Below are 124,853 nucleotides of genomic sequence, written 5' to 3' on the forward strand. Positions count from 1 at the left end.
TGGTAAATGTCTATAAATATAATCCAGATAAGCAAAAATGCTTTGGAGAGATCCTCAATAATTTTTAATAGGATAAAGATACTGAAAACAAAAATTTGAGAACCACTGGTCTAGAGGCATAAAAGACCCTACCTATATTCGGAACCCTCTTACTTGGACCCAAACTCTGACCTTCTGAGTGGATGGAGATCTATAGAAGCCAATTGCTTCCCTGCCATTAGGTGCCTTATTTTGCCCCAGCTTCAAACCTAAACTAAAAGGATATAGGCTTCAGGGCTACCCTTAATAAGGAAGGAGGTTAAAACTAGCTAGTCTATAAGGTCTTCACAGTTCTACTATTCCATATATTTATATCATCATATAAAGAATGTAAAATATATTTATATGATTTTATTTTATATAAATGTTCAGATAAAAAATATACATGTACTGTGTATATTTGTATGTGTATCTGTGTATGTATGTGAATTGTCAGAAAATCACCCAGTGTCCAGCATCCTGGAATTTCAGAAAACTGATAACATGATCCCTCCCAGAAAAATCTTAAGTAATGTGACTTATCCCATCATATGCAATAATCTACTTATAGATAAAAGGAAATACGTTTAATGATTCAGGTTTGCTATATGCCTTTGTCCTTTTTTGATCATAAGCAACTTCATCCTAATAAAAAGATTTTTTTTAATGTAATTCTTGAAAGCAAGTTCCTATTTCACACAAGTGCACCCCCTTCTGAATTCTGTGGGAAAATACATCTTTCAAAAATAAAATGTGACATTAAAAAAAATCATTGTGTTAATTCTCAGGGCTAGTGTTGAACCAGGATTATTTCTACTGAGGCAAAATATTGAAAAACTAGCAAAATAAAATCACTGGAAAGTCTTTAATGTCCAAAAGGGCAGCAGTTTCTAATATAAGTGGTAACTGAAACTAATATATAGACAGCAGAGACTACTGGAGGATTCTTTAAAAATATTCTCATTCTTGCAGAAATTGAAAAAGCAAATTACTTTAGATATCCATTGTAGTCCACATAATATTAAACTGAATATTTGGACAAAAAGGCAGATATGTGAAATGGAAAGAATACTACATTTATAATCAAAGGTCCCGAATTCAAATATTGATTCTGATGTTTACTATCTGTGTACCCTTGAACAAGTCACTTTATCTCTCTGAATCTCAGCTTCTTCATCTGTAGTTTAAAAAAAAAGGGATGTTGTATTAGGATTAGATGACCTCCATTCTAGGTAATGTTATCCATATGATTGTAAGTTCTCATTTCAGAAGAATATGGAGAAATATGGCTAAGGGTAAAGGCAATGTAGCTTTTATTGTCTTTATAGAGAAAGGGAAGACATGTTGGAAAGAAAAGAGTACACAAATAAATATGATAAACACATTTAAAACAAGTTCAGTGGAAAAATTTAGGATTATAAATTCAAAACGTTGAATTGTCTGTGTAACTTGTTAACCTTCAGGCTGCTGTCCATGGTATTCTGGGATTTTATAGATTTATAAATTCACAAAGTTGAATTGTTTGTGTATTTTATTAATTGTACAAATTGCTGTCCATGGCAGGCTCCTTGCTCTGGGATTCTGTTCCAAACACCCTAGAAATGAATCTATGACTTTGGACGGCCTGACCAATTTATAGGACATTTGTCATAGTAACATAGATGTGAATTGAAAGGAAGTTTAGTAGCCATCAAGTCCAACTCCCTCGTTGTATAGATGAAACTAAAGCAGAGAATTTGCCCAAATTCACAAAAATAATGTAATAGATGTGGGGTTTGAATCAGATCTTCCTAATTCCAAGTTCAATGTTTTATCTACTACATTACACTGCTGATATAACAACTTGCCCTGCATTATGAAAGTTTGTAACAAATCATGTCATAATGAGATTATGGGAGATAGGAGATGGTATAGTGGAGTAAATAGAGCTGGCCTCCAAGTCAAGAAGAAATGGATTTAACTCTTCCTTCTGGACTTACTAACCTTGTGGTCCTGGAGTAATCGCTTACTCTCTCAGTGTCCCCAAGCAACCTCTGAGACTAAAAATTGTAGAAGTATTCATCTTTGGTAGATACAGTTTATTCCCTAGAGACCTACCTACACCTATAAAATCCAGACTCCTTCACTGTCTTATACCTTAAGATTATTATGGCAACTTTTTGGGAGTAAGAATCAGAGAGGTGAGAGAATGGAAAGAGAGAGCCCAGTTAGAAGAAACAGAATTTTAGAATAGTCCAGTCAAGAGGTAATGAAGGCCAGAAGTAGGGTGATAGAGCCCTGGGAACACCTATTAATTTCTACCTTAGTTGGCAATTTCCTGCAATTCAACTCTTAGAATTTTCAACATGGATTCTCAACTGTTGCCTTCAGAGGTCTTAGTAGCAATAATAACTTATTAGTATTCATGCTCTATTCTTCCTCATTATGAATTTAGGAACATATGATGTACTTCTCAACATGACCATAGAGGTCATTTGAGTATGTTTCATTATTTATTCAACAATGATTAAACACTCTACAATGTGCAATGTATTAGTTGGAGGGAGAGGGGAGGGAAGAAAATAGCTATAAATAAGACACAGTGCCTCCACTAAAGAATATACTCCCTTGTGGAATTTGCTACTCTTTTATGATCATAGATTCTGTATTTCTAACACTATTTAAAATTTGAAGGAGAGCTCTTCTATTTGTTGTATCTTGATTTTTTAAAAAAATAACTTCATATGGTTTTTTTTTTTGCATCATCACATCCCCCCCCCCATTTCTGCTGCTAGAATTGTAGTATGTTTGTATGCATGCACAGGTACACACACACACACACACACACACACACTTCCCTTAATGAAATCACATCTCTATTTAATACCTTCTCTGAACTCAGTACCCTAATGTATATTTGCCACTGGCAGATTGGGCTCCCAGAAAGTGCAACTGATAGCACTGAGTGGCTATCCTCACAATAGTTCATGAATCCCCATCTGATGCAACCCCCAATATTAATCAGATGAAATCAATTGGCTTTTGTAAAAGTACAAGTATTGAAGGATCAGAAATTACAAAAAATTTCCCCCAAATTGGGACATGCATCCCTTGTGCACAGAGTCTCTGAGAAAAATGGGCCCAATCTTAATGTACAAACATTAAGCAGGTGCATAGATAACACGTCTAGCCATCCCAACACTTGACCCTACAAGTCCTTTTGTCTTGTTTTGGAGTTCTTATATTCACAAGTTTCCTCTCTGGGACAGTTTCCCACTAGGTTCTTGGGATCAGTGTCATTTTAGACTCTATAGGTAGCATTTCTCTCATAGGATGTTATGATCCCTAAAGCTTCTGCCATCTTTGGGATATTATCTTTCCATTTCTTACTAATGCTTCTAACATGGTTTTTCCTGCAACTGAGTCCAATTGCTGATGGGCTATTTGATGGCTCCAGTGGATTTCCCATTGCCAGCAATTTCTGTGGTAGACTTGAACTCACTGGTCACCTAAGCATCCCCATCTCAGGATAGTCATTCCCCTAAGATTATGAAATAATACACACAACAGAAACAGAAACATCATGGCACACATGGCAGCCAAGGGACAGCAAAGTGATCAAACTTCCTTCCCCTATCTCACAACTCACAATGTACTTCTCAGTGCATATAAGCCTAGTCTCACCTAAGTCATCAGTAATTTGTGATTTGAAAGCAATTAGAAGGTAGGTTTGTTTTTAACCATCCCTAGCCTCTCAGATACTAATGGATAGAAGTGATTCTCCAAAGTTTTATGTGATGGATTGGAAGCAGAAAGGGAATAGCTCTACTAGCTTAGTCTATATAATCCCCCTGGATAGGCAAATCTGAGCATGCTCTTGACACTGGACCTTCATTGGACTTTCCTTAACCTTGACTGAGGCAATGAGTTGTAGTTCTCTACATTTTCCAGCCTTTTCTGATTTTTAACAAATGCCTTTAATAAATGTAATGCTATCTATTCTCTGTCTCTCTGTCTTTCTGTCTCTCTCTCTCTCTCCAATCCTACTATTGAAAAGGAACCCTATTAATAGCTCCCTGTGGAAATAATGATATACTCCATAACAATAACATCCTTTTAAGAAGCTTACAGGATCAGAATCTTTGAAAAACTGTATCTAGTAGAATATTAATATAAATATAAAGCAAAGAGTAGTATCACAAAGTATGCAGCCAGATAAAATTCACTAAGATAAGTATATACATATTTGTGTTTACAATTTTTACTCAATCCCTCCAAAGTAAAATAAGGGAAATTTTAATCAGCTTCAGGAACATTTGAGTTAAAAAACATTTGAGAACAATCAATTTTTCCTTTTCTTCTCCAATTCTCTTGTTTCAAGATAATTCTAAAACTAGATATAATTAGTGGTGGTGATGATGATGATGACATGATAATGAGAGCATAAGTTTCCATAACACTTTAAGGTTTGCAAAATACTTCATCTGCACTCTCTCTCACCCCATCCTCATAACAGCCCTGAAGTAGGTGCCATTATTATCCCCATTTATTCCCATGCCAGACAAGGAACTCTTCATTCAACATAAAGGAATTATGGTTTATGAAGAAAAATTTAGGTCTAAATAAGAAAAATAAAAATGATAATAACTGACATTTCTCTAAGGCTTTAACATTTAGAAAGCACTTAATATATATTATCTCTTTTGAGTTTCATAAGAATCCTGTGAACTAGGTTCTTTAGATATTATTACTTCATTTTACATATGAGAGAATTGAGTCTCAGAGATCAATTGACTAGCTTGTCATCATATAATGGAGAAGTGTCAGAGGCAAGATCAGCACCCAAGTTTTCCTGATTTCAAGGTTAAACAAAGAACTATATAAAGAGGTGAAAGGAGGAAAGAAGTAGGACTCTGGTCATTCAAATAAGCATTTATTAAGCATCTATGATGTGTCAGGTGGCGTAGTATATCTGCCTATAAGGAGCTGTTGGTCAAATGTAAGCCACAACATGGCTACCTCCAAGCTTCAGTCTGGTATAATCATATTCATAGAAATGGGAAATAATCTCTTTGGTTAAAAGTAATATTTCTTGACCAGTAGGAAGATTTCAAAAAGGCCTGGAGAGACTTACATGAACTGATGCTGAGTGAAATGAGCAGGACCAGGAGATCATTATATACCTCAACAACAATACTATATGATGATCAATTCTGATGGACCTGGCCATCCTCAGCAATGAGATGAACCAAATCAGCTCCAATAGAGCAGTAATGAATTGAACCCAGCTATCCCAGCGAAATAACTCTGGGAGATGACTAAGAACCATTACATAGAATTCCCAATCCCTATATTTTTGTCCGCCTGCATTTTTTATTTCCTTCACAGGCTAATTGTACAATATTTCAAACTCCTATTCTTTTTATACAGCAAAATAACTGTTAGGACATGTGTGTTTACATTGTATTTAATTTATACTTTAACATACTTAACATGTATTGGTCAACCTGCCATGGGGGAGGGGATGGAGGGAAAGAGGAGAAAAATTGGAACAAAAGGTTTGGCAATTGTCAGTGCTATAAAATTACCCACGCATATAAACTTGTATATAAAAAGCTATATTTTAAAAAAAGTAATGTTTCTATTACCTTCAGTAATAGGAATAATAACTGCTACAGATTTCCCTGTCCTCGTTACAACTAGTCCCCTAATATGAAACAAAAATATATCGAATATAACTTTTTAAAGTTTGCACATGGATTATATTATCTTTTGGATCTCAGAACACTATGAGATAATACTCCAAATATTATTATTTCCCTTTTGCAGATGAGGAAAATAACCTTCTACGGCATTAGTTACTCAGAGGCAGAATTTGAATCTAGATCTTTCTCAATAAGTCAGGGTGCATTTATTAGTCAATTACTGGGACCACAGAAAGAATGAATATATAATAGAAACATCACACTTGCATTCAAGAACCTGTTTTAAATTTTACAAAATGTCAATTTTTCCACCACAATATTGTTTTGCTTCTGAAATTGGAAGCAATCGATGTAAATAAAAACAGTTCTTGTAACTTCCACCAGATGGCCGTAGAACACAAATCATATAGAAACCTAAGGGATGCAGACACATGCTAAGCATGATCCTGCTAATGGTCCTCATTGCAAAACTGTTTAGCTCATTAATTCACTTTAAAAAAAAACTTTTAAAAGTTTCCTTTCCCTCATTATATCTAGCCCTCTAATTTGAAACAAAATAATAATATTAACAATATTATTATATTATATATATTTTCTAAACTAATTAAACTAAATTAAACCCTCATTAATTAAATTAATTAATTAAACTAATTCTTGATTGAACCATGCTGGATCTTTGTGATTACTATTTGCTTTTCTAGATATAAGGAGGGAATGAATAAATGTAACTTCAAATTTCTCTGGATGATTCCTAAAGTCTGCCAGTAATAAGATATTTCTATTGCACTGTCATTTGCCTTTTCTTCTGAAGATCCTTCATGACAAGGGGCTTGGGCAAAGGGATTGATCAGTCAGGAAAAAAACAAAAAACAAAAAAAGTGATGAGCAAGACTGGAAAAAGATGGAGAAGGATGGAAGAACTAACATGACTGACTAGGGCCATTCATATATGAATTGCAGGATCTGTTTGGAGCTAATCTGAGGTAGGTAACAATCTCCCTTGTACTTGTGGGGTATCAGAACATCTCAATGGAACTTTGTTCTTCTCATTCTGACCCAGGTCACTACGTTGTGGAGTTTGTCACCAAATGATGGCAAGTTGGGGTTCAATCATGTGAAGAATTCATAATGGCCATTCTCTTTGGCAAAAGGTAGATTTATTTCGGGAAATAGGTTACAGACAAAATGAAGGGATACAATAGACACTGGAAAGATCAGATATGAAATAGAGTTGGGAAAACATATGAAAAACAAGTTCCTCAGTGGAACTAACTCACAATTACCTAGTAGAAAGGGAGTACCCCTCCACACACACACAAACAAGGTTGGGGTATACTTTAGCTGGAATAAATCCTGAAAGGGACTTAATACCCTAAAAGAGTTAGTAAGCTGTAAGGAAAAGTGGGGTTAGGAAGCATAGAAGAGTTAAGGGAGATACCACATGATGTAGGGAGAGAGGAAGGGGAAAAAACACTACAAGGCAGAGAGCCCACACCACCTGACCCAAAGAAAAGTAGCAGCAAAGCCACGGGCCACAAATTGTTTTATAGGGAAAATTTAGCCTCAGGTTCTTAAGGTAACTTGGATTTCTAACTGGATTACCTTTAGAGGTGGGACTAAGGAACTAAACTGATCTCCATTATCTGAACCTTCTTTCTGCTTGCCTAAGAGATTAATTTTTATCAATTCCTCTACTAACCACACCTAACATTGAAGATTTCTTCAGATTGATCCATAGAATCTGAGGAGTCTGTATTTATATATAGAGGGAGGTCTCACAACTAAGTCAATAACAATAATCAATGAACCCCAAAATCTGCTCCCAGGCAACAAGAACCACTTCTACTAGTGACAGTGAGTTTTTGTTTCCATCACAGTAGAAAGGATTCTATACTAGTCACTAAACTGTTTATGCTCTTTGAACCAAAGAATGGTCAATATACTTCCAATGAGTTCAATGACAGAAAGGTCTTATAGAAAACAAATTGTGAAGAAATGATTATTTCTTTGTTATATTAATAACTAATTAATGAATAAGGACCAAGATTTCCCCCTTTTTTTACTTCCTCATCCAGAAATCAACTGGTATGAGAAATCTTGGGCAAAGACTTATTCAGGCTAAGATATAATCAAAATTAAGCAAGTGGGTGGATTCCTGCTCATTGTGTTTATTCAGACAGGCCTAGGAAAATGGGAATTCTCCCTACAATCAGTCAGGTGATATGGAAATTCATGTGTTTGACCAACATTTGTGTGCTCAGTGTTATAAAGCCAAGACCCTCATTGTAATATAGCCCACCTCTCATTGTAATATTCATTATCTCTTATTACTTGTTAACCCATCAGAGTCAATTGCTACCTTCAGAAACATCTTTCCTTCTAAGGATATATAAGAACTGAATGGGTTTCATCAGGAGTCTTTGGCATTCACTAGTGTCACTGACCTCTTGTATTTATAAAATACTAGCATTATTAATAAAATGATAGCCCAGAAACTATAAATCTTGAATTTTTTAAACATTTGAGTTCATAGCAGCACTCTCTATGGTAGCAAAAAACCAAACAAACCTGGAAAAATAAAATAGGTGTCCAACAATTAGGAAGTGGCTGGACAATTTAAAATATCTCCATTACATACACACACACGCACATGATATATGTATATATCTGCATGTTATCTACAGGTATCTACACATATATATGTTATAACATCAGTGCACCATTCTTCCAATTTTAGCTATTGCTCAAACTTCATGTTTAATCAATCAATATGGCTTTTTGATTCTTCTTCTGTATTACCCCTCATCTCTTACCTGCATTATTAGAGTAGTCTAATTGAAAGCAGTACAATATATTGCAAAGAGCATTGCATTTGGAGTCAGTGGAATTGGACAGTTCTACTCCTTACTAGGAGAGCTTTAACCTATAACTTCATCTCTACTAGTTTCAGTCCCTTCGTCTGAGATAAGCCTGGGGCAGAAGCTAGAATGCTAAACTTGAAGTCAAATTCTGTTTCACAAAGTCATGCAACAATAGGCAATCTACTCCATCTTTATCAATGTCATTTTCCCTATCTGTAAAGTGGGAATGATAATAATGCCAGAGAATCAAATGAGTTCTATTTTATTCTTCCTGACCCCGTCTGAGGGTTTTTTGGCAAAGATACCAGAGTGTTTTTTTTTTTTTCCCAGATCGTTTTACAGATAAGGAAACTGAGGCAAACAGTGTTAAGTGACTTACCCAAGGATCCCATGACTAGTAAGTATTTGGGACCAGTTCTTCCTGACTCCAGTCTTCGCTGTACCTGTACCACCTAGCTGCCCCTTTACGCATGTAAAGCAAACTGTAAACCTTAAAGTGGTACATGAATAGTAGCCATTATAAGAAGCAGTGTCATGCAGAATTCAGAGAAATGTAGGAAGACTTATATGAAGTTAGACTGTTAAGAAAGCAAAACTAAAAGAATATTTATATCCATATAACCACCTGGTGGGGCTAGTAAGCAAGGGGAATGAAGCTGTCGATCACCTCAGAGCTGAGGACTTATCTGCATATCAGAGGGACTCATCCAAATCTCTTCTGTGTAGGCAGGGTTTCCTTAGCAACTCAGACAGACCATGGTCTTCCTTTCATGCTCAGAAGAAACTGTACCTTCCAGGGGAAGGAGAAAATAGCTCCCTATTTATTTCTCTTATTCCCTCTGCCACTGGGTTTTACTGACTCAAGTTAACAAGGGGCATCTTCCTGGAAATGTTTTTTACTCTCTAACAAGGTACTCATTAAAACGCCCTAATAAACTCTCCATTCGATTAAATGTATGACTCTGAATCACAGCCCACCCAACTTGAGCCAGTTGGCATTGGCTTTTTACAAGTTGAATTTATAAAACTGAAAAAAATCACAAAAATTTTAAAAAATTAATGAAAAAATACATTAAAAATTATAAAAATAATTTAGATTTCCATCCTTTCCAAGTTATGCATAATAATCAAGCAGAGTAAGATTCACTGTATGAGAGGAAAATTTTAAAATGTAATGAATAAGTAAATAAAATAAAGTAATAAATAAATCTTCAAATAGTGGGCTTACACTGGAAACTAGAAAAGTGATAAGCAGCTTTATATAAGAGGAGTAAAGGATGGATACCAGCTCCCAGATACCAGATCTTTTAGGGGGAACAGAGAAAGAAAGGACAACACCCAAGGGAATGGTTCTCACCCTGGCAGCTGCATATCTCAGTCCCTGCTCTTTCTCCTGGTAGCCAGCTGCCAAGATCAGTTCCAGCTCTTTGGTCCTCAATCTGGGCACCTCTTGCTGCCCACCATGACCCATCCATCAGGCAGGTCCTTGTGCCTTATCATTAGGCTCCTCTCAGGTACCTGCTAGATTACAATGAGTTCCTGCCTTTTCTTCACAATGGACCCTTAGATTGTGTGTGTGGGTGTATAATCATATATGCATAATATACATATATACATATATAGACAGATATAGACAGATATGAAATGATTCAATTCCATCCCTTAAGGTGTTTTGTTTTGGTTTTTTTTAGGCAATTGGGGTTAAACAATTCAAGTTCACCCAGCTACTAAGTGTCTGAGGTCACATTTGAACTAGGTCCTCCAGGTCTAGTTATCCATCCAATAATCTATCTAGCTGTCCCCCTCCCCTAAGTTTTTCAGACCAAAGCCTAGAGCTACGAACATACATAAAGAATAACCACACACACAAAAAAAAACAGTAAAATGATAAACTTTAATGAAATAATCTCAACTCTGGAGAAATGACTTTAGTAAATTGGGACTACAGATATAGAATGTGCTTTTTGTTTGTTTGTTATAAAGGATGACGCAATGAAAGTAGGCTTAAAAGAAAAGTATGAACTATGATATAAAAACAAAAGACAGAAATAAAATTTTAAAATAAAAATCATTAGTATATTGCAAATATACTTTTTTTTGTTGTTGTTTTGTCTGGAAATTTCACCACTCCTGCTTCATGCAGGACAAAAAGAAAAGAATAAAATGAACACTCTTTGGGGAGAACATGTGTCCTGATAAGTAAAATAAACTTGTATAGACTCTCTGTGGAGAAGCCGATTAGTGACTCATTTCTACGGTGCTAAAAAGATTTAAGAGATATAATTTTTGGCTAATTTAATCATCTTACTAGTAATGCCAGATCACATTTTGCTAGAATTTTGCATTTTCCATTAAGAACTCTCTAAAGTAAGTAGCATAAATGTTATACTCTTTTTTTTTTAATAGATGTAGAAACTGAGGCTCTATGAAATGGTATGACACTGACTGTACCATAGCTAACAAGTAGAATCACTGGGACTGATACTCAGGATTTCTGACAGAGAGCCCAGAGTTCAGTTCTTGATAACATATGGCCAGTTCTGTCTTGGTACTAAAAATCTGTGTTGAACTGCCTGCCACTCAGCTTTGGATTCATGTGAATTACTGGGTTTGAGTGTGTGGGATTGAATGAATCACTTATCTCAAGTGCCCATACCAGCTGTGTTGGAAACTTCTAAGGTAATCTAAATTTAGTTCACAACAGGCTAACAGACTAGAAAAGAGACATGAATTTTAAAAATAAAACACTTAATCAGAGGTAAAAGGTACATGAAAATACTCTCAGCACATACAGTCCAAAGATTATAATTATAAAAATAGCCAGCATTTATGTGGGATATGGAAGAAACAGGGTACAAATTGGTTAAAACCTGTTGTAAACAGGAATTCATTATGTAAGAACAAACACTGGCTTTTTCTCCTTCCTTGAGAAAGAAAGCACAGGGATGGGAGACCAATTTTTTAAAAACAAGAAGTATATAGATTTTAAGGATATTTGTTAAGTATGAAACCCCTACTCTGATTATCAGATAAATCCAGGGACTAGACATTTGCCCCAGTGTCCCTCCCACTCCACTCCAGCCAGTAGTCGAGAAACAGAATGTTGTGTCCTGCTCCCACCTTCCCAATCCCTTCCCAACTTGCAGCAGTAATCTATTCAGTCTTGGAGTCCTGGGGCAAAGCTGACCTGGCTGAGAGTGAGTGATTCAAATAAGTCTTTTCCCTGTATATGACCTTCACCTCAGGATTCCACTAACTCTTGTTTTGATGACCAGGCAAGAACTGCAATTGGCAGCTTCGTTCACAGGTCAATAATCAAATCAATATCTCCTGAAAGCAGGTGACAATATACATTCCCAGGGCTTCCTGAATTCTGTCATTATTTATTATTTTTAATCATCATTCCTGACTCCTTCGTACCCCATCCACGTCAGCCCCCATCCCTCCTCTTCCATTATTCCTTCTGGAACCCCTATTGTTAATAAACTGTCTTTTATATTAGATCTGTGCTATTCTCCCTGGGAATCAATTTATACATATTTTATATTTGCTTATTGTCAGTAAGTGACTAGGTATTATTACTTACCAGAACAAATCCCCAAATCTAAAATAGTTTTTAAAAGAAATGCATTTGGTCACTTGGCAGACAGCTGAAAGAAGATGTGTTCCTCTGTCAAGTTCCTTTGAGATTTCCATTATATAGAGTTCAGACAAGGACATAAAGACATTTTCTTGACTGATCTCACATAGAGTCTGCACTCCAGAAAAGTGCAATTGAGATATTCATTAACAGGTAAATCAATATAATTTGAGGAATCCAAAACACCAGCTTTGGGTAGACCCCAAAATAGATATATTTTATGTTGTGAACCTATATCCAAAACAAGCACATAGTGTGATCTAAACATTCCTTAAAACCATCCAGCTTCCTTGGAGACCCTCTGAGGTCTGACTAATCTCTATAGCAGGCTTTTAGTTAGACAATTTCTAGCTACAGAAAGCTAGGATCAGATAATATTAATAAATGATAAACAATATAGTAACACCCCACCCCACCCCACCCACCCACCCACAATATGGCCCAGCTTTTCTTCTGGGTTCTTTGATGAGCCTTTATCACTTTTATTTCTGATGTGCAGTTTTTTCTTTACTCCTAGTGCTCATTACTGTCTTGAGATAACAGAAGAGCATTGATGAAAAAGTTTAAATTCTGCAAATCTTTCAAGGTTCATAAGACTCTTCTGGCCAAGGAAAAGTAGGGGGTGAGAAGACCAAGATTGAGACCTAGATCCAAGGCTTTGTTAATGAGCCAATAAACATTTATTATGCTCCTACTATGTGCCAGGAACTGTGCTACCAATATGATTTCAAATATGTAAATGCAATAATATAACCGTGATGAGGTGCAAATGATGAGATTCGTGGTAGTTGTGATGAGGTGCAAGAATTGGGGTAGGAAATCCCCTCTGTTGGCAAAAGAATTCACAAACCCGAAATCTGTGTGGCAAAAAGGGATTATTAGCACTGAGAAGCCAGCTTTGCTAGGAAGACAGACTTCTTAGTGGGCAAGGTCCTGTTAGGAAAATAGTAAAGGTTAACACTGAGAGGAGAATAACTTCACCAGTGGGCATGGTCTATTAAGATGTCTGCAAAAAAAAAAATATCTGGGTATGTAGCCCTAGATATATTGGGGCTTGCTTTGATCTTTAGCCCAGAGACAGGGAGGTGGGCGTGGGGGGTCAACTCCTGAGAGACTGATTTTCAATTTAATTTAAAATTGAATGTTTGAGCCACTGAGAGTTGTTTATGGCAATTTAATGGAGGGTGATTGACCAAGATCTCCAATTGAATGAAATCACTTAACTGGGAGTTTGCAGGCTTTTTCCAGGGTCTGGGAGCTCCTGAAGGGGATACAGTTTACATCTGGAGACCCCCCGCCAAAGATCTCAGTTTACATCAACTGTATAAATATGAAAGTATGGGGATACAAATATGAAAACAAATAAAATATCTCTTGAACTCAAAAAGCTTAGATACAACTTATTGTGTATCTAATTTATACTCTAATATATTTAACATGTATTGGTCATCCTGCCATCTAGGGGAGGGAGTGGGGGGAAGGAGGGGAAAAATTGGGACAAAAGGTTTGGCAATTGTCAATGCTATAAAATTACCCATGCATATAACTTGTAAATAAAAAGCTATTAAAATTAAAAAAAAAAAAAAAGCTTAGATACACATAAAAGGAAGCTGAAACAGGGGAGGCTGTTTGGGGGTGGGGGACTCTAGAAGGGTATACTGGGAAAATGTCTGGCATTCAGCCTATAAGAAAATAAAACATTGTTGTTCCCCTAAATGTAAGTTCTGGGAAGAGCCATCCAATCAGATGTAGAGGATACAAAGGCAGAAGATATTTCCCTGTGTGAAATTCAGGGCTAAAGTGAAGCCATATAACAAGAGATTTCTGGGGCATGGTGGAAGAAGTCCAAAGTGCAACCTGAAGAAGAATGAGGAAAAATATTAAAATGCTTGCATTCCTGCAGCACAGATATATTTTTTGAAAGTCACAATCACTAGGCATGGGCATTACAAGCCATTTTGAAACCATCTGAGACCATCACAAACATTCTACAAAAAAACACTTTATGTTTCCTCTTATTGCAGTAGTGAAGGCTGGTTTCCAATTTAAACTTATCTTCTATTTATTTGATTACTCTATTTGGCAAATTTTCAAAATTTTGGCAACAATGGTTAGTAGAATTTCTGTGAGAACATACGCAGTGTGCCAAGGACAAAAAAGAACACAAATACCTAAAGACAATCCTTTCTTAGAAAGGCAAATTTATGTATAAACATTGTTAAACTCAATCCTGTGTATGCAATTGAACTTTAAGTACATTTATCATTTGATACAGGACTTGTCATTAGCCAATACAAAAAAAGATTTTTTTATATAGAAATTAGATATTCATTTTTGTTGATTGGTTAAGTGACTTTAAAAAATGAATTTCCATCCTTAGCAAGCACCCTTCTAAACTATCTTACCATTTTCCACCCCCTAGTTGTATATTTTCACTTTATTTTTATTTTACATCAAACTATTATAATAAATTTGATGTGGAGCCAAATTTATGTTAAGCCAAATATCGCAAAGCTTTGTTCAAATAAAAAAGTCCAATGTCAAAATAATCGAATATGATTATTATATTGTTTTAGCCAACTTCCAAATTGTAACTTTTTTCATTAAAGTGATATTTGTATTTAATGACATTTGTAAATAAGTGTAATAATGAAGTCTTGCAGAAAACAATACACATTTAAAGTTTTGTTGGATTACTTCTTTTCAAATCTAATAGATATCCCTTTCAAAATATTCATAATTTTATATTTAGAGCTTACATAATTATAAATAGAATAAAATTTTTACTTTATATGTAATATAAATTTAAATTTGGTGCTTTGGGAGGGATCAAAATTTACCATTATCATTATTGTAAATGCTTAATGAGAAAATGAGTATTAAATTATTCCAGAGAATTCACAACACATTCTTGTTGTTCAAAGAGGTTCATGTAACAGAAATTTTGAGAGTCACTGCAGTGCACCATATAAATCATCCCCTTGTCATTTGACCAGAGTATAAAGAGGTTTACAGTCATTACTCAATTGCCATTTTCTCAAATTGAGAATTAGCTTAAACTTCTGTGCTGTTAAAGAACCATGTTTATGTTCTAAACTGTCATATCTATGTCAGTATGCAGCATAGAGAAAGCAATCAGAGAGAGAACCCCTGGAAAGAAAAGAGATTACTCTAGTTTGTTTGGGTTTTTTGCCAGCAATCTGCCAGCAGGAGATTCAAAATTCAAACTGAGAAAAGGGGAAGGTTTATTTTAATAATATCTGAGGACAGAGAGAGGAAAAATCATTCACTGGGGTTTTCTGGAATAATGAATTAATTTGCACTTGGTTATCATGCAGTGAGGGGAACTAGTAGCCATTATCTATTACACACACACACACACACACACACACACACACACACACGAAGCTTAAAGGAGAGAATCCCAAGGAAATTTCAGCTGCCAAAAGGAAGAGAAGAATTTATAAAGTGGCACAGCACAAATCTGGTTGATTGGGAGGACCTTTTCATGATGGAGCCTGTTAGCCCATTGTGACCTCATTCTTCTCATATGTTCAGGAACCATTTTTAAATTTTACTATTCTAGAATTTCATCAATGACTAAAGGTAAGCTCATTTGTCTTCAGTTCATAGAACCTATTCTGTCAAAGAAAACAACAGTACCATCTCCTATGTTTTAAGTACAAATTTTTCATTAATATCACATTATCATTTGAATTATTTTTCCATTAGTCACTATTTATTCATTCAACATTATCTATACATTCTTACTCAAAGAAATGTCCAAAACTAGCATGTCTTTCTCTTGTGTATGTTTCTACCTCAAGATGATAAGAAGCAATATTTTTAAAACTCTTGAACAAGGAAAAGATTATATAATATATAAAATACAAGTTAAAAATACAGGTTGACTCTATTAAATTTCTTCCTGTCTTGGGAAGGGAGAAGATAAGAGAGGGAAGAAAGGAAAAAAAAAAAATGAAACTCAAGATCTTACAAAAATGAATATTGTAAACTATCTTTAAATTTAATTGAAAAAATAAAATACTATTGAATCAAAAAATATATAAGTTGGAGTTAATGTTCCAGAATTATAGTCAATATTCAGATTTTCTCTCTGTTACTTTTCTTAAGAATTCTTTGAGTAATCATTTTTTTCCTTTTTGATCCGATTCTTCTTGTGCAGCAAGATAATTATATAAATACATATGTCTATATTGTATTTACATATATTTTTGACTATGTTTAACATATATTAGATTATTTATCATTTAGGAGAGGGGGGTGGGGAGAAGGAAGGGGAAATTGGAACACAAGGTTTTGCAAAGGTCAATGGTGAAAATTTATCCTTGCATATGATTTGGAAATAAAAAGCTTCAATTAAAAAAAAAAAAAAGGAATTCTTTGAGTAAATAAAGCAACCTCTTCCTTCAGATCAAAGTCAATCCCTTCTGAATAAAGAAGCTGCTGGTTCTAGGCAGGTCTTAGTTTACCCAGTCTCTTGAAAGAGAAAGAAGAGAGTATGTAATAAAAATGTTAACTAACCTAGAGGTGATATTTGTTATAAAGTTCGGTTTCATAACTCATATGTAAACGTGCTGGTATGATTACATATGTACAACTTGCTTACTGGTGGTAGTAGTCTTAAATATTTTTTAATAATAGCTTTTTATTTTCAAAATACTTGCAAAGATAGTTCCCAACATTTACCCTTGTAAAACCTTGCATTCCAAATTTTTCCCTCTCCCTTTCCTTCCCTCCCTCCCTAGACAGCAATCAATCCAATATATGTTAAGCATATGCAATTCTTATATACATAGTTCCATAATTATCATGCTGCACAAGAAAAATAGATCAATCTTTGATCCAGCATTGTTACTACTGGGGCTTATATCCCAAAGAGATCATAAAGAAGGGAAAGGGATCTGTATGTGCACGAATGTTTGTGGCAGCTCTCTTTGTAGTGGCCAGAAACTGGAAACTGGTTAGATGCCCATCAATTGGAGAATGGCTGAGTAAATTGTGGTATATAAATATTATGGAATATTATTGTTCTGTAAGAAATGACCAGCAGGATAAATACATAGAGGCCTGGAGAGACTTACCTGAACTGATGTTGAGTGAAATGAGCAGGACCAGGAGATCATTATATACTTCAACAACAATACTATATGATGATCAATTCTGATGGACGTGGCCCTCTTGACCAATGAGATGAACCAAATCAGTTCCAATAGAGCAGTAATGAACTGAACCAGCTACACCCAGTGAAAGAACTCTGGGGGATGACTATGAACCACTACATAGAATTCCCAATCCCTTACCTTTGCCCGCCGGCATTTTTTATTTCCTTCATAAGCTAATTGTAGATTATTTCAAAGTTTGGTTCTTTTTGTACAGTAAAATAACTGTTTGGAGATGTATACTGACATTGTATTTAATTTGTACTTTACCATATTTAACATGTATTGGGGCAACCCGTCATCTGGAGAAAGGGGTGGGAGGAAGGAGGAGAAAAATTGGAACAAAAGGTTTGGCAATTGTCAATTCTGTAAAATTACCTATGCATATAACTTGTAAATAAAAAGCTATAATAAAAAATAAAAATTTTAAAAATGGGAAAAAATGGAGGAAAAAAACCAAAAAGCAAGCAAACAACAACAAAAAAAGGTGAAAAGCTATGTTGTGATCCACACTCAGTCCCCACAATCCTCTCTCTGAATGTAGTTAGCTCTCTCCAACACAAGTCTATTGGAATTGACCTGAATCACCTCATTGTTGAAAAGATTCAAGTTCTTCAGAGGGTAGGGGAGAAGATGTATCTTTCAAGGAATAATGTCTATGTTTCCAGGAAAGTGGAAAATGAGGTCCTTTCCTGTGACAGATGTATAAGAAATTTAAAAATAGACATTCTGGAATAGTCTCTCTGGAGAGTATGATTAAGAATCCTTAAGGATAATGAAAAGCATCACCAAGCAGTAGTAAGGGCCCAGTTGAACTATGACATTCCCTAAGCTATCTTCAACAAGAGTAATGGTTACTTTTATAAGCATAGGTTCTAAGGTAGCTCATGGGTCTATACTTCTAATGCTTGAGCTCATAAAACCCCCACCAATGACCATTACCTTAAGAGTCAGCTGTAACACAAATAGCTAAAAAGCAAAGGTGACTGAATAAGAATAATGGACTCAAAAGATTAAGCCCCTAAACCTAAGGTACACATTCCCTCAAATAGGCACGATGTCCACAGAGCGAGTATAAACTTAGAATGCAGCGATATTGAGGCAAATATTAAGGGAATACATAGGGCCAAAGCAACTTGTGCCTCTGGTACTCTAGGGCATCAGTGATCTTTCTTTTCTTATAAAATACTTGCCACAGTTCAAGTCCCAAATTTCTTTGGAATACATGCCCAGGTCTCTTCTCTTTTCTCCTGTAAATGGATATGCTCCTTGAAGCTACTTCCTCCCTTGAGGGGCCTTTCTGTCTGTACAGGCATACTTTGTTTTATTGTATTTCACTTTATTGTGCTTTGTAGATACTCTCCCTCTCTCTCTCTCTCTCTCTCTCTCTCTCTCTCTCTCTCTCTGTGTGTGTGTGTGTGTGTAATGTATTTTTTTTTACAAGTTATGGCAATCTTATACCAAACAAGTTATTTGGGACATGTTTTCCAACAACATATGTTCACATCATGTCTCCATGTCACATTTTAATAATTATTACAATCTTTCAATTTTTTTCATTATTATATCTGTTATAATGATCTGTGACCAGTGATCTTTGATATTATTCTTATAACTGTTTTGGGGCACCACATACCCTACCCCTATAAAATGGTGAATTTAATAACAAATGTTGTGTATGTTCTGATTATTCCATCGACAGCCATTCCCCTCTCTCTCCCTTTCTTTGGGCCTCCCTATTTACATTTTCATATAAAAAAAGATTAAAATTTTAAAAAGTGTATATCTCTGCTCTACTGCTGGTTTCTGTTTGAACTTGCCTGACCTGAAAAATTGTCACCTACTGAGCAAGTAGCTCTACTACTGACCGCCATGGCTAATGAAAGGGGAGGAGGAAATAAAAGGGCTCCCTCAAATCCATAAGCTCTCTGGAGAAAAAAAATAAAGTTAAATTGGAAGTACAAAAATTCAGGAATGTCAAAGAAATAGGGAATAAAAATGCAAAGGAAGGAGATTCAGCAGTATCAAACCTTAAACTATATTCTAAAGTGAGAGCATTGTTGAGGTATGAAATGGGTAATTTTGATTATTTTTAAATTAAAAAGTTTTTGTATGAATAAAATCAATGTAGCCAATAATAGAAGGAATACAGAAAATTAGAAAGAAACTTTCATACAACATCTCTTAGATAGGATGTGGTTGTATTGGAATATTGCTGTGGTATAGGAAATGATGAGCTAATTGACACAGAAAAACTTGGAAAGACTATGTAGATATAGATATCTATATATACATACACACTTAATTGTAGCCTTCTTGGGGGGGAGCAGTGTTTGTGTTGGAGAAATAAAGTAAAAAATGCACAGAAGAGAACAAAAGAAAACTTAGAAAGGAAACCTATTATATGTTTTCTTGAAATGGAAGTTTATTATTTTATATTGAATTTATATGCTATGTACATTAAAGTGCTTTTTTTTCTTTTCTCATTTTGCATTTAAGTTTAAAATGAATAGAAAGTTTATCCAAAAATATACAAACAACAATAACAACAAAACAAAAAACTAGTGGACTCTAAGGAGCTACATTATATAGGTTTTGATTATATAAGCAAGAGGGATAGAATTTTAGGAGGAGAGAAGATAAAAGTTTATGCATTAAAAAAATCATGCATCATTGGCTATAGCCAACTCAGGTTGGTCCCCTACTGGAGACAATAAACTGATTTGGCCTGTTTCATAATCCAAACAAGTGTTTACTTTCTAAGAAGGGGATATAGAATTAGATTGCTCTGAATACAATTCTAATAGACACACTTTTTATACTGTTACCCCATCAATTTAAAAAAAATCTATTATGTCTAGGACACTGTGGGTTTTGTTATCTTATTCTGAAACAGAAAAGAAACAGTTTTCAGAACATTTTATTTCATAATTTTTATAGCTAGCATTGATAGAAAGTTCATTTTGTTTAGCTCTTTAGTTCAACGAAAAGTCATTCTTGCTTTTCTTTCTGAGATCCACTATAATAATGAAATGAGATACTTGTGGACCACTGAGCAACTGAATAAAAAAGACTTACATGGTCATAATAGGGGAAGGATGTTCAACAAGAATATGCAGGGAAGGTAATATAAAGTTGATTCAGAAGAATAAAACTCTTTTGCTTCTGAGTTGCTCCTGGTGGTTTTCCTTTCTGAGCTCATTTAGTGTTCCTTTGTCTATTTGTACTCAAGTGGACAGAAAGTAATGACAACGTGGAGTCATGAAGTCTCCAGGATGGATGACTTCTAATACATTTTAAGGGAAAAAAACAGTTTAATTTGGATAGAGGTGAATTAAGATAATGAGCTCACAACTTATGTGAATAAGAGCAAAGACAAGATGGTAGGGTTGACCCAAGACTGTGATTTGGCAAAGCATAACCAGAGATATGATAAGGTTTAATAGCCTCCTGGCTTCCATCTCTCTTCCTCTCTTCTCTCCAACTACCTAAGACAAAGATATATACATACATATTATATACAAACACATATGATATATATACATATATATATCATTGATTCAAAATTTTTCAGTGGCTCAAATATTATCTACAAAATCTCAACCTGGAGTTTACAGTCATTACCAACATGGTTCCCTCCTATTTTTCTAGTGTTCTTTCATATTACTGCCTTTTATGCACTCAACATTCCAGTCAAACTGGCTTTGATGGCTTTTCCCTGTATACCTCCTTTTACTTTTGACAGTCCAGATAGCTTCCTTTCCAGATAAACAATTTATATTACTCACCTTCAAATAGTCTATATTACAGGGAAACTTAACTCAGCATTTCATATTGGCTCTCTTGGGGTCCCCTGTCTTGTTCACCCTCACCTTGCAAAATTCCTAGCTCCTTTCAAAGCACAGGTTACCTGAGACCTTTCTTGATCCTTATCTCTCCTTATTGAAATTACTTTAAATTTTTTACATATACTTCATATTTACTTTTCTGTGTACATATATTCTTCTATCAGAATCTAAGTTCCTTAAAAGCAAGGACTGTGTCATTGTTGTTTTTTGAAAAAGATCTTTGTACATTGACTGTTGGAATGATTTGAAATGAATAAGCTTCTTTTTGCTGGAATATGCACTAATAATCAAATAGAAGATGGTTTGAGAAGGGAGAAAATAGGGAGAAAAATAGGAAATCAGGGAAGGCTTCTCATTCAATATGGTAGATGAGTCAAGCATTGATGGAAGGTAAGGATTCTAAGAGAACAAATTTGAGGGAAAGTGCATTCTAGGAATTTAAGGTAGTGTGTAAGTAATGGAATGCTGAATTTAGAACCTGGTTTGGCTAGACTATGTGACATGTGTGAAGAGGAATTACAAAATTACAAGGTAGACTTTCCAGGAACCAAGAGGACGGATTTCAAATGCCAACCTTAAGAAAATTTTTTTTAACATCCTGGAAACAGTAGAGTCACTGGAGATGCATAAAGGTAGACTCTACTCAGAATTTTAAGATTATTTGGCAGCTGTCTGAAGAATGATTATATAAAGGAGCCTTTCCTCATCCCTTTTAATTCCAGTGTCTTACCTCTGTTAATTATCTCCAATTTATCTTTATATAGTTTGCTTTGTATATAGTTATTTGAATGTTATCTCCTCCCTTGAGGACAGGGATTGTTTTTTGCCTCCCTTTTTACATTTCTAACACAACACCGGACTTGGCATATAATAGATGTTTAATAAATATTTGTTGATTGATTGATTATTGATTGAGATAGACTTGACAGAGGGATTCTAATTAGGATGCAATAATAAAGATGAGAGGTGATCAAAACCCAAACCTGGTGTCATATGAATGGAAAGAGAGACTAAAATAGGAAAAGTGTTGTGAAGGTAGCAATGGCAAGACTTTTAATGGATAAGATATAGGGGATAACAATTATGAAAGAATCAAAGATGACTCTGATGCTGCAGATTTGATGAGGTGCAAGAATTGAGGGTAAGAGATCTCCTCTGGTCGATGTTGCAGATCCCTTGCAAAAGAATTTACAAACCCAAAGTCTGTGGCAAAAGGGGGGATTTATTTTCATTAAAAAGATAGTTTGCTAAGACGGCAGCTTTCTTAGTGTGCAAAGAATCCAGTTAGGATGACTTTTGCAAAGGTGGATTTACACTGAGAAGAAAGTGTCTTCATCAATGGGCTAATTACAGAAGGGTAAAAAAACTCTGGATTAGGAATTAGCAAAGGAGGCAAAGATTCCAGTTTCAGAATTCTCTTTTATTAGCCCTCTGAGGTTTGAGGCTTCAATTCAATTCAAAATTGAATGAGATTATTTAACTGGGAGTTTGAGCCACTCAAAAGGATGTTGACTATGCCTCAGACTGAGGTAATCATGAATGGGTGTGGCCCCTCCAGGAGTTTGAGACTCAGGAGTACCCTTCCCTCCAAGAGCTGAGAAAAGACAGGCACAATGAGGAAAGGCAGCCTCAGAACAAAAAAAAGCATGACATTGAGGTTCTAAAAAAATCCTGACAAAGCCCTACTGGGTTCAGAGAAAGAAAGAGAGAGATCGCAGAGGATGAAAAGACTATAGGAAAGGAGAAAAGGGCAATTATACAAATAGAAATGTGCTCATATGTGTTCTCCAAATTAGAGCTCACCTCCCTTAGGAGAACATATGTGTGCAAGGGAAAAGTATGTCCCCAATTTGGGGGAGTGTTTTTATTAGTAATGACCTTACCATATTACCCAAGTAAATACCAGTTACTGAAAGCCAATTTATTCTGGTTAGCTATTTAATAGTCATTAGGGGCAGCACAGTGAATGGTGACTTAGAGACAACAGTAGTAAAACAGATATGTGGGACAGTATCAACCAACAAAACAACTAGAGACTCTCAGAGTAAGAAAAAGCAAAAGCTATAATTTTAAAAAAGGCATAAATAATGCATGTTTGGTTTTTTTTGTTTTGTTTTGTTTTGTTTTGTTTTGTTTTTTTTAGGACAGGGCAATTTACTGCTGGGAATTATTTCCATGTTTTAAGAGAACAAAATGGAATTTGAAAATAAAATTTACAAAAAGGGTTAAAAAAAAAAAAAAGAATTTGCCTGCTAAGGAAATTCCTTCTTATCGAACAATTAAACTTTTTCCATAAACAGATTTCAGGGTTCGTGAATTCTTTCACTTTGGATCTGCCCCAAGATCAGAGGGGATTCTCACATCAATTCTCACATATCAGTTCTCTACCACTAGAGGGATTGACTCCAACTACCCTCAAGTGTTTAATCCTTCTTGTTTGGAGTTCATCTGAATTTATCTTTCTTTTAAAATTAGATCTACTTGTCCTAGCATCATTGAAGAGAAATAGTTCAGGGGTGCTGAATGAAGTGAACTGTGAAAGCTATCTCACAAGATGGAGACAGTGTTCTAAAAATTGAGAGAAGGTCAGCTGTGCCCCAGGGCCAGGTTTCTTTCTCCTGAGAGCAAGTGGGACCATATAGTCCTCTTTTTGTGAGACTAAGTTGGAGCCACCTTGGCACTGAAACTCCCATATAAGGTAATTTAGTAATCCTAAAGATGTGGTTGGGTTGAAAGTTTTTCCTCATTTATAGCTTAGAATCTGAGGTCATTTGTCCTGACTAATCTGGGCAAAGATCCAACCTATAGGGAGTGTTACCCCAACCCCCTATATAATTCTTGTCTTTTAACTGGGTTCCACCTCTCCTTGCCTAATTGCTTGTTAAAAAGGAGATGCCCTTTCTCTCAAGATCATAATAAAGTTCCTTTTTGCTTTAACCTTGAGAAAGCTCCTTAATTTACTTGATTCATTTAAGACAGCGGTCTTTGTCCCACAGAGTGCCAAATAGAAAGGGGGGAGGGAGAATGTCAATATGTAAAGTTGTATAAGAATCCCAGCAGGCTACATATTAACTTAGTTTTAAAATGTAATGTTATCTGTGCTTTATTATATTTTTATTTATTTTGTTAAATATTTCTCTGCAGTATCCCTTAAGGCTACTCTATCTGCCCACCTGTTGGTGGCCACAACTAGGCCAGCTCACCTGTCTTTGGGCTCTAACCTGGATCACACAGAGACAGACATACCAGGAGATGCAAACATCCTGTCTATTCAGTCATCTTCTCAGTGGAGTAGCAGGAAGCAAGAGCACAGGAGTGCAAGAAAGAGAGTAAAAGTAAAAGAGTAAGAGAGCAAGCTCTGCTCAGGGCTGTCTATGCTGCCTCTTTTCCAGGATTGCCTGGGCCCAGCCCACTCAGAATTGATCATCATACAGTATTGTTTCAACAAAAGTTTTACAAGGGGGTTGTACCAGAATATGGGATAGCAAAGGAAGGAATAAGCATGTAGAATGGGGGCTTAGTGTAGCCCATTGAGCACAATATGCCCATGACCAATAAGTTTGCATCATGACTTCTCTAGCTCCCAGTTCAAAGGGTAAATACAGTAAGGGTCTTTTCCCTGTTAGATGAGAAGCTCTCTTTCCTGCCTCAAGGGCAAATTCTCCCAGCATTTCAATATGGTTCAGTAATATCTTCTGTGGTCTTTTCATGTACACATATTCCAAAATTTTACTACCTTGATGTATTACCTCAACCAATAGATTTTTGGTCTATTAAAGAGACCTCTACAGGACACTGGGGTCTCACTTGTTGTTCCAGATTTAGAAGCGAGAGCAGCATATAAGCTATTTCATATGAAGTTAATGGGCTCAGGTGTTGGAGACTCCTTAAGATTCCACCCAGAAAAATGAGCTTTTTGCTATCTTCCAGGCCTGTAGGAGATACTCTGAGCCCTAATTGGCTCTACCACTTGCACTATGTACACCTGACACAAGGTGAAGCTGCAACACATCTCTTGGGGGAGAACTTTCCATTGGCAGCACAGATCAGGTCCTGCATTGTTTACAGAGGGAATGGTAAAAGCAAATCTTTTCTGACCCTCTGGGGCCAGAGGGATGGAAAAGAAACAATCTTGTATGTCTATTACTGTAACTGGCCAGTCAGTGGGTACCAGAGTAGGAGATGGCATGCCAAGCTGTAGGGCTCCCATAGGTTCAATATTAGCATTAATGGTCCTAAGGTCCATTAGCATTCTGAATTTTCCAGATTTTTTTCTTTATGATAAATACAGGACTATTCCACGGGCTGGATGTTGGTTCTATATGTCCAACCTTCAACTGTTGTTGCACAATTTCATGTAAGGCTTGGGCTTTGTCCACTGAGAAGGGTATTGGGGTACCCAAACTTGGTGTTAGATTTCCATGTTAATGGTGTGAGCATGATATGAAAGGAAGTGCCCAAACCCCCAATGACCCCTATTAAAAACCCTGTGGATGTAGTATATAAACTGAGGCCCCACAAGCCTTCATTATGTCCCTGCCTCATAGATTGTACCTGAGACCTGCGACCACCAGAGGTCGGAATATCCCCTGTTTGTCTACAAACTGCCAGGGCAGGTCTTCTGCTGCAATCCCTTTAGATATAGCAGCCATGAGGGCATCCATTTGAAAGGCCCTGGAGCCGACATTCTCACATCTCTTTCTCATCTCTTCCAGGCCAGCCTCCCCATCTAAAGTAAGAATGGTCTTTTGGCAGTTAGTATTAGCATTCTTCATTGCCAATTTCTGTATAAGGAGGCTGGAGGCTTCTCTTCTGTCCACTGACCTCTCAACAACCATCTGTAGGTGGGCCACAAAATCAGGAAAAAGTTCATCTGGGCCCTGTTTAATTCTATTCATGGAGGCCTTCTGCTTACCAGAAACGTGAATTTTGCTAAATGCTTGTTGGGCACTTTGGAACACACCTACATATACTTCTACATCATATTTCATTTGATCCTCATTTCTTGCATACCTTCTGGCTTTCTGTATCATTTGTCCTAACCTTGTCTAGAAATCTTCAAAGCCTCACAAAGGGACACAGATGGAGCAGATGGGAGACATATCTCCTCAGGGAGGGTGGGGGATGGAGGAGTAGGCCTTGGAGATGGAGGTGACCTTCCCTCTGTTCCCTTTCTCCTCTTTCATCTTATCACCATCTTTTTTCTCAAGGTCATATGTCCCTCTTTTTGCTTTCTCATTCCTCATCTTATCCTTGCCTCCTTCTGTTCTGTCATATCACTTCCTGCTTCTTCCTCACTGACCCTTCCTTTTTTGTCACATCCACCTCCTTTGTCTTCTTGTTTATTTCCTGATTCTCTCTCACAGCTAACTTCTGCCAGCTCCATTTTATGGGAGCAGCTGGTCCCAGTGAGTGCCAGTTTATGACCCTCGTTTGTTTTATGGCTCTCCATTTGCACTTCATTATCTACTTGAGTACCCACTACCTAAATGAGTACCTACTACCTCCCACTTTTAAAAATAAATTTCCAATCCTGCTTGCTTTACTATTCTATAAACTTCTTTCCCCAGCCCCTCCTGGTCTGGGACCCTCATTATATTTGTCTCATACCAAACGTTCCACTCATTAGAGCAGAGTTCTGTTTCCCTTCTCACCCTGTAGACTTGCTAGATGGTGAGGTCCTAGCTGCACAGTACCTGTTTGGTCACCACTTGTAGTGTTCCTTAAGGCTACTCTATCTGCCCACCCCTCAGTGGCCATGACTAGGCCAGCTCACCTGCCTTTGGGCTCCAACATGGATCACACAGAAACAGACTGACCAGGAGGTGCAAGCATGCCGTCTTTATTCAGTCATCCTCTCAGTGGGGGTAGCAGGAAGGAGGAATACAAGAGAGCAAGTTCTGTTTAAGGCTGTCTACGCTGACTCTCTTCTGTATCAGGGCAAAAACTAGGACAAATTTTTTTTTCCCTTTTAATAGAATAATTTCCAGTTGAAAATTAGGAGAGAGAACATGAGCTAAACTTTCAATGATTTTTCCTAAGACTCCAGGGTGAATAGGCAGAAAGAGGAAGTTAGGTCTTTAGAAGTCAAGTTTCCTGATACATGAACCTAGATCTGAGAGTTCTAAAAGTGATTTGGGAATGGGGGAAGGGAAGTGAGTGCTCCAAGCCCTAGACTAGAAGCAAGATCTAGTTTCTACTTTGGGTTTGGGATGTATACAATAATGGGAATGGGCTTCAGGAACTTTTCTATTTTAGAAAACACTTTGCAGATGTGTTGAAACAAACCAGCAGCAGAACAAAAACGGGAAGGATCGTTCTTACTTGTCATTTTGATCTATGGCTAAGTTTAGGTACTCATGAGAAACTTACAGGGTCCTTTTTGGTTCAACAATCCCCACTTCTTTTTGGGAAAGATTCAAATCCTAGAATCTTCTTCTATATAGCTTAAAGTTTGCATAACCATTATTCTAATGAATTTGGCTTGACACTGAACAAATGAGACAAGATTTGAAAGTATACAGGATAAAAAGTAGGAATAGGCCCAACAGAGACATAATAAAATTAGTCAGCCGGAGGGAGGAAATGAAAAGGGACTGGTACCAGTTCTGTTCTACTGTCTGTTCCTTTCCGGACTCTATGTCTTTGCAGACCAGAGCCAAACTTTCTCTGATCACCCTAGAATTGTTGGCATAAAAACAACGTTCTTCATTCAGAGCAGCACACCCTGACAGATAAGTAACAGATTCAAACCTCTATGGTTTTGTAGTGCCATGTCGGCCAAAGAGTCAACTTGTCCTTCCAATTTAGATGTGTAGGATTTTATGTACATGAAGTCCTGGTTGATCTGGGCATTTAACTCAGCATAGCCCATACTACTTTTGATGAGAGCTTTAGTACTCAGGACTGTGGTGCCAGCCAAACCCAACCCCACAAAAAGGGGAAGGAGCTGGATTGCTTGGCATTGTCCATAAATTTCAGGGGAGGAAAAATGGGTGTGGAACCAGCTCCAACTGTCCTCACCTGGCAGAAGAGACAATTGTGGAAACACAGCCACAAGGATACAGAAAGGATTTGGGTTGCTGTGAAAAGTCCCAGTATATATACATTGCACCAGACCATCATGACATGCAAACCAGGAATTCTTAGGAGCTTGGTACCAAACTGAGTCATTGGCTGTGGGTGTGTTAGGTATTACAATTAATGTACTGGGGTTACAGGATTGGAGGAGTGGGTCTGACAAAATTGTAGATGATGTAATTAAACAAGTACCAGTGCCCTGGATATCTCCAAGAGTAATTTTGAGTTGGTCCCACTCACATGTCAGGTGAGTCTGAGTCCCAGTAATCTGGTCTGCTAATGCTAACCCAATAAAATAAGGAGGCTGGGAATCAAAACAGATCCAACAGTCACTTGCTAGCTGAAGATTGGTATCATTAAGAATGAGATGGACACTGGAAAGCATGTTTAGAAAAGCGGCAGAGACTTCAGGGCTGTTAGGCTTTTGCACCTCGTGTGAGATTAAATCTGCAATTTGGGAAGAGGAAATTGGGTTTTCAATAGATCTAGGTTTCATGCGTACCTCATCAGGTTTTGGGTTTAAGATGGAAGCAGTTGATGCTAGTTCTGCCATCCACGGTACCAAAGGCCCTATGGGCCGTGGCTGGCGGAGATTAGATCTGGTAATTTCAATGAGACATCCAGAAGTTTGAGAAGCTAATCCAAAAGGACAAGGTATATTCCAATAGGGGTCATGTGGGCACCTAGAAGCAAAGATAAGGGATCTCTTGGGATATGGGCCCCATTGGTGGGCAGTGGGTCCCCATACCTGAATGGGGCCAAGGAGTTCAGGCTGATGTACAGGACAATTTAACGTTCCCCATCCTAACTCAAAGGCACACTGAACTGAACAGGAGTAATTTTTGTCAGTAGTACATCCCTCCATATCTGGGGCACAAAGAGTAGGACCCTGCCAAAACATTCCTTCCTTTCTAACTTCTGTTGGGCAACTAACATGGCTCAGGGCTTTTAAGTTGAAGGCTTGGCCCTGTTCAGCCTTCTTATTGTTAGGTAAATTGGGATCAGTATCTATGAATTGGGCAACCACCTGGCCCCCAGACCCAAGAGTCCAAAGATAGGCACAAAGTGAATGTATAGTCATAAGGAGAAGAATGCAGAAAACTTGGGGTGAATACATTCTGCCTGCAATCTTTAAGGAGATCCCCAAGGAGTGACGCTAAATTCACACTTTTGGAGGATTGGCAGGAGGGACCCCTGTGAAAAAGTCACAGTCCCATGCAAACAAAAAGGGAAATTACAAACAGAATGAGTAAGAAAAGAATTAGAAGGACCAGCCCATCCACAATCTTTCAACAATTTTCCATAAACACACAGAATCAAGAATTCAGAAGTGAGCCAGTCTTAGTTTCAATGAGTCCTTCAAGATCTCTCTCTTCCACTCTGTAGTGACTGCAGGTTTTAATCTGCTGTACCGGATCCAGGAGAGGATGGACCCACAGCTTTGGGTGTAGTGAGGACTATAGTATAAGGTCCTATTCACCAAGGTTTGAGACCAGTTGTAGAGAATTACTTTTTGTCACCCGGCTGGTAGGGATGCGCTGGATCAGTGACAGGAACTGGAAGAGCCTCCCAGAGAAGGTGCAACAGGTCCCTCTGAGTTTTATGCAGGTTCTGCAGGAACTTGATGAGGGAGGAGTTAGAAATTTCATTAGTTAGATCCTCTATGACTACAGGAAAGATGGGTGGTGGTTTACCAAACATGATTTCAAAGGAGTTAGCCCTATTTTATTTGGAGTATATCTACTTCTTAAGAGGGCCAGTGGAAATAATGAAACCCAAGGATCTTGGATTTCCATGACAAGTTTGATAAGAAACTCTTTAAGTTCCACCTGCATTTTTGGTGGAAATTGGACGTAGAGTCCAGATTTGGATTCAAGTCTCACCTCTAATAGATAATGGCTCTATGCTGTTTGTCCTTTCTTCTCAGTGAGGACCAATGACATTACATACAGATGATGTTTTGACTTTCTTGGGTGATGTCTTAACTTGCTCATGAATTGGACCTGAGTCAGAGGTGTGCAGTCTGTCTTACAGAGATATCAGATTCTACTGGCAATCCAAAAGTCAAGATGACTGGCAATGGCTCAGAATTCAGTAGGTGATGTTGGCCTTTTTAAAGTCTTTCCTTGGTCTCAGTTTGTCTGAGGCACCACCCATTCAGTGATTAAGGGCTAAGGAAGAATTGAGACAAAAGATGACCTTCTTTGCTATCACAAAAGAATTGACCTTGGAGAGGCAAACCCTTAGAATTTCTGGCCAGATTAGAAAACAATTGCTATTTACACTCACTCTGAGCCATCAAAACCCAAACAATGAACAAAAGAGGCTTGGGTTGAGACTTATCATGGGCCATTCAATGAAAACCAGAGGATTGGGGTTGTAATTAAGTAGCTCCATTTAAATCATAATAAACTTTTTCAAAGCCTGTTTTTTCAGGGCTATATTTCAAGATAAAATAAATGAAAACTGCTTAAGACAAAGAGTTAATCATCAAACATTTTGGAAACAAAAATAATAAAATAAATAAGTAGGAAAATTTTAAAAACCTAGTCTCCAAATCCTAAAATATTTTATAAAATATAAAGAATCAAAATTTAAGGGTATGACTCCTCATTTGGACAGAAGGAAAGAAGAAAAAGAAAAATAAATTTCCGCATTGGGGAAATCCTTAAAGTGATGAAATCACAGATCTAGTCTATATCTCTCCCAATATTAATAATCTTTTTTTTTTCTCAAGTCATTAATACCTGCTAATTTTCACTTTTCTTCATAATATTCCAAACTTACCCACCAGAATTCAATCTTGATGTCAAATTAGCCCTTGGTATTCTTTCATTTTGCAAAACAAAAACATATTTACCCTGGAAATTTATTAACAAGCATTTATTAAGTACTTTCTGTGTTCCAGACACCAAATTAAGTGAAAGAGATACAAAGAAAGGCCAAAACTCCCTTCAAGGAGAGCAATGGGGGGAAACAACATGTGAAAATTATACATACATGATATAGAGTACATGGGAGAGATCTGAGAGAAGGTACTAACAGTCATGGTAGGAAGGAGTAGGGAGGGTTATGGGAAAGGACTAGTACAGTAGATAAGATTTAAGCTGTCTTTTTTTTAAAAAACAGTATTTTATTTATTTTCCCCTGTTACATATCAAAAAAAATTAGCATTAATTTTTGAAATTTTTTTATTTTTAATATACATTGTTTTATGAATTATGTTGAGAGAGAAAAATCAGAGCAAAAGGGAAAAACCATGGATAAATTAAAAAAAAACACAGAAAAAAGAAGGGAACATAGCATGTGTTGATTTATATTCAGTCTCCTTAGTTCTTTTTCTGGTTGCAGATGGCATTTTCTGTCCAAAGTCTATTGGGATTGCTTTGGATCACTAAACTACTGAGAAGAACCAAGGTTTTAACAGTTGATCATCCCACATTCTTGCTGTTATTGTATGCAATGTATTCCTGATTCTGCTTATTTCACTCAGTTCATGTAAATCTTTCCAAGTTTTTCTATAATCAGTTTGTTCATCATTTTTTATAGAACACTAATATTCCATTACCTTCATGTATACAATTTGTTCAGCCATTCCCCAATTGATGGACATCCTTTCCTTTTTCAATTCTTTGCTACCACAAAAAAAGCTTTTAACATTCACTTTTCAAGATTTTGAGTTCCATATTTTTCTCCTTCCTTTCCTTATCCTCTCCTCTTTCAAAGATGGTAGCCAATTTGAAATGGGTTATACATGTGCTATCAAAATATATTTCTATGTCAGTTACAGTTATGAAAGAAAAACAGATCGAAAAGGGGGGAAAAAACATGAGAAAGAATAAGGTGAGAAAAATACGTTTTGATCTGCATTCTAAATCCATCAGTTCTTTATCTGGTTATGGCATTTTCCTCTATGAGTCTTTTGTACTTTCTTGGATAATTGTGTTGCTGAGAAGAACTGAGTCAAACATAATTGGTTATTACACAATGTTGCTGACACTGTATACATTGTCTTCCTGGTTCTTTTCATTTTTAGGTTGAGTCTTGAAGGAAGCAAAGAAGTCCAGGTTCAAAAAGAAAAGAATTCCAAACATGGGGAAAGTCAGTGAAAAAACATGAGGTCAGAACTTCCACTGTCTACTTAACAGTGGACAATAAGATGGAATAAAGAGTTCTAGTTGGCCTCAAGTATCTCCTCCCAAAATACCTACTTTTTCCATCAACTCTGGGAAATCTCTGACTTGCATCAGATCAGTCCCAACTTTCAAAAGTCACTCAAGTCACTTTGTAATCCTGGCAGCGCTAACCAGCTCTCAGATATACCTTAAGTACGTTGTGACATGTCCTAGATCAGGATGAAAGGAACTTTGTATACCTACATTACAGACTGGCCAGTGTCCTCACTATATCATTTACTTGAACATAAATAAATCATGTCTAAGCAAATTTACTGTGAGTGAAAGCCATATCTTGAATGTGAATTGTGTCTCTCCTTAAATCTGAATGGTATGTATAAAATGTTAGAAAAAAGCAAACTTAAGGTATCACCTCATATTCATCAAACTAGAAGATATGACAAAAGGAGAAAATGAGAAATGTTGGGTGTGAAGGAGGCTGTAGGAAAATATTATGTTGGTCCAACCATTCTGAAAAGCCATTTAGGTCAGGATGAAAAAAGTTACTAAACTGTGCGTACCCTTTGACCCACTGATACAATTACTAGGACTGAGTGCAAAAATATTTTTTAAAAGAATATATATGTACACAAATATTTATAGTGATATAAATTGTGTCCCCTTGACCTTTGGTGGGGGAGTGGATCTGGATTAGAGAAACTCTAAAATCTCAACTCCTCCTGACTTTTGAGAGGGGCCCCCACCCTCCTGTTCATAGGGAAACTCCCAGATGGTGATCTCCACCTACATATAATTCAATTGGAGATCTTGGCCTGGGGCACAATCATCACTCTTTATTGAATTGAAAATTAGTCCCTCACATTCATCTGGAGATGGCTCCCTAACTTTGGGCCACAAAACCCTAATATAATCAAAGGCTGAAAACACAAACCTTTTCTAAAACTCCTAATAGGATTTGGCCTACTGAGAAAGTTATTTCTCAGTGTAAATCCACCTTTGCTAAAACCTAACTTTGCTAATCCCTTTGGAACTAGCCCTCTAGGAAGTTATTTCTCAGTGTAATAAACCCATTTTTGCCACAAACCTCGCCTATTGGAATTGTGAATTCTTTTGCAAAACTTGTGACCAGCCAGAAGATCTCAACCCTCATTTTTCACACCTCAACAATAGTAGCTATTTTTACAAGGGCTAAAAATGAGAAATTAAGATAATGGGGAATGTCTAAACAAATTACAACATATGAATCTAGTGCAATATTTTGTACAAAAAAAAGCAAGATAATTTCAGAGGAAAATGGGAAGACTCTATCAACTGAGGGAGATCAAAGTGAGCAAACTTAAAAGAACAATTTGACAATAATGTAGAGAAAAACAACGTGGAAAGACTTTAGAATTCTCATTACTCCTATAATATAGTTAGGAAACAAGAAGACAGAAGAAATATATGACTTACCTCCTGCTACAGAAGTAATAAATGAAGAAAGAGACACATTTTTGTGTCTAGACAATATAGGAAGTAGTTTAATTGGATTATCTATATTTATGATGAGAGTTTTCTTTTTCTTTTTCTTTTTTGGTTATTGTTCAAAGAGGTGAGGAAATGGAAAGGCCAGAATATAAATCTTTGTAAAAATAAATTTATTTGTTTTAAAGAAAGAGAGGCAAAGTCACAAGCAAGTTGGATAGATGTAAAATTGGAAAGATATTAACCAAGAAATACATGGAATAAGAAGGCATAGAGTTACAATTTATACAGGTGGAGAGAAGATCCATATCCATGAGACCAAAGACCCAGGATTGTGAAGACTTTTCATTTATATACAAGTAAATAGTGATCATCTCTGAATATGAATTGTAAAGTATATGTAGGGTGTTGGTATATGTGTTATACACACACATATTGGCTTTTATTACCAAGTATTCAAATGATGCTAAAATCCTGTATTATGAATGTTTATTGAATATTTTGGTCTTCATTGTTTCCTATATATTCTACCTAAAGGTTTTTCCATCCTTCTCTTTCTGTGTTTTTTCTGAGTTTTTTCCATTCATGTGTAGGTAACTCTGTAGCTATGTATGCAAGTATCATTATGTTCTTTACTATACCAGTGGTTCTAAAACTTTTTGGTCTCAGGATTCCTTTCTTTACCCTCTTAAAAACTGTTGAGAATCTTCCCTCACAAAGAACTTTTGTTTATATGAGATGTGTGTATGTGTGTAGAGACTGATATTTCTTGAATTAAAATTTTAAATGATATAGTATTATGAAAATAGCTTTTACCTCAGAGAACCTCTGAAATATGCTCACAGTTTCCCTAACACACAATTTTAGAACTACTGCCCCAAAGAGACAAGGACCCTATAAGCCAGACTATACCCAACAGACTATGGAACATACTCTGAGACTCAAACACTGCTCTAAACCAAAGCTTTTTAAATGTGGATCTTGACTCCATATGGGGTCACACAACTGAATATGGGGAGATCATGAAATTGTGATTTATTTTCAGTAAATATTTGATTTATATATTTGACTTTATATACCTATATGTCTAGGGTCACATACAAATTTCTTATGTGAATAGGAGTCATCAGGAGAAAAAGTTTAAGAAGCCCTGCTCTAAACAACTCCAACTTCATTTTTCTCAAGTAGCACTTCACAGACATTTTGTCCCTGAAATTTTTGATATTCAGGTGACTTTTCTGGTTCATTGTAGACTCTTTGGATAATAGATACTTTAAAATTATCTAATCATTGAAAGGAAAGCTGGGTGCAGAGTGAATAGGGCTCCAGGTGTGGAGTCAGAAAGATTTGAATTTAAATCCAGTTTCTTAACTGCTTATTACTTATTTTTACTTAACCTGTTTGCCTCAGTTTCCACATATGGAAAATGAGAAGTAAATGACAAACTATTCTAGAATTTTTGCTAAGAAAATACCAAATGGGTTCATGAAAAATCAGGCGTGATTGTAATTAAACAATGACAAAATCTTTGAAAGAGAAAGTATAGTTATGAGTAGAAATACAATGGAGAGAATCTGTTACATTCCTATCGTTTATCACATTTTCTCATTTTGTCATGTATGTTAGAAAAGGCTCTGTAAGGAAGCTATAAATTCACTAAGAGCAGGAATCATGTAGAAAAACCTCTTTGAATCCCTCATAGGATACACAGGACAATGCCTCAATAGAGTCTGTTCAACGAAAACAGTAGTACCTCTATTCATAAAGAGGATCATTCAAACTCATCTTTTGTTATCAGAAACTTCACTACTAGAGGTTGAAATAGCATTGGTTGTAAATGGAAACATTCCAAGATCTGTATTCCTTCTTTCTTCCAGTGGTTCCATAGCAGGGTCTCTCCTCCTCTCTCTGTATCCAGATCCTTATTGAAAGGATCTTTGTTTCCAGAGCAGGACAACCACCTTATTATTCTTGTTAACTGATTTATTGTGGTTACAAAGCCTCTGTTTTGCCTCATCCTCTAACCTCTTTTCTCACCAAATTAATATTAAAAAAAGTCTTTGCTTTTTAATCTTATTTTTGATTCTTTTAACTTTATTTTTATTTCTGAATATACACCTCTCCATATCCACCCAGTAAACGATCCTTTTATATCAAAAAATTTTAAAGAAAGAGGAAAAAAAAGACACTTTAACAAAACCAATATATCAATCATATTTGACAGAATAAGCAGTATTCCATATGTATGGTCCCCAATCTCTGCAAAGAGGGAAGAATGATGCATTTTCTCCACTTCTCCTCTGAGATCAACCTTGGCCATCCATGCTGATTACAGCATGGATGTAATGGCTGTTTACATTGTTAGAGGGAGCATGAATACTGATTTCCTGGTTCTGCTTGCTTCACTCTGCATCAGTTCATATAAGTGAAAAAAAAAAAAAAATCTAGGTTCTGGCCAAAATGACTGCCCCAGTAGGTAGGAGATCATTTAACCCCAGTGGTATTCTAGTGCCTGCTCTAACTGGCTTATAAAAGATAGCTGCTGAATTTTTGGTTCCATCTCAGAAATCCATAAATGCTACAAAATGGCTTGATGTTTGTTTGTTTTTTTTTTCATTTAGATTTAAGAACATGCTAATAATGGGGATCAAACGTAAAAAGTATGTTTTGTGTACATTTATTTTTGGAGAGTTAAAGTAAACTTTTATTAAGCATGTATAAGGATCTGATTTCATTAGTATTGGGACTTTATGAAGGCAACTTTTCTGCAGTTCAGATCTAGCCTCAGACACTTCCTAACTATATTATTTTAATTATTAATTATTCCTCTGTAAAAAAATAATTCTTAAAGTTACCATGGTCTGCAGATTAATCCCATGCCTTGAAAATTAATCCTAGCACCGACTGGCTATTCCCATTGCCTACAGTCTGATTGAGCAAAGTGCCCCTAAGTTGAGCAAATTTAAAATATGGGGGTCACTCAGATTATTTTGCTCAATAGTCAACTTTGCACACAATCTTCACAACACATCCTACTGTAGCCAATATATCAAAATGATTTCTAATTTATCAATCAATAATCAAATATTTAAGAATCTAATCGATGTTGTGGATGCAAAGACAAAAAAAAAAAAAGAAAGAATTTCACATTTCACAGAGGTCTGTTTTATTCCTACTAGAATTTTTTGTATGTATTTTAGCCTTCCCTTTATTCCACCCCCCTGTTTATCAGTAAATCCAGTAGTGCAACTAAAACCAGATTCTGAAATGAATGTATAAACTCTATAGATCTCCCTGCAAACCCAGCTACCCCCATGCCCTTTTAAAGATTTATACTCAAATTTCTCCTATTGCCTTTCCTATATTTAAATATTGCCTTTAAGATTATTTACTTATTTATCTTTTTCTTCTTGCTTGTGTGGAGCTCACAATAAAAACAATTCTTCATGATGCTCCTTTCTTTTACTTATTTTTTTTGTATTATCAAGTATACAAACCTTATTTCAATCAATAAATGTCTATAAAGTACCTACTATGTGCCAGGCACCATACTATGTACTGGGGATATAAAAAAAGGCAGAAGTCAGTTCTTATCCTCAAGAAACTCATTCTACTAGCGGTTATTGTTTGTCCTTTGTTTTCAAAGAGGACCATGATCCAGATGACTGAAGATGATTAAGATTAGTTAAGAAATGAGGTAGAAAATCAGTGATTGGATGTTGCCTTAATCAAATTGAGATTTGTTATAGACCTTAATTAACAAGGCCACGATCTTCTACTGCATCTAGGGCCATCTCCAGTCATACCTGATGGTTCTAGAGGACCAGATGATTCTAAAGGAGAAAATGAGTCTAATGACCTTGCACAGCACACCCTCATTTAAATCTAGTTCGCTTGCATATCAGGACATCACCTCCTTTATATATTGGTCCTCTTTGAGAACAAAGAATAAATTCCTCCTCATTGAGGAGGAACGGGAGCTGCCCCAAGAGAGACACAACTAAAATGGCCCACACAGCTTTTTTTTTCCCCCTTTATCTTTCTTTTCTTCCTAGGATATCATACCCTTACCTTCTGGTGTTTTGTCCAAAGGAATGTAAATTTTGATAGAATAAACTTAGCTAAATATCTTGGGGATTATGAATCTTAAGACATACCTTAAACCAAAATCACTCTAGCTTAAATTGTTTGACCTACAACAAGTCCCAGGCCAAGTCATATTTGGTCATTCTTTGAGTCCTGCTTGACTCAGAGTGAATGTAAATAACAATTGTTTCTGTCAGGATTAGGAACTTTCCTACCTAGGTATAGACTGAGAGACAGATGTATATGTATGTAGTAGATTTTTGACAAAGTAAAAAAGGCTATTCTCTAGTAGGGGAACACAACATGCAAACAAATATATACAAAGCAAGCTACATATAGGATACATAGGAGATAATTAATAGAAAAAAGACATTGGAATTAAAAGGGGTTAGGGAAAGCTTCTTGTACAAGGGAGGATTTTTGTTGTGGCTTAAAGGAAGCCAGGCAGGTCAGTAGGCAAAATTCAGGAGGAAATGCATCCCAGGCATGGATTAGAACCAGACAAACTGGAAGGAGTCCAGTGATAAAGGGTCTTGTTTGAACAAGGACCTGGGCGCCAGTATCAACAGATGGGGGAGGACACATGGAGAATAAGGTAGGATGGGACTAGGGATGACTTTGAACATGAAAAAAAGGACTTTGTATTTGATCTTAGAGGCAATAGGGAGCCATTGGAGTTTATTAGGAGAGAGTGACATGATCCAATCTTCAATTTAGGAAAATCACATTAGCAGATAAATAGAAGATGGATTGGATTGGATTGGGGAGAGGTTTGAAGCAGGCAGGTCCACCAGCAGACTCTTGTGTGAGGTGTTGAGGGTGTGTACCAGCTGGGAGAGTGTCAGGAGAGAAAAGGGAGAATATTTGAGAGATATTAGAAAGATGGAATTGACCAGCATTAGCAACTACTTGGGATATGGCAGCTGAGAACAAAATGGGATCTCTGGGGATAACATCTATTTTGTTAACCTGAGGGACTGAGAGGATGATGTTGCCCTCTGCTGTTCGTTCTTTGTTTTTGAAGAGGACCGATGACATCACAGGGTGATGTCTTGACTCTGGTATGAATTGGATTTAAATGAGGCAGTTACAAAAAATTGGCTGCCTCACTTTTGCTTCCAAGTCCAGTGGCAGGATAAAACTCAAGATGATTAATAATGGTCTCGGGATGCCGTGGATGGCTTTGACATCTTTTATGTCTGACCAAGTCCTAAATTCTCTACCTGGACTACTTCAGCTGCCTTTATGACTTTTGGAATAAACTGTTACCATAATACCAAGGGAAATTAAGGGGTGTCTACTCCAAGCAGGTGTTCTCTAATATAACAGGGAAGATAGGAGGGGGGCAAACGGGTGGCACCGGGTCTAGTGTCAGGAAGACATGAATTCAAATTTGGCCCCAGACATTTACCATATGTATGTTTCTAGGCAAGTTACTTAACCTTGTTTGCCTGGTTAATGAGCTGGAAAATATCTTTGCCAAGAAAAGCCCAAATGGAGTGATTGGAGAGTCAGATGAAATGACTGAACAACAAAAGGAGGGGGAGGGTCTGGGGGAAAGAGAATGAGTTCTGTTTTGCTCATAATGAGTTTAAGAAAAATATCAAACGTCCAGTTTGAGATGAAATTAGAGCTCAGAAGAAAAGTTGTAACAGGGTAGATTTGAAAATCTATAGCACAGAAATAATCATTAAATATATGGTTGCTGATGACATCATTAAGTGAAGTAGGTAGAAGAAAAGAGGGCTTAGGAGAGAAGCTGAGGGAGACCTACATGATCTCATTCCCTCTCATCTATTATTTATGCTTTTTACAGATTACTCCAACTGATCTCATTTCTGGCTTATTGAGTCAAATTCTTTGTTGCTTTAAATCCCAGCACTTTAATCATCCTGATATAGCTTCCCATCCCAAAATGAACCTTTTGGATCTCTAATCTGAAGTCCTTTTGCTAGCCCTATGGTCTCTTTCTCCACTTACTTTCCCCAACAGCTTTTCACTAAAGAAACTCTTGGCATTTTTGCTTGTGAAAAATAACATTCATGGTTAACTGCTTTCCTTCCCTTCTCCCCACTTCCTTATTCTGAGATAATTTCAGGGAAAAGAGTTCCAATATACCAGATGGCTAAATGTGTATAAGTTTTCTAGGATCAACAATTCAAACCAATAAGCATCTTCTCGGTGCCAGGCTCTGTGCTAAGACCCGGGGATAAAAAGAAAAGGAAAAACCCAGTATTCCTGTGATGATGTCATCAATAACTGGGTTTAGTTGGCAGAGAGAGATTGGGGCATTGATGGAATTGTTCCCTGGAGCAGCCAGGGGGGCACTGATAGAGAAACATAATCTCTTGGTCCCACTTTCTGTGGAGGTCCCCCCTTGTGAGTGGCCTCACTTTGCTGTCTCCACCTAAGAAATCCAATATGTCAAACTCCTGAAGTTAAAGTTCCCCTATACATCTATCAATGGCTCACATCATCTTTGCTGAATCCTTCTTGAGGTTATAGCCCACCACAGCACTCTGCTTCATGGTGTCTTTCCCTTCCCCCTTCCCTCTTGCCATGTATATTTCTCCTCTCAACCCTGGCCATGCCTTATGGGGGAAATTCCTTTTCTCTTGGTTAATTGTGAGTTCCTAGAGAATTTGTCTTTTCCATCACTAATTTTTAAAACCCTTTTTCTTACTATGTGCTCTCCCAACTCTATCTCATATTTACCATTCCTGATGTCTATTGTATCTCTTCATTTTGTTTGTAACCTCCTCTAAATACATCTCTTTTGCCAAATAGAATGGCCATTGTAAATTCTTCACATGACCGAACTCCAACATTTGGTGCTTTCCTAAATCACATCATTTGGTGCCTACAACCACATGATCTGCTCTGAAGAAGCCCACAGTCTAATAAGAGAAACATATAAAGCACAATGTACAAACTAGATAAAAACAGGAGATAATCATTAAGGGAGATCCCAAAAGGCTCTTTTCTTCCACTTCTGCTTTTTTAGTTGAACACAAGAACAATGAAAATAAACATGCAATAAAACCAAATGTAATTGTTATAAAGCTTTTCTCTAGAGTGCCTCAAAGATTTTGTGAAATATTTTGGTGGAAATTATAATTATTTTACAGCTAGAGTCATGGGTGCACAGAGGTAGGGTTATTCAGTTTGGATCTTAAATATTGAAGTCAGTGGTTCATTAAATTATCATTCCCTTTCTTTTAAAAATAATAAAATATTAGATTGTGATATCACAAAATTGTTACTGACTAAACTTTATTACTGGGTTAGTGTCTTGAAAAAGAAAAGTTTCAATGGCAGATTTGTTTCTAAATTTAAAAATTGCACAAAGAAATATGTTACAAAGTACAAAACTCAGAAAAAGTTGGATTAATATTAATCACTCAACAAATTTTTTTGAATACTTACCATATTACTTGGCTCACTGAGAAATATTCAAAGAAAGTTAAGATTTTAACCTCTGAAATATAGTCAGTTTAAATGCTTTCCAGTTCAGGACACTCTTAGTTGCCTAAGTCAACCTGAATTTAAGGGGAAATACTTAAGACAGCAAAATTGAGGTCTTTAGTCAGGGCATGTAAGTTGCAAGTCGGGATACCAGTGGAGGGAGTTGTGAACAGGGTTTAGATAGAGTACTAAGTCAGGGGATTGACCAACATGCAGGTGGGAAAAGTTAGGCAGAGGGAATGGGGCTGCAGGTGGAAAGAGGCTGGACAATCCATGCTTTCACAAGTTAAGAGTTTTGCATAACTACTGAAAAGCTTCAGAATCCAACAGGGGAGAATATAGAACATTTACAAAATAATTGTACAAAATACAAAAAAAAAAAAATACAAAAACAAAATGAGGCTGGGAGTGATAAATGTCTGATCAGCCTCAGGCAATTCAGGAGTCAAAAGGGAACCAGGTCAAATTCAGTCTACTGAGTTTGACACCTGGGTAATTTTCTGTAGGCATACTACATATGAATAAATTTATAAAAACAAAATTTTACTTTGACATTGTACACATGTTGATTTTTCAAGAAAACCTATCACTTGAAGAATCATGGTTACTATCATCATCATTATTGTTACCTGAAGAGCATTTCTTAAAATTCCTTCTCTTCCAAAATAACATTTAGAGGACAATAGTCTTGTAGGAAAAGATGTAGGGATGAAAGTTGGATTTGCTCCTCCCATTCTATTTAAAGTTGTGGGCGTCTTACGTTTAATTTGTCATTCTTAATTTCACTGAAGAAGATAGAAAGGACTCTCGCCATCAGGACATTGAGGTTGGGAACAGCGCTGCAGGCAAGGCTAGGTAAACCTAAGAAGAATCTTTGAGTAGACGTTTCCTAGCTTGAGAAGTCGATTATGACACAGCAGTTAGAACCTGGGGAGACCTAGGAGGGAGTTGTGGGGCGAAGCATCAGGAGCTCGCCGGGATGGACGTCCTAGACATTTTGACTTTAAAACAAAAATTTACCTATTTATTTTAATATTATATCAAATTTTATGTCATATCTGATGCCGTATTTATTTTTGCTCAGCAGTTGCAAGAAGGGATGTCATCTTAGATATGTTGACATTAAAACAAAGAATACGCAAATCAGGAATAACATCCAGTGCAATATATTTATATCTATTTTTGCACCCGCCAGGCTTTCCACCCTTTAGGCTTCAACCCAGAGCTAGAGGTGATGAGGGCTGGCGAGTGAGTGTTGTACAGTTCCTGGTATAGACAGCCACTCTGGGAGGCGGGAGTGGGGGGATTGTAATGATGGTGAAGTCTCTCCCATACCAATTTTCCCTTCCTCCCGGTCAGTGGCTCCCACCGGCGGGTCCATGCGTGGGGGTTGGGAGTGTGTCTGCGTCTGCCATCCCCTCGTGACTATGACCGTGACCCGAAGGGGGGGGGGAGTGGATTTAGGGGATTAAAGCAATGGGAGGAGGTCGTGGGGTTGGTGGCGGGGTGGGGGGAAGATACGGCTTTAAAGGCTGGGGGCGTTGCAGAGTGTGCGTCAGCCACAGGCGGAGGGGGCGAGCGGTGGGCACTGGCTGTCTGACGGACAGACGGACGTTCTGAGTGATAGACAGACTGACTGTGGAACTGAGCCAGCTGGAGAGTGGGGGGCGGGCGCAGTTGTGGGCGCAGCCCGGGAATAGGACGACGGGCCGGCGCAGTTGTGGAAGCCTAAGAGCCTCGGTGTCCCTGCCGCCGCCTCCCCCGCGGCGGCGGAGGAGGAAGGGGACCGCCGGGCTAGGAGCATCACCGCTGGCCTGGGGCGAGCCGGCCGGCAGCTCTCGCCTCAGCCCCAGTCCCGGCTCCTGCCGCAGCGCAGCCGCCTCCAGCTCCATTCATTCCCCAAGGCTCCGCCTCCTCCCCAGCTCTTCTCCCGTGAGTCCGGAGGGCGCGCCCAGACGAGGTGAGTGAGACTCGGGGTGGCTTCCTTCCTCGGGCCCGCACCTCCCTCCAGCCCCCACCTTCCCTTGGCCTTGTCCCCAGCCTTGGCCCTCCGATCTCCGGGAAACGCTCTCCACACTCCTGGAGCGGCGGACTGACGATCCAGGCCGAGCTCCGGGAGACCGCCCCGCCGTGGGAGGTGAGGGGCAGCCGTGCGTCCGGCCCCAGGTGCGCCCAGCTTCGTCCGGCTTCGTGGAAGCTCCACCATTTTGTGTGAGGAATCTTCTCCTCCATTCCACTCTCTATCCTCTTAGCTGGATCTCTGCAGCTAGTTACCCCTCTTGAGCATCCCTTCCCCTTTCTCCTTGCCACCCCTACTTGCCAACCCCCAGCCTATTCCCGGTGAAGGGGTGAACATACTCTCCTTCTAGTCTCTGTCCTTTGGGGATGTAGGACTGGCCATGTGGATTCTTAGTCACCTTTAAATACTCTTCAGTTAGTCATCCAGAGCTTCTTTGGGATTTGCGAACTCGTTTTTTAAAATGTTGATAAATGTCTGGATATATTTGGCACGCTTTGTAATCTTATGCATTTTGTTTTATGTATTTTAAAACATTTTGGGAAGGGATCCATTACCTTCACTGTACTTGGGAAAGAGACCGAGAATCTCTAGATTAATGGAGGGAAATTTAGGATTCAAAGCATTGATTTCTCTCCCCCTCACCCCCCTCAGTTGTGATTTCTTGACCATTCTTATCTTTATTTTTAGTTTTTTTCCTTTTTTGTTTTGTGTGTGTCTCCGGAATTGAGCAGTGTTAGGCACGTAGTAAACGCTTCATAAGTCCTTGTTGACTGACTGGCCGCTTCTTTAGAGTCCTATAAATAATTTATCAGGATCATCCTGAGCCTCAGGAAAGCAGTATCTGGAGCCTTGAGCTCACTAGATGACTTTATGGATGAACTTATAAGTTGGGGGTCATAGTTTATTATTATTTCTGCCGGAGTGAAGGGGGGGGGGCGATTGAGTAGTCCTTCCTCAGCTCAGCTAAAGCAGTCAGAATATAGAAAACGGATGTAAATTTTCTTTTCTTTTCTATTCTCCCTTCTTATCATTCCCTTCCCCCCTACTCTACCCACCCTTCCCTAGATTTTGATATTCTTAAAAATAGAATGAAATGAATGTATACCTGGATTGGGGGTTTGGAGATTTTTTTTTTAACCTCCTGAAAAACAGGGATTAGAGTTAAAATTAACTGGTCCAAATTTAGGGACCGTTTAGGAAAAGTTTATATATGTTTTAGTATATTAATACACCAAGTGCCATTTGTCTAGTTCCTGAAAATTTTCAATTCTTGTTTAGATGTAATATTGTTTATGTAGTCATCCTAAATTTATTGGACTACCACAGAGAAATATTCTTTATTTGGGACATAATTTGGATTATTATCTAGTAATGTAGAATTGGAATGATGTGCAGAATTTTAATCCTAGAAGTTGATTAGTAGCTGTTGCATAATGCCTACATTTTGTATAGGTTGATTTTATGGAAGATTCACCAAAATTAGTCTGTTCCAGCCACTGTTTCTGTTATTCTGCATTTCAAAGTTGACCTTTGTAAGTGATGATTATCTTGGTTTTTGTCAGGAGTATTTACATGGTTAGGATTCTTTACTGATAGGGTAAAACCTACCAGGGAAGATGTCAACCGGAGGGGAAGAACTTACTGAGATATATTTTGGTTTAGTTTTACTCTTTGGGGAAAGTGAGAGGAGTTGGGGAAAATTCCATTGTGATGACTTCCAGATACAATGATGAAAATTTGTAGCTTTGTTATTAAAAGCTGCCATCTTATAAGCAACCCAAGAAATAATTAATAAGCTATGAGTGATCATATTGAGTTTTTACAGGGATAGTTCTAATAGCTCATAGGTTGTAGATTCCTAAGAGGTTTTTATATTGATCAAGTTCTTACAAATGATATCCTTTCTCAAATAAAAATTCATTAATAATGTAAATTTGAAGTAAAAATGTAGAAAATTATATTCAACATGTTTAAAAAGGAGAACTAATTATCTTCCCCCTTAAAGCTGCCCTACTTCTAAAGTTTGCTAATATTTTTGCATGAGATTGCCCAGATCATAACCACAGAATCAGTCATCCTCGACTTCTTCCTATACTTCATTCTCCCTTCCCTCATTTTCAAATGGACAAGTCTTATTGATTCATATTAGCTCCTAAATATCTCCTATCCAAACCCATATTAAATCAGTCCTTTATCCCTTCTCTAGCATAAATTGTTAGAATAGAATCCTCATTTGTCACCTGCTTCCAGTCTTTGTTTTTCTTATATGAAGATTTCAACTGATTTCCCCAGGTTATAGCTCTGATCTCTCCTGATCAAAAAAAACTTTTCATGACTCCCTGTTTAGTTAAAATCTAGACTCTTCTTAAAGAACTTATATTTTACTGGGAGAAAACATAACTTGTACATATATGCTATAAAGTAATCGGATGGATGTGTCCCTAATATCTGGTGCATCAGAAATGGCTTCCTGTAACAAGACATTTGAGCTGAACCTTGAAGGAGCTAGAGCATTCCATGTCAAGGACACCCTGTGCAGAGGCTGGGATTTTGGCTAGATAAAAATTGGGCATGTGAATGTGGGAGTAATGTAGATTCTGTCTAGAAAGATAAGTTGGAGCCAAATTGGGGGAGGGGAGAGAGAAGAAATGCCAGAGGCAGAATTTAGTATTTTTTTCATTAGAGTAATAAGAATCTCCTTGAGCAAAAAAGTAACATGGTCAGACCTGTGCTTTAAGAATATCAGTTTGGCAGCTGTGTGAAGAAATGATGATAGAGAGAAGTGACTGAAAGCAAACTAGCTAGTGGGCTATTGAAATAGCTGTAATCCAGAGAAGAGAGGAAGAGAGGTTCTTAGGTAAGGTGGTGTCAAGGAGAGAGGGACAGGTTTTAGGGAAGAATAACTTTGTTTTGTTTTGAAAATGTTGAGATGTCAATGGGACATCCAGTTGGAGATTTTCAGAAGTTAATTGGTGTAGGACTGGAATTATAGGGAGATGAGAAATGTAGATTTAAGAATCATTTGCATGGAGATAGCTTTCATTGAGTCAGTTTGGTGGTGAAGTAGATAGAAAGAACACTGCCTGGAAAAGTTCAAAGTTAATCTCAGATACTATTCATACACATTAGCTGTGTGACCTTAGGCAAGGTTTGCCTAAAATGGGGATAGTAACACTTACCTCCCAGGGTTGTTGCGAAGATAAAAGGAGATACTTGCAAAATGCTTAGTAGCAAAGTGCCTGTCACATAGTAGACCCGTATATAATCAGAGTAGTATCACAAGAAACCTACTGGTAGGAAAAAACAGTCATACAATTTCGGAGAGATCAAGAGGGTGAATACTGGGAAAAGATTATTAGTTAAGAGTAGAACATTGGCATTCAAAGCCAGAATATTAGGGATTGAGAGGAAATGGAACCCATAAGTGTAAACAGGTCGTTTTTTTTTTTTTTTGTTTTGTTTTGTTTTTTTTTTTTTTACCCTAGTGGGGTATAGTTATAGAAGAAAGACCTATTTTATGGATAGAGTACAGTGAGGAAATATCAAGGTCAAGTGAAGGTTTTTTTTTTTTTTAAATGTGGGGGGAAGATCTGTTTGTGGATAGCAGAGAAAGTGGATTAAAAGAGATTGAAGGTTAGAAGAGGGGATTAGAAGAGGGAATGATTGAGGGGATAAGAGAAGACTGGAAGCAATGGAATCAATGCATGAGTAGGTAAGTTGGCTTTGATAAAGAGAAGGATCACCTCTTTGTCAGAAGCTTGAACAAAGGAGCAGAAAATTGGGGAGTGATATTGAGGAAATTTAAAAGGTAGAATTGGGAAGAAGAGAGAACTCAATAGCACCCTTAATTTTCTCAATACATATCAGGTATATTTTGTGCTGGGAAAAATGGAGATGATATGTATGTAGGTGGCTTGGGGAGAGTCAATTTTGAACATCTGTGGAGAATGCAATAGGAAATCATTCAGGGAATAGTAAAAAGAATTGCTGTATAGCAGTGAGGGCCCAGTTGAAATAAGATGATAAAAAAAAAAAATTAACCAGCACAGTTCTATGACTTCCTTCATTCTGAGATGGTGGGCTGGTCAAATTGAAGAGCAAGGTGAGTATAGTGTGTCCAGCTGCGGCTGATCAGATCAATACAAGCTGGGAAGGCTCTACCACAGGTTGGGCACAAGTAGTCCTTGTGAACATTTGGAGAGGAGGATGTCTAAATTTGTAATTTCATATTTCTTTTTCGCTACTTCAATTCTGCTTTGCTCCTAAAGAACAGCACCGTCTTTGACACAGGCACACTAAGCTGGAGTGTCCTGTGCCAGTGTCCCTGTGTCTCCCATTCGTTTCAAAGTTCTTCAGAAAGAATTTGATCTTGTCTTTGAATTGCTTCTTCTGACCTACATGAGCTTTCTTTAAAATAGTTTTTTAGGCTAACGTAGATTTGGCATCAAACAATGTGGCTATTGGAGTCTCTTGGAGGTACATTGTCTGCAGTAGAGTTTGAATGCTCAGAAAGGACCTTTCTGTCCAGTACCTTATCTTGCCAGATGATCTTTAAAATTTAAAATGATTCAAATGAAAGCCATTCAATTTCTTGGGGTGGCACTGGTAGTCTATCCAACTTTCAGAGGCATACAGCAATGAGGTCAATGTAGACCTTCAGTTGGGTAGTCTCTTCTCTCTTACACTTTTCTGTCTATGGATATTCTAATAATGATAAAGTTCTTAGAGTTGCAAGTATTATCTTCCCATGTAGGAGTATAAATGGTTTTAATGTTATTGAATTCTTTATGATTTCTATTTCATATTTATCTTTTTATGACTTGCTTGAGTTCTTTCTTTGGAAGTCATATTTTCTATTTAGCTTTGATATTTTTTTCATCGGGAATACTTGTCCTGTATTTCATTAAATATCCATCTTCCCTCCCCTCCCCCCCAAGGACTGTATTCAGTTTTGCTGGTAAATTATTAGTCCTAGCTCTTTGCCCTCTGAAATATCATATTTTAAGGCCTCTGATCCTTAATGTGGCAGCTGCTAAATCTTAGGTGATCCTGACTGTGGCTCCATAACATTTGAATTGTTTATTTCTGGCTGCTTGTGAAATTTTCTCCTTGATGTGGGAGCCCTGGAATTTGGTCATAATATTGATAGGAATTTTCATTTTGGGATCTCTTTCAGGACATGATCAGTGGAATCTTGTTCCACTTTATATTTCTATTTTATTCTTTGATTCTAGCATATCAGGGCAGTTTTCCTTGATAATTTCTTGAAAGATATATAGACATTTTTTTTTCTTGATCATGGCTTTCAAATGGTATAGTAATACTTAAATCATCATCTTTCCTTGAAATATGTGTGTGTATATTGTATTTCATAATTTTCCCCCCAAAGTGATTTTTAAAGATTAATAGCTTTATATTTCTCAAAACACATACAAAGATAATCCTCATCATCTACCCCTCCAAAACCTTGTGTTCCAAATTTCTCTCCCTCCCTTTCTATCTCCCATCTCCCCCCAATGCAATGCAATACAGATCAAACATGTGCAATTCCCCCAAACACATTTCTACACTTGATATATTTTCTAGGTCAGTTATTTTTCCAATAAGATAGTTCCCATTTTCTTCTATTGATTCTTTTCAAAGTTTCTTGATGTCTCATGGCATTATTAGGTTCCCATTTGCCCAATTCTAATTTTTAAGGAATTATTTTCTTCAGTCAGCTTCTGTACCTCTTTTTTCCATTTGGCCAATTCTACTTTTTTAAGGGGTTCTTTAGGGGATTTTTGAGACCAGGATCCCAGCTCCCTTCTGAGTGCCTGCTCACAAATACTCTTCTTTGAATTAGAATTATTTGTTTTGGCAAGCACTAATTCTCCTCTTCATCCTGAAACTGCTATTTAGAACTGCCTATGAGCAATGCAATAGAATCTTGAACCCAGTGTCAGCAAAGGGTCCCTTGTAATCTTTCTGATCAGTAGCACAACCCTTTTTAGAGTCTGTGCTGAGAATATCTGAAGCTACTACTGTTGCCATTGCCACTACCTTTTGATGCAATCATCTCCAAAGCTTGCTAGAGTTGAGGAGGTAGTGTTATTGCAGCCTGTACTATGCTTCAGACTTTTCCTGCCAACTTTCTAAGTTGTCTTGAGTTGGACAATTATTCCATCCTGATCTTTCATTGGTTCTGCAGCTCCAGAATTCAGTTTAAGAAAGTATTTTGACCATCAAAAGTTGTTTGGAGGGCAATTTGGGAGAGTTCAGATAAATTTCTGCCTCTATTCTCCCATCGTGGCTTTTCCAGCCTTAAGGTTTCTACGAGAGGAAAGAAAGACCAGAATAGAGGGTGAGGAGAGAGATAGAATAACCAGAGTTTTTGATGAAAACTAAGAATGGGTACAACAAAGAATAGTCCAGGAGAATGGTGGATTATAGTCGAAGGTTTTTCAGCATTCTGGATGTTGGAATGTTTGTGGTTGATCCTGTCAAGGGTATGATCATCTGTTCCTGTGTGTGGTTGAGATAGAATGAAGATGGAGGTCATTGAAGTTGAAAAAGTCGAAAATCACAATATGTGGGAAATCACAATATGTGGGGAAATTGTCATTTGTAATGAGGTCCCCAAGGATAAAGGCAGGAAGTGTAGTGAGAGGAAAACCAAGCCTGATACTGAACTCCTTGACAAAGAAAAGAGAATGTTTTGGAGGCTGCCATGCCATTGGAATTTGTATAGTAATATATGTGTATCTGAGTGATGTGGATCTTGGAAAAGGAAAGGTAGATGAATGAAGCAGGAGAGGAGGCAGGGTCTGGCAGTAGAAATCAGAAGTTAGATGCCTTCTCCTTCTAGTTAATTGTGTTGGAGCTATGAGAGAGAAGGTACATATAGTACTAAAGAGGGTAGTAATTCATACAGCCTTTTGGGGGCAAGGTAGTGGAAAAAAAAAGTCTGTTTATTGTAGAATAATGGTTCATATCCATTATGTTCTCACAATAAAATATAGTGAGATGCTAGTGATTATAATAGCATTTATATATTACTTCAAGTTTTACAAATTGCTTTACAAATATTATCACATTTTATTGTCTTTGCAACAACTCAGGGAGATAAATAATGTATTATCCCCATTTTACAGATTAGGAAACTGAAGCAGAGAGTGATTCAGGATCACACAGAGTCACAGCTAGTAGGTCTCTGAATCTGGATTTGGATTCAGTCTTCCACACTTCAGATCTAGAGTTCTATCCACTCCACAGGGTGAGAATCTCATTATTTTTGCCTTTCTGTCCTTAACTCTTAGCATAGGCTGAAAAGGCAATATTTTATATATTTGGAAAAGGGATTTATTTTTCAAATACATTTTTCTTGATTTTTGTTGTTGTTATATTATTTGCATTTCAGTTCCTTCCAGTGAGTCATCCCATGTAACAAATGAATATTCAAAGAGAAAGAATAAGAAAAAAAAAAATCAACCTAAAAAAAGACTTGTCTTTAAACAATAATAACTCCAGTAGCAAGCATTTATGTTTAAACAGTAATAACTCTGATAACAAGGATTCATTAATGCTTTAATGTTTCTACAGGATTGTACATATGTTATTTCATGATTCTTAAACAGTAAAAAGGGTAGTCTTAGATCTACCCTGGTCTCCCAGGTATTCCCTGCATAAAGGCTGGCCCTGCGTAGGACTTTCTGTATCTGTAAGCTTTTTGTTCTCACTAAATTCCATGCTTTGTCAAGCCGTACCATTTTATCGTATACCATGTGATAGAATGGCTAACATAATTAAATCTGTGTTATTGCATTGTCTGTGGGATCTGGAAATGTTTTTTTTAACTCTTAGAGATTGAGCATCATTTGTAAATGGATGGGGAAATAATAGTAGCTCACATTTGTATAGCATTTTCTTCATACAACTCTGAGATATGTGAATTTAGAAGTAGAAGGGACTTGAAGGCCATCTGGTCAGATTTATTAAGTATTTACTCTATTTCAAGCACCGTATTTACAATACAAATAAAGACCAAACATATGAAATTGATGAGTTTTAGTATTTAATCTTAGGTGTGATTTTATTTCTTGTGTAATATTCTAATTGCTACCTATATTAATGTGAGAAAACAAATAGTATAGCCAATAGTAAATAACCACAAGCCTGGTGCTAGAATATTATCTGTCCAATTGATTCTCTGTTACTCTTCTCTAGCTGTTACTCTTCTCTAGCTGTTACTCTATCTACTTCTAGATTGGTTTGGGTTAGTGTTGGTGGTGGGACCCTTGGATACTGAAGACTCTTAGATTTTGGGAGATAATTGGAAGGTGATTATTTGAGAAAAGAACTGAATCCCATTTTTATGGAACCTTAGAAAGTGAATTCTGTCAAATCTTAAACTTATATACTATTGCCTTCCAAGTTTGGGAAGTAGGCTTTACACAATTATGACCTGTTGGTGCTTTGGATAAATTGTTGCACTTAAGAGTCAGAAAGTCTGAAATTCCAATTTTGAGTCGGGACTCACTAGGTAGTTTTATGAACGTGGGCAAATCATTTAATTTCTCTCTGCCTTAATGTCCTTGTTTGTAAAATAGGGTTAAGAAGGGAACCTTTCCTTATAGGATTGTTGTGAGGATGAAATAAAGTATTTTGTAAACCTGAAAAGGTCTGTATAAATACTAATTCTAGTTGTTTCTTAGTTTTTTAGTTTAGAGAAGTTGACATTAAAAGTGAATAGGTGGCTCAGTGGATAGTGCACCAGCCCTAAAGTCAGAGGACCTGAGTTTAAATCTGGCCTGAGACACTTAACACTTCTTAGCTGTGTGATCCTTCAACTTTTGGTCTCAGGAGTCCTTTTTATTCTTACAAATTATTGAGGACTTCCCCAAAAAGTTTTTGTTAATATGAAGTACACCTATTGATATTTTATTTAGTATATAACAAATGAAAAATCTTAGTAACTTGATATTTTTGATGTGGACCCTCTGAACCCTCCTTGGACCACACTTTGAGAACCATTATAATACCATATTGGTTTATTTATATATATATATATATATTTTAACTTTTTTAAGAAATAACCTGATTAGCTTTTAGAATTGCTCCACTGGAATGAAACATCTGACATCTGAGGAGGTTTGTTTTTGGCTATTTTAATTGTGAGTAGTTCTATAGCAGAATTTTTTTTTTAAATCCCATAGTTTTTTTTTTTTTTTTTTTTTTTTTTTTTTTTTTTTTTTTTTTTTTTTTTTTATATATATAAAGGTCTTAGCTGGCAAGTTGACAGAATTTGGTTAGGTTTATTTTGCTTCCCTTGAATGTGTTTGACAGAATGAAATGATGATGGTTTCCTTAAAAAAGACAGTGAAAATTTTATATCTAAACTCTTTTTCTAATTTTCATTTCATTGTTTTTGAAAATAGCACTTTTTAAAATATCATTTGAAATATTATGCAGTTTTGACTATTTTTTGGATATTGGCAAAACATTTTCAAAATAATAAAAAAAAGTGCATAAATTGAAGTACTGTGATTAGTTTAATCTAATTGAGATTTTTATTTGAAGTGATTATTCTATATTTGGTATTTTAAAAAGATGATGATGACCTTTTTAGATTTGGGTAATTATCATGAATTCTAAAAGTTTAGACACTATCTTTAAAAAATATACTATTTTATGAGATTGACTGTCAAAAGAATTAAAACCATTTAATGAGATTGACAATGAACACTTAGATTTAGAAATCACCTGCACCATTGCTGTCTTACCTCCGTTTAAAGCTGTCAGTTCCCTATCCCTTTATGTGCTTGAGTAAGTTAATGTTAAAATAAGTTTTTATTTTATTTGAAATAATATGATATCCAAAATTTAATGGCTTACCTTGGAAATGAAATGTGAACTTCCTTAAGAGAGGGAGCTTGTTTTGCTTCGGTTTTGTTTTCTCATATATCACATAGTACATTGTTTTGTATGTAGTAGGCTTTTAATAAAGGTTAAAGTAATTAAACTCTGGCCATATCCCAGCCCTGTGACCCTTCTCCCCCACTATCTTTTACTACAGTGTTTGGAACTCAATACTTTTTTCATTGAAACAATTTTTCACAAAACTTTCTGATTCTTTTTATTATTATTATTAACTTACCACACATCAATGACATAAACACTTCAATATACTAAGAAAAATATGGTGTGGTGAATGCCCTGATGGACTTAAGAATTAAAGAGAACTGGGTTTTAACTCTTCTTTACTCTAGGCCAAGTCACTCAGTGTATCTTTACCTCTATTTATTCATTTATAACATTTAGGGAATTAGACTCAATGACCCAGGGCACTTTTAAACTCTAAATCTATGGTTCTAGTTTAAAACATTGAAATCAGGAACTTGTTCCGTTTCCTGGTTGGAGTTCCAGTCATGTTCTCAAAATTGATTTTTTATTAAATTGCTTTCTTTCGTTTCTTCTAATACATGCCAAGGCCACTAATTAGAAGGAAAGGAAGCATGGAAAGGCAGTGTGAAAGGCTAATTGGTTTAGGGACTAGTGCTTTCTGGATTGAGTAGAAGAGAACCCAACCCAGTGGAAAAGAGCCATATATATATTTGTTGATGGGTTGTAAACTACCTGCTTTACTCATGAAGATAGAGGAAGTTGGGAAATCTGATTTGTTACATGGAAATTTTGTATACAACCAGTCTTTACATTGAGAAAATACCTCTAGTTTGCTTTCAAAATTTTATTGTTCAGTTTTGTCATAGTTATTATTGCTAGATTGTTTCCATTAGTCCTCTTGGTCAAATATCTAGCAATGGCCCTACCCAGTGTGTACCCCAAGGTAAATTAGAAAATAGAGAATTCCTATTGTGGGAGAGGAAAAACATGGCATCCATCTCTTAAAATAATATTCCATGAAAAGTAATTAGTGTTTGGAACTTTACTATTTTACTATATAGCTACTATTGTAACTATCAATTTTTTAATCACATCGGTGTAATTTACCACAAACTTATGAAAAGTCATACTTAGGTAAAGAAGACCTTATTTTCTTTATTAAAAAAAAAATTCCTTTAAATAGTAGCTAGGTGGCACAGTAGATAAAACATTGGGCCTGAAGTCGGGAATATTTGAGTTCAAAACTAGCCTCAGAGACTTTGTAGCTGTGTGACTCATGGCAAGTCACTTAACCCTATTTGCCTGTTTCCTCATCTGCAAAATGAGTTGAAGAAGGAAATGGCAAACCATTCCAGTATATCTGCCAAGAAATCCCTAATTGGAGTCATGAAGTCAGATTAAAAGGATTCAACTACAGCAAATGTCTACTATGGAAGTACTGTACATTTATTTAAAGAGATAATAAGCTCAAGGAGCTTAACTGTGGGTGACATCATCCAAAAGGAGGAAAAGGGGGTAGGGTGGGATGTGGAGGTAGTGCTAGGCCTTACAACTGGAAAGGACTTTAGAGCCCATCTAGTTAACTAACTCTTCATTATATAGATGAGGAAAATGAGAAGGTTTTTTTTTGGCCAATGGTCATACTAGAAATAGCACATTGGTTCTAGAGTCTGGGTTGAAATCCCACCTCTGACTTTGGACTAATCACTTAATTGCATAGATCTCACAGAAGGGTGTTGGACTAGGTAGCCCCCAAAGTGGAATCCAGGTTTAGGTTTGTCCTTCTGAATTACAGAATCCAAGATGATATTATAATTGAGTGTTAAATCCTGTAGTTCAGACTTCACAATCTGGTTCCAATCTGTCTTTCTTGATTAATTTCACATTATTCCCCTTAGAGCTCTCTACAGCCTGGCCAAATTGGCTAGCTTGGTATTTTTCATACGTGACATTCCTGTTTCCATTTTTAAAAATGCCTTAATCTAGGCCACATTTTGTTGGACTTTGTCTTTAAAAAAATATTTTAATACATTTGTATATTTAATATGTTTGATGCATTTTTACATGGATTTATGATCTACCCATCCCCTCCTCCCTTAGAATGCATGAAACCTCCAAAACAACTCATGAATAGTCCAGCAAAACAAATTACCACATTGGCCTTGCCTGAAAATTATGTCTCTTCATTTTAAATCTTTCCATCTCTCTGACAGGAGGTGAGCAGCAGTTTTGATCTTTGTTTTTTATAATCTCTTGACTTAGCATTTATTTTGATCAGAGTTCTAGAGTCTTTAAAAGGTATTTTTCTTCTGCAGTGTTGTCATTATGGAAGTTATTTCCCTAATTCTGATCAATTTACATCACATAAATTCATTTTACCCCATATTTTATTATTTTATTTCATTGAATACGTCCCAATTTCATTTTTTAAAAAATTTAACATTCATTTATTAAAATTGAATTCCATTTTTTCCCTCCTCAGTAAGAAGGCAAATAATATATATCAGTCGTACATGTGAAGTCATGCAAAACATTTTCATAATAGCCATTACCAAAAAAAACACATAAAAAACAAGAAAAGTTAAGTAAAAAAAGTATTATTCAATCTGCATTTGGAATTCATCAACTCTCTCTGGACATAGCATTTTTCATCATGGGTCCTTTGTAATGATCTTGGATTATTTTGATCAGAGTAACTAAGTCTTTCCTGTTTACAATGTTCTCCTGGTTCTGTTCTCTTTACTTTGTATCAACTCATATGTTTTTCCAGGCTTTATTTTTTTAAAATAAAATTTCAATTATGTCTTTTAAAAAAAAATCACCAAAATTTTACAAAGTATCTTCCCTTTTTCTCCTCCAGGAGAGCCATACTCTATAATCTTAAATAAACAAACAAGCAAAACTCGGCAATATTGACTAGTAAGCACATCAACAGCCTGAAAATATGTTCAGTATTTCACCCATGGATCTCCCATTTCTTAAAGAGGTGATGTCTTCAATTTCTTCTGAAATTGTTTCAAATTATACTTGTTCTTTATAATTTTGCAACAATCACTTTTGATTTTTTTTTTGTAGTGGTTGTTTCTATTTACACTGTTTTTATTCATCTTGTTTATTGTTGTCTTGTCTCATTTCACTCTCCATCAGCTCATCGACAAATTTCCATCCTTTTTTTTCATGTTCAGTTATGTGTGACTATTACCCCATTTTGGGTTTTCTTGCAGAGACATGCAGTGTTTTACCATCTCCTTCTTTGGCTCATTTTATAAATGAGTAAACAGGCCAATCAGGTTAAGTGATTTACTCATGTTTTAGCATTTTCAAAGTGTTTTATACATATTAACTCATTTGATCTTGGAATATTTTATTCAGTTCTTTTGTGCACATTATAGAGAAAATATTGATCAACCAGAGAATTTTCCTGAGAAAGATAGCCACTGTTAGTTGAAGAAACAGGTTATTTGGCCTAGAGAAGATTTGAAGTTAGATTTGACCTGTTAACTCTGCAGGGCAGAACCAGTAACAGTTTTACCAGTAACTTGGTAAAAGTTAAAAAGAGACAAAATTAGAAGTCAGGAAAAACTTGTCCGGAATTGTAATTGGCCATTTCTGTAGATAGTGGGTTTCCTTTCTTGGTGATATTTAAGCAAAGGTTGAATAAGTCCTCATCAGGTCTGGTATAGTTGGAATTCCTTTTAGGGTATAAATTGGACTATATAGCTTCAGAAGTCCCTTCCAATTCAAGTCTACGATTCTGTGAAATGTCTAGACCAAATGGATCTTGGTTGCGGAAAACCTTTAAGTGCCAAGGCAAAGAATTTTTATTTTATCCTTAGACCATTGGGGAGCTGTTGAAGGTTCTTGAGAAATATGATCATAAGATCATAGGTAGCTAGGATTCTCAGGTGTGTGATCTGGTCAACGTCACAGGGGGATAAAATTGGAAGCAGGCTTTGATTTGATGCTCTTTTCACTACCAAGTTACTTCACTAATGGCATAAACTTATGCTTAAGAAAGAACATTTTGATATCTTTTGTTTTACCCATAGTTGGCTTTTAATAAGTATTTGGTAATATTTTGGTATAAATAACATTTGGTAATTAATATTTGGTGATATTCAATAGGTGTAGATAATAGGAGGAAGGAGAGACTAGCCAAAAAATTCTAGGAAAGGTAGAGAAGAGAGAGTACAATTGCCAGAAGTAATCAGAAAAGGCCATGTGGAATAGGAGGAACTTGAACTGAGTTTTGAGTGAAAACCCATCAACATTTATTTGGCACTTGCTGTATATCAGGCTATTAGGTATGTGTGTGTGTGGTGGTGGTGATGGTTATAAAGACAAAATGAAAGTTATTGTCCTTGAGGAGTTTATATTCTGTTGATAGTGAGATAGATAAAATGTAAACTTCAAGGAAAAAGCAAGTATGCCAAATATGAACCAAGAAAGGCAGTGAATGATATGAGAAAACTGGAGTGTTTTCAGACAGGCTTTCAGTGCCCAGTTAGTAGTTATATTTTATCTTAGAGGTAATGGGGAGCCATGGAAGGTTTTGGAGCAAGTAGTGACATGGTCTAGCCTGTACTTTAGAGAAGCTATTTTGGCCACTGTGTGAAGGATAGATTAGTGAATGATATCATTGAAGATACTGGTATGGAGATTATTTGAAAATCTATTACGGTAGTCCAGGTGATAAGCTTCTACTTTGTGCTCATATGAGTGGAAAGAAGATGATTGTTGTAAGGTTCAAAATAGGATGAAATATACCCTTAAAAAATAATATTGATACCTTTTGTTTTTAATTATTATTTCTAGATTTCTAGGCATTCCCCTCCTCCCCACTGAGTATTCTTTTTTGAAAAAGTCAGTAGAGAAAAACAACCATACTATGGCTGTTTCTGGCACTGTATGTGTGCTTTGTGTTCTGCCTTCTTAATTTCCTGCTTCTTTCCTGAGAAAGGGAGATGGGGGCATGTTTTGTTATTGTATTTATATTATACCAGTTCACACCAATTTATTCTTGTTCTTCAGACTCATTATTGATTTTTCATTTCCTGAGAATTTGGCTTCCTTTTATTTACTGATCTTTGAATTTTCATAGTTGGAGTCGTGCTGAATATTGTTTCTGGTTCTGTTTATTTCACTCTCCATCTTTCATGTTTCTCTGAATTCATTTGTCATTTCTTCCCGCATAGTAATGTCCCCACTGCATTTATATACTGTATCATATTCAGCCATTTTCTAATCAAATAGCATTTTGTTTCTAACATTGTTACCACAGAAAGTGCTGCTATGAAAATTTTGGTGTATATTGCAACATTTTGTCTTTGACGCTCTTTGGGCTATAAACCCATTAGTTAAATCATCAGTCAAAGGTTATACTTTGCAGTTTTGTTTTGTTTTGTTTTGTTGAGCTTTTGGGATATATCTTTTGGCCATTTATCTATTGGAGACTGGCTATTGGATTTATATATTTATTAAATGTTTATATATTTTGGATACCAAACCCTTGTCAGAAAAATTTGAGTAGCTATTGCTCCCTACATGACCACTTCTTATTCTAGAAGCATTAATGTTGACTGTGTAGAAACTTTTCAGCTTTTGGTTCCCTCTTCTGCTTTAGACATACTATTATGTTCTTTCAGTTACTTTACTAAATAAAGTAGCACAGTGAGTGAGTAGAGTGTTATGCCTGAAGTCAAAAAGACTTGCCTCCCTGAGTTCAAATGTAGTTTCAAGATACTCACTATAGTGAGTCAGACACTGAGAATTGATTTCCCCTTCCTCTCCTTTCCTTCAACTTGGGGAGTTCTTAAATTTCATTTTTTTGTGTGTGCTTTTCAAAACTTTTTCTCCCTTTATTATCCATCTTCTCTTTCTTTTCTACTAGATCTTCATTCTTTGATCACCCTGAAATGATCTTTGTCTTCTTCATGGGATCAAATCTTCCAAAATAATTCATTTTGGGCTCTCCCCTCTAGATACTTTGTAGCACTGCCCTGTCAGGCTTCCTCCTTGGATCAACCTTTTCCATTGTACCATAGGGTTAGAATGCAGTACATTATTATAAGTATCATAGAATTCGGTGCCCCGGGGATAGGGCCCCTCCCCCATCAGTCCCTTATTACCCAGCCCACCTATGATCTATATTCCATTCCATTCTCTTCTTTTTTTTATATAGTTGCCTGGAAATCTCCTTTCAGTGTCTGTTCTCCAACTCCAGCTGTCTGTGTTGCAAGGAGTTTCAACTTTCTACTTTCCCCTTGCCCCTGAACAAATAGACTTTAAGCACTAAATCTCCCAGGCCTTATCTGGTGTAGGTTCTCATTTCTCTTCACCTGTAGGACAATGGAATCGTCTCCTACCTTCAAAGTAAGGCCTACTTAGTTCCTTTTCTCCCCTTTTAAATTCTTACCCTTCTCCCCTCCCTCCCCAACTCCACTTCTTTCTGAGACCATAGAGTTCACCTTTCCCTCATTGCTAGTTTTTGATTTGACCTCCACAAATCATCTTCCTGCTCCTTTACTTTTCCCAGGTTGTCATGTAGAATGTAGTCCGACAAAAGAAGCTTTCACCTATAGACAAGATGTTCTGTCTATAATATCCCCTATCTGCCTCTTCACTATCACCTCTACCAGATTTCTACCTTCTCTTCTGTCACAAGTAGAAAAAAGTCTCTCACTGGTTGATCTCTGTCACTCTATTGTAGTCATTGCCTGCTGAATTTATTATTCACTCCTGCATTTCTGTTGGTGATGGTAGTTGAGAATCTTCTGTTCTGATTTTCATTTTTAAAATGTTTTGGACTCATCCCTTATTATTGAACGTCCATCTTTTTTGTCCTTTGTGGTTAAGCTCAGATTTGAAGGACAGGTCAGCCTGATTGAGCTACTTTGTTCTTTGAAAAACATTATGAAATAAACCTTTTTCTAGTGGGTGCAAAATATTAATTGAATATCTTTTTCTTTGCATTAGAAGGTCTCTAAATGGCTTGCAGAACTTATTATTTCTGAACTGAATTGTTAAATTTAACCACTATGTGACTTGAATTTGTAGTCTTGGTTTGTTATTTGTTTTTTCCCTGGAAATTTCACTTTCTATGTTTGAAGGTTCTAGGCAGTTTCCTTATATTACTTCCTTCATTATGATAAGGTATTTTTTGTTCTGTTCTTTTAGGAGGCCTATGTCTTTAGGTTGCAACCTCTGCTCATCCTATATGTTTTGTTTGCATAATGAGCATACTTTCTTTTATTGCTTTTTGCTTTTCTTCTAGGTTGTCCTTCAGTTTTGTGTATTTGTCTTTCCACTCTATCGTTCTATCATTCATTTTTTTGAATCTTGCTGCTGCAGATTCAAATTTTTCTATTAAATAATATTCTATTAAAAATAGTGATTTTTGCTATCAAGGATATTATGTTGGTATATCTGCTGTCATCCTCATATCTCTTTTAAGCCACTCAGGAATAGCATCGTTCTCTGTCCTCAAATTCCAGAATTCTCTGTCTCATCAAATGTTGGATCATTTCCCTTTATTAGGCATTATTTATTAATAGATGCTTGAATTTGTTTACTAGATTTGGAGTCCATATTTCCTTCTGTTATTCTTTTTTTCTATTGGTCTTTGAGTTTTCTTCTTCCTGAGATTTTAGTCTCCCCCTCCACTTATTTTCATCACTCACTTCCTGTCTTACTTCCTTCTATGGTTTTCTTGGGAACTGGATTTCAAAACATCTTAGCCCCCTTCCATTGTCATCTGTCTCTTCTCTTATTGACTTTACTTGACCTCATCTGAGTTCTGCATTATTTCTTTCAACCTTGATGAAGTGCTGCATAGTCCTCACAAAAATGGTATCCTGTCCTGGTGACCTGTCCCATTCCTTCTGTTCTTCTTTTCTCTGACCTCTAACCAACAGTTCAGAGTCTTACAGCTTTGGTGTTTCTGGGTTGTTGCCCCTGACAGGCTTTTGATCCTGAAAAGCTGTGGCCGAACTAGCTTTTAAGGCTGGAGTAAACTTCTATGGCCTGAAGCCAGTGTCTCCATAGCATTGGAGAAAGGTAAGGGAAACTGGTTTGAAAGAGTAGATTTTAACCTATGACTATGTCTTGTCCTTGGGTTTGCTAATGCAGCCTCACTGCTTCTCACTGAGGTAAGTGAGGGATGCTGAGTGAACTCAGGTGAGTGAACATAGGTTCTTGGGTTTTTGATTTGTTTTTATGGGTATCCTAGATTAGGGAGTCAGCTGAAGTTCCTTTATATTTGGTATATAATTTCTGTGTTTTGTTTTTTGTTGAGGCAATTGGGGTTAAGTGACTTGCCCAGGGTCACACAGCTTGGAAGTGTTAAATGTCTGAAGTCACATTTGAACTCGGGTCCTCCTGACTTCAGGGCTGGTGCTCTATCCACTGCGCTACCTAGCTGCCCCTAGAGTCTCTATTTTTGAGAGGTTGTAGAGATCCAGAGGAAATGTCTCATCCTGTATCTTGTTCCTTATGTAACCTGGTGGATCATAAGTTAAAAATAGTTTAGTCATTTTTCTTTTGTACAAATGCAAATTTTTATGCAAAACTGTATCCAAAATTATGGCTCCCCATAATCCCTCCACTAAGTGTTCCTCTATTTTTTGTTTTTCTTTGCTAATTTCTGAGTTGAGGTAGAACCCCTATTGTTTTAATAGACTTTTTTATTAGTGAGTTGGAGTATTGAAATGTATACCCTTTTGCAGCTTGTTAAATTATCCCCTCTATTTGAAAAAAAATCTTTTTAGTTACCCTACTTTAATAGTTTAAATGTATATCATACTGTTTTGTTTTGGTTTTTGGCTGGTTTTTGCTGATTTCTATTGGTTCTATTGGTCCCACAAAAAGCAGGCTTTCACTTTAGGCGGGGGAAAGGGAAAAAAAAATTTTTTTCTAGGCAGGGCTATGTTTTGCAGTATTTAGATTTATAGACCCAATATTGAAAACAAATCAGTCCCATGTGCCTCTTTGTCATTTGACATCCTAGATGTCATCCAATTGAGGCAGATATTTTTCCCTCCAGGATTTTAATCTTCTAGGAGGAACACTCAAGGTGATATTTGAAGCATTCTTGAATGGAGTTACAAGTTACCTTGTTATATTCTTATTATATTCCTTATCACCTTTCCTCTAGGCTTTAGGAGAAACTCCTTGACAAACGAAGTTGAAAATGAAGCTGGGATTTATTGTGGCATAGGTGGATTCATATGATAATTAAGAATCACTATGAAAGTGGATGGGGAGCTGGATAAGTAGGATCTAAGCTGGGAGTGGGAGGAGAGAAAAATTAATAATTGGTCCTGAAAAGGGCAGCCTCCGACATTTAACTAGCTATATGATCCTGGACAAGTCATTTAGCCCAATTTCCTCATCTATAAAATGAGTTGGAGAATGGCAAACCACATTAGTATCTCTTGTCAAGAAAACCCCAAATGGGGTTATGAAGGTCACGCATGACCAAAACAACTGATGATGGACCAGAAGATAGTCAGTAGACAGATGGCTGAGGAATTACTTTACAGCTATTTGCATTTATGTGAGTTAATACAGACTTTGTGCAAAATACTCATTGGTAAAATTTATCTTCTTTACCTTGTCTTGAGCTAGGCTTCTTGCACTAATATAGTTAAGCATTAATTTTCTTTGCATTTTAGTTAAGGATTTGATTTTCTTACAACAAAACCCCATAATTTTGTGTTTACAAACAATGCATTTACTGTTTAAACTATTTAATTTTTAAAATGGTCCTAAAGTTATCTAAGACTGCTAAATACGCACACAATTCCTCCCGAATTTAGAGAGAGAAAGCATCGTAGAATCAGAAATACTGTATATATCTTAAAAGTCTGGGTATCCTTGGAGCTAGGAGAAAGAGATAATTTTAGATTAATTATATAACGTTGAAAAGCCCTGGGTAAAAAGGAAGGATGGAGTTTCATGGGGTGTTGGGTTTAGTCATTTTGATTTGGATTTTCTGAGCTGTTATAAGCTGCTTCCAAGTGATTACATAAATAATATGCAGTAATCTAGGTCAGGCAGTAGTTGCTGACGTCTTCATTTTAAAGGGTGTTATTTTCATTTCGATAATATCCAAGCAAAGACTAAATGCAGGGCTATCCAGGTATAAAGTGCATTTTTCTAATTATTATGCATATTATCTCTGATGATGTCTGTTATACTGGACATTGATTGCAACACTCATGCCAGTGTGACTACAGTAGTGTTATTTTGATTCTGTATGTCCTACTAATTGTTATCATAGTTATGAAATTGGTTGATCAGGGATTCAAATATCTTGTAATGAAATCTTTAGATGATCTAAACCAAATCTGTATATTTGTTCACCCCAGTAGAATATAAACTCCTTGTGAGCAGCACTTGTTCTTTCTTTTTTTTAATATTTTTAGTGCCTTGTGCCCAGTAGTTACTTGTTAAAATACTCTAGTGGATGGTGACTAGCTTACAAAGTAGAAATTCCACATTTAATAATTATTGTGAAACTTTATCTCTCTGAGTCTCTTTTTTTTTCCATCAATACATGGGAATAATAATATCTGTAGTTATTGGATTAGGATTGCTGTGAGGAATAAATGAGGAACAAATGAGATCATAGATGCAAAAGGCTTTGTAAGTTTTAAAGCATGGTTGTATATACATATAAATGTCAGTGATCAGGGCAGCTACGATAAGATGTTGGGCTTGGAGATAGGAAAAATTCAAATCCTGCCTCAGATACTTAATAATTGTATGATCCTGGCCAAATCACTCAACTGCTTTCTTCTTTAGCCATCTATAAAATGGGGATAATTAGAGTACTACCTCTCAGGGGTGTTGTGAGGAGCAAATGAGAAAATATTTGTAAAGTGCTTGGCACAGTGCCTGATACGTATAAAGTATCTCCCTCCTCTCCCCCCTCCCCCCCTTAATACTTTAAAATGTTTTAGGAGATCTAGGATAGTCAAAAGCTATTAACTCTTTCTGACTTATAACAGAAGAAAAACTGGGTGATTGGGAACTATTTTGTGGTTTTTATTTTTTGTAGTTTGTCTCAGCAGTGCTGTCCAGATATGAACTATGATCCTGGGGCCAGCATATTTGATACCAGGGGCCATGGAGAAGGATATCTTTTTACCCCACAGACTTCAATTTCTTAAGCTTCTCAAGAAACCCAAGGGCATTCATTGGTTGAATTGAATGGGTTGAATTCTTTTATGTGACCAAGAGTTACAGAATAGCAATATTATGTTTCAATCCTAGGCATCACTTTTTAGGAAAAACAAATTAGACTTTGTCTAAAAGATAGGGACTGGAATGGTAAAAGGACTAAAGAGTATTCTGTGATGAGGTATTCAGCCTGAATAAAAGATTTAGTGTAAATAGACAAAATGACTATCTTTTGAAGGGCTGTCTAGTATCTTTTCCATGGGAGTAGAATCCTTTGAAGTTCAGCTACTTCTCTAATACTGGATTTATTGGAGCCACTCAGAACCTTGACAGCTGGTTGTTAAATTTTAATTGAGAGAATTTACACTTCAAAAATCTCTTAAGTGTTATAAATCAGGTCTCAGTTATTGTTTTGTTGATTGTCTAGGCTTAAGAAAATGATAGAGAAAAATGTTAATGATGCAGATTATATTTAAAAGGGTACCATAAGTATTTTTTTTTCTTCTGGAGAGGCAGTTGTTAAACATTTGCTAGCTTAATGCTACTTATGGCAGTGCTTCCTAAATTCTTAAATATAAGCAAAACTTATTTGCAAAATGTCATTTGATACATATACATTTTTTAATAAGCTCTGATAGAATGTCATTTGTTTATATTAATGGCTTAAGTACCCTTAAATGTTTGTTATGTGCCTTCTTGATAAGTGTTACTTTACTGTCCTAATAATAATAATATACTCAAAACAACCTTATTATATGGTATAGTTTAGTAGTACGAACAGTAGATTTGGATGTAGAATATTCAGCTTAAGGCCTGACTCCAACAAGTCTTTTTCAGTTGTTCAAGTGAACATTTGAACACTTGCCCACTTTTTGCTCATTTTTATAATTCTTTCTCCTGTCTATTCTCTTATATGGTCTCTTGTAAAGGAAGTATATATTGATTATAAACTATTATTTTATTTTATAAAGATTTCAGTATTCTTTGTTTTAGTGCCTTTGTATCATTTTTCATTCTCTTATAAGAATTTAAAGTTAGAAAGAACCTCAAAGGTGGTCATTTTAGCTCAGCTTGAGGTGCAGTAAGATTGTTCTCTGTTAAAACCTCAAGAAATGGCCTTTGTCTTGGGAATGGTCTTCTGAACACCTCTAGAGAAGGGGAACCCACCCCTTCCCCTTCTAGCTAGTGCCTTCCACTTATTTATTTGTTTCTTTGCTTATTTTTCCCCTTTCACTTTTGAATAGTTCCCACTTGTTCGGAATTTTTTCTTTACATCTGTCCCCCTGTACCACTCACCTATTATTCCTCGTTCTGCCTATAGACCAAGCAGAACAACTTATTTTTTTTAATCCCACAACTCTTCAGCTTCCTCAGAGCATCTGTGGTGCCCTCACTTCTCTTCCCTAGGTTGAAATCCCTAGTTGTGGCATTGACCCATACCTAACATCATATGTCAAGATAAGGTTGAAATGGGTGCATGATTTAGACATAAAGAATGATATTATAAGCAAATTAGAAGAACATAGGATAGTTTGCCTCTCAGATCTGTGGAGAAGGAAGGAATTTTATGACCAAAGAAGAATCAAAACTCATTATTGAATACCAAATAGATAATTTTGACCATATTAAGTTAAAAAGATTTTGTGGCAACAAAACTAATGCAGACAAGATTAGAAGGGAAGCAATAAAAGGGAAAAACACTTTTACATTTAAGGGTTCTGATAAAGGCCTCATTTCTGTCCAACTGACAAATGGTCAAAGGATATGAACGGATAATTTTCACCATTACTAGTCATATGAAAAGCTTCTCTAAATCACTATTGATCAGAGAAATGCAAATTAAGACAACTTTGATATACCATGACACAGTTCTCAGATTGGCTAAACTGACAAGAAAAGATAATGATGAATATAGGAGAGGATGGGGGAAAACATTGTTGGTGGAGTTGTGAATGGATCCAACCATTCTGGAGAGCAATTTGGAACTATGCTCAAAAAGTTATCAAACTGTGCATACCCTTTGATCTAGCAGTGTTTCTACTGGGCTTATATGCCAAAGATATAAAGGAGGGAAAGGGACTCACCCTTTGTGAGTGCAAAATTTTTGTGGCAGCCCTTTTTGTGGTGGCAAGGAATTGGAAACTGAGTGGATGCCCATCAGTTGGTGAGTGGCTGAATAAGTTATGATATATGAATGATATGAAATATTATTGTTCTATAAGGAAATAACCAGCAGAATGATTTCAGAGAGGCCTGGAGAGACTTACATGAACTGATGCTAAATGAAATGAGCAGAACCAGGAAATTATTGTACTTAGCAACATGATTATATGATGATCAATTCTAAAGGACATGGTTCTTTCCAACAATGATTTAGATCAGTTCCAATAATCCTGTGATGAAGAGAGCCCACCCAGAGAGAGTACTGGGAACTGAGTGTGGTTCACAACATAACATTTTCACCCTTTCTGTTGTTTGCTTACGTTTTGTTTTTTTCCCCTTTTTGATCTGATTTTTCTTGTGCAGTAAGATAATTGTATAAATATTATATAAATTGTATAAATACATTGGATTTAACATATTTTAACATATTTAGCATGTATTGGATTGCCTGCCATCTAGGGGAGGGGATGGGGGGAAGGAGGGGAAAATTTGAATACAAGATTTTGCAAGAGTCAGTGTTGAAAAATTACCATGCATATGTTTTATATGGATATATATATATATATATATATATATATATACATATATATAGCTTTATTTTATTATTTTTTTTATTTTTTATTTAATAGCCTTTTATTTACAGGATATATGCATGGGTAACTTTACAGCATTAACAATTGCCAAACCTCTTGTTCCAATTTTTCACCTCTTACCCCCCAACCCCCTCCCCCAGATGGCAGGATGGCCAGTAGATGTTAAGTACATTAAAATATAAATTAGATACACAATAAGTATACATGACCAAAATGTTATTTTGCTGTACAAAAAGAATCAGACTCTGAAATATTGTACAATTAGCTTGTGAAGGAAATCAAAAATGCAGGTGGGCATAAATATAGGAATTGGGCATTCAATGTAATGGTTTTTAGTCATCTCCCAGAGTTCTTTCTCTGGGTATATATATATAGCTTTAATTTAAAAAAAAAAGAAAGAAAGAAAAGACAAGAAAAAAAAAGAAAAAGAAAATTCTTAGTTCTTTCAACCAACTTTCCTTCATGGAATGTTTTCTAGTCCTTTCATCATTCTGATCATCCTCTTTTAGATATGTTTCAGTTTGTGTTTCCTAGAACTTGATGCTTAAAACTAAATGTAGACCTCTTAGAGATGATTGGATTAAGGCAGAATATAGTGGAATTTCTGGTGATGCTTATGGTAATGCAGACCAGAATTAGCTTTTTTGCCTGTCATGTCAAATTGTCTTTGAGCTTGCAGTTCCCTGAAACCTTGATCTTTTTCATAGGAATTGTTTTGGTTGTTGTTTAACTGACTTTTTGTGGACCATGGCACACCAATACAGTCCCTAGATTCTTCTTGGTAAAGATGCTAAAGAGGTTTGCTATTTTCTTCTCTAATAAGTTAAACAGAGTAAGTGACATGTCCATGATAACAAAGCTAGGAGGTATCTGAAACTAGACTAGAATTCAGGTCTTCCTGATTCTAACTTTGGTGCTCTTTCTATTAAGCTACCTAGTTATCTTCATCTTTAAACATGCATATGCTAAATATAAGATTTTAAAGATGAGGAAACTGAGGCAAAGTAAAGGGCACAGGGTCACAAAGCTTAATGAGTTTCTGAGGCCAGATTTCAACTCAGGCTTCCTGACTTGGCATTTTATACATTGAGTCAACTAGGTAACTTGAAAATTGTTGGGTTATATATTTTTCAGTCTATTTGTAGATGTTTCAACCCATTGGATTTGGCAAATCATTGATAAATCTAAAGAAAGTTTCTGTTCAGTGATGAGATTTGAAGCAGAAGTGGAAAAGCAAATTTCCACTAAGTGCTCTGATCTGTTTGATGGAAAAATAGGAACCCCAGTCATGACTTTAATTTAGAACCATACCCATCCCTCAATCACTTGGTGGCTTTATATACTAAGTCCTTGGTAACTTTGAAGAAGAAATGAAGTAAAACAAACTATGCAAGGACATAGTTAAAAACCATTAGTGTAATGACTATTTGTTATTCTTGAATGAGATACACTCATATCTAAATGTTATTATAATCTTGCAATTTTGTCTAAAAAGACTTCTTTCATAATTAATAAACCTACCTTATCTTCTACCCATGAACAGGGAATTTCTTATCATTTTGTTAATAAATCTTAAGTAGCTTCATGGCAGATATTCCGCCCTTTTTTTTCTCTGAATGCTTTGCCTGCCCCTCCTTCTCCTGTGAAATGTGTTGCTTATTTATCCTAAGTTGCCACAAAGTGCTGCTGATGGACTGTATATTCTAAGTGGTCTGAAAAATTATTAAAAAAAAACACATCTATACCTTGGAAAACTGATGCTACGATCAGAAGTCTTTCTTACTTTTCTAATACATTTCTTTGCTTTCGATTAAGCTTCCTAACTTTGACCCACCATCACTGGGCCTCTGCTGACAAGTGTTTTGTTCATTTGTGATAACATTGGCAGTTTTAATGACAAAGATACTGGAGTGCTTAGCCATTATCTTCTCTAGTTTTATGTGTAAGGAAACTAAAGCAAACAGAGTTAAGACACTTTCTCAGGATCACTCTGCTAGTAAGTGTCTGAGGATGTATTTAAACCAAGGAAGGTGAGTCATCCTAATTTCAGGTCCAGAACTCTGCACTATGGCAACACCTAGCTATCTATCTTTAGTCCACAATTATTGGACTTTTGTGGACAGGTTCTCCTCTTCCAGGAGATCTTGTTCCCGTCAGTAGAGAGAATTCCCTGATATCTGCTATAGAAATTTGAAAACTATTAAAAGACATGAGGAGGGGAATGGCATTTTAAGTACCATTTTGTAAATTAAAGAGAGAATGTGTATTTTCTTGTTTTTCTGGTTTGATGAAATATTAACTTCATCAGAGGAGAAAAACATTTTATAGATTCTTCATCTGTAAAGTGAGTTGGAAAAGGAAATGGCAAATCTTTCCAGTATCTTTGCAAAAAAAAAAAAACAACAACAAAAAAAAAAACCCCAAATGGAGTCAGGAAGAGTTGGACTGAACTAAAATGACCGAGGGCAGAAACTCTTAGAGCTTACTTGACTTTGAAATCACATGGACAGGAGTTGTGGCCCTTGACACAGTCAGAGGTAAAAGAAAGCCTGAGAAAAAAAGAATAATCTGGAAAGGAAAGTCCATCTCATAAGTTGTAGCCTGCTAAATTCATATGTAATCTTACCTTTTGAATTGGTAGGGCTTGTAAAAATGATTTCTTCTCTTCTCATCTTATCTCCATGAGGGTTAAAGACAACATTGTACTTACTGCTTTTTCAAACTCTTAGGACAAATTTGATTGTTATTTGGGGGGTATTGTTGTCTCTTTTTAAAGGATCAGTTTTAAATTGATAGGGTCCTGCCCTTATTGATAGTAACAGACAACCACTCTCCAAATCCTTGTTCCTTGTTAGAGCCAGGTGGAGTGGGATTTTCCCAGATGTTTAATATGATACCTCTCATCATTGAATGAGGTCAGTGGGGTGACTATCAATGAATATGTATTAGGAACCTCTTGCTACACCGGACTTCAGAAGGTCCAAGTATTAATCTTGAACCCTAGTTCTTTTTCAATTTCATGACATAACTAAATGTAGAGTTCAATAGAGAAATAGTAATAACTAAATGAAACTTGGAATAACTAAAATAGATCTCTAATGTGTAATTGGCCATGACTCCTATCGTTTAATACAATAAATTTGAAAAATACACTTTTTCTTTTACTTTTTTAAAATAGCTTTTTATTGACAGAACATATGCATGGGTAATTTTTCAACATTGACTCTTGCAAAAACTTCTGTTTCAACTTTTCCCATCCTTCCCTTCACCCTCTCCCCTAGATGACAGGTAATCCCATCTGTGTTAAATATGTTAAAGTATATGTTAAAAACAATATACATATACATATTTATACAATTGTCTTACTACACAAGAAAAATCGGATTTAGAAAGTAGGTAAAAATAACCTGGGAAGAAAAACAAAATGCATCTGGAGAGCAATTTGGAACTATACTCAAAAGGTTATCAAACTGTATACACCCTTTGATCCACCAGTGTTACTACTGGGTTTATATGCCAAAGAGATTTTAAAGAAAGGGAAAAGACCTGTATGTGCAAGAATGTTTGTGGCAATCCTCTTTGTAGTGGCCAGAAACTGGAAACTCAGTGGATGCCCATTAGTTGGAGAATGGCTGAACAAATTGTGGTATATGAATATTATGGAATATTATTGTTCTGTAAGAAATGACCAGCAGGACAGTTTCACAAAGGCCTGGAGAGACTTACATCAGGACCAGGAGATCATTATATACTTCAATAACAATACTATATGATGATCAATCCTGATGAACCTTGCCATCTTCAGCAATGAAATGAACCAAATCAGTTCCAATAGCGCAGTAATGAATTGAACCAGCCACCTGGTGAAAGAACTCTGGGAGATGACTAAGAACCATTACGTAGAATTCCCAATGCCTATGCTTTTGTCCACCTGCATTTTTGATTTCCTTCACAGGCTAATTGTACACTATTTCAGAGTCCAATTCTTTTTTGTACAGCAAAATAACTGTTTGGACATATATACTTATTTTGTATTTAATTTATACTTTACCATATTTAACATGTATTGGTCAACCTGCCATCTGGGGGAGAGGGTGGGGGGAAAGAGGGGAAAAATTGTAACAAAAGGTTTGGCAATTGTCAATGCTGTAAAATTACCCATACATATAACTTGTAAATAAAAGGTTATAGTTTAAAAAATGCAAGCAAACAGTAACAGAAAGAAATACTTTTTCTTTTTTAAAAAATCTTTTCTAACTAGTATGGCAGAAATTAGACTTTGATCCACACTTAACACTATGCTAAGATAAGGTCAAAATGGGTTCATGATCTAGACATAAAGAATGAGATTATAAATAAATTGGGAGAACATAGGATAGTTACCTCTCAGATATGTGGAGGAAGAAGGAATTTGTGACCAAAGAAGAACTAGAGATCATTATTGATCACAAAATAGATCATTTTGATTATATTAAAAAGTTTTTGTACAAACAGAACTAATGCAGACAAGATTAGAAGGGAAGCAATAAACTGGGAAAACATTTTTACATTCAAAGGTTCTAATAAAGGCCTCATTTCCAAATTATTTAGAGAATTGACTCAAATTTATAAGAAATCAAGCCATTCTCCAATTGATAAATGGTCAAAGGATATGAACAGATAATTTTCAAATGAAGAAATTGAAACTTTCTAGTCATATGAAAAGATGCTCCAAATTATTATTGATCAGAGAAATGCAAATTAAGACAATTCTGAGATACTACTACACACCTCTCAGATAATGACAAATGTTGGAGGGGATGTGGGAAAACAGGGACACCGATACATTGTTGGTGAAATTGTGAACAAATCCAACCATTCTAGAGAACAATTTGGAATTATGCTCAAAAAGTTATCAAACTGTGCATATCCTTTGATCCAGCAGTGTTATTACTGGGCTTATATCCCAAAGAGATCTTAAAGAAGGGAAAGGGACCCACATGTTCAAAAATGTTTGTGGCAGCCCTTTGTGTAGTGGCTAGAAACTGGAAACTGAATGGATGCCCATCAATTGGAAAATGGCTGAATAAATTGTGGTATATGAATGTTATGGAATATTATTCTATAAAAAATGACCAGCAGGATGATTTCAGAGAGGCCTGGAGAGACTTACATAAATTGATGCTATGAGCAGAACCAGGAGATCATTACACACAGCAATGACAAAAGCCTATAGGATGATCAATTCTGATGGATGCCACTCTCTTCAACAATGAGATGATTCAAACAAGTTCCAATTGTTTAGTAATGAAGAGAGTCAGCTACACCCAAAGAGAGAACTATGGGAAATATGTGAACCACAACATAGCATTTCCACACTTTCTGTTATTTGCTTGCATTTTTGTTTTCCTTCTCAGGTTTTTTTTCTTTCTTTCTAGATCTGATTTTTCTCGTGCAGAAAGATAACTATATATATATATATATATATATATATATATATATACACACACATATATTGGATTTAGCATATTTAACATGTATTGGACTACTTGCCATCTAGAGGAGGCAGTGGGGAGAAGAGAGGGGAAAAGTTGGAACAGAAGGTTTTTTAAGGGTCAGTGTTTGAAAAATTACCTGTACATATGTTTTGTAAATAAAAAGCTATAATAATAATACAAATAAATTAAAATAAAATAAAAAATCTTTTCTATATCTCATTTCCAAATGTGTCCCTACCTCTTTCTTCCTCCCCGAATCATTTTTTAAAAGCAGAGAAAGGGTTTGGAAAAAGCAGTTCTGCAAAACTAAGTCATCAAGAGTTTTTTTCCAACTGTAGGAATCCCATCATTCCAGCAAGAGGAAGGAAGTGTATTTTTTCATTTGACCATTTCCAGCCCATATTGTTATCCATTTTCAATCATGTCTTACTTCCTTGTGACCCCATTTGTTTTTGGTTTTGATTTTTTGGGAAAGATATTGGAATGATTTTCCATTTCCTTCTCCAGCCCATTTTACAGATGAGAAATTGAGGTAAGCAGAGTTAAGTAACTTGCCCTGGGGTCACACAGTGTCTGACTAGTAATTGTCTGGGGTCAAATTTGAACTCAAGATATGAGTCATTATCTCCTGATGATGATGTCAGGCCTGGAATTCTATCTAGTGCACAGAGTAGCTACACTCTTACTTTCATTATCTGCTCCCTTGGCAATCCTCCTTAGAGCTTATACTCTACTCTTGGGACACTGGACTTTGACGTGGTATTTTTATTTTATTTTGCTTAGAACCCGATCTCCACACCACTTTTCAACCCATCCCATATCATGCCTGCTCCCCAATTCCCTTTCTTAGCTCTTCCTTCTCTTTTGTCTTTTGTTTTTCTCTATTAGAAAACAATCTTTTTTAAGGCTAGGAATGTCTTATTTTCAAGCAAATCACAATAAAGGTTTATTTATCTGTCTATTTGGCTAGACTTGTTATCATTTAAATTCTTTTCCTTTTCCCCATCCATTTATGTAGTTGCAGTCACTGCCTGTATTATATATTGTTTTCCTGCATATGCTTAATTCATTCTGCATTGGTTTATGTCTTTTACTGGCTTCTCTTCATTTTTATTTATTGTTATGCAATAATTACTCTTACATTCATTTCTCACTAGTTGCTCAACCATTCCCCAATGAATGATACATCTACTTTGTTATCAGTTGGTATTGTTAAAAAATATTTTGGTGTATAAGAAACATTTCTATCTTTGACATCTCGAGAGGTTTTAATTTCCATCTCCTTGTTTACCTTCTGTGGTGCATATACCCAAGAAAGGAATTAATTTATTTTTCTTACTGTATTTTCTAGGAAAATGGATGAAAGTAAAAGATTGATTTGTATGTAAAGTATATACTAAAGCTAATAAGCATCTTAACAGTCTTATGTAAGAGGTCTTGCATTGCATTTTTACCAGATTCAGATTTGTTTTAATGAGTTTTCCACTTGCTTAAAAATTAATTTGGACATTCTTTTACACTTCACTGGTCATTCCACATAAATACTTTTGATGAGTTAATTTGCCTAGGGCTACAGTGAGCTATTGTCATTCAGTATGAATTTAGTTGGGCCAGTTGGTTTATCTCAAACAGTACAAAAAACAATACATGACAAACATTTGACCTGACAGATTTGCAGTCATGCAACACAGAAGCTTAAATATATAAAAGAAAGCAGAATGAGCAATGAGTTTTATTATGGTAACATATATTTGCTCTACAAATCATCTCCCTCTCTTCCCTATTTTTCCCTTAAGTGAAGGTATTAAAAGTCTGCTTGCTTAGCCATCATCTTTAACTGATACCTCATTTACCTTTTAGCTCTTTAGATTGGGGGCATAATAATTCAGCCCCCTTCCCATTCCTGCTCCCATTTCTGCCAAATTAAATAGCAGCAATGGATTGAAGTGGCTGCTTTGTTTTTGTTGTTTTGGTTAATAAGGCAAGGTGAGTTTGATTCAAAGCTAATCTATATTTTTAAAAGGGATGATACCTATTTCACTGGTTCCTACATCTTAGCTTAGAATGTAGATTGCTCCAATGTATGACCTGCACTGGGTAGAGAGCCTCAATAAGCTCTTAAGATAATTAAAAAATAATTTAGGACTTAAGGAAACAGATTTTTTTTTTGGTCTCTTTTTCCCCTCCTTGAACTATATCCCTTCTTTTGTCTTTTGGGGAAAAGATGAGTAGGAGATACCACTCTTTCACACTTTCCATAATAATAATAATATACAACTTGTACTTATCTATCTTGTCTATTTAGCAGGTTATAGATTTTAAGGTTTGCAACACACTGTATACATGTTATCTCATTTGTTTTAGAGCCAGTATACTTTTGTGGTCTCATATTAAAAATCAGTCTAGCTGGGTCTATTAATTAAATTAAAATTTGCCTTATTTTCGGGAATGTTTACACATATCCATTTTTAGGGTTACTGTTAAGAGTTATTTGTTCAATTTGTAGATTGTCCTATGTTATGATATAGGAGCCACCTGCCAGTGGTTGCTGGAGATCTAACTCAGACCTGTAGAATGGATCTCTTCATGTGAGAAGATGATGATGATATAAGGACACTGAGAGGCAGTTGCGTTGTCTGACCTCTCTCCTCTTCCCTCTGCTTCCAATTTATTTCATTCCCAATCCGCAAGGAACATCTGAGAAGGCTGCTTTATAACTCCTTTAAGTTTATGATTCACAGCTATGGAGGCTCTCAAAGAATTGATCTGCACCTTCACTTAGGCATGGTCCTTAATAATTTCCTTTTTTTTTTTTTTTTTTTTTTTTTTTTTTTTTTTTTTTTTTATAGAAACATGATTATTTTTCCTCCCAGCATGGTCAGTAAGTTTATGCATTAGCCGTTATCTAAATCCACCTGCTAAGGTATCTGAGTCCTCATGCTAGGGACTGCAAACAGCACTATAGCAGGTGTTGAATCTTGTGAGATGTCAGGGAGGCAAACTTTTAAACAGAGAAGAGTCAGAACAGGCATTTGTCTCTCATCAGTTTCATGGCTCGGCCCTTTGATATGTTGGCCCATTTAATTACCCTGACTAATAAAGTCTTACCGGGTCTCTTCCCCCTTTTCCTCCTCGAGGGTTATGGAAGAAACTCTCTTGAGAGGATACCACTCAAGAACAGCTCTTGAGCACTGCTGCTGCATTATTTCTTATGCTTCTTGTAATTCTTGTGTCCCTGTTTGGGTGCCATATGTTGTGATACAGGAGCCACCTGCCAGTGGCTGCTGGACCTGTTGAATGGATCTCTTCATGTGAGAGGATGATGATGATACAAGGAGACTAAGAGGCAGTTGCGTTGTCCAACCTCACCTCTTCCCTCTGCCTCCAATTTATTCCATTCCCAATCCACAAGGAACATCTTTGAAGGCTGCTTTGTAACTCCTTCAAGTGGTATGATTCACAGCTATGGAGGCTCTCGGAGAATTGATCTGCCCCTTCCCTTAGGCATGGTTCTTAGTCCCAAATTATAGGGGTTATTGTTTTTTTCTTTTTTTCTTTTTTTAAATAAGAGGTTAAGTTTTAAGCAGCCTAAATCTGCCTTAAGACTTTTGGGCCACCCTATAGAAAAGTGGTCTTTTTAAAAATGGATTTCCTTGTTTTCACTGAGCTAGCAATTCTCCATTTTAAAAATATCTCTTTGCTTTACTTGAACATTGCCTGTTTTCTTTGGTGGTAATATATTCATACTCTATTGCAGAGTGTTCCATTGGGCTGTCCACATTGTTCTGCTTGCCAAAAAGACTTATTTTATGGAGCACTCACACAAGACAAGCACTGATGATTAAAGGATATTCTATGGTCTTTCTTAAGAACTTTTGGAATTGATTGTCATGGGAGACACTGGCACAGGACCACCTAACATAGTGAGCCTTCATTAGAGAAGGTGATGTGCTTTATAAACAAATCAAAATTGAAGTAGCTCAAAAGAAAGGCAAGAAGCACAGATTTAGAGAATCCATGCTAAAAATTCACTTGGACTATTTGTGCTTGACCTGTGATAGAACATTCTGAGCTCAAATTGATCTGATCAGCCACAGATGGCCTCACTGTAACTTGACTCTAACATAGCCATGTCATTTTGGTACTCCAGGGACAACCACCAATTCAACCTAGAATCCTGTTTTAGGTTCCTAGAATTCTGCTCATTTAACTTTTATTCCCTATTTATAGGACTGGGGCTATGTAAACAAAAACAAAAAGCTAGCCCTACCTTTTAGGAGCTTACAATCTTTTCATAAATAAGTCTAAATCCCAATCGTTCTTTAAATGGCCTGAAATAGCCCCCCTGCTCTGCTTTGTTTAGCTTGTTGTTTAGGTTTTGCTGCCCTAGAATGAATTTAAATTTAATTAGCAACTTAAATCATTGATTGATACTTTTGGGATGGCTGTTGAGCTGTGTTTTGTTTGTTTTTATTTAGCCTTTAGTGTTTATCTCAGTCCTAAACTTAAGGAAAGACCTTAATTTAGAAAGGCTTGGGTCATCTACTGTTTGACTTTCTGGAATTGAATGAGGTTGTGCACCTTTGCCTCACTTAAACCCAATTCATGGAAGTCATGAAATTATCTTTTTAATGTTGTTGAAGTGTGATAATTGAGCAATGGGATCCGCTTCGCTGGTGGCATATTTTGCAAAAGCCCAATAAATATAGGTATGAGGTTTGTGGCAAAGAATGGACTTATTTATGCTAAGAACACAGCTTTCTTAGTGGGCAAGGTCCTGTTAGAAATGGGTCCACACTGAGAAGAAAATCTTCATCAGTGGGCTAAGTCCAGAAGGGCATTTAGCTAAGATGGGTTAAGAAAGTATGCTAAGAAGACAACTTTCTTAGTGGGCAAACTCCTGATTAGGAATTTAGCAAAGGTGGGTTGACCAACTCTTGGTTATATCAGGTTAGTCTTGGCCTGGAGCTGGGGAGCAGTTTGAGCCACTCTATAGAGGATGTTGACTATGCCCCAGGATCATTTCCAATTGAATGAGATTACTTATCTGGGAGTTGTCTGGGCAGGGTGTGCCCCTGCAGAAGGGTTTGAGAATCAGGAGCATCCTTCTCCCCAAAGTGGATACAGTTTACATCAGGGCCTCCCCAACATTAAAGGGGACACAATTTACATCATTTTCATTGGTCCTTTTTGAGAAGGAAGGGAGAACAACTGCAAATAAGTCTAGTCCTAGGTAATGAGGAAGGAATGATTTCTGTGGGGATGTTAGTGGGGCTGGTATTCAAGTTCATGCTCAAAAGAAAAATAAAGATTCTTAGATGAAGAAGGAGACTATTCTAGGTAGGGCAGATCAGTAAAAGCATGAAGGCTGGGCAAAGATTGCTAGGTCTGGAAATCGGGTAGTTTGATTGGAACATAATGAGTGAAAGGTAGTGATGGTAAAGAGGGCTGGTCAGGTTAATTGGAATCTAATTGTGGAGGACTTGAAATTTCAGCCTGAGGAATTTCATGGAATTTATATGACTGTGCCATAGGCAATATGGAACTACTGAAGATTTTTGTGTTAAGAAGTGATAGAGTCATAGTTGTGCCTTAGGAAGGAGGATATACTGACAAGTGGAATGATTAGAAGGAAGCAGGTAGAACAGTCAGGAGAGTGTTATGTAGTCCAGGTATGAGAAGAGTATGGTCCAATCTGGAGTGGTTGGGAGCCATGAGTTAGAGCCGACATGAGAGTTGGTGTGAAGATAAAATCGAGAAGACTTGGTAACTGGATATGTAGGATTATATATTATGATTTTCAAGGTTGTAGTTCTGGGTGATTCCAAATGTGGCAATAATAATTATAAAGCGTGGATATATATTATGATTTTCAAGGTTGTAGTTCTGGGTGATTCCAAATGTGGCAATAATAATTATAAAGCGTGGTTAAGTTTTACAAAGTGCTTTGCAAATATCTCATTTGATCCTCATAAGAGCCCTGTGAGGTACATGCAGGTAAGCCCCATTTTACTAATGTAAGACTGAGGCAGCGATTAAGTTACTTGCCAAAAGAGTCACACAGCTAGTAGTATGTATCTACATTCATATTTAAAACTAGATTTGAGTTTTAGATCTTCCTGAATCTAGTCGAGTCACAGTGTTAAGTAGCCCTTTACCCATATTAAAATGGTATCCTTGGAAGAAGTGTTTTGGGGTTAGATAATGAGTTGGGAGGGAAGGGTAATGAAGTCTTGCTTTGGTCCTTCTCAGTTTGAATCTAACTGTTGGCAATGTGGAACTTGCTTTCAGGAGTTAGCTCTAGAATCAGGTTTATGTATAGATACAGAAATCCTGGGACATGTTTCTCACTGAGGGAGAGAAGAGAGTTCAGAGGTTCAAGAACCCCACCCATGCTAAGAGGGCAGAAGCTGGATAATGCTTCCACAAAAGAATACTAAGAAGGAAGAGTTAGTGTGCCTTGGAAGCTTAAGGAGAGATGGTATCCAGAAAGAAGGGATGGTTAACAGTATCAAAAACTACAGAAAATTAAAGGAAGATGGGGACTGTGATGGGATCATTGAATCTTGCTGTTAGATTGTTGATAACTTGGCAAAAGAGCAGTCTGGGAAATGCTGGGATTGGGCTAGATTAAATTAACAAGGATTGGGGTGGGTTGGGGGATATGGTGATTATTGCTGTTCTTTCTCAAAGAGGGCCCTGATGTCAGAGGTGGTGCCTTGACATTCAAGTGACTTGGATTTAAGGGAGGGAAGGCTGTGCAAGGCCTCCTGCCTCCCTTTCCCTCCAGAGCCATCTGGGTCCAGTGGCCAGATATAGATCATGATGACTGGAGATGGCCCTGGATGCAATGGGACATCTTGACCTTTTTAAGCTAAGATCTTCAACAAGTCTCAGTTTGACTAAGACCACAATAGAAGCTGTGAATGTAGATGATTCTAGGGGTATCACTGAATGTGAAGAGAGAAGATAGACTTCTAGTTTGAGAGGATGACCAGGTCTAGTGAAGTTACCCTGAAAGGCATTAGGGAAGGCACTCTAAAAAAGGAATTTGAGGATCCTGATGTTCCTGAAGGAGACAAGAGGGGACAGAATTAAGAGGAAGCTCAGTGATAGCTTTTTTTGCTCTGTCACCTTAATTTTCTTAATAATTGCATTTCTCTTGAGTGGAGAAGAGAGTGACAGTGGAGTTCTGCAGAGGACAGAAGTTTGGGGCAGAGGAAAAAGCATTGTGCAAGCAGGAGAACTCAATTGTGACAAGATAATATGAATTTGTAGTGTGTAGAGTGTGTAGAGAGTGTGTAGTGTGTAGTGTGTAGAGAATTTGTTACATGACTTTAGCAGCAACACAGCTATGATGGGAGGAAAGAACACCTAGATAAGGATGATAATAGGATTTTTGAAATTTTTCAATAGTATTTTACTTTCCCAAATGTTGAGGCATGAGAGATACCCTAACAGCAATGGAGTCCCCAGGCCCGTATTGCAGGTTTTTTGTGAAAGAATTTGCAGTCGTCCTGATCTGCAGGCAAAGTTTTGGCAAAAAGTGGGTTTGTTACACTGAGAAATAACTTCCTCAAAGGGCTAGTTCCAAAAAGGAATTTAGCAGAGTTTGGTTTTTGGCAAAGATGGGTTTACACTGAGAAACAACTTCCCAGCAGGCCAAATCCCGACAGGAAATTATCAAAGGTTTTGAGTATAGCCTTTGATTAGATTAGGTTTCTATGGTTTGGCGCTAGGGAGCAATTGGGGGCTAATTTTCAATTCAGTAAAGGGTGATGACCAGACCAAAATGATTATCAGATCAATTGGAGGTGGGATTCCCATGGAAACCAGATAGCTTTCTCAAGAGAGATTCAGGTGCCTGGGGAATCATTTCCAGGAATTTCCCCAGGTGGCCCACACTCCACAAAGATCGGGGGACATTTTCAACATTTGCTTTTATAAGATTTTGATTTCCACTTTTTTCTCCCTCCCTTTTTCCCTTCCCAAGACAGCAATCAGTCTGATATTGGTTATACATGTACACTCATAGTAAATACATTTCCACCTAAGTCATGTTGTAAAAAAAAAGAATCAGAACAAAAGGGCAACATCTTGAGAGAGAAAAAAAAAAAGTGAAAATAGACTATCAACTTTTTATTAGTATTTAAAATCCTTCAAACAGTTCTTCAATTTGTATTCATACTCCATAGTTCCTTCTGATTTTCTGATAGTATTTTCTATCATGAGTCTTTTGAAATTGTTACAAATCATTGTATTACATAGAAAACTTAAGTATCAAAGTTGATCACACAGTGTTACTGTGTACAATAATCTCTCTGCTCACTTCACTGTGCCTCATCAGTTCATATAAGTCCAGGTTTTTCTGAAATGTGCCTGATCATCACTTTTTATAGAACAATAGTATTCCATTACATTCATATATTCGTCTTTACAGCCATTTCCCAATTTATGGACATCCCCTTAATTTCTAATTCTTTGGCACCATAAAAAGAGCTTCTACAAATGTTTTTGCACTTGTCTCTTTGGGATACAGCCCTCACAGTGGTATTGGTGGATCAAGGGGTGTGCACAGTTTTATAGCCTTTTGGGTATAGTCCCAAATTGTTCTCCCAGAATGGTTGGATCAGTCAAATGTAGCTTTAGTAATAATAATAGCTTCTGTGTCTGTGGGTGTGTGTGTGAGAGAGAAACACTTTAAGGTTTATGAAACTCAAACATAATTTATATCTTCACAACACTGGGAAATAGTGCAATTGTCATCACCCCATTTTACAGATGAAGATATTTAGGCTGAGGGATTACATCTTCCAATATGTGTGTGCAGTTGGTTTCAGACTTCTATCTATTTCCTCACCCTGAAGGAAGCTAGGGGATTTTAAAATATAAAAAAGTAAAGTGCATTAGCTGCTTGGGGTCATAGCCAGGGCCTCAAAATGAGAGGGGAGGAGGAAAAGTCTTGTGGGGAATTACATCCCGTAGATCAATTTAGTTGGAATGTAGAATTTCTGCCTGAGGGGGGAATATTGTGAAATCAATCCAGAAAAATTGGTTTGAGAAAGGTTTGAAGGATTTAAAATGCTAATAGAAGAGCGAGTAATCTGGAATAGAGGAAACTGGGAGTCTCTAAAAGTTCTTTTTTCTCCTGGGGCAACTCTATACCTCATTTCTTTGGAGTACTTTGAACTGCTGCTTTTTTCATAAAGTACTGCACTTACCCTCTTAGGGAAGTTTCTTCACCCTTAATTATCAATCTCTGGAGGTTCTTTACTTGTCTGTCCAACCTTCTTTGAGTCATATATACTACAATAGAAATTAAATTTGTAAATTTATGCCCAAGTGATCTAGATCTTAGAAGCATGGCTCATAGTAAGTACTTAATAAATGTTTATTGATTGATTAAGCTACATGACTAGTTTAAAAGGGTTTCTCTAAGTACCCTGAGTTTTTATCATAGACATTATTGTTTCTCATTGGTTTTATTTATTTTTAGAATTGGAACTTATTTTTGTTTATACCTTCTGTTTTTACATCACATTCTGTCACTTCCTTAATCAATGAGCCATCCCTTGCTACAAAGAAACTTTATTTTAAAAAATATTTGCAACAAAAATGTGCTATTTACCCTTTCTTCCTGCTTTTAATAGGAGCCTACAATTTGTAGTTGATAATATAGTGTTTTTACAGATTTTAATCTGTTTATTTTCTCTTTTTAAGGGGATGGCATTTCCTGTGGATATTCTGAATAACTGTAGTCATGAAGAATTAGAAAGTTCTGCAGAAGATTACTTGTTAGATCTCAGGTGTGGGGACCCAGAGAATCCTGAACAGTTTCCTCTTCTCAGTAATCTGGTAAGGAGGTCTTGTTATGATTTTTATTTAATAATGAGAATTTAGAAGTGAAACCGATGAGATCTGGTTTGGGGATTTCCAGTTAGGGAACCAAATGATGAGATTAGGGTTCCAGGTGGTCAGGGAGTTAAATGATGAGGATAATGACAGGTTTGGGGTTCGGGGAAACAAATGAAGAGGTTTGGTTCCCCTAAATCCCCTTTAAGATTGGCACAAGGTAGGGAGTTTTGGGGAACCCCCTTTTGGTGGTGCAGGAATTTACGAACCCAAAAAGCTAGACTGATATAAAAGAAGTTTATTATAGGCATTGGGAAGTCAGTCTTTGCTATGATGAATAGAAAGGCTGAATTCCTTAGTGGTAAGATCCCAACAGGGGAGTAAAGTTTCTAGTGGAGAAATCCTGAGAGAGAGATATAAAGTCTCATCAGGGAAATAGGTGAGGGAGATAAAGAGAGGTTAACGCTGAAAGAGAATATTCCAGTGGGCAGAGTTTTCTAATATGCCACAGATAACGTATTAGCTCCTCTTTGAGGAGTAAGTTTAAAATTGGCTCTTTTATAATAGAAGCCTTTGGTTACAAGCCAAGGGGACCAGTGGGTGGAGTTTGAGCTGGACTCAGAATAGAAAGTCTTGGAATTGAATGGGTGTTCTCTTCAATTCTTTAGGATTGGTATCTCCAGCTCCAAACTCAACCAGCCTAGATAACAGAATGAAGCTATTTGTTCTCTCCAAGGTCTTTTACAGAGGCAGGATTCAAGGAGAATTTGTCCTTCAAGGAGTTTTAGAGTTTTGGGGCTCCCTTCGTCAAAACCATGTTGTGAATCTTTGATACTTTAACTAGAATTTGATGTAATGCTTTAGGTATTTGTGAATTATTGGATTGATTTTAAAAGGAAAACAAATTTGAATTTGAGATGTTGGGGAATTTTTTTTTTTTTTTTGAAAGAGCTTACTTAGCTCATTAGAACAACAGAGTAAAGTAGTATGTGACATTGTGTGACAAGGGCTGCAGTAGACTGAGTTGTGGGCCTACAATTAGAAAGATTCATCTTTCTGAGTTCAAGTCCAGTCTCAGATACTGTGTGATAAAAGGCAAGTCACTCCTGTTTGTCTATTTACAAAATGAGCTAGAGAAGGAAAAGTAAACTGCTCCAGTATCTTTGCCAAGAGAATGTCAAATGAGATCATAAAAACTCAGACACTATTGGGAAAAAAAATGACTAAATTGAATATACTAGGCATAACAACAATGTGTGATAAAATAGGGGCTAAAGAATAAAAAATTGGTTATTCTACTGCCATATTCCTACTATCTATGTAAATGTGGGCAGATCCTTTAACATCTCTAACCTAGACTCCAGATTGGGTTAAGTCTCTGCCAGCCATGAGTGTACTGAGGAATAAAACATGCGCACATGACATACTTGATATATTCAGGAAAGTAATTCCTAGCCAAATGATATGTTTGGGGTTTAGTACCAAGTGTTGAGATTGATGTAGTTACCAAAAGCTTGGGGTTTGGTCAGGTGAAGAATTAATTCACAATGAATTTTGGCAAAAAATAGTTTTATTTAGAAAAGGTGGTAGATAAAATGAAGAGAAACAATAGATACCTGGAATGGTAAATACTCTGAGTTGGGAGAGTTTACAATTAGCAAGGAAAGAAGTTTTAACAATTAACAATAGAAAAGACAAATTCTGTAGTGGAACTTATAATTAATCAGAAGAAAGGAAATACCCCCATAAAAATGGATTATGCCCTTGGCTGACAAGCAAAGAATTAGCTAACTCTAAGAGGGAGAAAGACATTATGAGGCACAGTGGGGAGAAAGAGAGGAAAGACACCATGTGGCATGGGGGAGGGATGGAGGAAGACAACACAAGACTATAACCCAAAAGGGATTCAGTAAAGATGGTGTGAGCCATGGACAGATTATAGAGGAAATTTAACTTCATGGGTTTGACATAACTTGGATTTCTGGCTGGACACAGAGGGTAGAAGTAGATTAAACTGATCCTCCCTTCCCTGCTTACTTCAGGGAGTAATTTTATCCATACTAAAGACTCTCTCTGCCAGTCAGTCCCATCTAGTTAAATTAAATTTAATGTGCTTTATGAACATTTCCCCCATTACTTTCTTAAGACAGTCAACAAAATAATAAATCAAGCCCTGACTTGTAGCTTGCTGATTTCTGAAAATCTAAGAGTTAGCTCTTGGGAGCCAATTCACGCTAACTACAGCACACACCTGCTTCTATGAAAATATGATGGACAGGGCCTTCAAAAAGTAGAATTGGTTCCTGAGGAAAGTACCTGGGAAGTTGGTATAGTGTAGGGCAGCATGGTAGGCAAATATTTAAACTAGAATAGGTTGAAGAACTGGGAATGTTTCATTTTAGAGGATAATAATGAATGAGTGAAAATGATGTAATTTGTGTCCCCTTTAACCTTTGGAGGGGGCCTTGAAACTGTGTCCCCTTTAATCTGTGGGGAAAGGGTGATTCAGGGTCTCAAGCTCTCCCCTAGGAGATTTTGTGCTTTTTCAAAGATCTTATATAATTAAAATGAATTGGGAGAAAAATTTTGTTAAAATTGAGTAGATAGCCTCTTTGTAATAATAGCATTTTATATACTGTTTTAAAGTTTACAAAACACTTTACTAATATTGAGTGATTTAATCCTGCTTGAGAAGTAGTTGCTATTATAATCCTCATTTTACAAATGAGAGAACTGAGGCAGATAGCAGTCAAGTGATTTACCTATGGTTATCCAATTAGTGTCTGAGGCAGGATTTGAACTCAGGCCCCCAGGTTTTCTTCTTTATCCATTGTGCTACCTTTCTATCTGCCCTATCAAAATCAAATGTTCACAGATATAGTGAACATAGCTAGTATTGTGTCTCTTTGTATGGCTTTGTTGCATTTTATTCTTAGCTATTCTCATTTCTTTCAGATTCCAATCAGCCTGTCAACTGTTGGCTTTATTCCTCTTTATGGTGGTGATCAGACCCACAAAATTCTTGCTCTTTTTGCACCAGAGGACTCACTCACAGGTATATTTATTGTTGTTGTTTTTTTTAATGAATGAATGGATTTTCTTCCAAACTTTTAGAAACATTTAAAACTAGTGACATATAGATTTGTAACAGTATATTTCTAACTATTAATATAGAGAAATCCTTACTTGCCTCATATTGCTTTTTTGGTTACTTCCTTATCTATTACTTCAGTGTGTGAAATTGTTTTCTTAAGTGAGCAGAGCTGGCCAAGATGACTTTATTTTACCAAGTATTAGAATGGGCCAATTTGATGATATAGACCAAACTTCCAAAGAGAATGTTTACAGAATTGTAGTTTGTGGTTTGATTTTGGATTTCTTTAATAGTCTTTAATAGTCTTATAGACAAACAGTTAAAAAGCCCTAAAATAAATAGCAACTATAAATACATAATGCCTTGGATTTAGTTACTAATATTTTTTTGTTTTCTTTTTTTATCTGATTCCTTTGAAGCTGTGGCTCTCTACCTTGCTGATCAGTGGTGGGCTATTGATGATATTGTGAAAACATCAATCCCTTCTAGAGAAGGGCTTCAGAAGGTAATAAGATTTTGAAATGTTCTAGTTATTTTGCTATGTTAAGATCTTTCCCCCAATATAGTGTTTTAATGTAGACTAATTATCTTCAGTGGCTTTGCCCTGCTCAATCAGATTAGAATCATGGGAAATCTTTGCTTTAAAAAAGACAGCCTCTTGGAAACTTAAATCTGTTGTGCCTCACTTTACCTCCTGGGCCTAAGTACAGTATATTCACTCCTTTTTTGTGACTGCCTGTCAAATATCTGAAAATAACTATCATGTGTCATCCCATTCCCCACTTCTATTCCCCCTCTCCTTCCTATCCTTTCCTCCCCACCAAAGGCATGATACTGAGGTTCTTCACTATTTTGGGATCTCCCCTTCTAGTTGCTCTGTTCTTAAATGTCCGTTCTATGTGACATTCCATCTCCTGCCTTCTTTCCACTGTTTTTTAAAAATTAATTTTATTTTCAGTTAATAGGTATATATTTTCCTCCCCATACTACCCATTATGAATTAAAGGAAAAGAGAAAAACTTTATCACAAATTTGCCTAGTGATGGAAAGTAGATTTCAACCATTTTGTTGTGTATTAAGAGACAGCAAGGAGATACAATGATAGAATGCTTGATCTGGAATCAGGAAGACTCATCCTTCTGAATTTAAATGTGACCTCATAGATATATGATCCTGGACAACTCACTTAATCCTATTTGCCTTAGTTTTCTCATCAGTGAAATGATCTGGAGGAGGAATTGACAAAACATTCCAGTGTCTCTTCCCAAAAAAAAAAGTGGGATCACAAAGAGCAAGAAATTGTTGAAAATAAGTTTTATTTGTAATATTGCTGCTGAAAATGACAATAACAAAAACAAAGCAAATTCCAGCCATAGATATATCCAAAAATGTATATCTTTTTTTTTTTTTTTTTTTGAGGCTTTTTGGAAATAAATAACTTGTCCATGTTCATACAGTTAGTAAGTGTCCAAGATCAGATTTGAACTCAGTCCTCCTAATTCTAGGACTATATCCATGACACCACCTAGCTGCCCAAATTTACCTCTAATTCTCCATCTTTAATATAACACCTCTCTGTCAGAAAGTGGTTAGCATGCATTGTCTTTAGTACTGTGGAATTGTGGTTGGGCATTTCATTGATTAGAGGTCATTTTTGAATAGAAGTTATTTTTGAATAATGTTAGTATTGTATACATTTTTCTGCTTCTGCTCACTTCACTCTTGCAAATCTCAACTTTCCCTGCAACCTATTTCATTGCTTATTATGGTACAATAATGTTCCATTACATTAATATAACATAAGATATTTAGCTGTTCCCTCAAGCAATCCTTAAGTCGCCTCCCCCCTCCCTTTTTTTTTTTTTTTTTCTTTTTTGCTATTGCAGAAAAACATTTTTGTCCATATGATTTATTTCTTTTTTGGTTTCTTTGGGATATAAACCTAGTTAGTGGCTATATTACTGAATCAAAGGATATGTACAATTTAATGACTTTGGGGGCAGAGTCTCAAATTGCTTTCTAGAAGGGCTAAATCAATTCATAGTTGTAAGCAACAGTGCATTAATATGCCTGTTTCCCTTAGAACTTACAACAATTTGTCATTTTCCTTTTTTGTTAATCTGATAGGTGTGAAGTGGAACCTCAGGGCTTGCTGTAATTTGCATTTTTCTAATTATTAGCAGTGTGGTACAATTTTTCATATGGTTTTGATAGCTTGGATTTTTCATTTAGAAAATTGCATACCTTTCCAATAATGCTTTAGTATAGTGGTTCGTTTATGCAGAAGAAAACATTCTACTTGCATTTTAGATAGACCTGTCAAAGACATTATTTATTTATTTAGAAAGGAGCCTGGGTAGCAGAGTTTTTCTTACTAAATCAAAAGGAAAAAAAAGTTCCTAAATCACATTTTATAGCAATTGAGGAGCAAAAAGATGAAAAGTCACAGAAATTGTAAAGCAAAAGTACAGTTTTGGGGAATGATGAAACAGAGATCAGGGTTGCTTTATACCACAACTCTTTGATGAAAATATCATGCCACAATTGATTCATTTAATCTTTGTGCTGTGCAGTATTATAAATATCCTTCCTTCAAACTTCTGAGGTCTAGGACTATTTTTGTTTTGTATTGCTATTTAGTAGCAATAGTATACTTAAGCACATTTCTGCTTAATAAATTTTGAATTACATTTTACATCTTTGATAAGCATGCCATTTGTGTTTTCTTGTTAATAAAAATGTTAAATAGCAAAGTAGGTGGCACAATGGATGGACCTGCAAAGGATATGAACAGACAATTCTCAGATGAAGAAATTGAAACTATTTCTAGTCATATGAAAAGATGCTCCAAGTCATTATTAATCAGAGAAATGCAAATTAAGACAACTCTAAGATACCACTACACACCTGTCAGATTGGCTAAGATGACAGGAAAAAATAATGATGATTGTTGGAGGGGATGCGGGAAAACTGGGACATTGATGCATTGTTGGTGGAGTTGTGAACGAATCCAACCATTTTGGAGAGTAGTTTGGAACTATGCTCAAAAAGTTATCAAACTATGCATACCCTTTGATCCAGCAGTGTTACTACTGGGATTATATCCCAAAGAGATTATAAAGAAGGGAAAGGGACCTGTATGTGCACGAATGTGTGTGGCAGCCCTTTTTGTAGTGGCTAAAAACTGGAAACTGAATGGATATCCATCAGTTGGAGAATGGCTGAATAAATTGTGGTATATGAATATTGTGGATTATTACTGTTCTGTAAGAAATGACCAACAGGATGATTTCAGAAAGGCCTGGAGAGACTCACGAACTGATGCTGAGTGAAATGAGCAGGACCAGGAGATCATTATATACTTCAACAACAATACTAGATGATGACCAGTTCTGATGGATCAGGCCATCCTCAGCAACGAGATCAACCAAATCATTTCTAATGGAGCAGTAATGAACTGAACTAGCTATGCCCAGAAAAAGAACTCTGGGAGATGACTAAAAACCATTACATTGAATTCCCAATCCCTATATTTATGCACACATGCATTTTTTGATTTCCTTCACAAGCTAATTGTACAATAATTCAGAGTCTGATTCTTTTTGTACAGCAAAATAATGTTTTGGTCATGTATACTTATTGTGTATCTAAGTTATATTTTAATATATTTAACATCTACTGGTCATCCTGCCATCTAGGGGAGGGGGTGGGGGGGGTAAGAGGTGAAAAATTGGAACAAGAGGTTTGGCAATTGTTAATGCTGTAAAGTTACCCATGTATATATCCTGTAAATAAAAGGCTATTAAACTAAAAAAAAAAAACAAACAAAAAAACAAACAAAAAAAAACAATGGATGGACCTGGCATAACTTCTTGAAGCCTATACCTAGGAACTGACCTTTTCTACCCTACAGACTCCTAAGAATAAGGATCATGTGACTATCTGAAATTTAGGTCTAGGGTCTGACCTAATCCTTTTTGAGAAACTTTTGAGAAATCTTCACCTGGTCCCATTTAGGGGAAATGTTAATAATACCGATTAAACTTAAATGTCTGTCTTGCTCCCCTCTCTCTTTTGGAGAGCTAGTTGTTATTTACTAGTACATTCTTGATTGTGGAACTTTCATAGTGTCATTAGCCCACAGTCAGTCATATCAATCAACCGTCTTATTTCAACTTACTCTTTAGCTTTTTTTCCCCTGTTACATATTGCATCTTATTATCATATCCACTTATTGTCTAGCTAGTATGCACCACTTGTTTTCAAGGCTAGTATGAGAGTCTTTGTCAATGGTTTGGCAAAATCTAGGTACTTTGGGTAGCTAGGTGGTATAGAAGATAGAGTACTAGGCTTGGAATCAGGAGAACCCAGGTTCAGAAGTTCTCAGATATTTCCTAGTGGCAAGTCTCCTAACACTGTTTGCCTCAGTTTCCTTATCTGTAAAATGAGCTGGAGAAGGAAATGACAATCTTTTCTGTGCAAGAAAATCCCAAATGAAATCACAAAGAGTTGGATGCAACTGATTGACTAAATGACAATAGGTGCAGCACTTTCCTCATTTGTCAGTGTAGTGTTCCTGTTGAAAAATAAAAACGAAATTGATGTAGGAGAGCCTATTCTCTTTATTTTTTATGATCTCTCACTCCCATCTCTAATGTTGCCTGGAATTGAAATGAAACTACTTTACATGCTTTACTCAACAATTTTTTTCAAAATTGGGACAGTATTTCCTCCTCCTTGGTTCTGTGGCATCTTCTCTCCCATTATCCAGGACCTTTTAAAGGTCACAAGACAGTGTCTCAGCCTGTCACACCTGTCAGATCTTTTTTTTTTTTTTTTTTTTTTTTTTTTTTTTTTTTTTTTTTTTTTTTTGCTGAGCCAAATTGGGGTTAAATGACTTGCCCAGGGTCACACAGCTAGGAAGTGTTAAGTGTCAGACCAGATTTGAACTCAGGTCCTTCTGACTTCAGGGCCGGTACTCTATCCACTGCACCACTTAGCTGCCCTTGTTAGATCTTTTAGTACTCTGGTAAGGTGGTATAGTTGGGCCTCTTGGATTTCAAATCAAGCCTGATATATTAAATAAAGTGCTGAACTTAGAGTTGAAACTTTTAGATACCTTTGTCAAGAAGAATAGTATCCAAATGAAAGTGGGATTCCCTCTAAATGGTGAGGTTCTTCCAATATTTCCTCTTTTACATAACATTATGTTGACTTCATTGTGATCCAAACTTTAAGTCTTTCTTAATGAGATCCACAGTTAAAAAGCACAGAATAGAAATCCAAAGGATAGTAAAACATTCACCTTGTCTCCAAATTGAAGTACAATTGTTGGGCTGGTTGATTGAGTTGGTACATCAGCATCTATGCTTAGGATAAGTCTTATAAATAGTGAGCAAGGTCCAGAATTGAATAGGAAAGGAGATAAAATGGGTTTGTACTTGAAAAGTGGTATAGGTTGCTTGAAAAGTGGTATAGGTTGCTTGGCACACACCAACCATGTCTATTAACAACTATTAACAATGTCCGTTTATGAATCTTATAACAATGTCTGTAAAGGATCAAAGTCGTAGATGTTCCAGATCAATAATGGAGTTGTATAAGTAAGCCCCTTTCACTATTTAGCTCTAGGTTCTTCAGGTTTTCTTCCTGTCTTTCTCAAATCATGTTTATACAAATCTCTAACTTTCTGCTACAAATAGGATTCCTGTCTGCTACTTCAGATCCTTTTCCTTATTTTTGCTTTTAAACTCTTTTATTTTCCATTATATCTAGGAAATTGTCATTTTCCCTGATAGTATGGAGTCATGATCCTCAAAGATGCTTTTACCCTCTTTTAATTTTTTTTAAACCTGTTATATTGACACATTTTACAGAGAGGAGGCATTTGTCACAAGGACACATTATTCAGTTTTGCATACCTGCTTTTAGACATTTCCTTCAGGTCTGTCCTATTTACCTGCTTCTCTCTTTGTTTTATTGCCATGAAAATATTCCATTCCTCCCATTCTCTTTTAGTTTAAATGAATAATCTTAGGAGGAAGTAAAAGTCTTATGAGGGTTTGGGTTCAATGGGAAGGAATTTGGGGAGGTCCATTACAGAAGGTAGGCAGTTTAGGGTGGCCCCAAATCAAAGCTGTTTGTAGTTTTAGTAGTCACTCTTAGTTGGCAGACTCTGGACAATTTATAGTTATTAATGGTTCCAGGATCTACTACTAACTACAATCATGGTCCCAGAAATGGTAGGATCATAGGCTGGAATTGCTTGTAGGATGGGGAATGTCACTTTCTGAGTTGGGAAATCTTGTAATCTTATTTGACAAATATTTATTAAGCACTTAGTATGTGCTGTGGATACAAGTACAAAGTCATTCTTTTAGGTTAGATGACAGAGACTATTTTATTCATTTGCCTGTCAGGCAGCCTCTCTTCCTTCTTTCCTTCCTTTCTTCCTCCCTCTCTTTTCCCCTCCCTCCCTCTCTCTGTTCTTCCTTCCCCTCCTCATAGCAGTGGGATCTCTAAATCAAAGGATATGGACATTATAGTTAATTTACATGTATATTTTCAAAATGTTTTCCAGAATAATTGGACTGATTCATACTTATACCAACAGTGAATCAATGTGTCTTCCTTTCACAACCATTCCCAAATTGATTATTTCCCTTCTTTTGTCATTAATGACATTAAAAATAACTCCAAACTATAAAGAACTTTAGTACATAGTTTTACATACAATCCTCTTATTTGTTCATTTTTAAAAATTACTTTTAAATTGATAATTAAACAAAATTTAAACAATAAGAAATAGAATCCAAGAGAAGTGACTTTCTAAGGCTATGTAGCAGTAAACACAAATGTTATATATATTTATTTGTGTGTGTTTTGTTTTTCCTGATAAAAATTAAGCTCTGAAGGGAGGGAAGTATTTTCTTTTTGTATCCTGAGCACCTAGAAGAGGAACCAACATGTTGTAGTCAGTTGATAGATACTTTCAGCCAATATTTCTTTTAAAAAAGCATCTCTATAGAAAGTGAAAGTAAGATACGGAGCAAAGCATGTTCAGTTTCTGTACCATCTAGCTGTGGATTACATGGAGGTTACATGACAAGTAGTACAAGATGTGCTCCACAGGTTGCCATCCATGCTGCCCCATCATCTAAACTGAGTGTTAGAATCTCTTCTTTGCATTAGATGTTTAGGATGGCAGTAGTGTCCTCTTAAGGCCACTATGATGTAAATGGGAAGGTCAAGTTGTCTCATTTGTTCATAGTAGCATGAAACTTCTGTTCAAGTAGCATGAACATGAATTAATTTGAAATGAGTTCTTTCTTTGGTAAGACAGCAGATATCATGCCTTCATGGGATGGCACCTGAAATTTTTGTTTGAATGTAGGGCTTGGAGTTTAGTGGAAAGAATATCAAGGACAACTAATGTAGGGACCTCTGGGAAGGGAGGCAGATGAAGACCTTGGCTATTAAAGAAGAGGAGCATACTTAGGACAAACTTTTTTCTTGGATCTAAATATGATTGGTGCCTATCGGCCTATTAAAGTAGGTGGTATTTAGAATGGATAATGAATGATGTATTTGTAATTTAGTGAAATGTATTTTAAAAAATGAGTTAATGTCTTTTTTAAAATATAGAACAACTATTTTTAGATAGGTCTTCCCAAAATCATCCCTTGGAAATTAACCCTTCCTTATAATAAAGTTAGTGACATAATGACCACATCTGATGATGTAAGTAGCATTTATTGTGAGCCCTTATTTAATTAAAACTGATAAGAATTCCAAGAAGTAGGAGCCAGGAACAAGGTGAGTAGCCACATTCAGTCTGCTAGAATTGATGTTTGACTCTTCCTTTTAGGTGAGCACCCTTGGGGAGAGAGTGGTGCTGTATGTTTTAAATCGAATAATTTATAGAAAACAGGAAATGGAAAGAAATGAGGTCCCATTCCTATGCCATAGCAGTACAGATTATGCTAAAATTTTGTGGAAGAAAGGTGAAGCTATTGGATTTTATTCAGTTAAACCTACAGGTGAGTATTTTCAAGTATATTATTTATATCTACCAAAGCAGGTAGCTCTATTAATAAAAATATGTGATTCTTATTTAATTATTCACTTGAATTCTAAATGAAGCTATTTTATTTAGTACTTGCTAAGGGCATAGTTTTTTTTCCCCCCAACTAATCCACAAAATTTAGAATAAGGAACCTTTTTTTTTTTTTTTCATCAGCAAGTTTTAAAACTTTTTTCTTTTAAACTCATTTAGTTGTTTGCTGTCTGAATTTCAATGAGGGACAGTAATATTGACAGCATTTAGGTAGAATTCCACATTCTATTAAATGGAAACTTTTCCTTACATTATATATTACATTAAAAAAATTTTAAGCTGCATATATCAAATATTTGCCTTATTTTGGAATAAATGCAAAAGGAGGTGAGAGAATATATAAAAAGTTATTTGTGGAACCCAGTTCTAATGACTCAATTTTCTGTAATTGTTTTTGTTGTAATAGTTTTTTACACCACAGAAGGTATTTTAAAAGATAATTTATCATGTCTTTCAAAATGTCTTCATTTTGGTGTTAAGTTTAGACTTGTATTGCTGAAGAGAAATTCCCATGGAAATTGAAAGACTGGTTGTGTTATAAATAGATAACTTTGAACAAAACAACTATATCCAACTTGGAATGAGTCCAAGGCTGTACCTGGGTTCAAGTCTTTGATATTTCTGTTCATTCTCTCAGAATAAGCAAGCCTACCTTTCTAGTTAATCATAGGAATTATTTTCTCCTTCTCCATAATCATTGGCCCCATTGATTAGTACAACTCCATTCTCCATTTTTCCTTTGTGTCTATCAGTTCCTTGGCCCTACCACTTCAGAAATCCTCGTCCATGAATTTCTCATTTCCACTCTTCCTGCCCTTTTCTGTTCTTATCCCCTCATGACAATATCTTGTTTCCTACCTATTACAACTCTTGTTCTATGAGGTCTGGATACTGTCTCCAAAATCGATTTTGATATAAGTGGGTCTGTAGTTGAGAACTACTTTGTACCCATCTTCCCCTCATGCAGCTCCACAGTTCTATAATCCTCCCTTCATGCACCTACACAGTTCCTTAATTCTGGCAAGTTAGACTTTTTAGTAAAGAAAGGCCAATATAATCACTACTTAGCAAACATGCCAAATAGTCTTTGAGCAACAGTTGATTGCTTTGCTCAATTTTCTGATTCATTGGCGTTAAATTAAAACCCCTTTGTTTTGATTGTTAAAATTTATATTAAATGTATATTTTTGCTTTAAACTGATTTTTTAAAAAGTGATAAATTGATTCCCATTTTCATGATTGTAGGAAGCATGTGTACCTCCTATCTTACTCAAAGTTACCAGCTTCCAGTGCTTGACACAATGTTTGTAAGAAAGAAATACCGTGGAAAAGATTTGGGGCTACTGATGCTAGAAGACTTTGTTGATTCTTTTACAGAAGAAAAACTTGGTTTACGTTTTCCCCTATCTTCTTTTATGCATACAGGTAAATGTATTTTTTCTTTAAATTTTTTTATTGTTTTCTAGGAGTTTTTATACAATAAAAACATCTCTTAAAATCTTAATTTTATCCCAACTTTAACATTTAGAATTTAAATTTTTCATATATATATATATATATATATATATATATAATGCCATCCTAGGTTCTTTGGAAACTCAAAGCTTAATTTATTTCCCTAGCATGTCATTATCGTATTTTAAAACTGCCTTTTAGGGTTCACTGGGCTTCTACAAAGATTATTATTTATAAAGTAAGGCCTATAAAAATAAAACTTTTTTTTTTCATTGACTTCCAATATAATATTAGAAATGCATTATCCTGAAACATTTTTACCCTAAGGCAGTTTGTTGCTTTTGGAAGAGACAGAGGCACAGCCAATTTAGGCAGACAGCACAGGGATCAAGAGTGGAATGCCTATCCCAAACTCTATTATTAACTTTTGGGATGACATCTGGTGCTTTGGTGAACAACAGGTGCTCTGAACTTTTTCCTATAGTAATCCTACCCCCAGTGACTGATTATTTAGGAGATTATTCAGGGCTTCTGTTACTTTTCCTTATAGTATGATTTCTTGCTTAGTCACTAACCATCCTAATCTTGATTTCTTTCTAGGAGTGTAATAAATTCGAAGAATCTTAATAACAAATCATAAATTGAATTAAGTTGGTTTGTAAGCTGCTGTCTTATTTTATTTTTTAAATAATATTTTATTCCCAATTGTATTAAAAACAATTTTCAACATCTTTTTTTATTTTAAGTTCCAAATTATTATTCTCCTCCTTTCTTGAGATGGGAAATGATTTGATATAGGTTGTACAAGTAAGTCATACAAAACACATTTCTGTATTAGTCATGGTGTGAAAGAACAAAACAGATTAAAAAACCCAACATAAAAAAATAAAGAGAAAGATAGTATGCATCACTCTGCATTCAGACGCCATCACTTCTTTCTCTGGTGAGTGATTAAATCACTAGTGATTTAACACTTTTTCATATGACTGTAGATAGCTTTGCTTATTTCATCTGAAAATGGCCTAGTCATATTCTTTAACTATTTATCAATTAGGGAATGACTTGTGTTCTCATAAATTTGACTTAGTTCTCTGTATGTTTGAGAAATGAGGCTTTTATCAGATATGTGCTATAAAGACTTTCTCCCCAAATTGGAAATTAGTATGGCAGAAACTAGGTATTACCCCACAACTAACACCCAATGCCAATAAGATAGGGTCAAAATGAGTTCATGATTTATATATAAAAGAATGATATAAGCAAATTCAAAGAACAAAGGATAATTTCTCTCAGATCCATGGAGAAGGAAGAGATTTGTGGTCAAAAAGAACTAGAGTACATTATTGAATACAAAAATGGATAATTTTGATTCTATTAAGTGAAAAGGTTTTTGTATAAATAAAACCAATACAAATAAGATTAGAGGGGAAGCAATAAACTAGGGGAAATTTTTTACATTCAAGAGTTCTGATAAAAGAATAATTTCTAAAATAGAGAACTGATCTTAAGAATTCAAGCCATTCTCCAATTGATAAATGGTCAAAGGATATGAACAGACAATTTTCAGATAAAGAAATTAAAACCATTTCTAGTCATTTGAAAAGATGTTCCAAGTCATTATTAATCAGAGAAATGCAAATTAACTCTGAGATTACCACTGCGTACCTCTCAGATTGATTACGATGTCAGAAAAAGATATTAACAAATGTTGGAGGGAATGTGGGAAAACTGGGATACTAATACATTGTTGTATTACCACACATCTATTAGAGTTGTGAACTGATCCAACCATTTGGGAGAACTATTTGGAACTATATCCAAAGAGCTATCAAAACTGTGCATACCCTTTGATCCATCAGTGTTTCTACTGGGCTTGTATCTCAAAGAGATCATAAGAGAAGGAAAGGGACCCACATGTGCAAAAATTTTGTGGCAGCTCTTTTTGTAATGACAGAAAACTAGAAACTGAGTGGATGCCCATCAGTTGGAGAATGGAGAATAAGTTATGGTATATGAATGTTATAGAATTTTATTGTTCTGTAAGAAACAATCAATAGGATGATTTCAGAAAGGCCTGGAGAGAGTAACCTGAACTGAGGCTAAGTGAAATAAACAAAACCAGGAGATCATTGTACACGGCAACATCAAGATTACATGATGATCAATTTGATGGATGTGACTCTCTTCAACAGTGAGATGGTTCCAATGGTCTTGTAATGATGAGAGCATCTGTAACCAGATAGGACTGTGGGAACAATGTCGATCACAACATAGTCATAGTATTTCCACTCTTTGTTATTGTTTGCCTGAATTTTGTTTTTTTCTAATTTTTTTTTTGTTTTTTCCCTTTTTGATCTGATTTTTCTTGTGCATTCTGATATTTGTGGAATTGCACATGTTTAAAAAAAGAGAGAAAGATGATATTTTATAAGTAGGGAAAGATACCAGAGATAGTTAAAGAGAAAATATTGTAAATTTTAGAGAAAGTTTTCCATGAAATAAATATATCTGTTGATTTTTCTTTTTAAAAGACCCTCCCCCAGTTTACTATTTTTCTTCTAATGTTGGCTGCATTGGGGTTTAAAAACATTTTTAATTTCATATCATCAAAACTATATCTCATAATGCTCTCTAGCTCTTGTTTACTCAGAAATTCTTCCTTTATGTATGGATCTGACAGGTAAACTATTTTATGCTCTCCTAATTTGCCTTGGGATCATCATTTATGTCTAAGTCATGTAATCATTCTGATCTTATCATATGATGTGAGCTATAAAATTGGAACAAAGAATAGAACAGGGTAGGTAGGAAAATTAGACAATTGGCTATCAGGTTGAGAACTACATCACTGGTTACATGGCTGACATGGAGAACAATATGCTTGGTTAGAAGTTGATAATGAGTCATGATCAACAATGAAAGACTTAGTTCTCCATGATTCAGTGATCCAAGGCAATCTCAATAAACTTTAGATAGAAAATCTAAATTTTCTATCTAAAAGATAGAAAATGCCATCTATAGAAATATGCCAACAGAAAAAGAGTTATGAAGATTGAATGTAAATCAGCACATGCTATGTTCACTTCTTTTTAGTTTTTTTTTTTTTTCTCTCATGGTTTTTTCTTTTTGTTCTTGTTTTTCTCTCCCAACATGATTCATGAAGAAATGTGTATTTTAAAAGTTAACATACATGTATAACTAGAAAAAAATAAAAACAATTACTAAAAGGAAAAAAAGAGGGGGGGAAAGTTGGGACTAAGAGACTAGTAACAGCCTATTCCTTCCCTCTTGTGATTAAGAAGTCTTTATTATTTGAGTTAACTTAGTTCAGAAATTCAGCTGATTTGGAATGAGGTAAGTTCAGAGACAAAGAACAATGATGAGACAGTTACAGGATAAAATCAATAAATTGTAAATGGAATTAATAAAAAATAATAACATAACCAATTTAATCTCAGTATATATTAAACGTTGATCCAATAAATATTATCATTTGCCAATTCCAGTTCTATTGCTCTTTCTACTATGGCATATGTTCACTTGCACTTGGCTGTCTTTTGTTGAAATCATTATTCATTCAAGGGTAATCATTCACATTTTTAATTTTATTTTTTTTCTTATTTTCACTAGCATAAACTCTCCCAAGTTTTGTTTTGAAGTGTCTGAATTTTTTTTTAAAAAAGAAAAGAAAAACATTATATATGTATTTTGTAGCTTGTAGACAATATTTTGAGAAGTACCCAGGAGATCATGATCTTCTTTGGGAAATTGAAGGAACTGGACAGTGGCATCAGAGAATCCCCATCACCAGTGCATTACAGAGAGAAACATTCAGATGTGCAGGTAAGAATTTTTATATGTTGATTATAATCCCACTCTAGATTAGAAAGTGAATATCCACTGATATAATACACAACATGTACAGCACAATATGTACAATAGTAAATACTATAAAGTTATTCTACAGTTTGACTGTTCTTGTATATTAACATTTAGGCTACTAATAATCATCTTTGTTATTCCAAGGGCTTTGTTCATCTTTTCAATTACTCAGTATGCTAATTAGGAATTGGTAGAGAAAGAACATAAAACAACTATGCAGTGGTTATCTAGGATCCAAGGGCACAAGTCCCTATGAAATTCATGAATTTTCCTAGAATTCACAAAATGCAGAATACTTACTTAAGAATCCTTTTTTTTTTTTTTTTTTTTTTTTTTTACTTCAAATTAGAAGAAAAGGACTCCTGAGGGTGGTTTTTATAATCAAATGTTATATATAATATTATAAATGGTTGTAATGATGATCTTATAATCAAATATGTTAAGTGGGCTTGCTTTTCTTTTTTTTTAAATTCTTCTAAGCACAGAGGTTTCTCCAAATGAAGTGAGAAAACTTACATATGAAGACTGTGACTCTACACCTATTCGCGAATGTGAAGTAGGATGTGGAGACAACCTGCCTAGGGAAATGCAGGTAGTTGTGGGTGTACATATTTGTTTCTAAAAATAAGATTTGTATGTGTGTGTAAAACAGGGCTTGCCCCCGCCCCCCCAAAAAAGCACTCAATTCAGTTTATTATAGTTGTGAATGTTGTACAATATATCCAGCAAGCATTTGCTTGGATATATTGTACCTCCAGTGAAAATGGGAAAGCATAACAAATTCAACAGATTTTCAATTATCACTGCTAAACTGTTCAGAAATGATAGTTGAGCTTACATCTTATTTTAAGAAAAAAATAGTAGAATTGAGGAATATAAACATTCTTTGCTTTAAGAAAAGTGAATAAACCAAATTAGCATTCTCTACAAGAAGAGGGACTAATTTTCATTTGCAGTGGGTACCCATGGCCATAGTCACATCCTTTTCATTAATAGTCTTGAAAGCCAAACTTAACTGCAAAAGTTGTAGGATGGGTTTTTCTTTTGATAATGGGTTGGACTTGTTGGCTTTTGAGAAATTTTTTTTCCATCTTCTGAGATCTATGAATTTACCCATCTTCTTATTTGAAATTTGTAAGAAATGATAAATTCTTTTATTTCTGTCCCTTGTAGAGTCTTTTTGTATCCTTCTATGCTTCAAATTGCTCTGTAACTAAAATATCAGGTTACAGTTATTATTCCTTAAATATTATGAGTCAATTAGGGACTTGTATCTAGTATGGGTTTGATTATAAGTTATATGGTATTTGACCCTAGGTTTATATAACTGATACTGAACAGGCTGTTTTGGTTTATAAACACAGAAACTCCTTTGGAAACATTCCTTAAAAATTTTTTTAAATTTTTTATTAGGGTACACTTAGTTTTTCTAGTCATTTTGTGCTTAATTTGAAAAAAAAATAATTTTTTGAAATCCACTAACAATCCAACTTAAGATTTTTAGAAGTGGGAATGTGGATATACATGTTGTAGGAAACAAAAGATTTGCAGAGCACAATGAATAGATAAAATATATATTAAAAGTCAACACAATAGCATAATCATCTAAATGATGTATGTCTTAGAAAACGCAGGTTGATGTGCAATTGTATAGCATCATAAAGATACACATAATAGTTTTAATAGCTTAAACTTTGATTTTGGAGAAGTTCAAGTTACTCACTAATGGAAAATCTAGGTAAAATCACCAGTGAAATCTAATCTACCACTCTTGTTTTAGGTTGATCCTATAAGAGGAAAAGGTATCTCAGACACCAATGCAAGTACATCTGAAGGTAAGAAATATTACTGGTCAATCAGTTGCCAAATGTTTTAGACCCTCTTGTATTCTTAACATCTCTCCATCTCTTCTTAAAACCTAGAGGTTCTTTCATTACTGCTAAAGCAGAGAGTGTGAATTTGGGTCATCTAATTAATTCCTGAGCATCTGTTTCTTCTTTGGTAAAATAGATACTTAAATTTCCCCTAGTAATCCCCTAACTTGGGGATACCAAATAATGAAATGAGATTTAAAAGCATATTGGTGATCAACCAGTTGTGCTAATTTTTCTTTCTTTAAAAAAATTACTATTTGTCACATGGGATGGCTCTCTGGGAGGAGGAGGAAGGATATTTGTGATAACTAGGGTGATCATAAATAGGGTGAACATCAATCAAACCCGATTTTTAAAAAATTGGAAACGATGAAGCATTGTCCATATAAGGTAGATTATTGTTGTTATTGATAGAATTGTCTTTATTTTGTTACTTTTGAACACCTAAGTGAGCATAAATGAGTAAGGAACATGAGAAATGTCAATATATAAACAAAATCTACTTCCTGTATATCAGTGTATGCAGGAAGTGTGTCATCCTAGATATCTGCTTTAGGATAGGCTTATTGTCTTTTAGGACTTGATAAAACACCTATTAACACTCAAACAAGAAGCAGTCATTTGAAGCGGCCAAAGATTGGAAAGAGATTTCATGATTCAGAACTTAACCTTCTTCAAGATGTGGATGAAAACACTCCTCAGGCTTCATCTATGGCTCCAATAAGCAGGTAAAGGACCAACCACACACTTTGATTATATATTATAGGATGGACCAAAGTAGATCTTTTCAAGAACTGAATCCAAGTCCTACCTTTAACAGATATTAGCTAAGTAACACTGGGGCTATCCCTTCATCTCACAAATGCCCAGTGATGTCAGTTTTTAGAGCAGATACTAATCATCCTTGGGAAGGGGAATTCTTACCAAAATTCCCTTCCATAAAGAATTTACAGGCTTAAAAATATTTTTAAAATGCTGCTGCTTAAGCCAATAAACATGTATGTTCAGCTTTATGTTCGTGCTAAACACTGAGGAACACAAAAGAAAGCAAAAAAATTTATACTCTTAGAAAATTCACAGCCTAATGAGGGAAATATTAGAATATCTTCTAGTATATAGTATATAAGACCCAAATCTACTTCCCAAGAATCAATATGAACAAATGGTTCATATTATAAAGTATTAGTTTTGATTAGCATTTCTCTTAATTGTAGTATATATACTAGTGTATAACCAAATATACTACTACTAAGAGAAATGCTAATCAAAACTAATCTGAAGTTGTACCCAGGAAATTGTCACAAATAACAAAAATGGCTGATTGACTATGAAACAATAAGCAAATTGTAATCACAGGTAAAGCTGTAAATGGTCCGACTTTTCTGGAAAGTGGTTCAGAATAAAGTGAAGAAAATCCTTAAATGTCCATCCAGCAGTTTTACTTGTGTATATATGCCCAAGGAAGTCAATAAATGAAGAGAAAGTCTCCTTATATATCAAAATATTTAGTGCAGCCCTTGTTGTACTAGAGACCTGAAAACAAAGTAGGCATCTATCAACTGAATGTTACTGTGCTTTAAGAAATGATGAACATATAGAATATTGGAGAAGGTTGATATGAACTGATTGAAGTGAAGTTAGCAAAACTAGGAAAACACCATATAGAATTAAAACAATATAAATGGAAAGAACAATAATAACCAAAGCATTGCAGTTGAATGCTTCAAAATTATAATGGCCGCCAAGGAGCAGCTAAGTGGATGAAGCAGTCCTCAAGTCAAGAGATTTTGAGTTCAAATTTGGCCTCAGGCACTTACTAGTTGTGTGACATTGGGCAAGTCATTGTACTCTGATTGCCTTCTCTTCCCCCAAAAAAATCCCTTCACAATTATAATGGCCAGATTTAACCACAAAGAAGAGAGATGAGAACATACTTCTTCCCTTTACATTTATATCCCTCCTCATTCTCTATTCAGGGAGCCATCCATTGTAACGAAGATTTAAGAAGCAACAGAAAAAGAGTTCAACAAAATTAACAGTATTACCCAAATCTGATAGTCTACTCAGTTTTTCCACACCCACAGTCCATCTGTCCTACCCCTTTTCCCCCCAACCTCTGCAAAGAACAAAAAGTAACTTTTTCTCATTTCTTCTTTGGGAATAAATTTGATTATTATAATCTCTTAGAATTCATTTTGAGTTTGCTTTTGTTTTGTTCTTTCCATTTATACTTTTGTCATTTTGAATTGATTTCTTAGTTTTCAACTTAACTTTGCATCAGTTCATATGGTGTTTTTTTATGCTTCTGAATTATTTTTCTTTCTTTTTTTTTTTTTTTTTTTTAGTGCACAGTAATATTCTATTATACTTATGCATCACAGTATGTTTTTGTGCTCTATTACTCCTTAATCCATGACCCATCTTGTTCTCATTTCTTTACTCTTTACTAATAATGTATACTTTGATAGAAAAGAAAACTGGCTACTTTTTTAAAATGTTGATTTCCATTTATCTTGTCTATGGACCTGTTTTCTACTTGAGTGAATTACTATTGTAGGATTCCTGTTAATTCTCAAAATCCTCTGCTATACTTATGATATCATTCAGATTTCCAAAAACTATTTCTGTATTTTATTGTGAAAGCAGTCAATAATTTTGCATATATATATATATATATGTGAATATTAAGAAAATTTTAGCATTTGAGTATCTGTAAACATATATACAAACGTGTGCATAGATATGTACACACATACATATGTATTGTGTTCTTAAATGCTCAAATTTTCATAATATTCATACATATATATGTATATGTGTGTACATGTGTGAAAGTGAAAATTACATAAATTAACTATGCATTTCAGTGAGTAGTCAGTGCTGTGTGCTAATCTAATTTTTGTTGTTGTTGAGGCATTTGGGATTAAGTGACTTGCCCAGGGTCACACAACTAGGAAGTGTTAAGTGTCTGAAGTCACATTTGAACTCGGGTCCTCCTGACTTCAGGGGTGGTGTTTTATCCACTGCACCACCTAGCTCTCCTTAGCAATCTAATTCTAAGGCGATCTGTGCTGTGCTGTTGGACTTTACCCTTATGTCATCTGGAGTATTGTGTCAATTTGTGGGCATCGTATTTTTGGAACAATTATTAATATAATAGAACAGGTCTAAAAGCAGAAAACTAAAGAACTGAGAACACTTATTCTCTCAGACAGTTTAATCGCATTTATGGTCTCTTCTATGAAAATCCTCAGATTTGCTCATTTAAGAGCATCATTGTTACATAGAATGGGGAGATATGGTGACAGCCCATGTTACTTAAAATGAGTGAGTCAGCAGTGGTCAAAACTATTAGCAAATGACTAAGCATTCTTGTTTTTTATGTAAGTTAACCTCTCATTCAACTAGATCCTATTCCTTCCATCAAAATTGGCACTCAATTGAGAAAAAACAGTGCCTGCCAGGCAGAGTATATGTTGCAAAATTTTTTTATTAAGTTGTTGAGCTTACTGAGCCTTAAGCAAGGGAAAGATGGATCTTGAATAAATTGTGTCTTGAAATCAAGCCATCTTAGAGATCATTTGAGGGAACTTGGAATTTTTGCCTGGAGGGGAGGGAGAACACAATAAAGACATAACTGTCATTTAATGTTTGAAGGATTATTGTGATAGAAGGGAAGGACTTGTGGGTGTGAGAGGGTGTGCTTTATTGATAGCTTTGTTTTTATAAAAGTAATTTCCTGTTATGTACACATATCCCCATCCCCTCCTACACACAAGTTCCACACATATTGAACCCTCCTTTTTAACATAGAAAAGCCATGTAAGCAAAATCTAATATAGACCAAATCTGTCAGTGTATCATTCTGCATTCATAATATTCCTCCTTCCTCTCTTTCTCTCTGTCTGAACAAAAGGATTATGTTTTGCCATCTTGTTTGAGAGGTATAGATAAGGTCATTATATGGGATAGAAAAATGCCATCTCTATACAGAGAGAGAACTATGGAGACTGACTGGATCAATGCACAATATTTCCATCATTTTTGTTTTTTTCTCATGGTTTTTCTCTCCTTTTGGTATGATTTTTCTTGTACGACATGACACATATGGGAAAGGTTTAAAATCAGATTACTTGATGTCTTGGGAAGGGGGAAGAATTTGGAACATAAATCTTACAAAAATGAATATTGAAAAAAAGAATAAAAATATACTCCATTATTTTCATTTTTGTTATGTTAATTACAACTCTTATTCTTTTACTTCATTTAGTACCAGATAATATAGTTAGTACCAGTTAATAATAGATACATTATTATCTCCAACACATCACATTTGTTTCTTTTATTAATATACTATTCCAATTTATATGCTATTTTGTCTAGTTATTTCCCAGTTGGTGAATATCCACTTTGCAACCTGTTGCTATGAGGAATCTGACATAAAGACTTTCTAAAGAAAGATTTCTATTTGGTTGTAAAGGGCCAGAGCTAGAACCAATGTATAGAAGTTATAGAGATCAAAATTTTGTTTGAGTCAGAAAAAGGAAAAACTATATAGAAAATATTTTTAAAATGGAATGAGTTGTTTTGCAGTAGATAGTCCCCTATTGCTAAACATTAAGGAGGTTATTATAGTTGAATAATGACTAATTTCCAGTAAGTCATTTGGAAAGTTTTATAGAAGGGGATCCATCCATTTGTGGGGAAAATGGGGGTGGGACTACTTGATTTCTTGGGCCATGTCCAGTTCTTAAGATCTTTCTCTGAAAACTTCACCCTTTCTAAGGAAACAAAACTAAAATAACTTTCTTTCCCAGACTGGAATCTACTGCATATACATCTGAGAGCTCAGAAGAGTTAATTGAAGATGAACCTGATGAGAGTGCAGTTGATTTTGAACGGGAAAAAATAGGAAAAGAACAACACATCCTAGAAACACAAGGGTTGAGTAAATCAGTCCTAGAGAAGAAAGATGACGAAGAGGTATGAGACTACAACATAAAAGTCAAAATTATTTTGTTCCTCTTGATAAATGCAGTGAAGAAATAAACTTAAAATTTTACTGTTTGCAATTGTTTATCTGTGTACTGAAATTATATCCATATAATGTTATAATATAGATTATTCTGATTATACATACATATAATAAAGTTAATACAATAAGGGGGCAGAAATAGAGATTCCTTTATTTGAAGCAAAAAATAAAACCAAAATCCCACAGTACCTTACTAATTTGAATGAAATCAAAAGATAACTTGGAAGAGAGAGGATTTTACAACATCTAATAAGATTTGCCATAGGATTTATTTGAATAGTGAGATCCCCAAAAGCATTTAAAATTTTTGTTTAATTTACAAAAATCAAGTACATCTTATAAAGTTTGAAACATGTCAGAATAGTATACAGGTACATGTGGGTACATGAATATGAATACATATTCATAGCAAATGACAGTGGTTATTTTTGTAAAAGGAAGTCATTTCTCCAGAAAAAAATGTTGTCATGTTTTAGGTTCATAACTAGATAGCTTACTTTGGGATCTTAAATCAATATAAAGGAAAAATAATTTTGAGATATGACTCACAAGTAAGTTTTTCCATTCTTATTGCCCAAAGAGGCAAAGAACTCCAATAATAAGGGACCATAAAACATTATTTTGTGATTTGCTATTTACAGAAATATATTGGCATAATAAGTGTTTTAAGAAATAGATAAGGGCCTGTTTCTAAGCAACTTTTTAAAATCGTACATTTTTATGGAAGAAACTTTTCTGTGGAATATAGATAGTAGTCATCAAACATTTTCAGCCTTCATTGGCATCTTTATTTTGGTGGAAGGACATAATTAAACAAAAGATAAGTTGCTATAAAAAGCAAGAATCTCTTACCAGTTCTCTGGCATGACTTCCCCTCAGTATCCTCACCTTTGCTGTCATCCTCAACATCTTCTCATTGTCTCTTCCCACTTTCTGTTTCCCATTTGCCCTCACTAGTGGAAGATGAGAGGAAGAAAGTGTCAGTCTGACTGCTAACTCTTCCACCTGAACATTCCATATGTGGGGAATGTTGCAGTTTTTTTTTTTTTTCAATCTTCTTTTCCTCTTTATCACATGCTCAAGACTCCATGATTTTTGGGAAAAGTTAATTTTCTCAATTACATTGTTTTCCTTCCCATTATCTATTTTTCCTAGTGCTCATTACTAATCTCTGGTTTGTTTTCTACTTTTCCCCGTCCTTTTCCTCCTTGTACTTCTCCTTCCATTCCCACCACTCTATTGAAGTGATATTAGACTTCTATTTTGCTTAAACTAATGGTCTCTAGTCAGCCTTTAAATTTCAAGTGTGGGCTACCTTCTTATTTACCTTGATTACCTTGCACAATATACTTTGTGGTTCTTTTTCCTCTCTACATTCTTCCACCTTTTAAACTGTTAGCTTTTTGCTATTCTTGGCTGTGGATATTTGCCAAGACTTGGATTGTAAAAATGTGTGTTGTCTTCTGGCTTGATCTCGGCTCTATGTGGATAGATTCCAAATCTTTGCCTCCACTCCTGACCTATGTTCCAATCTTGACATAGAACTGGAAGGGACCTTGGAGTCTGGTTTAGAACTTCATTTTGCAAATAAGTAAAGTGAGTAGAAGCGCTGGGTCCTGAACTTTATTATGTCCCTTATTTTGAATCAGGCTCCCCTTCCATTTCATCCTTAGCTTCCTCATAGATATTTTATGTCCTAAATTAAACTTCTCATTTTGCCTTAGGTGTCCTTGGTTTCCTTAACTAGGCTTGACACTTTGCTATATATATATATATATATATATTTTTTTTTTTTTTTACTTCCTCTCCCCCTTTTTCATCATTTGCTAAATCCTATTATAGCTTTTATTTTCAAAAATGTTGTTTGTGTTTGGTAGTTGATTTATTGTAATATCCTAATTGGACTTCTAATCTGAAATCAATGTGCACAATGGACTATTTTTCTAAAATTTTATCATGTTATTATCTTGCTCCTTGTCATCATCAAGATAAGGTTAAATTTGCCCTGAATCATTTTGAAGCCCCATTTTGGAGCTTAGTTGTATTTCTCTTGGATTTTCTGAAGACCTTAATCTCATTTTAAAAATGGGTTTAAAATTCTACCTAGTTATATCATAAGAACATCTTATGGATTAATTAATATTAGATGTAACAAGAACAGTTTATTTTAAACTGAATTATCAGGATGGTTCTTCCATGTTTTTAGGAAGATAGTCTGTAATTATGTATGCTTTCACTTAAAAAAAAAATTAATAATGCCACAGGAATCTGAATTAGAACCCCTGAATGGTGAGGTAATGGAAGACACCATAAAGGCCTCACTAAAACCTGAAGAGGACACTGATCATGATGCTTTGGATGGAAAGTCAAAATGGCCATCTGGTCATTCCAGTGAAGAAATTGGAACTCTCCTTGTTCCACCCATGGTTGAATCTACAATGACTCCTGAGGATACTGCACCAGATAAGGTAGGGGAAACACATAACTTTGCTTTCCTGATGAGGAAGTGAGGTCATGGCCATCATGTGTTTCTGATGCTGTTACTCTTGCTTGATTCAGAATTTATATTAGCTTTTAAAGCATCAGTTGGCCAAGAAAATAGATTGGTAGATGTTTCAACATTTTCAGAACCAACAGGAAATAGTAGTGATCCCTTTTTAGTTATAATCCTTGTCCATTCTTTCTTCACAAGATCTCTTATGTCTTTCCCCTTCTTCCAATGAAGCAGCCATCATCAGAGATCAGACTCTTTATCACCTCTTGCCTGGGCTACTATAATAGCCCCTAATCGATCTCCCTATTTCTGGTCTGAATCTCCTCTCCAATCAGTCCTTTATGCAGCTCCCAGAATAATCTTTCTAAGAATTGGAGCTGATGATGTCACTATCCTAATCAGAAACCCTCAGTGGCTCTTAATTAGTTTGGTGCTGAAGACTGTCCACACTCTGGCTCCCACTTGCCCTTTTTCTCTTCTTTCTTTTTGATGAGTTCTATTAATTCACTTCAGTTCAATTGGCATTTAAAAGGTTAGATGTGCTAGGAAACACAAAAGATAGAAGTTTAAAAGTCTTTAAGGAACCTACAAATTCTACTGGCATGTGAGTGTCTTTTTTTTAAAGTCAGTGTGTATAAGAAAATGAATTGAACATTAAATCAGTTTCAGTCAATATTTTGCAAAGAGATAGAAAGAGACATTTGTCATTCAGTACAACTTGCTGTCTTATATTTGGCATTTGTTACTGATTCTTGTGCATAGTAATATGTACAATTTTATACATACTTCTGCTTATCGATTTTTTTTTTCTGGGTGCAGTTGTTCTTCCTGCCATGTGGTTGTTAAGTTTATTTTGCTAAACAAATCTTTACTTTGTAGGAAATACAAAAATAAACTTAAACTTGAGTCTACCTACAAATTCCTATGAATTCTTTAGATAATTTAGATTCTATTTAGAACTCAGATTCTAATTTGTTTTTGTGGTCATAACATTTCTTTATGAAACTTTTACCTTTACAGATACCTTATTATTTCTTCATGGTCCTTCCCTTATATGTACATGTTACCCTCTGAGCCACAAGTTTTTGAGAAAATTAGGGTGGTGGTCAGTTTGAGGTTTAGGAAATGTGGGGTTTGGGAAGAATTGCTGGAATCTAGCTCTCTCTTTAAGAGTCACCAGGGTCTAAGAGTCAAAGTTCTTAAAGTTGAATTAATTTATCCATTTATTTAATGACTGATTTTGGTTTGGTTTGGTTTTTTTAGGTCACAGATATGATTGATTTCAAAATGGCGAAGGACAAAACCCCACATGATGAAAAAGAGAGCTCCGAGGAAAAATCTCTCCCAACTCCACGAAAGAAACCCCTTTTGGAAGGTTCTGATAGTGTTGCCACAACCCCAAAGGAAGAAACATCAGATAATGGTCTTTCAAACTCTGTGGTAGGTGAAGCATCAGAAGAATCTGTTTCTGAAAATGTGTCGCCCAAAACCACTTCCTCATTGGAAGATCAGGGGGAAGAAATGGTCCCTGATTCCCAGGAAAACCCAACGACAACAACCCCTTCTCAGAGTTCTCCAGGGATGGTTGAACTTGAAGATGTTCAAAATACAGGACAAAAGAATCAGTCAGAAGACCAGTCTGAAGCATCTTCAGAGCCTCAGGATCATTTCACCCAGTCAACTGAGAAGGCTGCGGACAGCAGTTCTGAGGAGGTAGAAATTGAAGTACCAGTAATAGACAGGAGGAATTTAAGAAGAAAGGCCAAAGGGTACAAAGGACCCACTAAGAAAAAAGCCAAGTTAGCTTGAGTGGAGGAAGAAATATCAGTCATAAAAATCCTCTTTGTAAAATATTGGTGTAGTTTTCTTATAATATGGCAGTTAACAAAAACCACATGGGATAGAAGATAAACCTTTGTTGTTCCAAAATTTCAAGATGGAATTATTTATGATGCATTCCCTCTTATAGGAATCAAGATTAACCATTCTTCTTAATTTTTTCTAGACATTTTCTGCACTATAATTTTTTTTAAACCCACCACATTCCTATTTTGGATCACCAAATCAATGTAATTTCATCTTTAAAAAAAAAAAAAAAAGATGATTTCATCTTTAGCAGGTGGAGATAAATGGCCATTACTTTTTTAAAAACTTATCATAAATACAAAGGCTGCTGTGAAAGTAGCAGAATTTCCACTGCTTATCACAGAAATCATCTTTTGTACTTTTTATACTAAGACGTTTTCATACAAAATAAAAATGTTTCACAGTCTTACTCTTCAAAAGCAAAATTCATTTCAAGCAGTTTTTAAAAGATAGGAATGCATAAAATGGCAACAACTAATTAAAATATCACTAAAATAGAATTTAAAAGGTCTTTAAGTGGCTGATAGCATGACCATACAACTATATTAAGTCAAAGGTATATAAATCATATTACTTTGGCTTATAATTCTAATCATGGAAACTTATTGCATCCATTTGGTTATGTGTTGGTGTATAGTCACACACACACACACACACACACACACACACACACACACACACAATTCCTGAGTCAATCTTCTATGTTATGATCTGATACTCCCAGTAATGGGAGCATTAGTCCTTTGTGTTGGGTAAACAAATTATACTTAAATACAAATTATATTAAATTTGTTATTTTGCTATAAATTATTTTATTGTGGTCCCTAACACTTGAATTGATGAAATGCTATAAGAGCCTTAAAGGAGTTTGTTTCCACCCTAATCATGTACTATGCTAAAATTATTAATTGTATACTTCATTTCAAGACTTTAACTTTGGTTTCACTAGAGTTATCTTACTTTTGGTTGTGTCAGATGGAGACAATGTCCCATGTGTTGAGATTAAATACTATCTTTGAGTCTAGTTGTCAGCCTAGTTTGTAGCAAGAAAAATTAAATCACACAAATTCAGGAGAATGAAATCCTTTTGCTGTTATGAGGTCCCTTGCTCTGGCTGTGGAACGCTAGTTAAATTTTTTTTTTCCCATGGTTCTCAAATCACCTCTCTAATCCTTTGGTATGAATTTCCTTCTTCTGGCCTATAGCCAGAAAGGGTTTTGTTTTTGTCCCTCTATGATTTTTGCTCATCTGCCCCATGTCTTATAGTTATAGAATGGGGCTGACTTTAGTATGAGTGGAGCTGCTGTATCTATTGTTGATGCCAGAATTATGCACTATGCTGGAAGCTTCAGACTTCACTCTTGCCCTGCTTTATGTTCCATTATCCTGGTTAAAAACTTGTTAGGCAGATGATGTTGTGACTAATATAGTCACTAGTCACCTCTTATTGCCCAATTCATTCTAGGGAGTGCAGAATGTTTCCTACCCCTGAATTGGAACTTAGTTATTATAGCCTTTTCTATTAGAAATGAAAATAATCTTAAATATCAAATCTCATATTAATTACTCTTTGACAATATCAGTGATGTTTTGAATTATGCACATGTAGTTTAGACAGTACTAGATACATTAGAACAACTTTTGTTGGTGAATGTAAAAAGCCATTTGGCCCATCTGGGGTTTAGGTTATGTTTTAATTTTGTATCATTAGAAGATGTATTGAAGTTTGGTTGGAAAGCTTTCTTCAATCTATATTTAGATAATGTTGATTAAACTCAATGACTTTTTACCATTTGAGGATTCATATTTTTTGGAAAGAGAATCTAAAAATTGCAGAGAGAGAGATATTCAAGGCAAGCAAACTATTAAACTGTTTATTACCTTTTTGGATTTTGAACACTCTTCTGCCCTTTTCCATGTTCACTATTTTTTTTAACAGAGATGAGCCAAATTTTTGGCTTTATCTGTTTAATGGTTATTAATAAAATATCTTGAATGATTAAGACTTAAAATGGTGTATCAATGCAAGATAAATAGCACCTATACCACGATTATGTGGCAGTTAAAAAGGTAAGAAGATATAGTTTTTGGGTAGGCATTTTTATTAATAAAAGGATGGTCATTTTATTAAATTAAAGACTATCATGGTGATAGAACTGCCTCCTTTGATTTAAAAAAGGTATGAGGGACTCTTGTTCTCCCCAAATCATTGGTTATTAATAATCATTACTTATTTCTCCATTTGATTCAATTGAGTGTGTCAGCCTCCTCAATGAATCACTAATTGTTACAACAGACACTTCATCAAGAGTTTCTAAATATGCGACTTAAGAGGAAAGACAATGCAAGATGGACAGGTACTTTGCCAAAATGAAAGCAGGCACTTCTCTTTCTTACGTAGACTTTAGAGATAAAAGCATAACGGGAAAGAGTACAATAATAAAGCCAAAGTCCCTATGGCTCTTTGGAAATATTTCTGGTTTGGGTATGATCTCGGAGCAGTAGAGATGTTCTTCTGTGTCTACAAAATTGATTTTAGTATGATTTTAAATTTACTTTGCCATTTACCAGTTCAAATAATAAAAATTAGCTCAAATCTTAATGTCTATTATTAGCAAATCAAATTTGGAAACTTTTAGACTAGGGAATTTACAATTTTAGGGTGACCAATTGCTATCTTGACATATATAGGAAACTCGGATACAAACAGAAAATTGGAATCTAATTTTTATACTTTTATTCATTCCCTCATTAGAAGGATAAAATTCCAGTAAGGAATTAATAATACTTGGTCTTTAATTCAAGAGTAAATCATTTAAGTTTCCAGATTAACAAATGACCTCAGGATAGTACATATATAAATACATTGAGTGATTAATTTCAAAACAGTACATATTAAATAAGTATAAATTACTCTCCTCAATGGAAATTGATTGCACCAAAATTGTTTCCTTCAAACAAAACTGAAGATAGTTCTCATCTAGCTTTAATAATTAATAGAATAGGCTTGAAAAATTATTGAATAGAATAAACTGCTGAATCAATGCCCAATCATTCTTACCTATTTTGAAGCATTTAAGGAGATATGCACATGCATACATACACATATATTACTAGTAACAAACATGATGAGGTCAAATACTCATCTACTTTAATTGTTTAGCTTATAGAAAAGACCAAAATTCTAAGCTCAAAAATACACTTGTATCTTATTATAGTATCTTCTCAGTATTAGCCTATAACATACAGATTTATTATTGTGTTCACAAAATTTGCCATAAAACAATAGGAACATAAGGGAAAATTTTTCCCTAACTTATTATCAGCTCCAGGCAAAAGTTATATAAATAGCCAAATGCATTGATCCAGGCTTAAAATCAGCTAGGTGAGCTATTTTCCATTCAAAAGGAAATGTCATTTTGGGGTAAATTGAATCAAAGTCATCCTACTTCACCCCATGCCAAGAGTCATTCTATAGCTTTTCCCATGAGAACTCCACCTGTCTGATTTCATAGATATAAACCCCAAAGGGTTGCTGGCATCATAAATTCCTTGACTCAGTAGTATTCCTTTGTGGTCATACCTGGAGTTAGACTCAGAATATCAGGTCCAGTACCATAAGTTCCAGTAATCATAACATAGATGGGTTCAGCTCTCAAGGATCACATATTTTAGATAACAGTATTGTTATCTTTCATTGGTATCAGCAAGAGATTTATCATGAAAAATCTCAACTTATCTTGATAAAACTAATACTCATGGTAAGTGTTTTTTTCATCCATAAGTTCAACAATTTACAAATGATTTTGTTTTGAGATGCTTAATAACAAATGATTTAAGATAGAATATATTATATAATCTTAAATGGTACACAGGGAACAGATTATATGAAAAGTTGTCTATAGTAAAATATCTTTATTAACCATGTTCAAATGGACACACTACTCAGATTCCCTTTAAAAATGGGAACATCTTTAAAGTGACTCTTAAGTAGTTTGTATGAATTTCTATACTTGTTCTAATCTCAGATTAAATAACAAACATTAATGAAAATGAGATTTCCTATTAAAGTGAACAAGATAGCTCATAAATTACAACTATTCACTAACATTACTGACTGTACTGAAATCCTATTCTTTAAATATAAACAAAAGAGGTTCCTGATTTTAACCTTACAAGTTAATTTGTCTGTTTCACAAACTTCTGAAAGAATGAGGTACTTCAGGAACTGAATATTATACATATGACAAGTTCAGGCACTAATCTCTTCCTTAGGTCATTGAAATGACAACAAATTCATATCAAAACAGCAAGATCTTTCCCATTTAAAGCTTATTTCAGTAATTTAGATACCATAGTATTAATCTAATTAATAGATTCAGTATTGCAATAGCAAACTTCTATTGTCTACCCTGATACTAAAAATTTGCTATGAAAGTTGCAAGCAAGAACATGGTTATGATAGCATCAAAATTGGTCCTCAAGACCAACATTACCCTATGTAACCTGGCATATGGGAACAAGTTACTGCAATAAATTTATTTGTAAAATAAAATTCAGTATGCCTTCTAAAAATTAAAGTTGCTTTTTTTTTTTTACTTAAACATTTCTTCCTAAAAATATTTGTTTCTTAAAAACAGCTTAAAATTTATCCTGATGTTAGAAGGATAGTAACTAGACTTGCAGAAAATAAATTAGTTGGAAACGTCTAAACTAACACCTGTTAATCAAACTTAAAACAAAGATAATTAAAATTAGAATTTATCAAAGTTAAGTTGGTGTAAATTGTCTTTATGTAACACATAAATCCCCAAAGTTTTAAAAACAAAATAAATTTCTAATCATAAATTCCTATGTAGCACTCCCCCCTTTTCCCCAGTCAAAAAGTCTTTGCAATGGAGAAGATTGTTTTTATAAGCAAAACAAAACAAAAAACAAAAAACTCATCAGTCTTATCACAATAACAAAGCTTACCAGACCTTTTTAAAAAATTTGCTTAATATCCTTTTCTTCCTTTATGTGTTCTTCTAAGGAATAAATTCAACCTATTCTCACATAGTGTATTCATTTAGATTCCTCTCTTGTCTCTCCCATAGATAGTCATCACACAATTATCCTGAAAAAGATTTATTGCCCACAAATTTATATATTTCCTCCTTTCTTTTGAAGACATATACTGCAAATTACCAGCTCCATACAGTTTGATATCACACCTATAATCAAAGTACTCTGGACTGAAATATCCTAAGATTCCAAGTTAAATTGCTGCTTTTGGCAAGAGACCCAAGGAATTTCATTTAATGGAGGCAGGGTGTGGGCAGTTTCCCCAGACCAGAAACTTTGAATAACTTTTTATAAAAGATAATTAAATAATTGAACAGTACCAAGAAACATTTAAGGTTTTTATATAATAATCACAAATTGTAATAGCTATTCTATGTGGGTTTTTTTTTTTTCCTTTTACCATATCTATAAAGGTAGTGGACATGATGATCATTTAACTTTAGTGATTACAGCTTGATTTCGAAAAACCTTTTCCTTTGCAATACCCAGTTCTTAAGTCAAATCACTGCACTGGGACTAGATCCTGAAATCTTAAAATACTGTTAACTCAGTTACTAATCTGTTACTGATTTTTTTTTCTTTTTACACACTTATCTCAGTCTTTTTACAGTTAAATCCATAACTCAAAAGAATTAAAATCTTTACATTTCTAAGAATATTTCTAATATAACAAATAATCATATTAATTGTAGGCACTTTTAACACATTACAGATCACATTAACTGGGATAATAGCTTACTAACTTTCAGATCCATATAGTATAAGCATAATGATGCGTATTTGGATCTACTTTCCAAACAATATTATAAAGAACCTTAATTTGTAATTTCAGTGATTTAATATTTTATATAAGGGCTATTTATTTCAAGCATTTCATATTATGGAATTCACCATTTCCAGCTAATTTACTGCCAAAGATTTTAAACAGTATATGTGATTTTAATTATAACAAATTCTTTCACACTTAAGAACTGAGTTGCTCATTAGATTGTCCCTAAACCCTAGACTATTTGAAACTGTGGTGTGGAACAAGAGGGGCTTGGAACATGTAGTATCCTCCATTTTGAGTGCCAAGCTTGTTGACTTACTACTTAACAGAAACATTTTTTCAAATTAGAAAGCAACTTGCCCTCCCTTCTTTCCTGCTGCTCCTCATCTTTAGGAATTTGGAAAGTTAACAATTTACAAATCAGAAAAGCAGTATTTCTTGCACATCTTTCAATAACGTTATAAAAACAGCTTTACAATGTTAATATGTACTTTAAATAAATTGCTGAAATCCTAAAGTTATTGCATTTAAGACTATGATAGAAAAACTTCTGATCAAAGTGTCTTAAAAGACAAAAAAACTTAGTTCTGCAGTTTTAAACAAATTGGCCTGACATTCAGATATATTACGGGGGCAAAGACAGTCCCCTGGATTTAATATTAACATAATCTACAAACTTTAACTTTGGGATCCAATAAAATCTGAATTGATTCAATTTTACCATAACAAAAAAAAAAATTCCCTTTTGCCAAGTGACTAAATGAAGAAACTGTTTTCCCTCACCAGCTCTTCAAACTGCTTATTCTAGATTTTAATTAGTTGCTAAATCCAAGAAAGAAAAATAAATAACCTTAATGTTTTTACAGAGAAAGAGACCTGCAAAATGGAAAACTCCTGAATCTTAACCTGCTTTTTCAGTTACCTCTATCTAGCAAGTACATGCCAAGAAAAGACAAAACAGACAAAAGCATAAAGCAATCAAAGTTGAGATAAAAACTAGTTTGGGAAAGGTTTTTACACTGCTTTTTTACTTGCTTCCTGCTTCTATTCAGAGCAGGTTGATTTTTTTTTTTTTCAGTGCCACACTCAATCCTATGTTTAGCTTAATTTCTTCTTAAAATTCCTTCTGACATACTTCCACCTGAACCTTAAGGTGACTTCTCTCCAAACCCTTTTGGGAAGAATTTTAATTTGCTCCCCAAGATTCATACTTTACCAGAGTTGGTACTCTTCACAGCTTGCCTGTTTCATTCAACCCTCTTAAGGCTCTCACAATGAAATTTGCAAAAAAATTTTGGGTCATGCTTGCTTATTAACTCTCTAATAAGAGGACTTAATGGCCAAGTTTCTAATCCCAAAGTGAACCCCCAAATTTCTCAGGTGGGTCCCCATGTCTATGCCGAATATCCCAAAGCATCCCCAAAAGTCATCTTAAAAACAGGATTTCTTTTTTTAAGCTCTCTGAGTCAAGGAGTTCAGTTAGCAAGCTCTGTCCCTGTAAACCTATTTGAGAGGACCCTATATGGTGGTGAGAGTGAAAATTAGAGAGTTGCAGCATTAAAAACATAGACACAAACATATAAACTTAACCAGATACAATTTAATTATTGATAAAAAGAAATGTCATATCACAACTAGAGTCCTAACAAAAAAACTCTCCTTGTGGAGAACTCTCCATGGGCCCAAAATAGAGGAAATTTTGGTTAAGAAACTAGAGTGCAGGGCTTTGATCCTTTGTGGTTGGCATAATTAGGGTAATTAAAATGTTTTAGAAACAAGTTTCTGGATAACTTAATCATTTTATTAATAAGGCTAGCATGTTTATTAATAAAAGGATTGTCATTTGACAGTCTCTCTTAGACCAAAGACCATCATGGTGGTGGGTTCACATATATATATACATACCCTTCAAAGAGTAGATGTTCCCCTAGTTGGGAATTAACCCTGATTGGTTAATAATGAAAGAATGAATATAATAAAGAAGGGCTGGGCATAAACTTTGTTTAAGCCATTTATTTCTTAAATTAACCCCAGCCTTGGGCAATCTAGTCAAAGAATTTATGCACCATCCAAGCCTGAGAAAATAAAATAGCTACCCATATATTTGGATGGGATCAGAAGAAGAAAGTCCAATCTCATTATTAGTAATGTCCTTCTAGAGATTGAACTTTTAAAATCAGGGACTTTAGAAAAAAGGAGGGCATTATGGGTTTTCTCAGATCATTGGTCATTCATAATAATTTATCATATATTTTATTAGAAATGTTAGTACTTTCACAATGAATGACACTTATTTAAGATGTTAGTAGGTTAAATTTTTAATCCATGATTTCCTTTTCATTTTTAAGTAAATTTAAGAACCTGATTTTGATTTTATAACTCAGTCATTTAAATTTTTAGATATTTTATACTTTATTCTTATATTTCTTAGTGAATCACACATTGTTCTTAAAGTATTTTGATTTGCTTACAAGTGTGTGGTGGTCCTTTTGGGATTCTGTCTACTTTGTTCTGTGTTCATTGTGCACATAGTCTTTAAGTTTACAAACCTGGCAATGGGAAAGCTGCTTTAATTTGATTTGTTTTTTTCAGTGAATATTTTGTATATGATCACTGATGATTAGAAATGTAAATCTATTCACAATTGTTTTTATCTCTTGTATACTCAAGTGAATTGTAAGCATTTTCTTTAGGGGGAAAAAAGCAAACCCTTTTTATTCAGTCCAGCAGAGGAGTTTTTGTCATGGTTTACATACTACTAATCATTTAAAATGCTACTTTTTATGTGGGGAGGGGGGAGAAGTATTTGTGTTGCAGGTAAAAACAGAAAGGTTAGGTCAACTTTAGTAATTTTTATGAACAATGACTTTAAATGGGTACAGAATTTGATTGCTTTTTAAACTCTTTCTGACAGAACTTAACTTTATTACTTTAGACTTTATTAAAGAATTTTGTGAACTTAATTGGATACTTTACGGTTTCTTATAAGGGAATACACAAAATTTTGCAATTATGGAAAATGGAATCATAATATGAATCTCAATCCAAATAATGTCATATGTATTTTCTGTTGAAGTCTCTTCATGCCCTACTACTCCTTTATTAGTTGGTTTTCTTTAAAATATTCTAATTTTGTGTGTGTGTGTCAAGAAGGGGCTTCAGGTTTGTATTTAAATATGTGCACACATACTTGAAAATTATGTTATAAATTCAAAAGCTAGTAGTAAATACTTATATCAAAAAAAATTTTTTTAAGTGACGAAAATGCTAGTTATTTCAGAATATATATACAGAGAGAGAGAAAAAGAATTTGATATTTATGGCCTCTCTTGCCATCATTAGTGAAGATAGTAACTATTTTGGTTTTTAAAAATATATACATAGTTTGACCTAAATATTAAAATTTTAACTTCTAAGACACTTCACTCTAACATTATCAATGTTTCATGCAATGCAAAGAATTATACTGTGGTAAAAAGATAAAACATCCTGATGTTTAATGGGGTTCTATATTTGATATAAAGCCAAGGCTATAGGAGTACTACCTGAAATGCTTTTTATGTGTTTGGAAGAAAATGTGTGTGAAAGTTGCCACTTACATAGATTGAGAATTTATTCTCTTTGGACTTGGAACCATGTTTGGGTATTGCATAAGATTTATTTTGTCTCCATTCTGTATTTTGCTTTACTAATTGGAGTTAAGAAATCTTGAGGTTTGGTCATATCAGCAGTCAAATTGGAATAATACTCAATGTAAATAATTTCATCAGCATGATTCAACAGTGGAATAGTATTTTAGAAATTTAAAAGTATTCAGCATTATATTTGTCTTCCTTTTTTGATTAGGAGCAGAACAATATTTAACAAGTGCAATAGCCTCAGTTATGGATGAGATGACAATTAAAACATTTTGTACTTTGTTCTAATATTGGGGGTGGGGGGAGGGTCGGAACCATTTGCTGCTGAACCTACTGCCTTCTTAAAGGCTTTCTTTGCACCTTAGAAAATATTTAAAGAGGGGAAATGTTATACACATTAATTTGCTTTCTTTGATATCTATGGTCCTTAAAGGTCAACCTCAATTCTCAAGAAGCCAATCTTGAAATATTCTTTACCTTCAAACACAAAAGGATCATGACTGAACACAGCCTCTATGCAGCAGCAACATGTGTTTCATACAATAGTTCATTTAATTAGATTTGCACATTACTTATCATGACAAAAGTACCTGTTAAGATCCCCTTGTAAGCAATAAAGATTAGTCCAAGTTTCAGCTTCTGTGCTTTATTGTAAAATAAGTGATTTTGTCATATTGGATCTTCATTTACAGATAACTTTTCATGAGCTTCTTTAGGTTTTTTATAAACTTGTTGGTACCATCTTTATAATTCTTATTGAAGATATGCTACTATTCTCAATGATTACATCTTGTTAACGAGTATTTAAGTTGCTTTACTTTCAAAGTACTTTTTCTTTTGTGGTTTTTTTAGTGTTTGAAATATTAATTAAACCTATATTTTGTAATTGTTTTCTGGTTTGTTTTGAGATTCTCTTCACTTGGTAGTTTTCTTGGCTGGACTTATCATGAAAAGTGATTTTATTAATTAACCTTTTTCAGCTCTTAGTGATAATATCCTTGTATAATTGTGCTGCAGATTTTTTAAAAAGTGAATGTAGGGGCAGCTAGTTGGCGCAGTGGATAGAGCACCAGCCCTGAAGTCAGGGGGACCCGAGTTCAAATTTGGTCTCAGACACTTAATACGACCTATCTGTGTGACCCTAGGCAAGTCACTTAACCTCAATTGTCTCAGCAAAAAAAAAAAAGTGAATGTAAACTTAGCTTGTAGCTTAACTTCACATTAATTAGGGCAGTATTTGAAGGAAAGTGTTTTTGATTTGATTACCCAATTATCAAAAAAAAAAAAATAACAAAAGACTTTTACCTCAATTATCTGGGAAAATGCATTAGTTCTCCACTTTCAGAGATCATGAATTGTGATTTTAATAAGACTTGTTTAAATATTAATTTACAGATAGTCTTTGATGCTAAGGAACAATTTAACCCATAAAGCACAAGTCAAACTTCATTTGGGGTCAGGATGGGATCCAAAGGCTTATTTTAAATTCGCGCTGGATCTGACTGTATGATTGTATTCTTTGAAATGATTTCATCTGTAAAATGAAAGTGATACTTCCAAGGGTTGTCATGAGTACTAAATGAGATATCTGCATAATGCTTTGGAAAGCTTAAAGTACTATTTAAATGCTAGTTTATTATTATCATGGCATATTTTTTCATTCATTTATAAGCATTTATTAAAGACCTATAGTGTATCTCCAGTATTATAAAAAGACCTGCCTTCAAAAAGCACTTTTAAATCAACCAGTAGGTAGACTGACTGTGTTAAGTAGGGTGGTACTTGTCAAGAAACTTAATAGGAGTGTGTGTGTGTAAAAAGTAATTAAAAATTGAAGGCATCAAGGGCTATTAATTGGACTTTAGAAGAGGGAGATGAGAGTGTTGATATGTAAGGAGGCATTATGCTGGAATTGAGACTTAAGCTGGGCCTTGAAAAGTAAGTGTGCGAAGGATATTTTAGGGGTGCAGAGAGATTGGTACCAGGCTAGGATGAGTAAAGTTGCTAAGGAGGTAATAAGGAAACTTTTCTAAAAGAATATAACCAGTTTACTTGAAATGGAAAGCTTTTATGTGGAGGAGGCACTAAGAGATGAGCTGAATAGAATCCAAATAGAGTCTGGTGGGGCCTGAGCTCCAGGGTGAGCAGCTCTGGCCTTCTGAGTAAGACAGAGCCACAGAAATATTTTGTTAAATGTTTCCCAATTACATTTTAACCTGGTTCAAGGCTACATTTTGGAGTTTCCTGAGAGTTTTCTCCAGTGGATTGCAAATTGGACACCTCTGCACTGTTTTCTTATAGCTTCCTCCCTCTCAACATTTGTTCTTCTTGTTATCTTTGCCAGTCTTAAAGGTATGCAGTAGAATCACAAAGTTGCTTTACTTATCATTTCTCTAATTAGAGTATTTTTATGATTTTCATATATATTTTCAGCATACTTTTGGTGTATAAATCAAAGATAATTTCAATGACTTTCATTTTTTTTCTGATCTGTGGTTTCCATAGATAATTTGATAACTCCCCAATTATATGTGCACTTATTTTTCTTCTAACTTCAGTCCTACATTAACAACTGACTCAAATAGCCCATAAGCATTACAAACCAAACTTGTTTAAAATAAGATCAGTTCTTTCCTCCTACACCTACCTCTCCTCCAAATTTGTAAATTATTTTGAAAAGCCTGTCATCTTCCCACTTATTGAAGTTCACAACTTCACAGTAATCTTTACAGTTATCCCTTCCACAATACAGAAAACCATGTAAGATTTTTTAACTCTCCCTGTGTACCAGAGAAATTTGAATTTTTTCTTTTTCTTTCATGGAGTGTTTACAAGTACCTTATTGTAAAATTCGGGTTAAGTACTTTGTTATAGGCACATTTTATGAATTTCTGAGTTTTTATGACTTTTTCTGGGTCCTCTGCTGGCCTTCATGTATTATCTATGGCCTCTACAAAATCTACCCAAAATTACAATTTTTTTTTATGTTAACCCAAGACATATCAAAACCACAATGGAAAAGGCTCAACATGGAAGGAATAATTTTATCACTTCCCTCTAACAAATCCTACCCCTCACCCCATATTAAATGAGTTACTAACTTCATTAGGTTGTTCCTCCAAAATATTTTTGACACTCATCTTCCCTTGAGATATCTTCCTTAGTCACTATTGGACTGGGCTGTAACCAGTCATGCTTTCAGTCACTGATATCAATGAATTCATTTTCTACATAGCTGCTCAAAAACCTGTGGCTGCCCATTTCTTTTGTTGTTGTTGTTAACAGACTTCTATAGGGAGCTGTGTTGAGGAAACTTCACTTAATAAAGCAGACAGATATGTATCTCTCTTTTCTCCATATTATAGCTTTGAAAAGAGTCCTCTTGACCCTGAGAGGGTTATAAACTAGCTGTTGTCTCGGTCATTCATCACCTTCATTTCCTACCCAATTGCAGGTCTTTGAATTTCTCCATTATATTTATGCCCCTCACCTGGCATAAGGCTGTCTTCCTCATTTCTCTCATAATCCTTAATTTCATCTAAGGCTGTAGTGTGTGCATCTATTTATATATATGTGTATGTGTGTGTGTATAGACACCTGACAGCTTAATCAGGAATATTTAATAAAGAAAATCCCTGACCCTGATCAGTAACTGGGACAACATACACAAAGAAATATATTATGGTTAAATGGACCAACTATCCATCTCATTGTACTAAGTATTTTTGAGTACATTTTTTAATTTTAATTTTTTTCTATTCTTACTTCCCACCCTCTCCTGTACCTTAATGAGGAAAAAAAGGAAGCAAAATGTTTGCCCATAATATATAAAATAAGCTCTCATATTGGCTATATCCAAAACTCATTTTATAATTTGAAATCATCTCACTACCAGAAAAATAGTTTGTTTCATCACTGGTCCTCTGAAATTGTGGGTTGGTCATTGTATATAGATCAGAATTCTTTCCAAGTTGCCTATATTTACATTGTTTTTGTTGAAATTGTCCTGTTGATCACTACAAAGCCATTTTAGAATAGCCTTGGCCTACTTTTCAGAAATTTAATTTGAGTGGGGAGACGTTCTCTCCTTTTCAAGCATCTTGTTTGAAATAACTGAATATCTGATAATTTTATGGGACTGTTTATTCCCCTTGATATTTCATCAGCATCTTACATCTTTAATAGACTACAATAGTTTTCAATTAGATCCCGTTTTTATGTAACTTCATTTCTAAATACATTCTCCACATTTGTCACCTAGAAAATTATTCTAATGATTCAGTCAGCACATTGACCATACATTGCATATTCATGATCCAAAACCTCTTCAAAAAGGGAGGGAAGTATGGTGCCAAAGCAGTGTTTATACTGCTTTTGCTCAATTGTTCAGAGTAAATGTGTACTCCCTCACATCTGGCTAGAATAAAAATCTTTAGCTTCTCTCAAAGATATGCTCAACTGCTATGTCCTATCAGGTGTTTCCAGCTCCCTGCTTCCCTACCTTGCTATTGCTTTACTATTTCATGGCCTACTAATCTATTACTGTGATTTTTCTTATAATTTCTGGTCTCAGATTCATAGAAACTATACTTTCTAATTTTGACTGTTAAGATGTTTACATCTTAGAATTGTGTAATAGTAATAGTAAATGAGTTTTAAATGAATTGATTTTTGCTAGAGGAAGTCACATGCTACAGAAGTCCACACAGTAGGATCTTTGTGTATTGCAAATTTCCTCCAGAATCTGAGCTAACATTCATAAGTAGAATATCAAGTGAAACAATCATAAACTACTAAGAATTTCAGTCCTCCTTTGAAAGCCTAATTATCAAGCTCATTCTCCTAGTAATTTCATATTGGCCAGTATCTTAAACTTTTATACATGACATGTTTTCTCCTTGAAACTAGCTAAGGAAGTTACCTCATTCTCAAC

General features: G+C 35.4%; 1 protein-coding gene across 6 annotated transcripts; it reads left to right on the forward strand.

Annotated features, from left to right (window-relative positions):
• Positions 1-42,249: 42,249 nt before the first annotated feature.
• On the forward strand, positions 42,250-115,264 carry FAM169A (family with sequence similarity 169 member A). 6 transcript variants are annotated; one of them, XM_031966438.1, is made up of 14 exons: positions 59,529-59,739; positions 61,328-61,422; positions 82,502-82,636; positions 85,589-85,688; positions 86,147-86,232; positions 93,595-93,766; positions 95,089-95,268; positions 99,013-99,141; positions 99,666-99,772; positions 100,961-101,015; positions 101,632-101,782; positions 105,872-106,037; positions 108,354-108,557; positions 109,847-115,264. In XM_031966438.1, exons 3-14 carry the CDS (start codon positions 82,505-82,507, stop codon positions 110,390-110,392), a joined length of 2,028 nt encoding a protein of 675 aa, XP_031822298.1. In that variant the 5' UTR covers positions 59,529-59,739; positions 61,328-61,422; positions 82,502-82,504; the 3' UTR covers positions 110,393-115,264. The 6 variants fall into 6 exon arrangements, with proteins under 6 accessions (XP_031822301.1, XP_023351590.1, XP_031822304.1 ...); XM_031966441.1 differs by lacking the exons at positions 59,529-59,739; positions 61,328-61,422 and adding an exon at positions 42,250-42,320; XM_023495822.2 differs by lacking the exons at positions 59,529-59,739; positions 61,328-61,422 and adding an exon at positions 43,323-43,425.
• Positions 115,265-124,853: the final 9,589 nt, after the last annotated feature.

The sequence above is a fragment of the Sarcophilus harrisii genome, chromosome 1, assembly GCF_902635505.1.
Source record: "Sarcophilus harrisii chromosome 1, mSarHar1.11, whole genome shotgun sequence".
Taxonomy (NCBI): Eukaryota; Metazoa; Chordata; class Mammalia; order Dasyuromorphia; family Dasyuridae; genus Sarcophilus; species Sarcophilus harrisii.

What these genes read in the sequence shown, in the direction of transcription:
- FAM169A (XM_031966431.1), top strand. Translation starts at nt 59,716, where the DNA reads ATGGAATCGTCTCCTACCTTCAAA. An exon ending in ACCTGCCTAGGGAAATGCAG is followed by an intron (nt 99,773 to 100,960) that starts GTAGTTGTGGGT and finishes CTCTTGTTTTAG; the next exon opens with GTTGATCCTATAAGAGGAAA. An exon ending in CAATGCAAGTACATCTGAAG is followed by an intron (nt 101,016 to 101,631) that starts GTAAGAAATATT and finishes ATTGTCTTTTAG; the next exon opens with GACTTGATAAAACACCTATT.